The 126240-nt window shown below is 39.0% G+C and overlaps 1 protein-coding gene across 9 annotated transcripts; it reads right to left on the bottom strand.

The window, feature by feature from the left end:
* Positions 1-8021: 8021 nt before the first annotated feature.
* On the bottom strand, positions 8022-117585 carry MYBPC1 (myosin binding protein C1). 9 transcript variants are annotated; one of them, XM_007503316.3, is made up of 32 exons: positions 117316-117585; positions 91414-91443; positions 83291-83332; positions 78158-78196; positions 77571-77606; positions 75812-75922; positions 72961-73109; positions 71757-71874; positions 68433-68484; positions 64960-65016; positions 58408-58574; positions 56173-56305; positions 54589-54713; positions 52491-52596; positions 49721-49887; positions 48233-48395; positions 46312-46418; positions 41867-42000; positions 40639-40798; positions 39225-39329; positions 38387-38575; positions 34519-34653; positions 28264-28431; positions 25444-25532; positions 23821-24016; positions 22360-22499; positions 17874-18033; positions 16116-16252; positions 13497-13683; positions 11309-11367; positions 9591-9633; positions 8081-8267 (listed from the first exon to the last, which is right to left on the bottom strand). In XM_007503316.3, exons 1-31 carry the CDS (start codon positions 117338-117340, stop codon positions 9628-9630), a joined length of 3492 nt encoding a protein of 1163 aa, XP_007503378.1. In that variant the 5' UTR covers positions 117341-117585; the 3' UTR covers positions 8081-8267; positions 9591-9627. The 9 variants fall into 9 exon arrangements, with proteins under 9 accessions (XP_056654739.1, XP_007503375.1, XP_056654738.1 ...); XM_056798761.1 differs by lacking the exon at positions 11309-11367 and having other exon boundaries at positions 8022-8267; positions 117316-117584; XM_056798762.1 differs by lacking the exon at positions 64960-65016.
* Positions 117586-126240: the final 8655 nt, after the last annotated feature.

Raw genomic sequence — 126240 nt, 5'->3', positions numbered from 1 at the left:
CACTTTACGGATGGGGAAATTGAGGCCTGGGGAAGTTAAATGATTGGTCTAAGGTCATACAGGTATCATAGGCAGGATTTGAACCTAATATCTCTGATTTGAACAGCAACATTCTCCATTGATGGAATTGTGGTGGGACAAGGGACCCCTGGGAATCTTGGACACATGACAAGCGGACTGGCCCTTGACCTCAGGAATAGGGTTTGGCCAGAAAACTGGTCTACAAAAGGTCAAAAGATGACTCACACATATGAAACCCCTAGATGGAAATGTAAATATGTGATAACTTAACCCTTCATGCTTTTATGACTGTACATCAAGGTCTCCCCAAATCCCTCTGATTCTCCCTCCTACTCTGTACATTCCACCTATTGTGTAGTATGTACTATAGAAGCTCTCCCTTCTTCCTTTTTGAGGAGGAAACCTCCATCTTTCCTCTTGGCCATTTAACCTTTTCTCCTAATAAATTTCTCTGTTTCCCAAGATTTGTTGGAGCTTTGTAATTTCTTAGGTGAATGTCTGCCTGAAACCAGATAAGGTCAATCCTTTCCCTACAGTATGAATCATTCTAGATTTTTATTTTTATTTTTTTTACATTTTCATCACATAGAGTTCCAGGATGAATCCACTCTTCAGATCAAGCATTTTATGGGACCGAAGACACTCAAGAGATCATGATGGGGGTTTTTCTTCCCTAAAGGGAAGGGCAAAATCAGAACCAAATTTCTGAGCTAAGGGAATGGCAAATTTACTTTTAACCTATATTTGAGGAAGTAATTCATCTGCTTTTAAGGAAAAACACTTTGTAAGAGATTCAACTCTTTTTGGTGCAGTAACCTGTGTACAAATGTCTTCAACTAATTATTGTTTTCTCTTCCTAAGACAGTGAGGGAGTTGGACTCAATGACCTCTAAAATCCCTTCCATCTCTAAATCTATGATATTATGACCTATGTGCAAGTCCTCCCTACTGGCTCTGTGATCCTGAACAAGTTACTTATCCACTCCCTGACTTAGACAATTCCCTAAAACTATATGGAGCTGATCTGTATTGTTAGAACTTCTGCACTTTGGAGTTCTCTGACCCCCTGAAACCACAGCTTGAGCCTCTATCCCTAGATATTATTCTAGGTTTATCAAGGTTAGGGGGGAAAAGTGTTCTATTTTTGTCCCCTTCTGCTCCTTTCCACCATGTGCGTTTATTTTATTTGTTTTAATAAGTTTTACCTTCTGACTTAAAATCTGATTTAGAATTTCATTTCCAAGGTAGAAGAGCAGTAAGGGCTAGACAACGAGGAGGCAAGTGACTTGCCTAGGGTGCCACAGCTAGGAAGTATCTGAGGTCATATTTGAACCCAGGATCTCTTGTCTCTAGGCCTGACTCTCTAACCACTGAGCGACTTAGCTGCTCCATCTTGTGCATTATAAAAAAAACAAAAAACTAAATGCCTTTTTTCATCATGAACCACAAATGGTTCAATACCAAAAAAGCATGAAAGGGGTTTGAATAAGAATTGATGGACTGATGTTCTCTCCACTCACTCAGCTCCTCCATAATTCAGAATCATTAGCACCTCTTATCTTGATTATTGCCACAGCCTCAGAATTGGTCTTCCTGCCTTTTCTCTAACTCCTTCAGCCCCCCCCCCCCCCCACACACACACACTGCTGCCTAAGTAAGGTTCATTAAATGCAGATCGCTTCCAGCTTCAAATGCTCTATTGACTCACCTGTGTAGCTTTTGTAGTCCTACAGCCTGGCTCTAACTTTGCAGCTTCATTGGATACTACCCCTCCTCCTGCGCTGTGACATCTAGAGCAACCAGATTTCCTTCTCTTTCTTACTCAGGACCCCTACCCCCATCTCCCATCTCGAAGCCTTTGCCCTAGCTATCCCCCATGCCTGGAGTACCCTCACTCCTTCCTTCCTTGTCAGAGTCCCTCTCTGCCTTTAAGACAGCTTAAACTCAACCCTCTGCATGAAAGTCTTTCCCCCTTGCTCCAGCTTTTAGCACCCTCCATCCCAAAGGACCTGGTATGGAATGTTTTTATTCAGTCACATTACATCAATGCTCATTTGGATGTTTCTTTTTTAACCTTTACCTTCTGTTTCAGAATCAGTATTAAGAATCAGTTCCAAGGCAGAGGAGTGGTCAGGGCTAGACAACCGGGGGTGCCCAGGATTGCAGTTAGGACCCCAGAATCCCCACCTCCAAGCCTGGTGCTCTAGCCACTGACCTACCTAACTGCTCCTGAATGGAAGTTTATTATGTGCAGAGATTTTTCATTCTTTGTACTTAAAACCCTAGTGGCTGGCATAATCCCCAGTGCATAGTACATAATAATAAATACTTAATGATGATTCAGACTTATATATGTGTATGTATTGGATGTGCACATGTATTGTAGGTAGGTAGATAGGTGTATACTGTGTGCATGTAAAATGTGTATGCATTTGTTTTATGTATATGTGGGTGTATTGCCTTGTTGCATGTGGGTGTGTATATGTGCACATATATGTATATACATGTGGACCTGCTCATGTACTCATATATATGTATGCAGGTATAGGTATATGTATATTGATAAGATGGATGGAATGGATGGAAACAAGGAAAGGGAGGAATGTTAATAGATAGATAGATGATTAGATGAATGGATGGATAGATGATAGTTGGATGGATGGAAGGAAAGGTAGATGGATGGAGAGATGATAGATGGACAGATGGATGAATGGATAGATAATGGATGGATAGCTAGATTGGTGAATGATTGGAAGGAAAGAGAGATGATAGAAAGAAAGAAAGAAAGAAAGAAAGAAAGAAAGAAAGAAAGAAAGAAAGAAAGAAAGAAAGAAAGAAAGAAAGAAAGAAAGAAAGAAAGAAAGAAAGAAAGAAAGAAAAAAAGGATAATAAGAAAGTGGCTTTTGGGTCCCTTTTGCACTATTTTTGTTTTCTTCTGTTTATCAAAAATGTTACTAATGCTCTTTATGTGTGTTCGTATGGGTCCACTCCTAACCTGCTCTCACTTCCTCCCTAGTCCCTTCTCAGAAGCCTTCTCTCATAACAAATATATATTGATGTGTGTATCTGAGGATGCACATCTCCTTCTGCATCTCTAGTTCCTCACCTCTCTATCAAGGAGATGGAGATGTGTTTCATCACACCAGCCTCTTGAAATCACTTTTGATCACTGCTTTGATCAGAATACTAAGGTCTCTCAAAGTTATTTTCTTTGATCTTATTTTTGTTGTCACTATGGGAGTTGTCCTCTTTTTCAGTATATTTTGCTCTCCATCAAATCATACATCTTGCCACACTACTCCAAACTTGTCAAATTTGTCATTTCCTAAGACACCATAGTATTTTTGTAAATAGGAGTCTTTTCCCTCTATCTCAGACTTCTTTGGGGCATACATATTCCTTTTCTCTGAGTTTTTTAGGCCATTAGTACCACAGGATCAAAGAATAGGTATCTTCTTTGTAGTTAAAATTTTTTTAATTGCTCCTTTTTTATGTTATAATGCCCAAATCTTAATCAATAAAGAATATGAAGCTCTTTCCCCGAGAATAACTGATTATTATTGGGAGCATGCAAGCCCATTAACAAAGAACAGTTCTTTCCCCAGCCTCTTCCTTAAAAGATTCCCAATGAGCTTTGACCCTCTCCTTCAGAGGGAGGAGTGTTCTCTTTCTGACTGGTATGAAGGTTTGGCCTTTGGACCTCTCCTCATAGTTCCCATAGGTAGATATTTCAAAATGGAAGTGGACTTAGAGATCTCATCTCCTCCCTCCTTACTTCATCACAAAGGAGGTGGGTCTTTATCAAATAAGGAAAACTCCAACACACCCTACTTTCCGGTGAGTGAAAGTTCACTATGACTGAGCAGCCCTGCCTTCCAGGGTTAACAAGCTCTTCACAGAAGACAAGACCTTTCATCCCAGTAACCTAGGAGTAACCTTAGCTTGGAAATAGTCTTTTTCAGCCTGACCTTGGGAGGATGAGGAGCTTGGGGAAATGATCCCACATAGAAATATTATTCAATAAAACTCAGTGTTAATTTTCCTTAATGTCTTTCACTAATCCCTACCCACTTTTCCAACTACCAGAGTAGAAATCTTCTCCTGTAGCAAATATATTTTTAAGCTATATTTGCTGTGTCAGCATACCTATCTGATTCTGCACCCCTAATCTAGCCTCTACCAAGAAGTGGGAGGGCTGTTTCATCAGTCTCGTGAATATGGGTCAATGTTTCCATCAGAGTTCCAAGGTCTTTCAAAGTTCTTTTTCTCTCACATAAATTGTTCTCTTGATTCTGCTCATTTTACTATGCATCAATTCCTATGTGATATCATATTTCTTTAAATTTACCCTCTCATTTCTTACAGAGCAATGATTCATACATTCATATATTATGAACTGTTCAGCCATTTCTCAGTTGATAAACCAGGAGTTCATATTCCCAACATATCTTTTCTACAATTATCTCAGTCTGTTCCTAATCTCCTTTCCCCTTCAGCTAGAAATGGTCTTTTCTTCCTAAAATCCTTTTCCCCTTCCTTCCTTCCTTCCTTCCTTCCTTCCTTCCTTCCTTCCTTCCTTCCTTCCTTCCTTCCTTCCTTCCTTCCTTCCTTCCTTCCTTCCTTCCTTCCTTCCTTCCCTCCCTCCCTCTTTCCTTCCTTCCTTCCTTCCTTCCTTCCTTCCTTCCTTCCTTCTTTCCTTCCTTCCTTCCTACCTTCCTTCTTTCCTTCCTTCCTTCCTTCCTTCCTTCCTTCCTTCCTTCCTTCCTTCCTTCCTTCCTTCCTTCCTTCCTTCCTTCCTATGTGTTCTTTCTATATTGTTACAGTCAATGTACATAGAGTTCTGGCTTTGTGACTTTGCATCACTTTATCCTGGTATTTTCTGTGTCTCTATATGCTTCCTATTTTTGATGGCATCTGCATATTCCATTAATATGTGGTCATTTATTGAGCGATTCTCCAATTATTGAACTATCTGTATTATCAAATTTTCTACTGATTATACATAATAGCTATGAATATTTTTGTACAGATTGGTCTTTTTTCCATTTTTTATGTACAGGTTGGTCCTTTTTTTAAAAGTGTTTTTGCTTTTTATGATACTTTTCACATACTGTCCTATCAATGAGTTGAAAAGCAATTCCTAGATTCCCATTTGTTCTCCACAATTATTATAATATTTTACAAACTTTTAATTCCCTTAATGATACTTAAGTTCCCTCAATGAATGGAATGACTAGAAATAAAACCAGTTTGTTAAATGACATTATTCAGAAGATCAGAGATTTCAAGTTGTAAGGGTTTTGAATTGGAAGGGACCTTGGGAATAAGCAGATTGAGTCTAATTCCTTCATTTTACAGATGAGGAAACTGGACTGGAAAAGCTAAAGGAGTGGCCCAGGGTCCTAGAGCCAGTAAGTGACAACAAACATTTATTAAGTCTCTGCTACAGGAAGGCATTGCCAAACCCAACCAAAGTCATTCTGAAATTTGGGTGGAAAAACAAAATCTACTTTTCTAACACCTGGAGTTCCAAGTTCCAGTTCTCCCGAAGAAGGCACATTTTAGAGTAGAGAAGTTCCATTTAGGGAAAGGGAGAATGGAAGGAGAGGAATGAACAAGCAGCTCCATGTGCTCTCAGGGGTTAGAACCCACTCTTTTAGGCATGACCTGATTTTTATGCTGCTAGTACATTTGGTTGCTTCTACAACAGCTGCAGGAGATTTTTCCTGGATTCTTAAAGATGTTCCACATTTCTCAAATCAACTTGCAGGATTGTCTGTGAACCAGCTTCAAGGACAGAACCCTTCAAGGACAAGGGTTCTCTCTGGGCAGTGTCTTGAAGCATGGAACCTTCTCTGGGTAGCTGCTGCTGCTTCTGGATCATGGAAGATGCTCAACCCTTTGGACGTCCATGCTATCTCAACATATTATTCTGTTTTTCACATACCTCGCAAATAATTTTCTCCTCTCTGAAGAAGTGTTCCTTTTTACTTCCCTTTCCAGAATTCCAGCCTTCTCCTAGGAGTATAGCTTGGTTACCTTCTCCCCAAACACTGCAACTACCTGGACTACCTTCTTCTTTCTCTTCCTTGGGGCACCTGCCCTTATAATTAGAAACAACATGGCAGGAGAGAGAGCCCATTGGACCAGAATTCAGATGTTGCCTTTGAAACTCACAAACCGTGTGACCTTCAGAAAGTCATGCAGTGCTCTAAGTTTTGAAAATCCTTTAGATAAGTTATTTCTTTTGATCCTCATAACCACTCTGAGATATACTGTTATTGTCATTATTACAATTTTACTGATGAGAAAACTAAGGCTGAGAAAAGTTAAGTGAGTTGTATGAGACCAAAAGTGTCTGAGGCAAGATTTAAACTCAGGTCTTCCTTCCTACATGTCCCATACTCTAGTCATTATGCCACCGAGCTGCCTAATATCCAACTGTAAAGTTAAAGTAGGGATAATGATGCTTATTGTTAATAAATAATAATAAAAATAATATAATACAATACTATAAAAATAACACAAATACTTAATGATATCAATATAAACAAATATTTATATTTCTGTATATAATAAGTAAAAATAAATGAATTTTAACATCTTAAAAATAATGATAAAATATGCTATTTATGTTAATAAAATAAATACTAAATAATGATAAACATATAAATATTATTTATATATTAATAATAAAAAATTTTTGTAAGGACCAAATGAGAACATGTATATGAATCAATTAATAAACCTCAGAACATTCTAAAAATATGATCAAGCTTTAGTAATTAATTAATAATCACTACCATTATCCCTAAGCTCCAATGCAATGAGAAAGAATGACTTAAAATTTTGTGATTCTATACTATGTAAAATATCAGCCCACAATGCTTTGGGGCTACTGAATAGTCATGGATATATAGGTATATATAGCAAGAATTGCATTCAAAAGGCAACTAGGTGGCTCAGCAGATAGAGTTCTAGGTCTGGAGTTGAGGACCTGGGTTCAAATCTGCCCTCAGATACTTCCTAGCTATGTGACCCTGGACAAGTCATTTAACCCCCATTGCCTCATCCTTGCCTGGCATGCCATCTTATATTTGTTACTAAAACAGAAAGTAAGGGTTTGAATTCTATAGCAAACTTCACCTCTGATGCTCCCTCCCTATGCCCTCCACTGATGATGAAGCAGGCAGAATTGACCCTCTTTCTCCCAGCACTACCACCTCAGGAAACACCAGAGGAATTACTGAAAAGTTGACAGCAGAACTGTTTTGGGGCTGCTCAATTAAAAATAAATATATCTATCTGTAAGGCTGTCTTTAATGTGCCTTTGGCAATGGATATGAAATGCCCCTCAGTCTCAGCTTGCTACTACTGTGGTCCTCTGGGTTGGAGAAATGGGCACCAGTGGAGACACTGGCCTGTTGTTTTTCTGGTTTAATCTGGTCAGTTTACCCATAACCTCCTCCCCCCGCCTCACCCCCACCACAAAAAAAAAGACAGCACACACAACAGGATAGGGAGGTGGGTTTTTTCCCCTCAACAAAACCACTTTGTTGTTGAAATTATTATTATACAATGCTGAACACATTCTGCCTTCTGCTGAGAATGACTTGGTTTTCAAGATGAGAGCTTGAGAAATATGACATTTTAGTGAATTCAGTTGAAAACTGGCCAATGCAGGGATGCATTGCTATTGGACAGCAGAGCAGTGCGCCGTCCGAAGTGAATGATCCTGGGAGCTGAGAAGCATCCCTTTTCCACAGGAGATGGAGAGGGTTTAGAGTCTCCTGCATCGTCTCTGACTTATTGCTAGGCTTGGGGAAAATACACTTAAGGTACTCTGCAGTCTTGACAAACATAAATCACGGTGCATGCTTATGCTAGAACTTTCTTTTTTTAAATAAGTTATAATTATCATCAAACACGAAGAGAGGCTGAATATTACCAAATGCCTGACTTCCAATTGGGATCTTTCCAAGAATGTCCACTCTAAGCAATCCATGTAAATAGTTTATTTTCAACAGAAGGAGGAAAGAAATGACCACACTTGGGTTGCTATTGGAAGAACAATAACCAAAAAAAAAAGTGTTTTCCCACTGGCAACCAGTTTTCACTACAGTAGCAGGGAAACACTGGACAGCCTCAGTTTCCCTCAGGATTGCTTGATTCCAAGTCTCGCAAATATGAATCAATTATGTTTGGAGGCACACCTTGCAAGAGAAGCCTGCAGAAGGAAAGCCCACCTACAAAGAAGGAGAAAAGGAAATAGTTCAAGATATGGGAGAGAGGCACACCGACTTTATTGTTTGGGAGTGCTAGCTGCCAGGAGAAAGAGGGCCAAAGCTGGGGAATCTTCTCCTGACTTGCGTGCATTTGGGAAGAAACACAGTTGGTGTTTTGGAGGAAGAGGTAAGTTTCGAAGCAAGTCTTATAAGTGCTCAAGGGATGCCCATTGCCATTCATATTTCATTTGGTTTCAAAATATTGACTCCTCTTTTAGCATGGATGTGAATAGTCTATTTGTGACTTAAGAGCAGTGAATGTACTTAGATGATGGATCAGTGTCAGGATCCATTTTCACTGTTTAAAAATTTGGTGGGGAGGGAGGGTGATAGAGAGTGAAGGATGAAGGGCACCATTTGTGATTTCATCAATGGAAGGAACTCTTTCTGGAGAAACTCCCTCTACCAATGCAGAACAACATCTCCTCTTCACCTGCTAGCTTGGAGAGTTGCCTGGGTCAATGAGAGGTAATGACACAGCCTAGATCACGGCAGGTCACATTTGATCTCAGGCTCTCCTGACTTCTTTTAGTTACCTCACACACCATCATAACCTTCATTCCCCTAATTAAGTGGATTTGACCCAGCAAAACCGGGGAAAGAACAATGGGACAATTCCTGCATAAATCTAAAATAAATTCATCAGAATACCTATTTTTTCTGGGGGCCAAAGTGAGGAAGGCAATAAATGTTGCATTGAAGATAATAGGACAGCCCTTGTATCTGGTGTAAACACCCAGGGATCCCTTGTACTTACCTTTGTTTCTAAGTTTTATTTAAAAAAAAAAAAGGAAATCCTCTCAGAACAACCTACCAAAATCTTTTAGGGAAGGGCTTTCCTAATCTCTAACAAAAGTGCAATTCAGACAGAAACAGCATGCTTTGAAACATTCTTTGAAAACCTCCCCAGATGCAAGTCTCAGAAAACCATTCTTTTCTTAAAAAAAAAAAATCCAATCACGTCTCAGAAGAGATGCTGCCATTTGTTTATGGGTCCATTCCTTGATGCAGTTAGCCGCAGGATGCTGTTGTCCCACTGTCTCCAGCTACATCCAAAGCCTCATGCTCTCTATGTCATGCCTGAAACATTTTCCTAGAATGCCGGGGTAAGTATTGGCGATTAATTTCAAATTTTCTGAAATACGTACTTAAACGACTCGGTTAGTGGTTAAGGACATCCCATTTTCATTAGGTCACATAATGAAAATCATGCCATACTCCACAGGCTCCGTATGGCTTATGACAGTCATAAGCTTCATAGGGCGAAACCGTATGAAAGCTTACCTGAGATGACAATATACATTCAAAAATCCTTACTGCGCTACAACTAAGGGAGAGAGAGAGAGAGAAGTGGTAAGCATTAAGAAAGGGCTGACACCAAAGTGGATGACTTGTTGGATCACATTATTTTCACAGTTATGGTAGATGAGGAGATGATTTAATGAATCGAAGCGTTTGGACAAGAAAAGGCAGGATCCAGTACCACTCCAAAGGGCTCATTAATAAGTGAGAGCTTTATTAATAGGCAGGACCAAGGAAGGTTGACTCCTAGTCTTTTGGCTTAGCGAATGGGATGGCCACTCAGATTGTGAGATGGATGTTTACGGGAAGAGCTTCCAAACCATAAGCTTGAAAAGAAACTACAGCATATATATATGGTGTTTTTCAACAAAAGAAAAACACAGACATGGCACTAGGATACATATATATATGCTGAAACTCTAAAAGGCAAAATTATCAAGTCAATCTAAGTTCTTTGTGCTCGTTCCATGGAGTCTCGCCTTTTACAACTGGAGGTGAACCCTTAGTGTACCCCTAATTTGAAGGAAGGGGAAGAGTAGTGTGTGGAACTGGGATGAGGAAAGCTACTGCTTTTTTTTTTCAGGGCTCTGACTGAATCAGGATAGTGTAATATTTAGAATATAAAATTCCTTGAGGGAAGGGACAATTTAATTTTTGCTTTTCTAACTTCAGTGCCTAGAAATGCTTATTGACTGGTTGATTGTAGGATCATCAATATGAAACTGGAAGGAACCATTGAGTCCAAAGAGTCATTTTACAAATGGTGAAACTGAGGCTAGGGAGATGAAGCAATTTTCTCTGTCTCACAGATTTTAGTATCCTAAATTGGAATGGCTATTCTTGCTTATCCTATGATTTGAAAATATATATATATATATATATATATATATATATCATGTATTAAACAAACCTAGTTTTATATATGATATACCATCAAGCAGAGTTCTGGAAGTGTCTTGGGTTTCATTTAAGGATATAAAAAAAATCTCCATACTAATTTCAGTCTTTTAAAGATGTTCCAATTGACCGGTAGTGCCTGTTATAGACCTAAAGCCCAGAAAAGTTAAACTTATGGCCAAAAGGTCCCAGACTCTCTTTCTAAAATTTAGGTATTTAAAATTGCTCAGACTTTTACCTTGCCATGAAGTTTAAGGAGTTAATTCATAAACTTGTCTTAAAGCAGGGAAGTCAAACAAATAGAAATAGGAGCTCTTACTCTATACATAAGGAATCCTATGGGCCATATATTGACTTGGTTTCCAAATGTGAAATCAATGATATTTTCTTGCATTTTTATGTATCTTGTTGAATATTTCCCAGTTACATTTCAATCTGGTTCAGTTGTACTCTGGAGTGTTCTGGACTGAAAGGAAGATAATCTAAAATCTAGCAAGACAAGATTTAGGGAGATCCCAAGCTTATAGGAGACTGGTTGTTAACAATAAGATGATTTATAATTGTGACTTTGTGGTCTGTTACGCTACTTGATCTTCCACCTAATAGCCTATCTTCTCCCTCAGTTTACTGTCCTTGAATAATTTGGCCTTCCTCACTCATGGCATAACTGCTGTATGCCATGAGTACTAATGAGGACAGTCTAAAAGCAGAAGGAAAGGCAAGCTTTACATGCAAAATGCATTTTCATGTAAAATAGGAATGGAATGGAAAGTAATATCCAGTGGGATATGAATTTTTTAAACCTGTTGCTGCCCCGCCAAGAAGAGTGGTTGTCCCGGGGTAATTAATCCTTGATATATCACTGCAGAATTAGAATAGTGGGACTGGTGTTTATTTTATTCTCAGTTGACATTCTTACCTTTTAAAAATTTTAAACATTTTAACTCTATTTCAATCAACTATTGCCTTCAGAACCAATAATGTTTTCCAAGCTATCAAAGTTCACATAACATGAATTCACTGACTAATTCAACAAAATGCTTATTTAAAATTTGAATAGCAAAGTATAAGGAGAATCCCATGTTTAACCCCCCCCCAAGATACACTTTCCTAAACTACTTTTATAATATTATAATTTTATATGACTAGAGATTTCATTTACTTTCAAACATGTTGTAGAGGAATTATTTTTTAGAAGGTGTTTTGCAAATTTTCACATGAACATTATTATATTGAAAAACAATGCTGAATACCTGTTGAAATTTGACAGTTGAAACTGAAAATGGCATTATGTTCATTGAGATGCAAGCTGCAGTACTTTTAATTATTGGTTGTTTGGTTTGAATCCAAAACAACTCTTTGATTAAGTCAAGAAAGCAGCAGGAAAAATATTGATCTGACTACCACAACCATAAAACTTGGGGAAATGTAATAATATACCTCTATATTTTAATCCAAATTCACCTATTCAGAAAAAATAATTCCCATGATACATTTATACTGACTATAAATGATGCTACATAATCAAAGACAAAATCATGAAATAGAAAAAAAAATAAAGTTAAGCTCCTAAAGACAATTTTTAAAAGGCATATATTCAATTCTCAACCATATTTACTCATTTGACTTGTTGAAGTAAGGTGAGGGATCTACCCATAGATCTTTTTGCTCAAATTTTAGAGTAAAAAGGTCAGTTTCATAATAGAAATCCCTTAAGCCTCTGTTTTTTGAGATTCAGAAATAAACATCAAAATGGAGCTTTTTCATGAGTAAGTAGGGTTAAACAAAATAAAACTAAACAAAAAGCCCAGGCCAGGAATACAGAAACATAGATCTAGGGCTACCAGGGACTTTAAAGGTTATCAAGTTCCCACTCCCACCTCCCCACTCTCCTCTTTTTATTGATGAGGAAACTGGGGCTTAGATAGATTGAGTGCCCAGGATCACACAGCTAATGGGTCAGAGGCAGGATTTGAAATCAGGTCTTCCTGACTCCAAGCCCATGTCACATTTCCTAGTTTAGGAAATTCCATCTTATAGAAATGCAAGGAAAAAAAAAAACAGAGCCTCAAGAATTTAATACAATGAGAACAAGAAAAGATGCTTCAGGATCATGTCAGATATTCTAGCCATGGTCATCCTGTTGACTGAAAGGGTTCAATGGAAACTCAAAACACACTCTGGTTTCCAGGAAAAACATAAAGCATAAAGGTGATGACCAATTATGCTATGTCACATGAGTAAACAAGAATACCTATACTTACTCCAGTATTCTTTGTTTACCCAAAGAGTACTGAGGACATGATGGCCAAAGGGCTGTGTGGAATGGGTCGATAGAGAATAACCATGTTTTGGCAAGTTATGCCAAGGAAATCTGTAGTCCATAGATCCTTAAGCATCCTCACAGCTTAAAATGCATTTTAAAAAGTAACATCTTTTAAAACAAAAACAAATTAAATACATAGATAAGAAGCACAAGTTCTTTAGGATTGTTTTAAATGAACTTTTCAGATTATATCCCATATACATTACATTTTTTTGGGTTGTTTTCTTGAGTAGTAGCCAATAGCATTTATCCATGATTATACTCCATCCTATCCTTCCTCTGATGTTATGATTATTTGACTCAAAGCATTAAAAAAATGAATCTCCCCTCTCGAATCACTATTTCATTGAATAAACGCATTTCACTTGTTTCCCTAGGATGTTATCATCGTTCTATTTATACTCACCAACCTGCTTACACCTTGGCGTTCCATTGATGTTAGTCACTGTACCTTAAGTAGACAAGACTTGCACAGAATAATACAGGTCCATGTGAAATGATTATATTACCCTCATTTATCATATCAGAACAAAAGGAGGTTTAAAAGCTTTCCCCCATCTTTAAGCTCTATAAGCATATTTTTGTCATTGGACTTATCGGGGATGATTTTTTTTAAAAGGTCTAGTTCGCTTTGGTTCATTAACTTAAGATTTTAGAGTTCATACCTTTCACCTCCAGCTTGCATTCAATTTCCACTGTCCCCAGCTCATTGACTGCTTTACAGCAGTAGGTCCCTCCATCATAGGGGCTGGGCTTACGGATCTCCAAAGTACAGACTCCTTGGTTACTGAACATCCTATATCTTGGGTCATTCACGATGGCGACTTTATTTTTCATCCAGGTGATTTTGGGCTGTATTTATGATAGGAGGGGTAAAGAGAGGGGGAGAGGAATGAATTGTAAAATGTTTAGAAGAGGAATATCAAAGCCAATGAAGGAAAAAAAGTTGTATTGGTGGTTTTTGGTTTTAGATATCAGGCATTTCCTGATGTTATGTCCATTCCTGGCACTGAACTATTTTTCTTTTTAACGTTTACCTTCCATCTTGGAACCTATGTGGTGATTCTAAGGCAGAAGATGAATAAGGACTAGGCAATGGGGGTTAAGTTATACAGCTAGGAAGTATCTGAGGCCAGATTTGAACCCAGGACATCTTGTCATCAGGCTTGACTCTCTATCCACTGAGCCACTTTAGCTACCCCCTGAACTGTTTTTTACACAAAGAAAAATATTTGAGCAACACCAATCAATACAGTAACCAAGGTTAGCAATGTCTGTGGAGCTTCACATCAGGAGTCCCCCCTCTATGTCTAGAGAGGAGGGAGGTGTATTTGCATCACCTGCTCTAGCCTGGGCTTGGGCATGGCAGTTAATCAACATTGAACAAACAAAATTTTAGAAGACTTCTAGGGAAAGAGTAAGAAGAATCCCAGCGGCAATAGTTATTATTTCTGTTTCAGTGAATTCACTGCCTCTGTAGAGAATTCTAATGAGTAATCCCAGAAAAAGGAGACAGATTCATTCAGAATTATTTTTGTGAGAGTAAAGAAATGGCTGCCCTTTACTGATTGGTCCTGGCTATAATATCAACTCATCCATCACGTCTTGAGATCCTTTGTAAACCCTTCCAGGAAAGTAACACTACTCACTACTATTTTTCCCCCCCTGGGATGAGTTTTTTTTTTAATTTAATTTTTACTTAAATTTTTTTTTATTCCTGTATTTTCTATTTATTTATTTTTAAATTGTATTTATTTATTTAATTTAGAATATTTTTCCACGGCTACATGATTCATGTTCTTTCCCTCCTCTCCTCCCTCCCACTACTTACTATTTTTACCTTTTCTTTTAATTAAGGTTTTCATCTCTCCAGTATTTTAAACCTTAAACCATTCTGAGAGATTGGTAGTACAAGTACTGCCCTCATTTTGCATGTGAGGACACTGAGGTCTAGTGAGCTAAGCAGTTAAGACCTTGGGTCTGGCCTCTGGTCCTAACTAATCCATTCTCTCTTTCTAGTATACTCCACTCTCTCTCACTGTGGAATTTATTGGAGAGACATTCTCCCTTGTAATAAATAATAGGAGGGAGAAGGGAAGAAGAGGGAGGAAGGGAGGTATAGAGGGAGGAGGGAAAGACTGAAGAAAGAAGACCTATTAGTTATCAATTACCAATCAATATAGTCCCTTATTATTATTTATTACACCCTACTAGGCCCTAGTAACTAGGGCTTGCTTCTTTTTCCCTAATATGCCTCTTTGGAGCCCATGAGATCTGGCTTCAGGCCAAAACTTTACTCTTCTTTAGTCAAACGACTTCATCAAGCTACAGATCACACAGCTAGGGAGTAACAGAGATAGCATTTGAACCCAGGACTCTTGGAAGCACAAAGCAAATATTTTCCCATAACACGATCTTGCCTCTAACTCCCACTTAATAATAATAAAAAAATTCTCACCCCCAACCTCTTGGCTTTCCTCCTGTCAGGAAACCCTAAGAGTTAAATAAATATTACCATGCCCATATTACTATATATATATATATGCTGTGCAAATACTCATCTCCAGGGAAGAGAGATTACAGCATTTGAAAGGCTAATCTATTGTTTGTCTTCCTAATAATGCAGGGGCAAACATAAAAAAGCAAACACAAGTCCATCCAGCAAAATGAAATCCATCTGGAAAACGTCATTCATTAACTTCTGAGGAGGAACAACATGGCGGCCTATTCATGAACTCATAAGAACCTCATAGGCAAAAGACTGGAAAGGAACTCAAAGGTCCTCATTTTACAATTGGGAAAGTGAGGCATGAGGAAGGGAGGTAACTTCAGAGCCCAGATAATTCAACCCCTTTGTTTCACAAATGAGAAAAAGTGTTTTGCCTAAGGTGATGTAGGCATTAAGTGCCAGAGATGGGATCCAGAGACTTTGTTCTTTCCCTTATAAAATAGAGAGGTTGTTTTTTTTTTAAACCCTCACTTTCCATCTTAGAATCAATACTGTGTATTGGTTCCAAGGCAGAAGAGTGGGAAGGGCTCGGCAATGGGAGTTAAGTGACTTGCCCAGGGTCACACGGCTGGGAAGTGTCTGAGGCCAGATTTGAACTCCAGGCCTGGCTCTCAATCCAGGGAACCACCTAGCTTCCTCCTGAAATTTACTTTTAACATCCCATGTAGGCTTTTGTGAGACAAGGTTTGCCCAGGCAGCTTTGGGAGCAAGGCAGGCTTGTACTGGGTCAAATCATTCTTCCACTGAATGCAACACGGGTATGGATGGATCATACCTTTGGATTTCCTCTAACGCTGCAGTTCAGAGTCGCGTTATAGCCTGCTATGGCGTAAGTGTTCACCAGAGGCTGAGTAAACATCGGTGCTTCAGTGAAATCAAAGTCATCATACACAGGGTTTTTGTAGACTTTTCCTAGAGAAAGAAAATCATAGACACCCACAAAACTATGAAATAGCCTTAAAAAAGTGACCATTTGGGGCAGCCCCTCCAAATGACATTTTCCAACCTCAAGGATGCTTAGCAAGCCCAAGACAGTGTTCAGAAGACCCAGGAGAGCTCCTAAAGGGGAACAGATTTAGATCTGGGGAGATCTTGGAGGCCATGTGGCCCTGGGTTCAAGGACTGAGACCTGAAGGGGAAATGAGAGGTCTTCTAGAAGAGGAAATCGGGAGGCCTGGAGGATAATGGACTGGTCCAAAGTCACGAGGTGATAAATGGAAACGCTTGAATTCTACCCTGATACCATCATTTTTTTAGATGAGGGACTTGCCCCAAATCCTACAAGTCAGAGTCAGAATTTAAATTCAGAGTCTCTGAGAACAAATCTTTTTCTAAGAGGAAATTTTTCTGTCCTAATCAAGTAGTTAATGAAGCCACAAGCACTTCTTATGTACCAGAGAGAAAGCTGAAAGGGAAGCAGTCCCTGCCCTCAAGGAGTTTCCATCCTAAAAGCCCTATTCTGAAATGAATCAGGTCATTGAGACCTGAATTTTCCCCATCCAAGCCAGTTAGAGTTTGCTTCATAAAACAGCCAAGAATAATGGCATTTTGGGTTCATGAAACTTTTCTTCTCCCCTTGGACTTTTGCCTTGGTACTGTAAGATTTAAATTAATACCCAACACTACAAGTATTAATTTTATAAAGTTGATTAATAATCACTTGAGGTAGAAAGAATAAAAAGGAAATAAAAGTTAAAAAAAAACCCTAATTATTTAACAAAATTAAGGCCACATGACTGAGTTCTTCTTGCTTGTTTAAAAAGTTCCCTCCATGGACATGACAGAGGATAGACTCTAAATGAACACTCTAATGCAAATACTATCAACAAAGCAATGGGTTCAAATCAAGAAAACATCTAATGCCCAGTGGACTTACGCGTTGGCTATGGGGGGTAGGGGGGGGAGGAAAAGAAAATTATCTATGTCTTTAACGAATAATGCTTGGAAATGATCAAATAAAATATATTAAAAAAAAAAAAAAGTTCCCTCCATCAAAGCCTCAACAGGAAGACAAGAGAGCGAGAGGCGGGACTACACCAAGTTTATATCCTCCCAAGTCAGCATGTAATGTGAGGAGAGTGGGGTGCTGGGAATTGTAGTTTTTATAGTAACAGATTCTAAACACACAGTACACAAATAGGATCAAAAGACAAGAAACTGGAAAGGATTTAAAGGGTTCTGTTCTAGAGGATGGTGATCAAGAACTTGCACTGACTTTTAATACTATTTTTAATATCTCTGAAATGTATTTATAAATTTACTATTTTTGAGAATTTATGTATTAATTTACTTGATCAATTTCATATATCTGAGAATTTATGTATTAATTTACTTGATCAATTTCATATATCTGAGAATTTACGTATTAATTTACTTGATCAATTTCACATATCTGAAATTTTACTTATTAATTTATTTGCTATCTCTGAAAATTTAGCCCTCTTTTTTCCTTTCCCAAAGTGCCTCCTCCCTTCCTGGCCCAACTCAGCTGTTTGAAACCAAGGTTCAGAAGTTGCACCATTGTCCACCTTACCGTCCTTGGCGATCACAGCACTCTCTTTTGTCATCGTTGCCTCCTCACTGAGGCCACACATATTTTCAGCAAATACTCGGAAGTAATATTCATTTCCTATGACGAGTTCGGTGATGGTAGCATTAGTCCTGTGATAGTGCTCAATGACAGTGAACCATTCCTGGAAAACAGAGCCCACGGAGAATAGGCATTTTTTTGTTTGTTTTTAGTTTTTAAACCTCTTCCTGCCATTTTAGAATCAATCCTGTGTATTGGTTCTAAGGCAGAAAAGTGGTAAGGTCTAGGCAATGGGAGTCAAGTGACTTGTCCAGGGTCACACAGCTAGGAAGTGTTTGAGACTAAATTTGAATCCAGGACCTCCTGTTTCTAGGTCTAACTCTCAATCCACTGAGCCACCTATCTGTGCCCAAGCTGGGCTCTTCTTAAACTCAGACCAGGTAGTGAAAAGAGGAGAAAGAAAAGCTTCTCTTAGGTAAAAGAAGCCAAGAGAAGAGATTTGTGCAGTCAAAAAACATTCAATGTGGAATCATATGAATGAGTCCAGATACCAACCCTGCTAGTTGGCATTCCACTGAACAATAGGAATACGATTGTAATTAATAATAGTAACAATTGATATAGCCCAGTAATGTTTGCAGAGCATCTTAGGTATATGATGACATTTGATCCTTACAGCAGCTCTGTGGGATTGCTAGTCCCAAGTATTATTTTTCCCTTTTTTTTTAAATGAGGAAACTGAGGCCCAGAGGTTAAGGGTTCACACAGCTAGCAAGTGTGAGAGCCAGGATTTGACTCCAGGTCCCACACTGCTATCATTAAGCCATGCTACTTCTTAGGATGACTTTCCCTCTCCCTGGACACAAAATCAGGTAAATCACTAGAGAAAAACTCATCAACTTTTCTAGTAACAAATGGGCATAATCATAATGTGAACTAATGAGCAGTAGAATTAATATTAAAATATCAGTTATTTTTAGTGATCTCAATCATTCAAAGAATGTTTATTCTTATTCTGACTGGTCATTTTATACACACACACACACACACACACACACACACGCACGCACGCACGCACGCACGCACATGGATTTTTTTTTTTTTTAGCCAAAAAGACAGTTACTAAATGTAAAGTATTTTCCATACGGGTCATAATCCCCTTCTGTACAGTTTTGGTATTTTAAGTGAGAAAAAGACCATTTAAGTCAAATAGTCTTTTATGAAGTTAAATGAAATGAAATCAGATCATGTTCAGACTCTGAAGAACGCTGTTCTTCACTAACCTGGGAGAGGGGACAGAATGATTGGGCAGAATTCCAGAGCAAGAGTTCCAAGGGGCATGCTTGATTAGCTGCCTGGTCCCCAGCTTCTGGTCAATGTCTGGAAATTCTCTATTCTTCCCCTCCTCTGTTTCCTGCCCTGCCCCATCCCAAATGGTTAAATAGTTCCCCTTTCCCTTGTGGGTTGTCAGGGTTTACCAGATGACTTTGGGCCAGCCTTTGCGGGCTCTGGGCACCGACCTGGCAAGGCTCGATAATCCGGGCACTAGAGAACCAGAGGGAAATGATGAATGCCAGGAGACCGAGGAGCTCAGTGTCTGGGGCAGCAAGGATGGAGCAGGAGTGGCAGGCAGAGACAGGGCAATATCCCCCACCTCCCTACCCCTATCACCATGATATTGTGCCATTGCACTCCTCAGTGGATTCATGGGCATCAACAGGTGTCCTGTCTATGATGGGTGACCTGATTTGGACTCCCCTCTTGCCCCAATTTATTCTATTGGACCTTGGTCAAAACCTACAATTATCTACTCTTATTGACCTAAACAGGGGTCTTCACCTGGGGTCTATGAACCTGTGTGTGTGTGTGTGTGTGAGAGAGAGAGACAGACAGACAGAGGGGGGAGAGGGAGAGGGAAAGAGAGGGAGAGGGAGAGGGAGAGAGAGACACAGACACAGACACAGACACAGACACAGACACAGACACAGAGGGGGAAGAGGGAAAGAGACAGAGAGAGAGAGAAAGAGAGACAGACAGACAGACAGACAGAGACAGAGACAGAGAGAGATGGAGAGAAAGGGAGAGACAGACAGAGAGAGACAGAGAGAGACAGAGGGGGGAGAGGGAGAGGGAGAGAGAGGGAGAGAGACAGAGAAAGAGAGAAAGAGAGAAGGGGGAGAGGGAGAGGGAGGGAGACAGAGACAGAGAGACTGGGAGTCCCTTCTCAGAATCAGTTTCAAATGTATACATACAATACAAAGGAACTCAAAGGAAGCCAATTATGTTGAAATAGTTATTAAAATGTTTTTTGTTTTTTTTTTTTTAAATACAAGTTCTCAAAAGCCCGGATGAAAAAACTGGGCTAGACTGGGCAATGTGGAGCAGGCAAAAATGGTATCATTCCCAGTAAAGGTTCTTGTAGTTATGCCACTGCTAAGGAGGGAAGGCTGGCGAAAATGCTTCAGGCTCATAGCTTTGGGGACCTCTGCCAGATCCTATTCAAGTACCCTGAGCATCAGCATTTAGAATCAGTCTTGGATGTGTCCTTCCACTATTTTTGAACTTGTGATTTCTGGCCCAGTCCCCAGGTCTTAGGAAGTCTTAGATGCTCAGACACATAACTCATAGGCTCCCTGGAGACCCATGTTTACATGAAAGATAATCCTCTAAATAGCAAATCTGAGAAAATTATAGAATATCTTTCCAGAAAAATGAAAAGAAGATGAGATATAAAAATAGTCTAACAAGAGGAGGCTGAAATTCTTGAATTCTGCTTCTTCCTTTGGCCTTGTATGCTAGATTGAGAGGTAAAAGGGTCCTCAGAGGTCATCTAGGCCGACCACTTGATTTTACAGATAAGGATATTGAAGTAACTGAACCCAAGATAGCCAGTTGTAAGTATTAGAGCTGCGACTTAAACCTCTTAGGCGTCTGCCTCCTAATTCAGCTCTTTCCATAGCACATTCACAGGGCCCTTCCCAGTTTTCTCCCTGTCTCCTATTACTTCTAGGCCTTCACTAAGTAAATCCATGCTGAGAAGTATGAGTGTCTCAAGACTTCCTTTCAGTAATAGTCAGGGATGATTTCCTTCCTTCCTTCCTTCCTTCCTTCCTTCCTTCCTTCCTTCCTTCCTTCCTTCCTTCCTTCCTTCCTTCCTTCCTTCCTTCCTTCCTTCCTTCCTTCCTTCCTTCCTTCCTTCCTTCCTTCCTTCCTTCCTTCCTTCCTTCCTTCTTTTCTTCCTTCCTTCCTTCCTTCCTTCCTTCCTTCCTTCCTTCCTTCCTTCCTTCCTTCCTTCCTTCCTTCCTTCCTTCCTTCCTTCCTTCCTTCCTTCCTTCCTTCCATCTTTCCATCCTCCCTCCCTCTCTTTTTTCCTACCTCTGTACCTCCCTTCATTCTTCCCTCCCTCCCTTCATCCCTCTGTCTCTCCCTTCCTCCCTTCCTTCTTTACTTCCTTTGTTCCTTCCTTCCTTCCTGACTGCCTGTTTTTTCTCTCTCCCTTTCTTTCTTTCTCTTGCTCTCACTCACTCTTATTTTGTCTCTCTTCTTTCTTTCTCTCTTGTTTCTTTCTCTCTTTCTCTCTCTCTCTTTCTTTCCTTCCTTCCTTCCTTCCTTCCTTCCTCCCTCTTTCCTTTCCTCCTTCCTTCCTTCCTTCCTTCCTTCCTTCCTTCCTTCCTTCCTTCCTTCCTTCCTTCCTTCCTTCCTTCCTTCCTTCCTTCCTTCCTTTCTTTCTTTCTTTCTTTCTTTCTTTCTTTCTTTCTTTCTTTCTTTCTTTCTTTCTCTTCTATACTACTTAGCTTCCCGGTCAGGGGTGTTTTTTCGACCACAGTAGATCCATAATCTAAACCAGAGGCTGTTTGGGGAAAACAAAAATACACAGGCTGTTTTATTCTACTCCCTGTGATTTTGTTCCTTCTGCCACTGCTTATCATGACCACTACACTATTTAGTAGGAGGTTTTTCTGAGTTGTTTTGGTCAAAATAAATTCCTCACTCTGTAGTTAGTCTGCTGAGGAGCCCCTCCACAAATAGCTAGGCTTATCCACAAGCAGTGGATTTAAAATAACAGAATTATAGAGGCAGTTGTGTGGCTCAGGCAATAGAGTCAGGCCTGGGATTGGGAAGATGTGGGTTCAAATCTAGGCTGAGACACTTCTAGCTGTGTGACCCTGGGCAAGTCACTTAACTCCAATTGCATAGTACTTAACGCTCTTCTACCTTAGTATCAATTCTAAAACAGAAGGAAAGGGTTTTTTAAAACATAATAATAAAATAATAGGATTAGAATTTTAGAACTAGATCTCTGGACTGTCTGGTCCAATTATCTAATTTTACAGATATGGAAACTGAGGCATAGTCATGCTTAATAAATGCTTATTGATTGAGTGATATATATATAAACATATAATGTGTATTTTACCAATGAAATAAAATACTACTAATTTGAAATCAAGTCTTTTTTCCCTTGTATGCAGAGTAAATAACAACTCACCATACTCTTTTTGTCTGCTTTTTGAATTGTATACCCTGTAATGGCTGCATTTCCATCATCCTTTGGTGGTGTCCATACCAAGGCAGCATTCTCTCCCCAGACATCCTCAATCTTCACAGACTGGGGTGGGCCAGGGCGGTCTGATAAAACAAAAATCACAATGCTAGTGCACTGCTATTTACCTCCAATCAATATTTTGTTAGAGGAACATTTCTAAGCCTCCTCCTTCTCTCTAGATGCTTGTAATGGCTCTTTAAGAGACTGTGCTTTCTCTTACAACACAGTCATGAAAGATCTCAAAACAGGTGACAATCTCAAAGTTCTTCATTTGAAAAAAAAAAGTTTTTTTCACCCAGAAATGAGCGACAGTTGCACAGTTGAGGCTGCAGTAGCTCTGAGGCTATAGATTTAGAAATGGCAATAAACTACTACGGTATGTACTGATCCATATCTACTCTGGTAAATTAAAATCTTGAGAGAATCCACAAAACTTGCTTGGAAAGTAATTTCCTTCTAGAATAGCCCTACTGAGAACAGAAGAAAGTCATTTAGCAGTTGTTCAAGTCTTGTGTTGTGGTTGTTCAGTCATTTCAGTCATGTCTGATTTTCTGACCCCTTTTGGGATTTTCTTGACAAAGACACTGATGTGTTTGCCATTTCCTTCTCCAGCTCATTTGACAGACTGAGGAAACTGAGGCAAAAAAGGGTTACATTTCAGTTGTGTCTGACTCTTAGTGACCCCATTTGGGGTTTTCTTGGCAAAGATACTGGAATGGTTTGCCATTTCTTTCTCCAGCTCATTTTAAAGATAAGGGTTAAATGACTTGTCCAGGGTCAAAAAGCTAGTAAGTAAGTGTCTGAGGCCAGATTTGAAATCAGGAGAATGAGTCTTCCTGATTCCAGGTTCGGCACTCTAGCCATTGTGCTACCTGGCATGGCCTCATGTACTTGGACATAATATGGCTATAGATGGTAGTTTCGATGCTACTCACAGAGATATTTTTTTAGCTGTTTTATGTTTAAATGAAAAACTATTCTGTAAGATAAAAATTTGGAGCTGGATGAAAAGGGAAGAATTGATTTATTAAATTTTGGAATTTTGAACAACTGGTTTTCTGAAAGTGAGGTAAAGTTGTATAAATGTTTAAAATCTCATTTCTTTTTTTCTTTCTTTAAAAAAAATACACCTTACATTTCTTCTTAGAGTTAATACTGTGCATCATTTCAAAAGCAAAAGAGCTGAAAGGATTAGACAATAGAGGTTAAATGACTTGCCCAGGGTCACACAACTAGGAAGTGTCTGAAGCAAGATTTGAACCCAGATTTTCCTGACTCCGGACCTACTCTATCCACTGAACCCCTTAAAAAAATCTCATTTCTATATCTGTTGTAATCATTGGGGAAATGTCAGGTCTGTATTGTCTTGACAAAAATATCCTGGTCTTCTTTCTTTCAACCTACCAACTATCTGAATATCTATTGAGGCACTGTCCACGTATTTGTCCACTTTCACTTCCAGATCATATTTCCCCGAGTGACTTCTCTCTGCTTTTCTGATAAATATGATTGTGTCCGTTTCAGAATTGCGGATATTTATTTGGTTCTTATCTATATCAGCACCATCCTTCTTCCAAGTTAACTCTGGCCTTGGCTTTCCCTAGAAAGAAAGCAGGGGGAAAAGTTAAAGTGAAGCAATGAAGTCAGTAAGGTGGTTGTATTCCTTAAGGATTCATAAAGGGAGCCACACAGCTAATTGGGGTCAATGACAGGATTTGAATCCAGATCCTTCTGACTGTGTATTTGGGGGCATCAATAGTCAAAATGGTCAAATACATTCAAGCCAATGCAGAAAGGTTTAGCCTGGTAGTTGAATATACAAAGCACAAGCCTTAGTGAGTCTCAATTATTCTTTCAAAATGACACAGTCATTGGCAAGATTGGGGGTTGGCATGAAGTAGAAGTTGATTTTAATTTCATGAACTGATTGAATTTAGTGGGTCACAGTGATTTCTGAAAATATCTTTTGAATATGTGTATGTGCATTTTTAGAATGGTATTTTATTTTCCCCTATTACATGTAAAAAACAAGTTTTATGTGAATATTTGTATGATTCATAAAAACATTTAAAATTCCTGATTATTCTTTAAAAAAAAAGAACACCTTTTACCTTCTGTCTTAGAAGTAATACTGTGTATTGTTTCTAAGGCAGAAGAGCAGAAAGGGCTAGGCAATGGGGATTAAGTGACTTGTCCAGGGTCACACAGCTAGGAAGTATCTGAGGTCATATTTGAACCCAGGTCCTCCAGGCTCCAGACTTGGCACTCTGTCCATTGAGTCACTTAGCTCTTCCTTAATTATTCTTTTAATGGATTTGTTTTAACCTAAAATCAGGAAGCCCTGTCAATAGCATAGAACAGTGATGGTGAACCTATGGCATGGGTACTAAAGATGGCACGCAGAGCGCTTTCTGTGGGTATGTGGCCACCTCCACCCCAAGAGTTTGTTAGCAAGGCAAAGGGTCTTGGATAGAACTGCTTCCCTCCCTCCTCCACTGTGTCTGAGACATTTTTTTACATCAGCTGCCCTTCTGCCTAGCAGCCCAATGGGAGAGGTTCCTCCCTCCCCTGTCTGGGATAAGGAAGCAGGGTGACACGACACTGGGTCTCAGGGCCGGGGGAGCAGTCACGGCACTCCGTATAGTGGGGGCAGGGCCTGGCATTCTGTCTCCAAAAAGTTTGCCATCACTGGCAAAGAGCAATGTTTTCTGGATGCTAAATTCTGTTTAAAATGAGGGATAGATTTGCCAAATCACAGACTAGGAAGAACTTTAAAATGATTTACTTACTTTTCCCAGGGCCTCCCTCCTTCCCCCTTTCCCTTCCCCCAACTTTAATGTCAGAACAGATCCAGTTGAGCTCAGACAGAAAGGCTTTGTGAAAATCAGTTTTAGTGTTTAATTACCTTCCATTTCAAAAAGGGCTTCCTTATGGCTAGCCTAAACTCACTGTCACCCCATCCCCATTGTATAATGTGTTGGACCAGATACCCTTAAAATGGAAAATAGACTTCTATGAAATTGTTACCTGGAAAGGAATAACAAGATTGACAGCTTCTCCAACTCTTCGAAGATAGGTTTGCTTCAGATGTCGTGGGATGCGAATCTTTGGTGGTTCTAATGGAAGAAATAACGTTTTTGATCTATCAGATTTTCCCCATAATATGTGGGAAATAAGCATATGTAATAGAAAGAAATGGCCAACTTCATGGTGCCACAAATGGAGATATTTTCCAGTGACCAGGTGTATGCAATTAATATGCTTGTTTAGGCAGAGCATTTTCTCTAGATAGAACATTCTGGGACCAACAAAATAAATCTTTTTTCAACATATGACAGTCCTTCAAATACTTGAAAGCAGCTATCTTTCTCTTCTAAATATTTTCTTTCCCTGACATCCCCAGTTTCTTCAAGTGATCCTTATATAGACTACAGGGTCTCCCCTTCCATGATTATCCTTCTCTTCTTCATTGTTTCTTTTTAAGTCCCTCACCTTCTCTGTTCTAGTATCAATTCTAAGAAAGAGGAGCAGGCAATTTGAGTCACGCAACTTATCCAGGGTCACAGAGGTAGGAAGTGTCTGAGGACAGATTTGAACCCAAGTCCTCCCAACTCCAGGCCTGATGTTCTAACCACTGTGCAATCAAACTGCCCTACCATCCTACTTTTCTTCCCTCGACATTCTCTTGGCTGACAATGTCCTTCCTAAGATAGAATATCCGGGAACTGGACAAAATGTTCTAGATGGGATATGAACAAGGAGAATTCAGTAGGACTATCACCTGCCTCATTAGACACATGGTTTAAATTTGATGAGGATAATAAAAATGACAATACTACCTAAATTAATTTATTCATTCAGTGCTATGCCTATCAAACTGCCAAAACACTTTTTTTATAGTATTAAGAAAAATTATTTCAAAGTTCATCTGGAAAAATAAAAAATCAAGAATATCAAGGGAACTAATGAAAAAAAAATGTGAAGAATAGAGGCCTAGAGTTACCAGGTCTCAAACAATACTATAAAGCAGTGATTGTCAAAACAATATGGTACTGGTTAAGAGACAGAAGGGTGTATCAATGAAATAGACTTGAGGTAAATGACCTCAATGAGCTAGTGTTTGATAAACCCAAAGATACCAGCTTTGGGGACAAGAACTCACTATTTGACAAAAACCTGCTGGAAAATTGGAAAACAGTAAGAGAGAGATTAGGTTTAGAACAGCATCTTACATCCTATGCCAAGATTAACTCAGAATGGGTGAATGACAAATATAGAGGGGGAAATATAAACAAATTAGGTGAACATAGAATAGTATAACTGTCAGATCTATGGGAAAGGAAGGAATTTAAGACCAAGCAGGAGACAGAGAACACTATAAAATGTAAAATGAATAATTTTGATTATATTAAATTAAAAAGGTTTTGTACAAATAAAACCAATGCAACCAAAATTAGAAGGGAAGCGACAAAGTGGGAAAAAATTATAACAAAAACTCTGACAAAGGTCTCATTTCTCAAATTTACAAGGAGCTAAGTCAATTGTATCAAAAAAAATCAATCCACTCCCCAACTAATATGGCCAAGGGACATGAACAGGCAGTTTTCAGATAAAGAAATCAAAACTATAAATAAGCACATGACAAAGTGTTCTAAATCTCCCATAATTAGAAAAATGCAAGTCAAAACAATGCTGAGGTATCACCTCACACCTAGCAGATTGGCCAATATGAGAGTAAAGGAAAATAATAAATGTTGGAGGGGTTCTGGCATTATCAGGGCACTAATGCATTGTTGGTGGAGTTGTGAATTAATCCAGCTATTCTGGAAGACAATTTGGAATTATGCATGAAGGGCTTTAAAAGAATGCCTACCCTTTTTATCTAGCAATACCACTACTAGGTTTGTACCCCAAAGAGATAATAAAGAAAAACACTTGTATGAAAATATTTATAGCCATACTCTTTGTGGCAGCAAAAGACTGGAAAATGAAGGATTGTCCCTTGATTGGGGAATGGCTGAACAAATTGTGGTATATGTTGGTGATAGAATACTACCGTGCTTTAAGGATTGATGATCTGGAGGTTTTCTATATGAACTGGGAGAACATCAATGAACTGATGCAAAGTGAAATGAGTAGAATCAGGAGAACATTGTACATAGAAAGTAAAGCACTGTGGAACAATCCAATGTAATGGACTTTGCTACTAGTAGCAATGCAACAAGTCAGGACACTCCTAAAGAGCTTATGGGAAAGAAAGAACCACATTGAGAGAAAGAACTGTGGGAGTAGAAATGCAAAAGAAGAACATATGACATTTATATTTTAAATTCTGAAAACAAATTCTATATATACACAAACATGTAGTATATGTGTATATATGGATGTATAAATTACATATGTAAATTTTACTCTCAACATTTAAAAAATTTTGAGTTCCAAATTCTCTCTCTCCCTCTTACCCTTTCTCTACCCACTGGCCAGGCAAATGATTTGATATGAATTACACATGTGAAACCCCTGTTAGGTTTTTAACACTCCACATGCCAGCTGTTATATTTCCCTATTCAAGCATCAGTTTTTTTTTCCTTTTTGGCTACTCTGTCCTATGAAACTCATGTGAAACTTGTGATCCACTAATAACCTCAGATCTTTTTCACTTAGACCTGTTACTCTTTCAACTTGAACAGAGATAGATGGTTCTTTGATTTCTTACTCCTGGGAATTACTGGTAAATATGTAATTTAAGGAGAGAAGTGAGAAGATTTGGGATGGTAAAGAGTTAGAGGAGAGGGGGGAAAGAACAGAGGAGGGGCAGGGTAGAAATAAAACATTGTGACAGCTTACCAATAATCTCCTTGACTAGGATTGGCTGTCCATAATATTTAGGCTCACTGGCACCAGCAGCATTCACAGCTTTTACTCTCACAAAGATTTTTGCATCCGTTGGAAGACCAGTGATGGTGAATTTAGTTTTGTCAGTCAGTTCTGGGTTGGCCACTATCCAGTCCTCAGCTAATGAATCAAAAAGAAAGGAAAAAGAGGGAAGAATCTGTCAGTTATTTGCCTGTGATATTTAGTCTGAATCTCAGACAGCAGAAACTCAAAATTGCATTTTATTATCAATACTGGAATTAGGGCATGAGACTTTGGGTTCAGACTCATAGAAAATGGTGAGATATTTTAAAAATTTAAATAGAAAATGTTTACTTTTGAGGCTTCACCTAAGTATTTCTTGGAAGGGAATTCTGTGATTTCTGAATATCTTCTAATTTTCTCTCTATAGAATTCTAGCGTGCATTCTACTGAAGCAGCTATTCTTTAAGAGCATAAAGTAATCTCTCAAGAACAGGGCCCATTTTGTTACTGTTGTTGTATTCCCAGCATGTATACGGTACCCCCCACACAGTAGGCACTTCATAAATACCTGATGAACTGAACTGAATATGTTATTTCATTGATCTGAGTTCCCCCTCCAACAATGACCCCTCTGGGATTTGGCAGATGGTTACTGAGAATTAATATAGCTAAAACAATGAGCACAGTTGGCCAACTTGCCCATTGGCTCTTGGGAGACAGAGACAGACAGAGTCTGGGACCAGGTCTGTCTTAATGTTTTTCTAGTTCAGTAGTTCTGCCAGAATTTGCTGGCATGGCAACTGAGGACCTGAGAGTCATGTCTACCACAAGAGGACACACCAGAAGAGGATATTATGTAGTATTTTCCAACAGTTTTCTTGGTGTGTTTTGATAATAATGGATATAATTATTCTACTTAGCCATCTGGACTCATAAAAATGCAGAAAGCACTAAAATGTGTTGATATGGATGACAAAGACACCAGCATAATTTATAGTCATAAAGAGTTATGCAAATTCTGTGTTTTCTCTCTGAAATCCATCACTGAGAAGCAAATATTAGGGCAGGAAATCAGACTGAAGGCTGATGCAGAAAAATCAGTGAAGAGAAAATTTGATCTACAGGCCAGATATCGGGTTTGTATTTGGTATCATTCAGATCATCACAGCTGTAAAGCTAGCTGGAACCTCAGAGATGACCAAATCCAAGTTCCTCATTTCACCTGAGATACCCGAAGCCTAGAGAGATTAAAGAACGTGCCTAAGGTGCCATAGGTAGGCAGCTGAAGTGACAGAATTTGAATTCAAACCAGCGTTCTTTGTTTCCTTTCTGCCTAAAAGCTGAAACAGTTTGAGGTTTCCGTAGCTTCATCCCTGCTCATCCCTAACCCCACCCCCTAGTACCAAGTAAGCTGTTGGCCCATCCTGGCTAGGGAAATACAGTTGCAAGTTGATGAACTGTTTCTAGTTTCTACACTGCTCTTTGCTATTACATTTCCATTCTCTGCGTAAGGAATTGGGCTGGAAGATTTAGGACCCTAAACTCTTCCTCTGATTTCCGCAGGCTCCTTTTGTGGGGCTGACAAAGAGAGGGTCGGTTTATTTCACTGTTAGCCATGAGCCTTTCCCAGCCATCTATACCATAGACTAAAAAGAAGCTTGATACTTTGATGGGATACTGTACCTGAGAGATCATAGGCAGCCTCCCCCTTTTCATCAGACTGTTTTGCCGATGTACCTTGTAAGAGGTCATCATTAAAATTAATCCAAGACACCCACTTTCACACAAAGAGGAGTATTGTAGCAATAGTTAGCATTCTCTGTTAGTAAGTAATGCAAAGTGTGCAAAGATATCCATCTTCAGGGAAGTGATCAGGAGAGAGACACCAACAAGTTTCTAGGCAGAGTTCTCGTGAGGTCAAGTTTCCTGTCCAGTGGGTGGCCACTTGGGAGAGACACTTGCCCACTCACAGTCTCGCTGAGCCTGAGGCCCCAGCCACAATGAAGAAGGGCAAGAGAGAAAGAATAGTGGAGGGGAGAGGATGGAGGTCTGAGGTACCTCCAGGTGCAGAGAGTGAGAGACAGGCAGAGCATCAACAGGCTGAAAGGGAATGGTTGGGGGTGGGGAGGGATCTAGGTCAGAAGGGAATGAAATTACCCAGCCTCCCCAGACATTACTTGTAGTGTCATGTTCATCCCTCTCCTTTGATCTTGTCTTTTCCTTCTACTCTGTAATAATAAAAATGGGAAAGGAGACTAGAACTGGGATTTCACTCATCTTGGGATTTCCTAGGTAAAGAAACTCTCTTTACCAACTTAATTTGGCACCTTGTCTGCAACTCCCAAAGTCTTGGGCATCTGCCTAGAACCCTGAGAAATTATGCCTTGTAAAGAGTCACACAATCAGTGTGTATGTCAGAAATCAGCTATAAACCAAAGCCTTCCATCCTGGTTTTGAGGCCAACTCTATGCAGTACACCACGTTGCCTCTCAGGCATAGTTAGACCAAACATTTCTGTTTGTTTTGGAGTTTGCTAGAGATGATTTATAGTTCTTCTCCTACCCCTTTGAAAATAAAGAACAGAGGCAAAGAGAGACCCTCTTAGTAAGACTCAGCACATGAGAGATCTAGCCATATCGCTATTCTGGAATTCCCTGTCTGAATCCCCACCCCACCTTTTCTTTCTAGGACTGCCATATGGCCAATAGGAAGTCACAGTGGAAAAATAAAGACCCATATGGACCCAAAGCCCACCAGGGACCATTGTCCTCTTCCTATGGAGTTCTCCAAGGATTCTCTCACATTCCAGTGCCAAAGGGTGAAGCTTTAGATATTCATTCCTAATTGTCATCAATTAGTGATGACAAAAGGGTCACTAGTTCTATGGGATTCATGTCTGAGTTTCAAAAGGAGCTGGAACTGCAAGCACTTGTTGGTTGCCCATAGTGGGTAGATCTCTTTCAAGTTGGTTGCATCTCCCAAGGGAACAAATGAATTCTCAGTTCCCATGCTCCAGATGGGAGAAGGGAAGAAGGACAATTTAATTGGTGGCCTATAGACCCAAGAATATGAGAGAATGAGGAGAAGGGACTGTATGTTGGAGGGGGGACGCAGGAGCAGGGATTTTCCTAGCAGCTGAAACAGAGATGTAGGTGAAGTCCTTAAAGAAAGAGATCCTGCCAACAGCTTGTTGTGGGAAGGGTCTCTTATATTCTTGGTGGACAAAAAGAGGAGAAAGACACATGAAGAAGAGTAAAGAGAGGAGACTGAAAAGAAAACAAAGAAGATAAAGTTAACGATAAACGGAGGGGCTGGGGGAGAAACAAGAGGAAGCAGGATAGAAAAGAAGCGTGAGGAAGGAAGAGATAAAAATATTGAAATCCCCAATCCCCTTTCATTTAAGAAAGAATAAGAAAGAAAGTGTTGGGAGTGGCTAGGTAGAAAAGGGAATGAATACCATAAAACACAGAAGGGAAGACCCCAGACAATCCAAGAGGAAAAAGAAAACTTGTAGAAGAAAGAATAAAATACTACAGGCATAAACTAGAGAAAGACAGAGCCAGAAATAACACACCATCTTATAAAGAAAGGTTTCTCTTACAGAATAAAATCCAACATTTCCCAAAAGCATTAAAACATTATAGAAAAATTAGTTTAGGAGGAACGCAGCCATCAAGAGACTGAAGAACAGGGCAGCCAAATAGAGAAAGAAAAGACCACAAGGAGAAAATAGAAAGATATAGACGTTAAACTTTCAGAAACAGCTGATTCCAAAGTCATGTTATGGGGGGCAAAAAAGATACATAATAATGACTGTGTACATATACATATGTATATATGGGCATATATATGCATATGTATCTACACAGATCACACGCAGAATTATGTAAAATACATTTCGTTGTATTTTATCTAAAGGTGGGTAACATCAAAATGACAGCCAGCTATCATTTTGTTGCATCTTCTTACATTTTAAACCTATCGGAAAGAAAAGAGTAAAGAATTTGCTCTATTTCATAAAACACAAACATCTGTGGTCAATGGCCACATCAAACATAAGACTGAACAATTCTGTATGGTTAATTGTTAACATTATTATAAATGGGGAGGGGAAAGTTTGGGATTATTTGAAATATTACAAGAATTGGAGTTTCAGTACACCAACAACCCCAAGAGGCATTCCAGAAACCAGGTTACCCAATGCATCTTGCATGGATTTACAATGTTATGGCAGTTTGGGTGATATGATGGATCCTAGGCTGAGATCCCCACCCTTCTTGGACACTTTCCCATAGTTTCCCCCTTTTCATTCAGGATGACATCTTCCTGGCATTGGAAGCATTGGGGCAGATTGCAGGGTGAAAAGCATGTAACAGCTGAAACCAGACTGACTGTGATTTCATCTCATCCCCATCTGTTCTTCCCTCCTGACAGAGATGATAATTTCCAGGGGTGCTCTAATCCTGGGATTAGAGATTTCTTCATCAAGTCTCTCTGCACAAGAATTTTCTTCTCTGTAAGTCTCCATCCAACCCACCCCAAATCTTTGAATTCATAATCCTCATTTCTCATCTGGTGTGTTCTAAGATTCTTGGGTCCAGGAGTTATTCAAAGAAGCTGAATTTTAAACGTGGTGAAAATGAAGCTCATTTCTCTTATTTTCATGGAACAGTTAGTACTTACCTAATATCTTCTAGAATGAAGATGGAAGCTCAAAGTGGGCCAGGCTTGCTTACTCATCTATGATTATGAGGCTTCCCTAATTTCTGCACTTGATTTCCATTCTTTGGCACTTGACAAGGATACAGCCCATAATGATCATTTGTTTCTATGTTCCTTGCCTCTTAGCTCTGTGTCCCCTCCTCTTTCACCCATTCCTCATCCCCACCTCTATTGTTTCTCTTTCCCCTCCTGTTCTTAAGGATTCTCTCTCTCTCTCTCTCTCTCTCTCTCTCTCTCTCTCTCTCTCTCTCTCTCTCTCTCGTTCTTTTGCCTTCCTTCCTTCCCTTCCTTCCTTCCTTCCTTCCTTCCTTCTTTCTTTCTTTCTTTCCTTCCTTCTTTCCTTCCTTCCTTCCTTCCTTCCTTCCTTCCTTCCTTCCTTCCTTCCTTCCTTCCTTCCTTCCTTCCTTCCTTCCTTCCTTCCTTCCTTCCTTTCTTCCTTCCTTCCTTTTCTTCTTTCTTTTCCTTTTTCTTTCTGCCTCTCTTTCTCTTCTTAAAAAAATTAAAACCCTTGCTTTCTGATTTAAAATTAATACTTTGTACTGAGTCTAAAACATAAAAGTAGTAAGGACCAGACAATCTGAGTTAAGTGACTTGCCAAGGGTCACACAGCTAGGAAGTATCTGAAGCCAGATTGGAACTCAGGGTGTTCTGCCTTTGGCCTGACTCTCAATCCACTATGCCACCTGCCTAGCTGCCAGCAAAGGTGATTTCTTTAGAGCAGTCCCAAGCCACTGGACAAGGCATATTGATTAGATGCAGAACCTGTTTCACCAACTGTCAAGAGACAAGGCTGTCAATTTCACTTACTGAGAAGCTTTTAAAAAATCATCCTTTATATTTCCTTATTGTTTGTTTATCTTGTGAAGGACAGAGGAAGCTCAGTTCAGGATAAAGTCTCTGCACATCAGTAAGCAGCTCACCACCTTAGAGTATTACAGAGCATGGACAGGCAGGCTAATATCACATCTCATAGGATCATAGATATGGTGGTGGAAGGAGTCTTGGAGGTGAACTATTGTAATCCCTCCATTTTACAAATAAGGAAACTAAGGCCCATAGTCACATAGAACCAGGATTCAAATCCATGTCACCTCTTTCCAAATCCAGAGTTCTTTCCTTGCACTGTTGTCAAATCCATTCATCCGAACCAAGCATTGGTTATCTTGTGGAAGAACCAATTCCTTTAACAAGAGAACTGAAAGTCCTGAAGCTGACTTTTTGGAAGCTTTATTTCCCATGTCTCAGCAGCACCACATAGTGCTCAGGTCACTAGGCTTCCTAGGAGAGGGTTTATCTGGGAGATATCAGCTAATCAATATAGGCAAGGCTGATTAAGAACACATCCCAAAGGAATTTCATTTCATTCCTTATTATTATTATTTTTGGAACTCAGTTCAACCTTTCTTAGTGTGAAAGAGATGACCTCCTAAGGAAAGGAGAAAATGTGGTGCAAACTATCTCATCTAATGATTGCTGTCATCACTGGAAGCCCTAGGAAGAAATCTTAATCATGGTACTTACTTCCTTCAAAGCAATACTCAAGCACATAGCCATCTAATCCAGCAGCACCAATCTGGTCTGGGGGCCTCCATTTCATTGTCACAGTGCTATCAGTTACGGAGTCAACAGCCAAAAGAGTAGGTGGACTGGTTACAGCTTTAAAAGAGAAAAGAGGGGAGGGGGGAACCATGAAATGTGAGCTCACAGGATCACAGGATTTTCACGGAAGGGACTCCAGAAGTCAGCTGGTCTACCTCTCCCATACCTGAAAGGAATGCCCACTACCACCTCAGCTTCTTCTGGGAGACTTATTGTCATGCTTTTCTCCCTCTGAGGCTGACCATTCCACTTGTGGATAGCTGTAATGGTGGGTTTTTAAAAACCCTTATCTTCTGTCCTTAAATTGATATGAAATACTGGGTTCCAAGGTAAAAGAGCAGCAAAGGGTAGGCAATTGGAGTTAAGTGACTTGCTCAGGATCACATAGTTAGAATGTTTCTGAGTTCAAATTTGAACCCAGGACTTCTCACCTCCAGGGCTGGCTCTCTATTAAACAACCTAGCCTCTGAATAGCAGTAATTGTTGGTAAAATTTCCCAACACTATACCTAAATCTGTGTCTTCATAACTTCTACCCTGGGGTCAAACTGAACAAGTCTCACCTTAACTTCCACATAAGCGACCTTCGAATACTTGTAGACAAGTGTAGACAACTATCATGTCTCTTGTCTCCACTTTTTATTCCTTCCACTAAGTTGAAACATTCCAAGTTACTTCAACCAATCCTCAAAAGCCATGGAATGAAGGCTTTTTTTTTTTTGGTCATTCTGGGTGCCAGTGTGGATTTTTTTTTTCAAGTTTCTGTGTTGTCTAAACTATAATGCGCAGGTCTGAACATAATTCTCCAGATATAGTCTACCATAGGACAGGAGATTATCATTTTCCAATTCATGGAAAAAATGGTTCTGTGAAATATAATTCTTAAAAGTCCGTACAAGGAATTGGCAAGCATACAGAGCGAAGTGAAGGCTCAGGGCAGGATATGATTGCTATATTCAAATATTTGAAAGGCTCTTATGTCAAAAGGGAATCAGACCTGTGCTGCTTAGCCCTGGAGGAAAGAATGGGTAGAAATTATAGGGAAGCAGATAGATTCTAATTCAACTGAAGGAAGTCCATTGAATGGACTACATTGGAAATAAATGAAGTCATGTCATCACTGTCTCTACCTTCTATTACAAGTAAGATTTGAATCAGATGATCCATTAGATCTTTTCCAATCCTGAGCACTGATGGTCTTATTGGCCCTTGAGTTTTCTTGTCTCTCCAATTGCTCTCACCTCCTTTAATTAATAAGAGAGCTAGATTCTAGAAGCTAAGAATTGTAGGGATAGTATGAAGACCTTAGTATGAAGAGATCCATGTAAAAACAATTTTCCTCACCAAAAGATTCCAAGCTCCCCAAGAGGAAGAAAGCATATCATAGATTTCTTTTACATCTTCTACAACTTTGGGCCCAGAAAAAATATACCTGCATATTAAAGACCAATAATCATGTTGTTGGAGGAATTCCTTCCACCCATGCAGAGTACTCTCTTTGATAAATTACAGTCTTACAGAGCTTCTTTCTCCCCAAAGAGGTTAAACAAAGTCTAGCACTACTTACTACATTTCCTATCTACAACTTACTACATTTCCTATCTAGATATTTCCTATCTACAACAATAATAGCTGTTGCTTAAGTAGCACTTTATATATATATGTACATATATATATACATATATATATATATATATATATAATTTCATTTGAACCTCACAAGAACCCTATGAAAAAGGGATAGAATATCTTATAGTTATAGGAAATTTTATATTTTAAAAATTTTACACATGAAGAAACAGGCTTAGAGAGATGAGTTATGGTGACATAATAAATTATCAGAGGTGGATTTGAACCCAAGTCTCCCTAACTCCAAGTTTAGCTCACTATCCACTATGCAGTACTAACTTTTTACAAGCTGAGTATTTGATAAACCTGGAATTGAGCTAAATTTGAAGTATTTATTAATTGTCCACCATGTTAACCATAATCTGCTCAGGAGGATTATTGATTTTTGGGTGACAGACAACATTAATTCTTTGGAGACTGGTATTCCATGGTCAGTAGTCATAGAGAATTACTCAGAGTACTGGAGTTCAACTGTGGAGTTTCCACTGCTATTGATTAAAAAACAATTATTATGAAAATCTTGGTGTTCTTTCCCAAGTTCCTAGTTCCTGGTAGTTCCTAGTTCACTCTTTGATGTTCTCAGAATGATCTGGCTTAATTAGACTTAGGTCTCTAATCAAATTTAATACATTTGTCTTTCTTCCTATAGACACATCCATCTGCCTTAGTAAGATTTTACAAATATGTTTAAATACTAAAGTGTCACTGTCACTTCTACATCTCTCTGCTTGGCAAAAAGATTGATTATTTGCTGACTGAGGCGGTTTCTGGACTCTTTGACCTCCTTGTGGAGATTGATTTAAATATCCTTAGAAAATTGTGACATATTGGGGAGAAAAACTATTTCCCATATTCAATGTCAATAGATGGTTTAAATTGGTTGAGTTGGAGCTTTTCAAATTGCATATGAAATCATCTCATTTTTATTCCTCTAATTTGAGATCATTTTTAATTCTTGCTTAAATAAGTCAATGGTCTAAATTATGTTTTTATATTTAATTGATTGGTTTAATAATTGTAGTGTATTAATTAGAATCTTGAACCCTTGGACTACATTTCCCACAATTCCCTTTTCCCTTTCAGGTACATGTGTTGTTACATTGTTGGAATTTTAGTTTTGGTCTCTCCGCCCCCTCTCTCTTTTCCACAGGGGAGGCTGATGAGCTCTTTTGGTTTCGCTAGCCTTTTACTTTCCCTTTGCTTTAAGTTAAATATTAAGAAATATTATTAAATATAATACTTGGAGTATTGAATATTAATTTTAATACTTACAGGAGATTTCTTAAACCTATATTTTTATGTTTAATTGGTCATAATCAATTAAATTTACACTATATTTTATATTTGAGAAGTTTAATAATTATGAATTTCTGAAGCCTCAGGGTAGTTGTATGACTTTTTATATTTAATTGATTGTAACCAATCAAATTAAATTTATATTTAATTTTACATTTATGTGTATGATATATTAAATATATAATATATATTATGTTTTTTAGTTAATTTACATTTTTATATTTTTCTGAAAGGTTTAGTAACTTGGAGACCCTCACTGTGGGCATTTCCCAGAATCCTCTGCATTCAAAGTGAAAACATTTTCACTGAATGGCTTCTAAACTGGGGCATTGATTGGCAGTATGTAATGATGGAAAGATTTTTTCTTTCATTTCCTTATCCACAGTTTTCCGTTTTCAGTGGGGTTATGGAAAATTATTAGACCTACCTTATGGAGGCCATGTAATACCATGGAAAAGATGTTGGATCTAAGGTCAGGAGAGAGCTGGGTTTGAATCCTATTTGCTATTCTCACTAGTAGTACGACCATGGGTAAGTATTCACCTTTCTTAAACCTCAGTTTTCTCATTTGTAAAATGGGGATAATAATACCTAAATTGTAGAGTCATCCTGAAGGAGATGCTGTCTGTGAAATCCTTTGTAAACCTGAAAGTTCTAAGTAAATGTAATCTGATATTATTATTCAAATCCATCCCAGAGTTCTTGATCACATACAGTTGGAGGTATTCTATTAGCCTTCCATTATCCTGATTTTCTACTCCTCCTATTTTTTGAAGACATCAAAATTTTGAGCAACAGCTTCCATAAGCTAATTTTCCCACCAGGAGGTAATTCTGTCCACCAAGAAAAGCCCCCTCTTTACTCACCCAAAGGAACAAAAGGCTTGGAGGGCATGCTGGGCTTGGAGATGCCAATTGCATTAACAGCAAATATCCGGACCTCATAGGCAACCCCTTCAATCATTTTCTTCGGTTCAAATGTAGTTTCTTTGATGAGATCAAAATTCAGCCTCATCCACCTAGAGCTCTGTTTTTTTTTCCTTTCTATGAAGTAGCCTGGGGGAAGAATAACATGGGTGTTAAAGAGCCTTCCTCTCCAGTCTGTAATTCTAGTCTAAGGCAAGGAGCAAAGACAGCTTCCTGGAAGACAGTTTTGTCTTTTTTTCTACCAGTGAACCACAGTGCTGTGGGTTTTGTATTTTCAAGCTAGATGAACTGGAAACCAAATGGGGGGTCCATCTACTGGGGAGTGGCTGAGCAAATCATGGTATCTAAATGTAATGGAACATTACTGTGCCATGAGAAATTCAGAGAAGCTGTGAGGACTTATATGAATTAATGCCAAGTGAGAAGAGCCGAAATCACCATATACACAACTACAATAATTCATAGGAAAACAACACTAAAAGTTCATTACAATGAATGATCTTGGTGCCTGTTCATCCAGAGATGCAATTAGCACTGGGTCTATACTTAGACATCTTTTCAGCTTGGTGGGATCTTATGTTCCATTGGCATGGCCTTTGAGAACCCAGAGTCACTACCATAATGAGGTAACAGAGTAATAGTTAGGGTGGAAAGCAGTGTTGTCTTATGTAACATCTTAGCTTATAAGTGATGGCTTTTAAATGCCACCTCTGATGTGACAACCAGAAGGAATACCCAGTTCTTGGATAATTCTACACATTTCTCACAATGCATTTACCTAGGATAGGGGATCCTCCATCATTTGCTGGGGGCTCCCAGTTCATTATGCACCAGTCATCTCCCACATCTGACACATTGGGTGCCAATGGAGGATCAGGGATATCTATGATAGAGAAATAGAGAAAAATGTTGTTAAAAAGTCTAAAAAGATTTTTTTCTATGAAAATCATACTAATAAATGCTTTTTGGAGTATATTTCTCAAAAGGATACTAAAGGAAGGGAATAAGCTAACTTCAGTAAAATGAAAAAGCAGAGTAAATAGGAAGGGAGGGGAGGGGAATAAAACTAGCAAGAGGGAGAGCACTTCCTCTCTTTCCCTTTGAGTCACTGGGGAAAATGGAATATCTGCCAGAAGGGACAAGTGTGTGGATGACTGGTAAATGGAGAGAGAGTGAACAAGGAAAGGGAAGGAAAACTGCTAGCAGTGAGAAAGGGGGAGGGGAGAAGAAGCAAGAAAAAGAAAAGGATCAAGGAGGGGTTGGATTCTGGTTTTGTTTTCATCTTACTTTGGGGAAATGGCATCTATGGCTTGGAAGACTCTATAGACACATTAGCCTCATCTGAGAAATTGGTGGATGAAGCACTATATAGAGCCTTGAAGAGGGGAAGGGAGAAAGGAAAGAGAAGGTGAAGAAAGAAAGGCAGAGATGAGACAGACAGAGAAAGAGACAGACAGTGAGACAGAGAAAGAAAGAGAGACAAAGAGATGGAGAGAGAGAAGGTAGAAGAGAAAGAAAGGGGAGCATATGCAAGTGGTAGTGGTAGAGGCTGGAGTTAGGAGGCCCTTCCCTCAAAGGGTTAAAACCTAAGAGCAGAAATAAGACAGGGAAACGAAGAATTAATAAATCCTAGGCCATTTTCTATTGGTTTTAGGATGAGATGGAGATAAAATTAGAAGATACATTAACTGAGCAGATAGATGATGGTTACTCTGTTGAATAAAGCCCTTCACCTTGACAAAACAGTCTGAAATAAAAATACTAAAGTTAACATTCTATGGAAACCAAGTCATTTGTTTAAGGTATTGTTATTTTTATTATTCTTTAGACTTGTGCTTTCACTGTTGTAGAAATTCCCTCTACTGATATGTATCATCATTTCTTACTTTGTCTTCAAAAGCTGCCTAGAACACTGAATCGCTTCGTGACTTTCTCAGGGTTACATGGCCAGTATTTGCAGAGGTAGAACATGAACCCAGGACTTCTTGGTTCCAAGGTTGGTTCTATACCCTTTTTTGCCATGGTGTCACATTTCTTAAAAAGGAGTGTGCCAAATAGCACTCTGCCTATTCAGAATCACAGTCTAGTTGCCTAAGACCCACTCAATGCCTTGGGATAACTGTGTCCACCAGAAATGTCTACCTTAGTGTCTGGTGGGTCCTGGAGGCTCCTTTCTTCCTGGGAGAACTTACCAACCACCTTAATTTTGATGCTTGCATGTGCTTCTCCTGCTTCATTCTTGAGATTGATGTTGTAGACACCAGAGTCTTCCCTTTCTGCTACATCAATGACCAAAGTGCTACTATCGGGATAAGATTCTGCTCGTATCCGACCCCCACCCTCTGCAATAGCCTAAGAAGAAAATGCAGAAATAAAATGGCAACTCCATGGAAGAGGAGGACTCCACAGGGCCTACATTGTATAAATCAGGGATTTTTCACTTGGGATCCACCTTTTTAGATGGGGTGGGGAAAAATTACATTTCTAGTTTAATTGAACTCTAACAGAAAATTTACATTTCCTCCAGTTATTAAAAAACATGATTGTAAGAAGGGTCCATAGGCTTGACCAAACTGACTTCCAGAGGGGTCCTCAACACAAACAAGTTAAGGTCCCTGGTATTGATGGACCGGAGGAGCTCAAGGAATATCAGGTGGGAGTGTGACCTTGCTTTTGAAAGGCAGGAAAAGAAAAGTTTGGTAGTTAAATGAAATAAAATCTGTCTTCTGGAAGATCCATGGCTGAAAGGGAATTAAAAGATCATCTGAATCACAGTCCCCAGAATCTCTGTGGTAGAAGGGGCCTTAGTGACATCCAGTCTACAAACCTACAGGAGTTGGGATTCATTTATCTCTAATGGGCCTATTCCCCCCATGAGAGAGTGGCTCATTTTCCCGTGGAATTAAATGACTGTACTACCTTTAGCCTGACGGAACAGAATTTCCTCCAAAAAGGCAAATCTTGACTGACCTACCCTTAATTCTCAGGAACCTAAGGAGTGAGGGATGCAGGGGCAAAGAAAATCCACAGACAATCCATGGAGAATTCAAGTTTCAGGAACAGAGTAGGCACTTGATAAATTCTTGTTAACTGACTGGATTAAATTGAAATCACCCCCATTTTAAACTCAATCTAAACTTTTTTCTGCTATTTTTTGAAACCAGAATTACTAAAAAACAAAACAAAAGATGATAAAACAGTAGAATCCTATCACTTTTCTCTTCCCTGGGCTACCTTACTTCCCCAGAAGAAATTCATCTATCATATACTGACTACTATATTTGAGGAGACACTGTTTCATTATGATTACTTATGTTTGAAGGTAACTAGTTTCAAGGAAATTGTGTTACTTGTATGGATGTCAAATGGGAAACTCTTTAAAAAAAACAACAACATTTAGCTTTCAGAAATGGGATGTACCTTATCTGCCCTGCTCCACAATGCCTTGGGGGCTGGCTCTCCACTGACTGGGATCTCCAGGCGAAGTTTACTTCCAGCAATGACGGTGACAGTATTGTCAGCTTCTAGGCCATCCAGATAGATCTTAGGAGGATCTGAATATAAAATACAGTTGTTAATATCACATCTTCATTTGGACTAAGTACTGTCTCTGAAGTCTGAGGACCTAGGTTCAAATTTTTAAATATTTGTGACTGGTGTAACCCTGGACACCGCCTCACTTCAATTGCCCCAGTTTCCTCATCCATGAAATGAAGGGATCAGACTCAATGGCCTCTAAGGTACTTTCCAGGTCTAGATCAGTTGTTATTGTTTTTGCCAATTAGCCATGACCTTATTGGATGGTTTTCTTGGCAGAAATACTGGAGCATTTTGCCATTTCCTTCTCCAGCTCATTTTATATAGGAGGAAACTGAGGCAAACAGGGTTAAATGACTTGCCCAGGGTTACAGAGCTAGTGTCTGAGGTCAGATTTAAACTCAGGTCCTCCTAACCCCAGGGCTGGCACTCTATCCCTTGGGCCACCTAACTGCCTGACATTTAGTGGTTTGTTGTTGTTCATTCATTTCAGTCATGTCAACCCTTTGTGATACTATTTGGGGTTTTCTTGGCAAAGACAATAGAGTGGTTTATCATTTCCTTCTCCAGATAGTTTTACAGAGCAGGAAACTGAGGCCAACAGGGTTAAGTGACTTGCCCAGAGTTACACAGCCAGCAAGTGTTTGAAGTCAGATTTGAATTCAGTCCTCCTGATTCCAGGGCTGGCATTTTTATCCCCTGCACCACGTCCTGGAATGGGTTATGAGGAGCACTAGTAGACAGAATGCCCATGATCCATCAGTATCTCATCTAATACACATGCTAAATGCTAAAGGCATTGTGCTAGTTGTCATTTGAGGTACAAAGATGAATAAGACATGGTCCTCGAAAGAACTCTAGATGAGGAGCTAAAGTGTTAGCCCTGGGTCCAACACTTTATTCAACCTTAGGCGCACTCATCTTCTCTAAATTTCAGTTTCCTTACCTGTAAAATGACAATATTATATCAATGGCTATCTTATATAATATGTAGTCACTGTGAGAATCAAAAGAGGCCATAGATAATGATGGAGAGCAGATTGATGATGCCATTGGAGGGAGAAACAGAAGCCACATTGTCATGAGAATATAATCCTGACCACTCTGGGAACAAGATCATAAGCCAGATTTGAAGGAATGGTTTTGTTGTGATGGGACACTTCCTGTGTCCTACCTTTTGCTGGTGTGCTCTCTCTGCTTAACAAAGAAAAGCAGCCAACAAATCATTGAGCTACTTTTGAGATATTTTTATTTATTAAGATAGAGGAAGTGAAATGGAAAGCTGGTTCTCTATAATGGATTCTGATCAACAGGTTGCTGAAGAAGTAGTTACTCAGACTTAAAAGGAAAGCTGGGAACAGACTGATAAATATTTTTTGTACAGGGAGAGCAGAATTCAGAGGACTCGGATAAAGGGTAAGTAGTATTACTTTCTTTTTTTTTTTAACTTGGTATAATTTCTACCTGTCCTCAACATTGAATTTCTCCATCTTCATCACCACCAGGGCACCATCTCTGCATTGCCCCTTCCCTTAGTATATCTTGATCTCTTCCCTTTTTAGCTAAGAAATGAAAGGTCTACATCCTAGGAGACAAAAGCTATTGAAAGCATTTTCCTGTTGGGTCTCCTCCAGAAAACTCTTGAAACATCAGTGTTGCTTTTCAGCGAACTAATGTGATAAAGGACAACCTAGAAAAGGCAGAATTCTCAAATCCAATTTTGCTTCTGTTTTCTCTGCCAGGGAGGATGATTCTTGGACTGAAAAGAACATGATAGATATAGTTAATAGGAATTTGAAATCCAAAATAAGGAAGCAGATAGTAAAAACATCTGTCTTTGATGAAATTGAGTTTCTTGTCTCAGATAAACTACTTTCAAGAAATTGCCTGATGGGAAGAAGGGAGGAGCATAGAGGATGCCAACTCCTCCTCCTGACCCACTGGGTCTGTTGGTGTGAAAGAAGCAGCAGTAAGCTTTGGAGAGAATGCTAAGAGATATGATGTCTTCAAAAGAAAGTAGGCGGAAGGAATGTGAGAAGAGAATCCAATATTGAATTATATTATCAATTTGTAATATTTCCATGTGAAATCATTTTCCTAAGTCCTTTATCCTTCCAAGGTCTAACTGAAATAGCCTGCTTCCAAACTAAGGTTATTCCCAAGGCCCAACCTACAAACAGGGCTGGGACCTTTTGTTTTTTGTTAACATCTTAAAAGGATTAAAGGCATTTGACAGCAGGGTTGATTAGTTATGATGAACTTTGACCCACTTGAAAGGAGGGTGTGTTGGCATTTTTCTTATTTGTTAAAGAGCCACCTTCCTTGAGATGAAGTAAGGAGAGAAGACTTCAGGGTTCTAAGTCTACCTCCTCTTTTGAAATATCCAACAATGGGAACTGTCAAGGGATAGATTCAAAGGATGAACTATCAGGTCAATCAGAAAGAGAAAAGACATCTCCCCTTTTTTTTTTTTTAGAGTATAGGATCACTGAGGAGTTTTACAAAAAAGCCTGGCAAAAGACCCATTCTTTGTTAATACGCTTGCATGCTCCCATTAATAAAAATAGTATTTTCAGAGAAATGGCCTCATATTCTTCATTGGCTAAAATCTGAGCACAACAGCATTGTAAAATCCTAGGTCTAGAACTAGAAAGAATCGTGGAACTCATCAAGTCTAAGCCCCTTATTTTAGAGATGAAGAAACTAAGATGTCAGGAAAAGAAATGACTTGTCTCAGCCAGTAAATAGTAGAACCAGATTAGATAAAATTACACCACAACAAAGGAAGATTCCAAACAACTGATTAGAAAGAGAGGGCAGAGAGACTAATAACTGTGGGAGGATTAGGGTTGCACTTATTATGGGAACAGTTGGTGACTGAGTAGTAGAGGCACCAGATTGCCTCACTTCTCCAAGATGACCCCATGCAAAAGAGTCAGAGAAGAGAAGAAACATGGGGATGCTTTCAGGGTAGTTTCAGTAGTTCAATTAGCTTAGTAGTTAGGGTACATGAAGAGGGTAATGAGAAATGAGGCTAGAGTGGTAGAATGGGACAATATATAGAACGACTCACTGACAGGCTAGTAAATGTGCATTTCACTTGGGAAGTAATGAGAAACCACTGAAAGCTAATGATCTGGAGAGAGATGTACTCATAATACTTCTTGCTGTGATGTTTAAGTTGGTTTGGAGCAGGGAAAGACAGAGAACAACTAGATGCCTATTATAAGAGCTAAGGCAAGAGAGAAGTTGAATTTCAGTGGGGTCATGGGGAATAGAAAGGAATGGCTATAGCAGAATGACTGTAGCAGATAAAGAGGAGCTTGAATAGACAGGTTTCAATGACTGGATGAAGGGATTGAGGAAGAGTGAATAAAGCATTTATTAAGTGTTTATTATGAACAAAGAACAATGCTAAGCAATAGGGAAGCAAATTGAAAAGTAAGAAAATTCCTCTTCTCAAGAAGTGTACTTTCTAATGGAAAAGGGAGAGTCAAAAATTTGAGATTCATCATTGTCAGTTGTTTTGTATGTGGAAAGGAAACTAGACTAACAGTTGGTGGTGGAAGGGGCAACTGGGAGTGGCAGTTGGGTCTTGTGAATAGCACTTCCTTCCTGCCAGGAGTGGCAGTTGGGTCTTTTGACTAGCACTTCCTTCCTGCTGGGCTGGTCTTCCTTCCTGGTGTGGGAGGAGAGAGGAGCTTGTTCAGCCCAGTCTGGAGTGGTGTGCCTCTTCTTGGTTCAGCCCGAAGATTTAGGCCCAATCACTTCTGAAGGTCAGAATTGTTCTTGTTTGCTTTCTGTCTACTGCTAAGATTCTGAATTAGACTAAGCAGGACTGATATAGAGTAGATGGGAGTGGGAGAAACCCTCCGCCAGCCTCTGGGGCCTGGCCTCAATTATGAAGCTAAGGAAAAAACTCCAATCCCAACTGGTTATTAAACTTTATATTATTTGAATTTGCAGTCAGATAAGTAGACTATCTTTTCTGGTCATAGAGGGAGCTGAACTTCAGTTCAGTCATTCCAGGACAAACAGTCCTTATCAGACCCCTGCTGCTTCCTCTCAGCAGGGGACATCTCTCTCCTTTGCTTCATCGAACAATATTCTCTCTCTCCCCTCAACTCCTCAGCACCCCCATACAAGCCTCCTTTTATCTCCCGTTTTTCCAATCCCCCCCATTTCTCCCAATAAATATTACATGACTAGATTTATTTAATTTTTTTATGTGTGTCTCTACAGTTTCCAGAATTCAAAATACTTTAAAATTCTAAGATGGGGACAAAAACCACCTGTATAGCCAGCAGTGGCATACTTTGGGTACTCACCTATAACATGAACTTTGGCAGGCAGAGTTACAGTATAGGCATCAGGTGCAAATACATATTCACCTTCATCTTCAATGAGAGCATTGGCTATCACTAATTTGTGGATTCTATGAAGACAAAAACATTCATTCATTCATTCATTCAGCAACCATTTTTTTTTGGATGAGATGGAGCAGCTCATATTCACTTCTCTTTCATTTTCTTTATCATTGGTCTATCTGGTGCAATTTATGAGCTCTACTGGTATGTTCCTGGATGATCTCGACTCCTCTAGGTTCTGGCAGCACTACCTTTGATGGAAGTTTCCTATGCAGCAACCATTTATTAGACACATTCTTTGGACTGCACTAGGTGTTGGATTGTATATTTATCAAGAAAGAAGATAGGGGGCAGCTGGATGGCTCAGTGGATTGAGAGTCAGGCCTAGAGACAGGAGGTCCTAGGTTCAAATCTGGCCTCAGACACTTCCCAGCTGTGTGACTCTGGGCAAGTCACTTGACCCCCATTGCCTAGCCCTTACCACTCTTCTGCCTTGGAATCAATATACAGTATTGACTCCAAGATGGAAGGTAAGGGTTTTATAAAAAGAAAGAAAGAAAAGAAAGAAAGAAAGAAAGAAAGAAAGAAAGAAAGAAAGAAAGAAAGAAAGAAAGAAAGAAAGAAAGAAAGAAAGAAAGAAAGAAAGAAAGAAAGAAAGAAAGAAAGAAAGAAAGAAAGAAAGAAAGAAAGAAAGAAAGAAAGAAGATAAAAAGATAAAAGTCTCTCTCTCCACTTGGAGCTTATAATCTAATTATATCATCAAGGAAGAAGCAATAAGAATATAACAGAGGCATAGAGTGCTCTATGAAGTCAGAGAAAGCAGAATTTTTGATAGTGGCTTCTGTGGAGCCTTCATGGAGGCAGCATTTGGGTTAAGTCCTGAAGGATAGACAGAATAGTATACATGGACAGATTTCCATCTCCATAGAGCCAAGCATTATGAACATTTGGCTATTATCTGATTGACTGGTTTCAGCTTGGACATGTAACAGAATCTGAAACCTTGATTATCCTATTTGACTGCCCATCCTCAGCCATAGCTTTGTATTATATATAATTCTTGGACTCAGTGGCCTTAGCCAGATTGTTTTGTCAGCATTAAATTCATGTTTAGTTATTTCCTAATTCAATATTTCCATGGATTTATGCTCTCATAGATAATGGACATTCTCTATTGGTCCATAACACAACCCATCCGTACCTGCTACCTTTCAGTCTTTTCCATGTCCTTCCATAGTCCTTTAAAAAACAAATAAACTCTTTCCTTCTGTCTTAGAATCTATACTAAGTATTGGTTCCAAGGCAGAAGAGTGGTAAAGGCTAGGCAATGGGGAATCAAATGACTTGCTCAGGGTCACAAAGAATCTGCCTAGCTCCCTTTTCATCTATTATCCTTTACTCAGGTTTTATTAGTTGTGAAAAAATTAGCATAAGATGGTCACTTCATAACTAGAAAGAATGGACCCAGAAGAATAGCTTGATAATACAACATCCATACTTGATGGATCCCTGACTTCTTTGATGGCTCTTTTCACCAGGACAGATTATAACCCTTCAACAACTCATGAGATGTTCTTCAGAAGTTGGTATGGCTGAAAAGTCAATCTCTCAACCCACCAAGTGATGAGCATCTTTACAGAGACCAGGTCCTTGGAAGACAGAGATAGAGTCCATCACGAAACACATTTCAGTAAAAGCCATTTTGGCTCGGCAGGAACTTCAGAATAAGTGCTTCACTGATATAAATTCTGAGAAAATCCTGGTGTAGCACATTGGACAAAACACCATTTTTGGAGTCAGAGGACCTGGGTTCAAATCCCATATTCGTTTCTGTGAATCACAGGAAGAGGGGGCTAATGAAGGCTTGCCTTGGATTACTTACTTTCCTTTGTGTACGACCTTTAATCGTTCACCTTCCTGAACCGGAAGGCCATTCTTAGTCCATTTCCCTGATATGTTTTCAGAGATTTCACACTTCAAGCAGATTTCCTTTCCAAGTTTCACAGTGACATCTGTTAAGGGCTGCAATATCTTCAGGGGTCTCACTAAGGAAATTGACAAAAGGGAGACATGCTGTATTGAAACTGTGGACCGGTCATGATGGTAAACCCTCCCAGAGTCTACAGTTTTGCATGGACACATCAGACGATCCTAGATAGGGCTGACACAACAATTATAAAATGGTGATGGCAGCACTGTGCACGCCCAATCTATCTGTAGAGATTTCTTTTCAATAATTAGAATAATATACATAAAGTAATGTGAGCTCAGAGAGAGAGGAGGAAATCAAAGGGCTGGCTCTTCCTGGTGTCATCCTCTTCTGAGGAGTACAGAAAGGATCATTAATCTCTCTTTTCTTCTCCTACCTCGTTCTCAATTTGCAGATTCATCATAATCATCACCAGTTATCCTTGTATCTACTTGTAACATTAATGTGTAGCTGGGGCTGATCTTGTGATATGAGCTGTGACTTTTCCTTAATACATGAATTCTCATTTACACATTAACTCTCAGAGCATTCTCAGCAGGGACCTCCTGGCTAGAATGTGCCAGGGTTCTCCGCAAATCGAGTTCCATTTTTCTCAGCTTTGGATTTGGGGTCCACTAGCAGGGTTCTGACAGAGTGTTCATAACATATTGCTCACCTAGTTAATGGATGGGAAACTCAGGGATCCTATGCATTTAAGTATGGTTTATAATACAGTTTAGTTATTCCATTTAACAAACATGTATTAAGCATCTGGGCCACTAGGAGGCACAGTGGATAGAGCACTGAACCTGGAATCAGGAATATCCAAGTTCAAATTTGGACTTAGACACTTACTAGCTGTGTGACCCGAAGCAAGTCATTTAACCCTATTTGCCCCAGTTTCCTAATCTGTGAAATGAGCTGGAGAAGGAAATGGCAAACCACCCTCATATCTTTGTCAAGAAAACCTCATGTATAACAGAGGACCAGGGGGTTACAGAGAATCAAGACAATTAAACAACTGGAAATATCAAAATTTAATTTTGTTTGACCTCTCTCAACTTAAGCAGAAAATCAATAGTTGGAAAAATTAATATGATGATAGATTTGCAGAAACCATCTAGTTTAACCCCTTCCTTTTACAGGCGAGGAGATTAACCCCAGGTAGGTGAATTATATGCCCGTTGTCACACAGGTAGTTGGTCCGTGAGCCAGGATTTGAACTCAGGTCTTCTCAATTCCAAATCCAACACTCTTTCTACTGTGCCATACTGCCTCAGTTTCTTATAATCAATATCAAAAAAAGTGAGAAACAATATTAATATTATAATATTTTATTAATATTATAACAATATAATATTAGCAACATTAATATCTGAAGGACAGTTTAGAAAGACTTACGGTCCACACTCAGCTTGCAGGAAGACTGTCCCCCTGTTGTCATGACAGAATATTCCGCACTGTCCGCCTTTGTGGCTCCCTCAATGATCAAAGTGTGCTTCTTCCCCTCCACCTTGACCTTGTATCTAGACTTTGGACCAATGACAATCTCTTCACCATTCTTAAACCTTGATGAAAAATGAGAAAAATTTCCACATCATAAATGAGGATCTTGAAATATCCTGGTGGCTTGAACTACTCCTTCTGTCCTTAATAGAAAATCAGAATAATGTACTAAGGAAGAAAGACCATGTACCCCATGGTAGTAGTGAGTGCTGAGCTTCATATCAGGAGAAATCTGGGTTCAAATCTGACCTTGGGCAAGTCAATTGGCTTTTCTGAGCTTCGTTTTCCTAAACCGTATGATGGGGATAATGCTATATTTACATCAGCTAAATCATACGGTTTTAAGAACATCAAATGAGAATGTGTATGGATGTGGGTATAGAAATATGTAGAAATAATTTCACAAAACTTAGAATGGAATATAAATGTCAGCTGGATTTTATTTCTCTCTATGTTTTTGTTTTTGTTTTGGTCTAGGTCTGTGATTTCATTGATGTAAGCTGCTCCCAGCAAGGGAATCCTTTTCCTAAGACAAATTTGTGATCATTTTGCAACTCAGAGATTTCAAAAGTTGCCTGGAAGCATGAAGCACCATTAACTTAATGGAGCACCATTAAGCTTTTCTCAGGGACCACACAGCCAGGATGTGCTAGAGGCAAGATATGAACACAGGTCTTCTTGATTTGGAGTTTAGTGCTTTATCCACTATAGCATGCTGCCTCTCTTATTAAGGGAAAATATTTCCACATAGTCACAGAGTTGGAAGGGACCACAAAGGCCATCCAATCCAATTTGACCACCATATCAACCCCTGCCAAGAATCCCATAACAGCATAGCCAATAAATTGTCATCTGGCCTTCCCTTAAAGACATTCAATGAGCAGTAGTGATATTTTTGCAGAACAGTCCATCCTACTTGTAGATAACTCCAATTGTGAGGTGTTTCTTGACACCAAGTCTAATTTTCCACTTTGAAGTATGTCCCCTGTACTCCTGATTCTACCTTCTGGGACCAACCAGAACAAATCCAGTCTCTCTTCCCTCTGACAGTTTTTCCAGTACTTTGAGATAACTATGATGGACCCCTTGGATTTGGCTAGAAGTTGAAAAGGGACCCATTTAGGGATGGCGTTAAGTATAGAAGAGTCTGCTGAGAAAGGGATAGAGTTCTTCTTCCTTGGTAGATCTTCCAGTAGAGATGACCATTTGTGAGTGTGCTACAATGAGAATTCCTTTGGTGTATGATGGCTCAGGGCTAGATAGCCACTGAGGTCTTTTAATTCTCAGATTCTATGATTTTTCTTAAACTATTACCTTCCATCTTAGAATCAACACTGTGTATTGGTTCTAAGGCAAAAGAATGGTAAGGGGCTATGCAATGGGGGTTAAGTGACTTGCCCAGGGTCACACAGCTAGGAAGTGTCTGAGGCCAGATTTGAACCTAGGACCTCTTGACCTGGCTCTCAATCCATTGAGTCACCTATGATTCTTTGATTTTTATTGTCATTTTTTAAATTTAAATTTTTTATCACATGTAGATACAATTTTTAATAATTGTTTTCTGATATTTTGCCATCCATATTCTCTCTCTCCCTCTCTTCCCCCACCCCAAAACAGCAGGCAATCTGATATAGGTTATCCATGTGCTATTATGCAATACATATTTCCAAGCTCGTCATGTTGTGAAAGAACACACATATCACTTAGATTAGAAAAAAGCTCATGAAGGAAACGAAGAGACAAATGGAATGCTTCTATGTGCATTCAGATGCCATCATTTCCTTCTATGGTGGTGGATAGCCTCTTCCTTTATGAGTCCCTCAAGCTGTCCTGGATCCTTGCCTTGCTAATAATAGCAAAGTCACTCACAGATGACCACCTTATTTTATTGCCGTTACTCTGTGAAATGTTCTCCTGGCTCTGCTCACTTCACTTTCTGTGATTCTTCAGACTGGATACTCGTAAGTCCTTCCTTCAACAAGTGTTGACATGGCAAAACTCTGCCTTCCTCTGCATGCCCTCTGGTTTATGAGTGACCCATCTTAAACCAAGACAGCCAGCATTGAGCACAATAGTCCAGAGGCTAACAGATTAGGGCAGAGTATGGCAGGATGATCTCCTCCTTATTCCCAGATGCTTCCTATCCATTGAGCCACCTAGCTGTCCTTCCATTTATTACACTTTCAAAAAAGATAGCGGTGGGACCCCTTTGAAATAAAGCTCTAGCTTTAGACTAGGATGCATCTAATCTAAGAGATTCCTTTTATACCATTTATGCTACATAGGAACAAAACATCTTAGTTTCAGGATTGAACTCTGCAATGCAAAGAAGAAAGTGCTTTTCTCTCTCCCAAGTGCGATGATCATTTCCATATACAAAGGTGCCTCTGCCAACTTTTGATTGCCAATCTACATAGACCTGACATGCTCCAATTGAGACTGGTCCTGGGAATTAAATTTCCCCAAACTTTCACCACCATCTTAATAAGTAATTTTTTTGCATGTTAGCAAATTAGACCCAGCATGGGAGATATAAAGAAATTCCTCATCGGGCCAGGGCTGAGAGATTTTATGAAGTGGGGTAATTTCCCAAGAGGTCTTCTGAGCCAAGGACTGTGTTTGTTTTTCTATTTTTTGCCCAACAGGTGGAAGAAAATCTGCTTACCATTTCACATTGGCATCATCCTCAGACACTTCACACTCCAGCTCTATTCTTTCTCCGCAGTAGGCATTGGTGTCTTCCAGCTGTTTGGTCACCATTATTGGGGGTTCTAGTTGGAGGAACAAATGAACTAAAGTCAACAAAGGCCCAGGCCACCTGAGGAACATGACCCTCTCCCCCCAATCTCTTTAGTGCAGCAGTGGTTCTTCCTTTGAGTTGGTGTTGACTTAGGTAGCAATAGAGAGATGAACTAGGCTGAGATATAATATAAACTCTGATTTAATTGATGGAGGGAACTTGCAATGAGAAATTCCCTTTACCAATGCAAGTCAGAACCTTCCCTGCAACTTAGTTTTAGAAAAGTGCCTAGAGCTCCAAAAGATTACATTACTTGTCTAGGGTCACAAAGCCTGTTTGTATCAGAGAAAAGACTTGAATCCAGGTTTTCTTGACTATAATAAAGAGAAAAAGAAGAGTTTCCTAGTGTCCCTAAAGTAACTTTTCTGGTTGCTCTTTCTGAGGAAGGAAAGAATCTATAAAGTTCAATGAAAGCCACTTGTTTCTAGATCAGGGGGTCTTCATCCTTTCTTTTGTCCTGGAGGCCTCAAGTAATATGGGGAGCACAGAGACTTCTCAGAATCATGGTTTTTAAAGGCAGAAAAGAAAATACATTGGATTAAAAAGGAAACCAAAGTTTAGCGAAAATAAAAATGTGATTCCCCCTGCAACCCCCTGTCTAAGTTTATGGCCTCTCTGAAATCTATGCAAAGCCCCAGGTTAAGAACCTCTGTTCTAGATGGATGGCATAGGTCTGGAGTTTAAGAGAATAGAGATTGTATTCACCCTGGAACAGGGTTCAAATAGTACCCCTCTACAATAGTCTCCTGGCAAATGACAGTCTTTTGGATACTTCTCTGTTATATTGGGTCCATCTATTATCTCTCAATAAATTTGGATGTAAAGGAAAGTAAGCTCAGGGTGGATGGCCAGATTTTTGTGGTATGAATGAATAAGAGGTCTATGGGTCTACTAGAGTTGGAAGGACTATCAGAGACCACCTAATCTACTCTTCTCCTTTTACAAAGGAGGAAACTGAGACTCAGGGGGATAAAGTGACTATATCAGAATCAGAATTTGAACCCAGGTCCTTTGATGACAAATCAAGTTATCAATTCACAGCACCGTGCTCCTCCTGTGGTCCATATCGTTAAGTCATAGCTAAAAATTTGTGGGTCTTTTTTTTTAAACTATTATCACTGAGTTTTAGATCCAAGGGCAGCAGACATATTTGATCAGCAGTGCTTATAACTCTTTTTCAGACTGCACTCACCTATACACTTACTGGAATGACCTGAAATACTGGATCCATTCCTGGGTGAGGACAGAAGCAATAGCCAATACAAGCAGTTTTGGGAGATGAGATTATATTTGCTCTGGAGACCCAAGAGCTAGTTTTATCATGCTGACATGCAATCGCCTCTCTATGTCACATTTTAATAACAATCTTTGTTCTCTTTAGAGCAAAACTTGAACTCTTTTCCTTTAAAGATCAGATAGTTTGTTTTCAAAACTGAGTTCCTTGTTGAAGTAAAGTCTTACATGATCAAACTTTGTGATTGAGATATCTTTTAATTTTTAGAATATGCTGTGGGGATGTGAAGGAGTTTGGGTCTTCTTCTCTGCTGAACCATTCTCTAGAGATAATTCTGAACTCTTGGCTTTGGACTGTGGATGGGGAGTAGGGAATAACTATGAGAAGCCAAGAGGATGGTGAAGAAGCAGTGGCTGAAAATGAAGAAATGCAAGAAGGACATCAGCCAACAGGTGTTCTAAGAGGCCAGAGTGTCACCCAGCATTTTTTAGGAAGCAAAGATCCAGAGGACCCCTGAGTCAATTCCTCAAACTGGCACCAGCAGGCTTTCTTGTAGCCTATATACTCTTTAATATCCTGGCTTCTAAAATTAGTGCCAGTGCTTTCAGGACATAATGAGGCAAAGCAGTGGCTTGAAGAAAGAATTCTCAGGTCATTAACCCAAGCAGAGAAAGAAGCAGCTGCTTTAAAACAGAAAAAAACCAAGAAGTGTGATTTAAGTAATTTTACCTCTTACAAAGAGTTCCGTAGAGCATTTCTCATCCCCAGCTGTCACATAATATTCAGAATCATCTGTCATCTGGCAGTTATTGATAAACATGATTCTCTGGTTTCCTTTGTGCTCAAAGATGTATCTGTTTTAAACAGGAACAGGGGAAATCTCATGTTAGCTGAAATGAACTTTGTTTTGTTCTAACTCAAAATAGTGATAAAAAATAAATCAGTCAGTGTGAGCTTCTTAAACTCAACAACCTTGATCCCTGAAATCTAGCCTATTTTATTGGCTTTCAGTTTGTGGCATGAATTCTGCATAATGCTCAGGGATAATGAAAATTTTCATCTGGAAACTGCCTTCATTGACAGGAAACTCATTATCCTGTAAGATCACTTTAGCCCTGAAATTCCCAACTCACTCCCAGGGCTTCTCCCTCTCATCACAGGGTTCAGAGCTCCTTCCAGAACCTCCATTAAAGGAAGCACCCATGCCAGACATTTTTTCACTTCCCACCTGGCTGAACCTCTTGGACTTCTCCATCATGTTCTCATGCCTAGGATCTTTCCTCTCCTCCATCAGCCTTTAGCTTTCCTCATTGGTTTGTAAGTGCCTTTAGAGCTTCCTTTTGTATTTGCAATCCCAGCTTTTATCACAGCACCTGACACATAGTAGGCACTTAATGCATGTTTCTTAAGCGATTAACAAGTTTTAGAAGGTTGTCTGAGCCTCAGCCGAAATTAAAAGACTTGTCCATGGTCATACAGTCAGAATGCTTCAGAGGCAGGATTTGAATCTAGTTCTTCCAGAACTTGGTCTACTTTCTGGGATCATGACTGACTTACTCTGATTTTTATATAGCATCTCACCTTTTTCCTTCTCATAGTTGACAAATTCTCTATTTTTTTTACTTACTTTTGTAATAGGGTACACATGAAATTATATTAGTATAGGGAACACCTTTTTGCCTAATTTTTTTTCTCTGCCTCTTATAGTTACAGAGAACCACTTGGGGCATTGTGAGGTTGGGTGACTTGTCCAGAGTCACACAACATGTCAGAGGCAGGATATGAAGTCAGATCTTCCTGACTCTCTAAGATTGGCCTTCTACTTGTATAACATGTCTAATTGCATCAACTGAAGTTTCTGATTGTTAGAAGAGGTCTCCAAGTGGATTCTAATGTTGAGAAGACTGATGAACTTTTTAAAGAATGAGATTGAAGAGTGAGAACTTCAGCCAGAATCTGTATATTTTACCCACATGACACCATAATTTCACATATTTCAAAATACTTGGCTGAAATGTCCATTTCTTTATCCATTCTTTTTGGCAATGTACAATCACAACAAAAGAATGCCTATTTGCCAAAACACAAGTCTGTGTAAGGTCAAATTATTGTTTTATTTCTAGATTGCCTTGTACCAAGACCAGGATTCAGATCATAATTCTATCACTTAATGCTTGGGTGATCTTGGGCAAGGGTCTTCAAACCTCTTTACCCCAGTTTCCTCATCTATAAAATGGCCTCAGAGGTTCTCCCCTCCTCACCCCCCAGGTCCAACTCTAGGATCCTATCAATATCCATTAATTCAACACTTACTTTGTACTGGGTCGGATTTCTTGTCCATTTTTATACCATTTCACTTCTAACTTTGGGTCTGCCAGTTCCACCACAAATCTGACTTTACCACCTTTGTCTACCTGGTAGGCAGGATCAAGAATTTTTGAAAAAGCTGGAAGGGAAAGGAAGGAGGATTATTTTTTTGAAGTGTAAGGACCAAGAATTTAAATAATAAAAATAGGTAGATTTATTAACTATTCAACAACAGTATCTGTGAATGGAATCACTAGAGGATAGTTTATTTTCCGCATCTTTCATACTCAATAGGCAAATCATAAAATGAGAGTCTAGATCCAGAATCATTTTGTGTGTGCAGTGTAGACACACTTTAAAAAACTGAAGCTTGAACTATGCCCAAAGGGCACTAAAAAACTGTCTGCTCTTTGATCCAGCCAAAGCACTGCTGGGTTTGTGCCCCAAAGTAGTAGTAGTCTCTCGGTAACCGAGGATGACGATTGTCTTTGTGCGCTTTCATCTGTGATATAGATGAGTGTGCACAAAGACACTTGTGCATGAAGGAGATTTAAGATAATAAGGAAAAAGACTTGTACAGGAATATTCATAGCTGTACTCTTTGTGGTAGCAAAAATTGGAAAATGAGGGGATGCCCTTCAATTGGGGAATGGCTGAAGAAATTGTGGTATATGTTGGTGATGGAATACTATTGTACTCAAAGGAATAATGAACTGGAGGAATTCCATGTGAACTGGAACAACCTCCAGGATTGATGCAGAGCGAGAGGGGCAGAACCAGGAGAACATTATACACAGAGACTGATACACTGTGGCACAATCAAGTGTAATGGACTTCTCCGTTAGTGGCAATGCAGTGATCCTGAACAACTTGGAGGGATCTACAAGAAAGAACACTATCCATATTCAGAGGAAAAACTGTGGGAGTAGAAACACAGATGAAAAACAACTGCTTGATCACATGGATTGAGGGGATATGGCTGGGGATGTAGACTCTAAATGATAATCCTAGTGCAAACATTAACAACATGGAAATAGGTTCTGATCAAGAACACAAGTAATACCCAATGAAATTGCACATTGGCTATGGGAAGGGGTGAGGGGAGGGGAGGGAGGAATAGAATATGATTTTTGTAACCAAGAAATAATGTTCTAAATTGACTAAATAAATTAATTTTTTAAAAATCTGAAGCTTGAAAAAGTAACAATATTCCTTAAAAAAAAAAAAGCCCTCACCTTCTGTCCCAGTATCAACTCTAGGACTAGGCAATCAGGATCAAGTGACTTGCCCAGGGTCACACAGCTAGGAAGGGTCCAAAGCCAGATTTAAATGAGATCCTCCTGACTCCAAGCCTGGCACTCTATCTACTGTGTTACCTAGTTGTCCTCAGAAATAATATTCTTTTAAAATGGAAAAATAAGGGAAGCAACCTTTCTCCATGCTCTTGCTACTCTGCTTTGAAGTTTGCTAGTGCTTCCTGGAGCGAGAGCACTAAATCCCTACTAAGATAATTAGCATGATTTTGTACTTTCTATATAAAAAACATAATTTTCCAAAGCCTCACATGGAGATGGTCTCTATCAGCATGCCATATAGAGGTTTGAACTTGGAGCCAGGAAAGCTTGGTTCAGATCTTGTCATGGACATTTATTAGCTGTGAAATTCTGGGAAAATTCTAAACTTCAGTTTCTTCACTGGTACACTAGATCATTGATCTAGCATTAGAAGAGAGCTCAGAGGTCATCATTCAACCCTCTTGCTTTCCAAATGAGACACCTAGTGTCTCAAGAGGTTAAGTGACTTTCCCAAGGTCATGCAGATAGTACGCGTCAGAAGAGATTGGAATCTGGGGTCTCTCACTCCAAAGTTAGAACTCTTTCTATTGGAATGTGCTGGTATAACATATATAAATGCTATTGGCATGACATTCCTCTTAAAGCATTATTGGAATAGGATTTGTGTTGTGACTTAATTCTTAAAGTAAGTTCTGAATCAGCAGGGCGAGAATTGTACCTATCAACCTGGGAAAATCATATGAAAACAGTTCTGCCATGACATTTTCAGGAGCTAATGAAGATTTCAGTGTTAATTTTCTCCTCTCTCCTACTGCCCATCAGCTCTGCATTTTATTTGTACCTGGTTACTTGGTGTAATATTTTAATTTTAATTAAAAAAAAAACAACACATAAACAAAACATTGTGGGGGGAAGGTATTTGTTTACGTTTCCACCATCCACATACCTGCACTCTTCTTCTCCACTCTCCGCATGCGCTTCAGACGCTTGAGCATGCCTCTCAGATCAGTGATGCCATACTGGAAGGCAATCTTCTCATATTCATTGGGATTGGCATTCTTCAGAAGCTCCCACACATCTATTTCTGGTTCTTCTTCCTGCTGTTTGACTTCCCTGTTGAGGGCAAAAGGCATTAGAGAGCCAGGCAAGAGCGGCTGCCCTGTCCCATCAAGAGGGATGGACTGAGATGGACATTGACAGATAAGACACTATAATTCTCACTGACAGTCTGAGGAACTAAAGCAAATGGTTGGTCTCATCATCTTCAAATTAGGGGGTTTCCAGACCATAGTAACATAATCACTTGCTGAAAAGAACATTTTAGTTTTTGATGTCAAAGTTTCCTTTTTAAAAGAGCAAGAGATGGTCCTTTTTAAAAAAACAAATATTATAGTCTTGTTTTATTTTTCCCTCTCACTTTTAAAAGCTATTTTGATGGTTTCTAATTAGATCATTAGTTTCAGGAATATTCCAGAAGAGTTGAAATGTTCATATTTAGATAATGAACTCGTTAAAAATGAATTTTCTATTGGAGGACTTTGATGTGAACAGAGAATAAAGGAAAACAAGTACTATTCATGAGAGAGTGTGACATAATGGCTAGAGGGCTAGCCCAAGAGTCAGGAAGACCCCAGCTCAAGACATTTACCTGATTCAAGTTGACTATGTGATTCTAGATAAGTTACTTAATCTCTTGGTGCCCTAGGAGACCCTCTAAGGCTATACCTTGCAGAGTAGGTTCTGCTCTACAACAAAATCAAAGGTCTAGCCCCTACCATATACGTATGTGTGTTTATAAAGATGTGTGTTCAAGGGCACATATAGTATTTATAAATGCTGTTCTATAAAAGTCTTGGATTTAAACCATTTATTTGACAAAAACAGGTTCAAAAATCAAATACGTAATTATTTTGAGAAATTATGGACAGCCCACTTGTTCTTCTGTTTTCCATACAATGTTAAAAGATCTAGAAGATGATCCCCAACACATTGGGTAGACCATTAGTGATTTAATGGAAGTGTATTGAGAAGAACAGCACTAGATGGGCAGGCTTGGAGAGAGTTTCCACTTGGTAAGATCAAAGAATCATTAAATATCATTTAATCATTAATCAAAAAATCATTAAAATATCAAAGCATTGAAGTGAATACACTTTAAGCAAGTTCATGGGTTTCTCTTCATCAAACATTTCAAATTGTTTTTCTAATGACTACACTAAAATTTTTGGTGTGCTTGATTTTTATCATTGATGTGAATGTGCTCTGGAGAATGCAATTTCCCTAAAAGGAATGTGCATTTGGTCAAGGAACACAAGAAGATAAAATTGAACGTTTCAGTTTCCATCATGGTCTGTGATGCTACCATCCTCTTGGAGTTTCATGACCAACTACGAAAGTGACTTTTTGACATGGACACATCAATGACCATGAAAGATCAGGTCTCTGATGAAACTTTGGTCACTGATTAAAGGAACCCTTCCACTATGTAAAGGACAAGTCTACAAACTGCCCATATAGAGACCAACAAAACTGTACCTTGGCTCAAGATAGAGCACATCTCAGCATTTTCTTTTGTGACTTTTATGCTGTTTAGTTTTACTTTAAAATTTGTGGCTACTTACTGTGAATCCTGTTGGTTTAGATGAGACTCTTCCTACACGAAATCTAATCAAAGCAGCATGGAAACCAATATAAAAACTGAGAGATGGTCCTACATTATTAGCCGTATCAATTTCTCACAGACCAATATCTTAAACCTTGTCTTTGGGGTTATTAGCCAATAGCAGGGGGTCTTCTATTTACATGGTGTTCGATTAACTACTCCTCTGACTTGTCTTCTGCTAGGCTTGAGTTTTAGCCCAGTCACTAAGTAGACCAGGGAATGAATGAATGCTACTATAAATTTCTGGCAAAACAGAATGCAGAAGATAAATTCCTGGTGAACAACAGGTCAATTTCCCAATGGGGCAGCTCTGCTCTGAAGGTTTAGAAATGACTTGGACAGGGTGATGTGTCCCTCAAGGCTAGAGCCCTTATATTTGGCTTACTGAAACAGTAGCCATAAATTGGCCAAGGGAAACTGAAAAGCTTAATGAGAAAATTGTTTTGAGGTTGGAACATTGGTAATCATTCAAAAGATTCCTGAGATCTATAACCTGTCAACAGTCTGTCGCAAACCCATCCTCTGAATCTTTCAGCAGGAAGATTGGGAGAATTGCAACCAAAAATGTGCATGCAAAGACATATAGATATATATATGTTATTTTTTTCCCCCTGAACCAAGCCAAAATGTCACAGGTCTCTGGATACTGTGATAATTGGTGCCACTGAAATATTACTTCATTTGGAGGGTTGCCTACTTCTATGATACATCATGCTAAACATCTACACATTGGTACTGGCTTGCCATAAAATTAGCATGCCCTCAATGTCACATGAAGCCTGTGTGTAGATTTGGACTTGTATTTTAAAAAAAATTTTTTAAATATATCTATATATCTATATGCATACATTTAAGGAGCCATTCTGCTATGGGTAAAAAGAATCTAGGATGCCAATGCCAATTCAATTACGCTCAACTCAGAGGGGTACTCTAGAGAGGTCATCTGAACTTCGGGGGCCTCGGTTCTCTCTTCTGTAAATAGGGAGTTTGGACTAGATCAGCAGTCCCTAAGCTGGGGTCCGTGAATTTAAAAAAAAATTAATAACTATTTCAAAATAATTGGTTTCCTTTATAACCCTCTGCATTTCATTTTGTGTTTTTAAAAATATTATTTTGAGACAGGATCCACAGACTTGGCTAGACAGCTCAAGAGGTCCGTGGCTCCCCCCAAAAGGTTAAGAATTCTTGGAGTAGATGATCTCTGAGGGCCTGCCTCACTTTCATGTTCTATGACTGATTATTTAACAAGCTGATGAAGAAAGGACTGGTGAGGCTTCTTAAGCCAGCTCTGCTAAATTTCCACCTGCTTCCAGACTTTAAAACCCATCAGTAATGGCTATAAATATCAAGGAGCAATGATTTCCCCCCCCCCTTTCATCCTTTCTTATCCTGACATTCTGCAGAAAGATAACAGAGAGCCAGGAACAGGAGCCACCACTAAGCTGTTGTAGAACCTAACAGGAATATAACAGCACCGATGACACCCAGATCTCCACCAAAGTTTGTGCCCAGGGCAAGCAGCACAAAACAGGTGGAGGAGAAAGTGGCAGAGCATCAGGCTAGGGAGGAACTCCGCTGGACTGAGAATCCAAGAAAGGGAAGAAACAGCCTTCTGGGAGTTTCTTATTCAAAATAATTTTTTCTTGCTAACCAGGAACTAAGTCTAGCTATTTCTGAGCTGCCAGAGGACTGCAATTGCTCTTAGCTCCTTCTACAATATTTTGGTGTCCCAGAATGAAGTCCAAATCACTTTAGACCTTCAGTCCTTCCAGCTTTTCTAACTATATTGCCTCATGTCATCAGGGACATAGATTTACTTACTGGAGTGCCAGAATGTTGGAGCTGGAAAGGATCTCAGAGGTTATTTAATTTGGCCAGTTCTTGAAAAAGGATCTCTCTATAATGAACCCAAGTAGCTGTCTAGCCTCCAGTTAGGATCCCCAGTGAAGAGGAACTCACTACTTACCAAGACATCTCATTCCATTTTGGGATAGTTCTAATTGGTAGAAAGGTTTTTTTTTTTTAATATCAATTCTAAATTTGCCCCCTTTGCATTTCTACTCATTTGTTCTAGCTCTAATGTCTGCTTTTCAAAAAATAATATTTGATTTTCCCAACTATATGTAAAACAACTGTTAATATTCATTAAATTTTTTTTTAAATTTCTGCTATTTTAAGCAAGAGTAAAAAAAATGGTGTCATTGAGATTTCTCAAATCTCATCTTTTAGACTGAACTTACATGAACAATATAATCTCCATAAAATTTAAATAACCTAACAATTCCATGAACTAATATGGTATGTGAAATTTTATTAAGATTAAAGTACTAAAGTGCCTCTATAGCCATATTCCTATAGAGGACCCGCATCATCTGATTGCACTGTTGGACCTCTTAGATGTTGGTGAAAGAGCTCAATGTCTGGAGATCTTTTTTATTTTAAAGACATTTTGGTCATCGTGAAATTGGTGCTAATGATATTTTGCTTTATACATTAATAGAGGAATAGAAATGGCAACCATCTCTTATAACGAAAATGCATGCAATTCACAAAGCCATAGAAAAACAGTTAAGCATAATGGAAAGATATTATTGTATTAGTAAAGCAGGCTAAAAGAATATAGTCTTAAAAGATTATACCAGTCTATTCAATGAAATTTTAAAAATCATATTTAGGGATGTGAAAAGAATGAAAAAAAGGAGACATAAGCTATACATTTTGTCCAAATTTTTCTTTTCCACCTAACTTTTATGGTCATGTAGTTTGGCGATCCTTTTCTTTGCCTCTTCAAACTCCTAGTATGTGATCAGGTTTTGAAAATAATTTTTATCATTCATAAATCAAATTATGATTTTTATTTGGTTCTTTATCATATGCTCTCTTGTAATAATATTTACTTTTTTGACCTGTTTTTGTCCTGATAACTTGAATGAAACCATATATTTCCTAAGGGCAGAGACCAATTTCTTGTTATTCTCCATATATACTATGCTAAATATTCTATAAGTACTAAGTATATTGAATTTCTTAGTATTCCTCATATTATCTAGTATCATAGTATTCTATACATAGAGACTAAATAAATGCAGAAATACTCCTGGTGTTGGAAAAGCAGCAAATCTGGGATAAATCACACAAAAGTGACCTCAAATCAATTTTATAATTCAGGATGTGAAAATAATGGAAGCAATTTTAGAATCAACAGCTTAGCAGGAAGGAGGGTTTAGTAACTATGGTAACTAGTGTGTTATCAAAATTTTGTTACTCTAGGAAAAGTCCTGGTGGTCCAGGTCTATTTATGGCCCTGAGTGTATAAATGGTCAATATTTTTTGATTGGTTGATAATTGAAAAGGATTCTATAATTCTATGCCAGAATCTTTAGGGGACAAATTCAGTGTGGTGTTTATAAGAGTTAAGAGAGAAAACACAAGCTTAGTTTGTTTCAAGTAAAATTGTATTGGAGAATTCTAGAATTTTTTTTAATAGAAGAAAAAACACAATGTATGACTTTATGACAGAAAAGGAAGTCGCAATCAGTCCTTTGAATTATTAATTTAGAATAATCAACCTAGCCCTCATTGGGGAGGGAGGTCTTCTCCTGGGTCACTTATAGATGTGTTTTGTAAAATATAAAATAACAAAAATTAGCTGCCAAGGACCTGGATTTGCTTCTTTCCCCTGATTCTCAGTTTCCTTCCCTAAAAAATGAAGGTGATGGACTAGATGGCTGCTGAGGTCCCTGCCAATCTTATATCTATGATGCTATGTCCATGATGAAACTGTCAAGGTTTCTACAGAATGGTCAGTGTTGTACAAAGGAAATAAAAAAGAAGTTGACTATTTCATTTTCACTCAACAAGCATCTAAAGTAAGGCACAGAAGCCTGTCAGAACCTTTTAAGCACAATGCTAAAATGTTGGCTGCTGTGCCATTTATCAAATTTGAACAAAAGGCATTATTATCCTGATTAATCATATTTGATCTTGTGACAAAAGCAGTGTCCTTAAAGGAACAGAAAAGCAGGAGTCAGATCTAGGTTTCTCCCTTTCTAGCTGTGGGATATTATTTATTTATTTTTCAAATCCTTACTTTCATCTATCTTAGAATCAATACTGTGTTCCAAAGCAGAAGACCAGTAAGAACTAGACAATGGGAGTTAAATGACTTTCCCAGGATCACATAGCTAGGAAGTATCTGAGGTCACATTTGAACCCAGGATCTCCTGTGTAATATCACTGTCTCAGCTGTGAAAGGATGAAAACTCCATTTACCTTGCTTTCTTCCTAGGGCTAAGGTGAAGATCAAAAAAGGCCATTTCTGTAAAAATTGCACTTTGAAAATAAGTGCAATAGAAAGAAGAGAAGGAAGTAAAATCTGATCAAACTCATTTAAAATCAGATGTAAGGTACTTAATTAACATCTTATGTTTTGATAATTGACCAGAGGTGATAGATTTTTCTATGACTGAATTTCTATTAGTCGGTGTGAAAAATAATGTGCCTAATCTTAAAGGTTTGTATCATGTATAGCAGAGATCTGTCTATATCAGTCTCAATTTTCACATCTTCCCATCCCCAGACAGTAAAAATATGAAGTTTCAGAGAAGAATTTTTCAAAAATTTTTGAATGTTAAAGCATTTGCAGAAATCTTTCAAACAAGCCAATAGACAATTCTTTCCTCTCTCTTTTTTCTTAGTTGATGCTGTTATAGTCTCCAAGCAAATCATGTTAGAAAAAAAAAAAGACCATAGACCATTCCTTTCAACTTGACTTTTTTGTGCACGAAGCTAAAGGTTTCCAGCCCACAGCTCCTCACTTTGCCATTTGGTTCTCACCTACGTTTCAGGAGACCACTAAAGTCAAGTTCTCCTGCATCCTCTTGTCCTTCACCGCTGTTGTTAATAAAAGAAAAGCAAACCTGTGTTTACTCACTGAGCCGAAGACCACCATCCATCGCAAACACTCTAGAGAGAACGTATATGCAATTTTTTTTTCTCTTGGCACACCAGGAACAGGACTAAAACCAACACAAACTTGTATTCTTTTTCACACAAGGGACAGTTGATGTTTCTAGCAAGTGCACTTGTGGAAAAGGCAACACAAAGACTTGTGTTATGTTCCAGTTTCAGGAGAGTTTCTGTGATCTGCATCGTGGGAGGGAGGGTTCCCATCGATGAGATCACAGATCCAGCAAAGTACCCGTATTCCGTAGATTGCATATATACCAAGTTGCGTAGATTTGTGTTATGGTTGAGTAACACAAATGCATTCAAGCCAACCAACAGAAAGTACTTTGTTTTTGCAACTTTGGGGTCTAGACAAAGGACTTTGGGAATTCTGTCATACAGGAGACAGAGATTGGCTTTGTTCTGTCTTTAAGAACTTAGAATACCAATGTCAAAGACATAGAAGGAAGTCTCATAGCCCAAGTTACCCTGGTGGTGTCAATGAGTAGATGACTCAGCTGACATGTTGAAAAGAAGAAGAAAAATCCAACATTATGTGTGCTTCCCAGGTGGAAATAGAGGGTAGCTTATTTAAAGATGCATTCCTTTTGGTTTCATTGGGGAGATAATTCTTTTTTTTTGTTGTTACAGCAACAATATTTACTTGAGCTTTTTTTTTTTTTAAAGACTGTAAAAGAAACCATTTCTTTGAGCTTCACTGAATTAGCAATGAAGCTTCTAATATTTATTTGGAAAATCATTTCCTATAGAGGAATGCATCTTAGATTTGGCATGCAGTCACCTTTTTGGCTAGAGATTTAACTGAGACTGAGCAGAAGCTAAAGAATTGACATCAAAATTGTACCATTTACTTACATGTTTAAAATTTTAAATGGAGGTTTTGTTTCCTGCTGTTACAAATGTTATTTATAGTTTTCTAAGAAAGCGTCTGTGGGGTCAAAAAAAACAATGTGCATACAATACACAAGTTATAACGTTTCCAGGAAAAATACATTTCCCAAAAATTATTTAAAATTAATATCAAACATTTAGAGCAAGGAGAGGTCCTTCTGAAGTATGCACATTTCTATATTTTCCAAGGACAAAAATTTTATTTCTTCTCTTTCCTATAAAATAAACCTGAACAGAATACAAGCTACTTTTTAAGGCAAATATTTGTAGTGCCCTGCTTAAGATAGATGGTAAGAGATAGTGAGGGTACCAGGACTTGAAATGTTCAAACAGCATTTTTCAAAAAAGAATAAAGTTACCTATAAGGTCATTAGGAAATAGCAAATATCATTTCATTTGTTGGTTCATTGATTTAACAAACACTTATATTTTCATTGGCCAAAGTAGTAGAGGACAAAAGTATGCTTAAAACATAAAAATTAAAAATACCTAATTGCAGTTTTTAAAAATTGTTTTGAAACAAAGATTCCAAATTAAGATAGCTTTAAAAATTAATGAATAAGATGCAGATGTTATGTTGGGCAAAACATTTAACCTGATTAAAGAATTATTATGCTATCAAATTAACTTCCTTCCATCAAGGAATGGCAATAAGGAGCAAGGCTATTTGTGGTGTGAGTTTCTTCTGCAAACTATGTAAACTCCTTTCTAATTCCTCTATTCTGACCAGATTATTATTCATCCCTTCTATACTTGCCAAAGTCATATTAGATGTCTATATTTTGCCAAACTCTGGTTTTCTTTATTTTGCCATTCAGTACTCTAATTTGGGTAATGGAGTATTTAAATGATGCCAGTTTCCACAACAGGCCACTTGTTGGGGGCTTTCTGATGCCAAAGTTAAGAGTTTATCAAATATTTTGAAGGCTTTCTGATCTTTAGATGAAGATGGGAAATCTTTGGTACCACCTACCTTATGCCATGTAAAGGAAATAATACATGGACTTAAAAAGAAATGAAGAAACACATTCCTAGCCTTATAAACTAAACCCTGGGCCATGCTTTATGCATGACTCCAATACAGTTTTCATATATATATATTCATATATTCATATATACTCCTTAGATTTGCTTATGTAACGAGGCTATTTTTGAAGTAAAGTCCCTGAAGGCAAGAAAGTATGTCTATAAGTAAGTCATTTTCCAACTGGCACAGGATTATTTGACCAAACTTCAAAAGGGATTGACCTTCTCAAAATTGGTTGGGGAAATTCCTATGATGTCAACTGACTAGGCAAGACTAGACAGAGTTTCTAGGAGCACCATAGGTCACTAACCTCATATCCTGCTCCCTCAGAAAGTACAAAAATGGTCACTTAGTTGGCAGGTCATTGGGTAGATGCTCAACTGCCCTCTGCTCTGACCCTATCTGCTTCTCAGAAGTTGTTTGTCTACATAATTAATTCAACATTTTGTCTTAAGTAATAAGGATCTTTTCTAATATTGGACTGGGAGTAAATTTGTCCAAGGATGTCCCAGAAGGTACTTGAAAGTACTTTAACTATAAAAAATGGATTATAACAATGTTCCATAAACAGTGGACTTCATCTCTTGGAATGTCAAGAGTGATTTAAGGTGATTTCATTCACAATTCAATCTAAGGGCTCCTGAGCTCAGGGACAATGGGGGCAAAAAGAAATTAAAAAAAAAATTCTTAAGGTCCGGGGCCTCCATAATTACTTGGAGATAGTAGGGTAGTGGAAAGAGAACTCATCTTGGATTGAGGAGGACCTGGGTTCAAAGCCCACCTTAGACACTCACAAGCTATTGGACCCTGGACAGAGACTTAACCTCTCTGGGCCTCAGTTTTCTCAGCTGAAAAATGACCATAATAATACCTGTCTCATAGGATTATTGTGAGTGATAAATGGAACAGCATATGTAAGACATTTTTTTAAACCTTAAAGTGTTACATAAATGCTAGTTCTGTGTATAGTGCTACTCTGTTACTAAGCAAAGGCATAGAGACTGCAAAAAAAGGGGGGGGAATGTTTCCCTTCTCTAGGTGATGACCATGAGACACTATGGAGGGGAGCATCCTCTCAAACACTTTTGGGTATAGTGGTCTTATTGTGTACATATAATCTGCGAAAAACAAATCTGTTTACGGAAGAAAAACTAAGTCTTTTGAAGACCAGTGTGACCACTGGAGGAAATGTGGGTGTGACTAGAACAAATTCATTCTAAAATTGATAATACATTAAATTTGACATATTTGACATGACCCTTTCAGCCAACTCCAACCCCAAACCCATCACTAGCCTTCCAATTAATCTCTTGAATAGTTGGGAGACCAGTGATAAGGAGTCCTATCAAAGAAAGAGATGTGGAGTGAAGAGTAGAGGGTAACATGAATCCTATGCATTCCCAAAATGCCCATTTGCAGTTACCTTCTTTTGAAAGCAGATCTGATATCAATGTTTGGAGTGGTTCCAGTAGATTCTTTAAAAGAAAAGAAAACAACAATGTTAATGGCCATGAAGAAAAGGGTCTTGGGTGTGATGCTTTCTAAGATATGAATTTTAATCAGATCTTAAATGCTACAGGTGAATCTTTGCAGAGATAGACCATAGGTGATACAGCTTGGTACAATGGAAGGAGGGTAGGGTTTGGAGTTGAAAGACCTGAATTCCAATTCTACCTCTACTACTTGTCACCTGTGTAACCGTGAAGACATCACTGAATGTTTCTGGTCCTCCTACTTCATCTATAAAAAAAGGGGGGAGGGGCTTGGATTAACTGAGGTTCTACCCTGGTCCAACCTCCCATACACTGAGAAAATCCATTCCATATCATTCCAGATAAAGAAGTCAAACTTCTTGAACGCCAGTGATAAGAAGCTCCCTCTCTTGTGAAGCAGCTTTTGTCATTGTTGGGGAACTTAGACTGATAAGAAGATCTTTCTTTTGATGAATCTGAATCTTCCTCCTTGAATGTGGAAGTGAAATGAGTATTGACTTCCCCTTGCCACTGACACTAATTAGCTCATTTAGATAAATCAGTTCATCTCTCTGGGCCTCCCTTTCCTCATCTGTAAAATGGATGGATTAATACTACCTGGGACAGTGTCATTTTAAGGACTAGATAAGAATGTATGGGTAAATACTTTGAGTCCTAAAGCATACTTCAAGGTAAAGAATTATTGAAACTTCTAGTCCTTCGGTATAAAATGAAGACTGACCCAAAATATATGGAAGATTGTGCTACACTTTAGGGTTCTAGGAAGGATGGTAGGGAGGATAGATCACTGATCTTTGGGTCAGAATACTTGAATCCCAAGTCTGGGTTCTTCACGTCAGAGCTTTGGAACAACAGGCAAATCTCTCTGGGCTGCAAAATAGAAAAGGCTGGACTGGATAACCTCTAGAATCATTGCTAACTCTAAAAATCTATGGTTGGCTTATCCTCTCTGTGAAGATGGGATTAACTCTCCCCTGTTCATTTTTAGATTGAATCACCAGAAGCCTATACTTATCCTTAAGTGGGGGAGGTCTGTGATACCTCTTACATCTCTCAGTTGAAATAGATCCAGTTTCTTGAACCATCCCTTATAATTACAGCTTATTTTTGTTAAGGTTTACAAAGCACTTCCCTCAACATTCCTGTGAGTTGCACCTAGTCTAGAAAGCCATTCCCCATTCCCCACCCCATCTCCTTCAAATTGTCTTTCATCTTCTCTGTATATATCGTGGAGGTGTCTGGTTATATGAATGTTGTACCCGTCTCTCATGAGAACATGAGCTTCTGACTATGTGTTTACCTTTCTTTGTATCTCTAGTCCTTGGCACACAGTAGGGACTTAATATATGCTTGTTTGTTGACTTGACTCCCCATTTTGTAGATTGGGTAGCCAAGACTGTAATGTAAAGTGATTTTGGAATTTGAATTCCGATCTCCTGATTCCAACTTCAGAATCCCTTCCATTATCTCACACTGTCTTTATTCCTTGTGAGACATAGAGTCCAGAACCTTCACCATTCTGGTCATGCTCTTCTGGACATAGTGTAATTTATAAGATCAGTCTTGAGTTATGTGTGGTCCTCGTACTATGCTCTGATTAGTAGGGGTTGCTGTGGGACAATTCCCTCCCATGTTCTGGATTTTAAACAGCTACTGCTGCAGCTTAAATTCAACATAATTCTTTTGGTAGGGTGAAAGAGATATATTATACATCATATTACTGGTTAACAATTAAGTTTGGCAGTTAATGGGCGCCTTTTCACACAAATTCCCACTGAGTAAGGTCTCACATCTTCTTTCATATATATGTATACACACACATAATTTTTTTAATGGTGTGCAATTTAAAATAAATAATATTTATTTTTCTTAACCCCTATCCCACTTCTACTGAAGCCCTACTTGATAGGGGCAGCTGGGTGGCTCAGTGGATTGAGAACCAGTCTAGAGATGGGAGGTCCTAGGTTCAAATCTGACCTCAGACCCTTCCTAGCTGTGTGACCCTGGGCAAGTCACTTGACCCCCATTTCCTAGCCCTTACTGCTCTTCTGCCTTAGAATCAATATGGTGGAAAGAAAGTGGAAAGTAAAAAAATAAATCAAATACTAAATAAGCTCCTCGGTGGGTCTTATGGGAGGGGAAGTAATTTGGGTTCTCAGAGGCTAAACCAGCTGATTTAAAAGTTCTGTCAATCCCCACTAAACCTGAAAGGCTTTTGTTATGGATTCAGGTGTAGACTTTAAGTTTGGTCAGTCAAGGATTCGCTCAGCAAAAGTTCGGCAAGGGTTAATCACCAGAAGGCTGGATACCAGAGGATGATTTTTTTTTTGCTATAGTATCTTATAAATATATAAACTCTGAATTAAAGGAGGGAGTAATTCCATTAATAAGAGCTCACATCTGTGAAATAGCAGTATTATACTCTCCCCTACTAATTTCACTTCAAAATCTGAATAAAACCTAGGAGTAATACTGGCCTAAGGTAAGTAATTCTCCCTTCCCGGTGTCATGAAGGGTACTTTGGGTCTCCTTCCAGTCTTGAGCTTGAATAGTTCATCCCAAAAATGTTGAAGGAGAGGAATCAGACACAGTGTGATCCATCTTCTTGGTAAAAGGAACCACAATATTACTAAATTTGATGCCCTTTGGCTGGTCCTTAGAGAAATAGGAAGAGTCATTTCTCAAAGCAAAGTTAGAACTAGAATTTTTTATACCTTGAGCAAGCAATAAGAAAGTCATATTTATATATAATACATAATAATACAATAAGAAGTCAACATTTAAAGACAAATTCAGTTGTCGGAAGTCAGGCAGAAACTCTGTAATAGTGTTCTGATGGGCAAAGATTCTAGGGCACAAAGGACAGGGGGAGGTAGGGAGGAGCTCATTTAAGGTAGAGCAACTAGGAGGAAAAAGCCACTGATTCCTTTCCTATTTTGACTAATTGCTTTAGCAAGCTAGGGGCTCAGCTCAGTTTCTTTTTAGCTGAAGGAATTCCAGAGCTGCCTACATCCTCTGAATTTCAGCACTTAGCAGAGAAGTACTCTAGTACTACTCACCCTAGTTATCTCAGTCATTAAACCATAGGGAATGCTGCTTATCAATGCATTTGCAGACTAGCCCATAATATTCAGGCTTTGTTAAATCCACTGCAGTCAGAAGCATAAAGTGAGGTTTAATAAAGGGATTCCTTTTGTAGCTAGCTAATATCTTGCGAATAGCCAGAAAGCCCACAATAACCCCAAGGACCTTACCGTGTACTTCGAGGTCAAAGGAGCAGCTGTCGAACTTGTCCTTGTAGGACACTTCACATCTGTAGTTGCCAGCATAGTTCTCCTTGGCTTTGATAATCTGCATCTCAAATGTATACATCTGAAAAGAGAGGGAGTGGCACAAATCATACCTGTGTCTTGTGAGTACAAAGTTAGAATCTCATCGGTCTCTTTGACACCTAAATACAAGTGCATGGCTGTCCTCATGGTTAGTCATTGGGACAGTGGAAAGGACCTTGGCTCTAGAGCCAGAGGAAGTGAGTTCAAATCCCCCTTATGATTCAGGCCATCTGTGTGACCTTGGCAAGTCCCCAGGGCTCAGTTCCTTCAAAATTGTCCTGGATCATTGTATTGCCGAGAGTAGCGAAATCGATCACAGTTGAGCATCCCACAATATTGCTTACTGTGTATAGTGTTTTCCTAGTTCTGCTTACTTCTGAAAGACTGATGACAAAGAAAGCTCTCCACCTCCAGAGAAAGAACTGTTGGAGTTAGAATGCCGATCAAAGCATACAATTTTTTGCTTTAGTTTATTTGGGTGTTTATTTGGGGATTTTGGTTTTATATGATTATCCTTTTACAAAAATGAGCAATATGGAAATATGTTTTGCATGATAATATGTGTATAACCAGATCAAATTGCTTACCAGCTCTGAGAAGGGGGAAGGGAGGGAGGGAGACAATTTGGGTCATATATCAGAAAACTTATGTGGAAACTTATTATTACATATAATTGGTACAACAAAATATCTTTACAAAAAAAGAAAAAGAACATGTTTTAGCTTTCAGAACAATACAAGGTATGTCATGGCAGAAAGCAATGGAGTTACATCTTTCATTAGGAAGATGCTGAGCACATAGTCCTAGCTCTGCTGTCAGCAGGAGGAAGAAGCCCAGGGCAAGCACTGAGTTATCTTTCTCCTTTAGGAGACACAAAGAGAAATATATAAGAAATCCAGGTTCTGGATTAGATTCAGCTGAGAACGGGAGAAACCTCTAAGTGACTTCTAGGGAGGCCGATATGCCACCATCACTGCTGGTCCTGGTGCTGATGCTGGACGTGACTCCTCTCTACCATATTTCATCTTGGGGCAAAAGCCCAGTCACCTGGATCTAGTTATAGTTCTGGGAAAAGCTATCTCAGCAGGCAAAGATGAGGAAATACACTCAGAGATCAGGATCATACCCTAGTTTGTCTTTCAAAGGTTTCCTTCAGCTGAAGATGTTTCCCAGCTTTGCTAGCCAAGTCCATCCATTTTCCTTTGAACCATTTAACAGTGGGTTTTCGAAGAAGATCCTTAGCTTCAACTTTGGCTATAAAAGTAATATTTTCACCTAAAAAATACACACAATTCCAACTTTGGTTAATATACACATATGTATATAGTTTATTATCAACTAGAAACACTTATTTCATTACCACATATGCAGGATAGCCCAAAACTTGAAAGTTAATGAAAATGCTCGATTCCCCTCTAGATGTTTTAGAAAATAATGATAATGGTAGGTAGCATTTATATAGTGCTTTAAGATGTGCAAAGTACTTTCTAAATATTATAAAATTTTATCTTCTCAAAAATCTTGTGAGGTAGGGTGCTGTTGTTATCCCCATTTCCCAGATGATGAAAGAGAGGAATACAGAGGTTAAGTGAGTTTTCCAGGAGCACACAACTAGTAAGTATTTGAAACTGGATTTGTACTCAGGTCTTCCTTCCTCTAGGTCCAGCATTCTATCCACTGTGCCACTTAGCTGCCTTAGAACTACAAATAAAATACTCAATTCTAAAAGCCAAGGTCTTTTCTAGTAAAATAGATGTTTAGATATGGAAGCTGAAAAATACCACCATATATACTAATTAAGTGACCACAGACTATCTACATGACTGGACAAGGTACTGGGACCCAATCGCTGAAATCCCAGACTCGCTGCTCTTCTTATTTGGAGATGTTCTCCAGGAATCTGGATTCACTGAGTGTTTCAAATAACATTCAAAGAGTGCACACTTTTCAGAAATAGCCTAAAATTAATTGAAAAAGTAGATTTTGAATTCTGATGCAAACCTTTATTTTCATGTTTTATATTCACCAATTGCAAAGACTGGGCTTTGCCACCCTGTTCAATAGGATAGGGATGAGGGCCATGCCTATGACTTACTGGCATAAGCACTCTGGTATGAGATCAGTTCTTCTATCCATTCAGGTATCCATTCAATTCTCTAATCTTAGAGAATTGCCTAGAACACTAAGATTTAAGGAATCTGTCCAGGGTACCACAGTCAGAGGTAGAACTTGAACACAAAGGCCGGTTCATTACAGCATGTTGTCTCTATAGAATTCTCTACAGCATTTATTCTACCTTAAAAAATTTCAAACTCTTTACATATTTTAGAAATATAATTAACATTTTTTAAAAACTCACAAATATTCTCCAGTAATGCTAGATATTCATGAATCTTGGAACATAGCCACTTTAAAAAAAACCAAAAAACTTTACCTTCAGTCTAAGTATCAGATGGAAGACCAGTAAGGTCTAGGCAATGGAGCTTAAGTGACTTGCCCAGGGTCACACAGCTAGGAAGTGACTGAGGTCAATTTTGAATCCAGGTCCTCCTGTCTCCAGGTCTGGCCTGAAGATCCATTGAGCCACCTAGATGCCCCCAACACAACCACTTTTAAAGAAGTAAAGTTGTCAATGATCCAGTGGGCAAAGGAGAAAGGCAAGTGGGCTCAAGTCAATTTTAGTGAAGCCAGGGATGATCCTTGTTCAAAAAGTGATGAAAGGGGGCATCTAGGTGGATCATTAGATAGAAAGCAAGGCTTGGAGTAAAAAAGATCTGGGTTTAAGTCTGGCCTCAGATACTTCCTAGTTGTGACCCTGGGCAAGCCACTTAACCCCCATTGACTAGTCCTTAATGCTCTTCTTCCTTGGAATCAATACTTTGTATTGACTCAAAGACAGAAGGTCAAAGTTTTAAAAAAATAATCCATGAATGGAAACCATTAGCACTACCTGGAGGCAGGATGACCTAAGTCCAAATCTTACCTTGGAATCTTACTGGTTGAGCAACCCTGGGCAAGTCACTTAACCCTATTTGTCTAGCCCTTACCATTCTTCTACCTTGGAACTGTTACTTAGTGCTGATTCTAAGACAGAAGATAAAGGTTTTTAAAAAATAGAAGTGGTGGAAGGGAGGTTATTGAGGAAGAATATAATATGAAAGAGAGGGGAAGGGTCCCATAGTAAGACAGGGAGAGTAGATGGGCATCTGCAATGCTACACCACTCTCCATGAAATGTAAAAAGGCACTACAAAGCAAGGGAGACCTCCAGTACAATAGTGGGTAGATTCTCTTTGGAATATCTGGGGGAGAACATGGATAAGAAGCACCCAAGATAAAATTGTGTAGATGGGCTTTGTTCTGTCCAGATGGAGAGAATATCCACATCAGTGAGATCACAGATCATCCACTGATATACTGATAGAACTGATAGTCTATCTGCCTGATGCCTATCAGATCCTTCAGAGTACAGATCTGTAGGCATATGGTCACCAGACCTGATCAGGACGTGGAAGATCATAGGGCTGCTGTCTAGCTTTTAGTTTTCTACATTATTAAGATAACTAGCCAGCTACACAGACAGATAGGCACATGCATACATACGGAGATACATAAATACACACAAGAAATTATAGGTATGTAGGCAGATAGAATAATAGGTAAAGAGAACGAGAGGTAAAGAGTAAAGTGACAAAATTCTAGATAGATGAAATGATATGTAGATAGAAGAAATGATAGGGTAGAGGTATGGATATAGATAGATAGAGAGAGAGAGAGAGAGAGGGATGGGCAGACAGACAAGAAGATAGATAGACAGAGAGAGACACAGAGACATAACTACAAAGATATGGTAGATAAAAAGATAAATAGCTAGATATAAAGATGGGACAGACATTAAGGACTTATACTGGGGATACAAATACAAGCAAAGAAGAAAGCCCCTGTCCTCAAGAACAGCACTTAATTCTAGACACTCACCGACTTTCACTGTTCCATTCTGTGGCTTCTCCACAAAAAGGGCACTTTGGGAAGTGTTAGAATTCTGCTTGTCTTGTTCTTCTCCAACTGGGGATTCCCCAAGAGACCATTCTGAGAAGCAAAAAGCAAACAGATCACTTTCAAAGTAAGCTATCCCCAGAAAGACTTACCTGTTCTCAGTGTTTGGCTTAACTCAGGAACCTACCTTCTTTTAATACAATAGTTTAGCTTCCTCAATTTTACAGGGTAATGGGTTTTAGTAGAATGAGATCTTACACTTCCTGTGGAATAGCTTCCCATGAGGGAGGAAAAGAGACATCAGAATGAGAACATTTCTAGACAGAGGGGAATTCTGCAAACAAATGCCAGAAATTTGCCAGCCTTATTTTCATCACTGTTGTTCTAAACCAGCTTAATCTTCCTTCTTGATTCACACAATAGTAGCAAATAAATGAAATTAAGGCTCCTGGATCATTTTCCCTGGGTGACTGAATGGCTATGGGCATTCCCAAGTGACTTCTCTAAAGTTAGATGGAACCAGCAAAGCCCATCAATTCTTGAGGGAGTGGGGTTGGGTGGGGAAGAAGGATTAAGGAGATTAGGTGAGTATTCCCAGTGACTGCTCTTTGCTTGGTGGGTACATGAGGAAGGCTGGCAGATCCTGATGGTCATCTTTTGGATGAACACATGAATTTGGGTCTCATGAAAGAGCTACAAGTAAGGAGTTCTGGCTTTCTGGATCAAAAAAAAATATTTACAATGCCTCTTCATAAAGAGAGAGAAGTTTATGAGAGTATTGACTCTTTCCCCTCCCTCCTTCCTTTCCTCCATCCTTCATTCCTTCTTTCCTTCCATGCTTCCTTGCTTCTTTCAGAGCTTTTAATGAAAAAGAAATATTACAATCTGATCTTACATTATGTTCTGTTTATGAACTCTATAAAATCTATAAGCCAGAAGGCATTTTTAAGTGCTTCCTATATTCCAGACATTGTGTTATGTGACAGGGATACAAAGAAAGACAAAAATAGTTTGTGCCCCTAGAGAGCTTGTAATTTAATGAAGGAGACAGCATGGAAACAACTATGAACAATAGGGGACATAATATTATATATATTCCATTATACATAATGTAATATTGTATACATTATATTGCAGTTATTCTCAATTGGAAGACATTAGCATCAAATGGGAGCTAGTAAAAGCTTCTTGTAGAAGGTGAGATTTCAACTGACACTTGAGGAAGGCTGATCACTCTATGGTGAAATCCTCATATGACTTTTGATCTTCACAGGTTTGGATAAATATTATGGAAGAAGAATGTTTGACAGAAGAGAAGCTCCCTGAGGACAGGAAGTGTCTTTCTCTTCTATTTTTATCCCTGAGACTTTACAGCAGTGCTTTATACATAGCAAATATTTAATAAATACTTTTCCATTCATTACTTCATTTTGTTTTTTAATCCATCGTGCTGGTACCTGGCTAATGCTTGTGCAGTTGACTTGAAAGAAAAACAAAAGTTTAAAACTTGTCTAGCCTTTGAATATTAACCTTTCCCCACACTGATAAAACTACCACCAATTTCCTGACAAAGTGATGTTCTTATAAATAAAATGCAGTAGAAGATTATGATGGAGGATAAAACTGAAACAAAACCAGTGTTAAAAGCAGAATCACAGAATCAACACCTTTAAGGAAAGAGATCATTAGTGTCTTTAGGAGCCAGAAATGGAATGTCTTGTTTATTCAGGAATGGGCTCACCTGAATCTTTCCTTGCCAGTGCCCGGGCATTGATATCTGAAAGGAAAGAATGACTTGGATGACATCCTGTTAAAAGAATTTGAGATGACTTCACACCCTCTTAGTCCTCCCAAAAGCTGTCTCTTCTGCTGATGGAGAGAATATTAAAGTTGACTTATGTGATAAATCACCAGGAACATTGTAAATATAAATATATGTGTTTATATATACATATATATATATGAATTTCCAACCCATCTATATGTGTATGAGTAAAAATGTATGCACAGACTTGCATAAATATCTAGAAAGAGAGAGATAGGATAGAGGGAGAGATGGGGTAGCTAGATCGATGGACTGGAAATTCAAGCATTGCTATTTCTGAAATTAATATTCATTATATATAATTCATTAAGCAAAGTCTCCTTTTCAATGCTGTTAAATGACAGTTCAAGCCAATGTGTTTCTTCAGGTTCCTGAGGAACCATCCCAGGTGAAATCCCAAGGTGTTTGTGGCTCAGAGTTCCACCCAGAAACTGATTTACACTTCCTTTTTTATCTAGATAATTAACAATAAACTTAAATTTAAAAATTGGAACCATCCTAACCTGCTGGCAGAGCACTGGGTGGAGAGACATCACCTTCACCTGGAAAAAGAAATAGGAAGATAATAATCAAGGAGAAAAAAGTTTTGTCCATATTAACCTTCTGTGGGAGATGGGGGAATGGGGTTGAGGTGATGGAGGGAGAAGAATGATGAGGATGACAGAGATGACATGAGAAAATGACACCTGCAGGAAAAAAAGAGGAAGGAACCACTTGGAGAGAGAACTTCAAATGGAAGGATGAATCTTGGGACCCTCAATAAGTGAAATGGTGAATCAGTGGAATAAATTTGAAAAGAGCAGGCAACAAACCAACTCAATTGAATCAAAGATTTAGGATGGCTCCTCTGTGGGAAAGCATTTTGCATAGCTGAGAAAAGAGGTGATATGAAAATCCCAAACACAGTGAAATCTGAGCCAATGAGTATGTCAGAATCACAGATTTGGGGCTGGAAGGATCCTTAGCGATCATCTAATGCAATGCCTCTCTTTACATAGCAACGAGCCATAGATAGATCTGGACCATAGGGTACAACATAATCTTTTTGTAGAAGACAAAGTGAAGGCCTAGAGAGGTAAGTATGACAAGTAAATATAACCCCAAACTGAAGGTCCAGTGTATATTCAACAGTAAAATGTGAAATGAAATTTCCACAAGCTATTAAGGTCCTTGAAATGTATCTTACATTTCAAATGACTGGCAGTTCCTTAATAATAAACCATATCTCCTGGAACTTTACTATTATGTTATTCATGATGGAGGAAACTCAGTATGAGTTCTTGCCCAAAATCTCCCAAGGATGTAAATTACCAAAATAGCCAAAGGATCTTATTCTCGATTGCTTCCTACTCCATAATGGCACAGTCGTCTGATCCTTGATTACATTATTATCTGGATTGTGTGTTGCTATAAAAATGAAACTAGAATTTTAACATTCATCATAAATCCAGCAACGAACTTCCACTGATATTGGGCAAGGAAAATGAAAAGCTAACTGAAAAGACCATGTCATTCTTCATTTTTGTCTGTTTGGTTGTTTTTTGGAGGGTGCTAAATAAACATAGTTAAAAAATTCTCTCTCAGCTTCTTGGGTCAATTCCTTACTAGAAGGGAAAGATAGTCTTCACATGCTTTCACAAAGTCATGAGACATATCTAAAAAATAATGAAGACAATTTTGATGGATCAAATCATAGTGGATGACTGTCTTCTAAGTTTGGTAAAAGTTGGGCACTAACAACAACATTCCTGAAATGAACAATTTGGAAAGATGTAAATTCAGTTTAGTGACTGATCAATTATTATTCCACAGAACTAATCATGAAAGATGCTACCCACTTTCTGACTGAGACTGCCTGTGCAGAGTGGGGCACATTTTTACAGTGGACAATGGAAGAATTTGTTCTGCTTGAATATGCCTGTTTTTGCAAGAATTTTTTTTTAAAGGGGATGATAGAGGGAAAAAATGATTGATAAAAAAAATTAAGAAGTTGGGCACAACCTTCCTCTTTGTGTGATGAGAGGTACATAGTCATGACACATTGTAATTATTTTTGGACTTCTTCAATGTATTATTGATCAGTTTGGCTGATCTTTTTTCCTCTCTAAAAATACTATTTGTCATATGAGAAGAGGAGGGACTTTTGGATAACGATGATGGTGAAAGAAGCAGAAAATGTCAATAAAAACTTAGAAAAAATAGTACAATTTTAAAAGTTGGGTATTATGAAAAGAAGCATTCTTGGGGATGAGAGTGTGGACATTGGGAAAAGAGGAAGAATAAAATCGAAGTTTGAGAATACAGGTATCTGTGTCTTAGAAGAAACATCATTCCCCCAAATGAGTCAGAATGCTTCCCAGGGAAAAATACTTAATTCAGAGATGCCTATTCTTTTTTTTTTTTTAAACCCTCACCTTCCATCTTGGAGTCAATATTGTGTATTGGCTCCAAGGCAGAAGAGTGGTAAGGGCTAGGCAATGGGGGTCAAGTGACTTGCCCAGGGTCACACAGCTGGGAAGTGTCTGAGGCCAAATTTGAACCTAGGACCTCCCATCTCTAGGCCTGACTCTCAATCCACTGAGCCACCCAGCTGCCCCCTCAGAGATGCCTATTCTAATAAAAATTTAAAATTTCAGAGAGTACTAAAGAAAACAGTTTCAGGAAAAGAAACTCAGCATATCTATGAGGCATAACATTTACCACCTCCTCCAGAAACAACCCCTGAAATTGTTTTGCTATAGATAATTTGGTAATGACATTCGTGCTCAAACTTTAGTCTTGAAAAATTGGTTCGGCTGAGTCAAGGTCTATGGACCTACAAGTTTCTTGGCTGTGGCTGAAAATACTTAGGTTCACTTTCCTATGGAAATACTATTCCTAAAGTCCATGTTAGTCTTTCAAGGCAGGGAGGAAGTGCTTCTTTTTTTACTTTATTGCTACAGTCTCCAGCACATTGCCTGGTATATAGTAGGCATTCATGAATGTGTATTTAATTGAATGGAATGATAAGAAGCGACTCTAAGTAATAAATAAGAGCAAGACCTTCACATAAAGGTATCTGAAGGATGAGATGGAGTCTGAAGGTCAAAACATCAGAAGATCAGAGATATAGGACTAGACTGGACCTACTCAGTTATGTAGTAGTCCAATTCCCTAATTTTGCAGAGTGTGAAAATGAGTCCTGCAGAGGTTAAGTGACCTGGTCAGGGTCACATAAGCTGGTAAGTGGCAGAGCCAGGATTCAGGATGGTTTGAATGCAAATGCTATTACCATGTTCCAAATCAATTTATTGTATTAGCGACATCAAAAGCTCTTGTTATCAGTCAAAAAGCACCAGGATTCTCTTAGTGAAATCACTTCTACACTTGAATAAAAATGACTTCCAGTAAAAAATAAAATATTGAACTCAACTGGTCATTAACTGTTGAACTTTTAGAATAAAAAAGGCTGAAGGCAATGAAAATAGAAAGAAATACAATCAGCCAAAATTTCGTGAGGCTGTCACGATCTGTACCTAATGGGGATTTGCTTGTGGTCCCACAACCTTTCAATTCTAAGGCCATCTTCTATCCCCTACTAATGCTGTATTTCAGAGACTGAGCTCATTTACCCAAAAGAGACAAAACAAACAAAATAATATGGTGGTGATAAATCCAGATGAGAGTAACAAACACTTAAAATGTTACTTATGCACATGATTACCAGTGTTTCAGGATCTTTGAGTAGCTAGTTTTTAACATTCCATCTGCTAAAAAGGAATAAGGTAATTAAAATATGTAGATGAAACATGCAGACATTTTAGTTGATAGTTGATTAACTGGATGGAAGCTAAAATAAAAAACCATAGGTAGGTTTTCAGTCTGCTAGTCAAAAGCATCAGGATGTTACTTCATTTGTAAAGAAAACTGAGAGAAAAAAAAAGAAAAAAAAACCCAAGATGAACATATTAAAACAGACACACACACACACACACACAATCCCCTTGGGAGTAAATTTGTTAGAACTTCTGAAGGTTCATTTCCATCTCTGCAAAACAGATTCATGATAAAAAGAAACCTGTGAACCCCAAATTTTCTAAAATTTCAGATGCCTATAGAAATGGAGAAAAGTAGATCTGGAACAAATCCATCGAGTACTGTTAATAAGAAAGTTCCAGTCAAATGCCTGAAAAAGGAACAAAGATGTTCTCATGCCTGTTAGTACAATATTCCTGGAGGATTTACATGAGGTCACGCCTCTTCATTCTGTGGACTGGTTGCTATTTGTACTCCTAGAGAGAGTGGCCACATCAGTGGGATCACGGGCCCACTGAAGCTTGGAAGCACAGGAGTATCTGTAATAGGAATATGAAGCAGCAACCAGTACAGTCAGGCTCATCTGGAGTTATATAAAATTGATGAGATTTTCTTTTTACAAGTGTTCTAGAACTGAAATGTCTAATTAAGTATCCACCTTCAAAGCAGCCACCTTGAGCCCAAACATAGGATGTTCAAGTCTCAAAACCTTTTTAGAATGCTTCCCATTGGACTATCCCTAAGACTGGAGCAGAAAAAAACTCAAGCTCCTGAAATCAGACCTTACTTTTAATCAAGAATGGTGTTGCCTCACTTGGTTATCCACCTCATTCACTGAACTTGATTTCAAATGCCTTTTTTATTTTTTGGAAGAATTGAATCTATCCTGAAAGGATGGAGATTTGCCACTCCTGAGGTGACCAAAAGGAAGATGTGACACTGTTTCTTGATGGTACTTTCAGAAGAGAAGTCCAAGAATTGTTTGAACAATGATGACACTTAGTAGACTCATTTTAGAGCCTTCCAAGGGAAAGATTTCGAATGGAGAAATAGTACTTTGTTCATATACATTTTGATATGTGGATTTTTTAAAAAATCAATTGCTTTATCTTCTAGCTATTTCTTCTATCTCAACTCTACCAAACTTGGTTGGAAGGTTATGTAGGTTCATTGATGGGGGCAGTTACACTTTCTTTCAGAATGCTGAGGAACAGAGTGGGCTGGGAGGGGAATCATAGAATGGTAGTAAATGGCTGAAAGCATGAGGCCAGAACAATGGCAGACAGCTGTCTCTTCCCAGGATTTGGTTGGTTTCCAGACACTTAGCAAATCTGGCAGAGCTGTCATCAATACTTTTCTTTAATGTGCTACAGAAACCAGATGAAAGAGACATCAAAGGTGATAAAAACAAATTATTCCCCAAACCCCCAAAACCCCATCAAAGCTACCCCAGCACTAATCTGAATAAAGCAGGGGAAAAACACTTAAGTTAAGCTTCTAACATTTAAAATGACTTGTATGTAAAGAGAGTTCCATCATGCATTAAGTGGTCAGGTAGAGGGCTAAGTGGCATGCTAAGATTTTAGCAATTACCATGAGCAAATGAGTTCGATAGTTTCAAGTGAGTACTCCTCATATGCCAAATTTGAGGTCAATGGGAATAAGTATCTGGAATGCCCTCTTATATGCCTTCTTATGGTTTGTTTGTTTGTTTGTTTGTTTTTACCCTAAGGGATCCTCACCTTTCTATTTGCCATTCATTTGTTACCAGATAAAATTTTAACTGACTCTTTCTCCACCTAACTTTGGGGAGAACAATCCTTCCCTTCCTCCCAACTTACCTTTAGGGGGTCCAGATCCGCCCTCCTTCTCTTTACTTGGTTCTGTATAGAAAGTACAAAGAAATGTTTGAAAGGATCATAAAATGAAAGGAAAATGTTTTGTAATTCTAGAGGGAGTAAAAAAAAAAAGGAGGGGGGGACCTAGTGACCATCATTATCATCATCATCATCATCATCATCATCATCATCATCTTCCTAGCTAGCATTTACATAGCACCTACTATGTGTCAGGCATTGAACTAAGCACTTTAGGAATAATATCTTATTGAATGCTGGTATTATCCCTATTTTACAGTTGAAGACCTGAGGCAAACAGAGATTAAGGGATGTAATCAAGACGCAGCATTGTCCCTTTTTGTATCCCCAGCATTTAGCACAGTGCCTGGCACAGAGTAGGCACTTATTAAATGTTTATTACCTATGGGCAGTTAGGTGGCACAGTAGATACAGCACCACACCTGGAGTGGGGAGGACATGAGTTCAAATCTAACCTCATACTTCTTAGCTATGTGACCCTGGGCAAGTCACTTAACCTTGTTTGCCTAGTCCTCGCCCATTTGTCTTAGAGTATTACTAAGAGAAAAAGAAGGTTTTCTTTTTTTTTTATGTTTATTGATTGACTGACTAATAAGTATCTGAGGTCACATTTGCCACTCCTGACTTTAGGCTCAATTAATACACTGTGCCACCTAGCTGCCTGAGTTATTAAAAAGTTCATTTATGGGTGGAAGAATATAAGAATGTAATCTAAATTATTCTTGAATGAAGGAAATTGGATTTAGACTAATTAATTTTGAACTGTTTTGAGTTCATTATACTTAAGGTGCCATGCTTGGTACTCAGAATACAGAATGAAGTGGAAAACAGCTCCTGACCTCCAGGAGCTGACATTCTACTGAGGGCATGCAAAGAAGTCATCATGTTCAATATGTATATATATATATATATATATATATATATATATATGAGCATTTAAGTGGGGTGGTAAAAGAGGGAAAATACTAGGAAACAGGAGGCTCAGAAATGACTTTCCTTAGGGGACAAGACCTGAGCTGAGCCTCGAAGGAAACTAAGAACTCATAGGAGCACCCATTTGGAGCTAGAAGGGATGTGGAAGTCAACCTTTATTTAAAATTAAAGAGTGAAATTTATAAATTATAAATTTATATATTAACACAGGCATAGCTATATAATTATAAATTGTAAATGTATAAAAATTAAAAATGTAAGGGGAAACTGAGGTCTAGTATCTTGCCCAAGGTCACATATGTTTAAAAGGGTCAGAGTAAGGATTTGAAGGCATGTATCCTGCCTCTGGATCCAGCCCTCTTGCTGCACAAGGCACCATGACAACCCCATTTTAAGAAGTGGGGATGGGGATGGAGTACATTCCAGGCATGCAGGACAGTCCGTGCAGAGATCTGGTAATACAATCTGAGTCCATAGCCTACCAGAAGACCCAGCCTGGATCCTTAGCATAATATTGTGGAATGGAGTCCTGCATGAGTCAGATTCATGGGCTGCCTTCCCCTCCCCTGTCCCCAGCCCAAGGGGATTCAGTTACTGAAGTGTTAACAGAATTTTTTTTTAAATTTGAAAATGTTTAATTAATTAAATAATTTATACTATTTTTTCATGGTTACATGATTCATGCTCTTTCCTTCCCCTTTTCCCTCCCCCCTCCCACAACCAACATGCAATTCCACTGGGTTTTACATGTGTCCCTGATCCAGACCTATTTCCATATTATTAATATTTGCACTAGGGTAATCATTCAGAGTCTACACCCCCAATCATATCCCCATTGACCCATGTGATCAAGCAATTGTTTTTCTTCTGTGTTTCTACTCCCACAGTTCTTTCAACAGAACCCTTTTTTAATGAAAAGATTGTTTTCCCCAAATGGTGGCTCCATAGCATGGAATGTAAGGGTTGTGTCATAGATGCCAGGGTGGGAGAATGACATCCAGCAGTAAAAATGTCACAGAAATCAAGTTCAAATCCTCCTCCCCATGTTTGTACCTATGGGACCTTGGGTAAGTAACACCACCTCCCTAGTCCTCAGTTTCCCCATCTTTGATTTTGGAGTGGACACTAGGGTCTCCAAGAATCCTTCCAGTTCTAAACAGAGGGCAAAAGGGATAGTTATTCAGTTGCTACATGCAGCAGCAGCAGTCCATTCCTTCAGGACAACAAGCAGGCTGTTCCACTTTGAACAGTTGTGACTACTTAGATGACCAGCTCTTGTGGTCCCTCTCAGCTCTTACATCTAGTATCCTAAGAATCCCACCTTACTAGCTATGTGTCACTCTGGGCAAGTCCTCTTTCTGGTCTTTGACTTTGTTTCCTTTTCTGTAGAATGTAATAACAGCACCTTTTTCACACATGGAGATTTATAGCTAGATAGGAGTTTTACAGGTCCAATGGCTCCATTTTATATATAAGGAAACCGAGGTAGTTGTGAGGATCAAATGAGAAAATAGATTTAAAAAAGCATTATGTTCATTATTGTTGTGATTGGTTCTGAACATCACAAGAAAGTGCTGAGTAAAGAATAAATGATAAGGCTAACTTCAGACTCCCATATTATTAGCAGTATAATTTTATCTAGCTTTTATCTCTGATGTAGGTGTTATTTTTAAATCATTGAAAAAAAGTTTTGGGTTTGATTTGTAGTTTCATGGGTGTAGGGACTTTTTAGGGATAAAGCTACTCATCCAAGTGGCCCTTGTCCTATAATTTAGTCATAGAGCATTGCCTGGGGCAGAGAAGTCATAAAAAATTGCATAGCCAGTATGTGTCTGAGGCAAGACTTAAACCCAAGGTCCCTCTGACTCCAAGGCCAACTTTCCATCCACCATAATGCACCTCCTTTAGTAGAGATTTCAAAAATAAAGAAAATACATAGATTAGAGACATGAGCCAGCTTCCTCCACTAAAGCCCAACTCAGCTATATCCTCCTGAGACCTCAAAGGCAATACCAGCAGAGACCAAGTTCCGGCTGATCTTACCAAGGTCTTATGATGCCCCCAGCATGGATTAGCAACCGACTACATGTTTACCACAACTCTTGAAGACATAGGAAGGCCATGATGGTGAGGGGATTTCCCAAAGCAGTGAAGTTAGAGCTCTCTGAAGCGCTGGAGTATTTTATACAACTTATATTTGTTGTTGTGGTGTCTTTTTTCAGTTGTGTCTGACTCTCCATGACCACACTTGGGCTTTTCTTGGCAAATGTACTGAATTGGCTTTCTTCTCCATTTTCTTCTCCAGCTTGTTTTACAGATGAGGAAATAGTCACACAGCTAGTAAATGTCCAAAGCCAAATCTGAACTCAGGTCTTCTTGACTCCAGACCTGACACTCTACCCACTATGTCACCTAGCTGCCCACAGTTTATGTTAGGTAGCTTAAATGCTGAATGCCATTATCCAGTTCCTCCATTTAAGCCTTTCTCCAGTGCCTCATCTCACTTAGGAAACAACTCTGGGTCCTCCATAGCAACAAAACACAAGATCTAGCAAGTCCTATCCAAGCACAAACATAGGACTTTAAGCTTTTTAATCCTCATAATACTCTATGAGATATTATTATGCCTCATTTTACGTTGAAAAAACTGATGACTGATAGATCTATCCCCAAAGTGTGTTTGTGTGTGTGCTCACCTCCGTATGTGTAGATGCGTGCAGACTGGGATGACCCATGCTCTCACAAAGACCGCTGGGGAGCACCAAATAAGAAAGACTAAAGGAAATCTTATTTTGGTGATAGTGATGTAAGTTAAAAAAAAAGATGGGAAAAGTAATGACCTATAGGAAGGGGCTCAATGTAACATGATGGGTGCAAAAATAAATTGTGCCTTTTCTGGAAGGCAGGATGTCTGTCAGGTGGAGAGACTATCTATGGGAGTAAGAGGATCCCGGAAAGAGAAGTGACATCCCTCCATGCTCTAAAGTAGGTTATTTATGAGTTCCAGTTTAAAGTAACTTAGATTAGTACATGCCACTTAGGGTCTTATAATGATCATTTTGACGCTGCATCATATCCTATCTTGTGTTACTGTGAGGCAGCATGATGTGGTGGATAAAGAGATGGCCTCAGAGGAAGTGGGATTGAAACCTGGGTTTGGATCCCATCTCCGACACAAATGAGTTGGGGCACCCCAAGCCAACTCTGCCAGCTGAAAAGTTTCGGAGTTGTTCTGCATCAGTGGAGGTAGCTTCCTCACTGGGAGTTCCCTACATGGATGAAATCAAAGGCCCCCAGACTCTGTAAAATGTGTATTGCTACAGTAAGGTTGTGTCTGTTTTATTTTTTCCCAACAGGAGATTGGGAGGTTCCTGTTGGTGTTGAAGTTTCCCAGATATTTGGATTCAGCCAAATGGCCTCCAAAACAGAGGAGTCTAAGCCCACAGCCTCTACCCCAAGAAAGGAAGATAGAAACTCAGGTTAGATAAGCTAGGCTAGGAAGCCCTTAATCAGTGATGACCAAGTTGGACTGAACTAAGGTGCACAAATAGACAGGAACTTGTCCTGGACTGGACAATGATGGAGCTGGGACCGTACCATCTCTAACCTTTTAAAAATTTTATTGGAGTCTTATCTTCTTTAATTCTGGTCTCATATCACTTTTCATGCATGTCTAGCTTATCTCTATGCTGTGTTCCAAATCAGAATCATAGAATCACAGAATTTTGAAGTTGCAAAGGACTCCAGTCTAGTCTGCCACACTGGAAAGGAATCCTTAGCAGAATTTGCCTGACAAGTAGCTATTCAATTCTGCCTGAAGACCTCCAAGGTGGAGGAACCCACTGTCTCTTGAGTCAGTCCCTCCCACTTTAGGGAAACTAATCACTTGATATCAAATCTAAATGTGCTTCTTTGTAATTTCTATCCACTTCTCTGCCCTCTGGGGCTGCAAAAAATAAGTCTAATATCTCTTCTACCTAGCAGTTCTTCAGACACTTAAAGATAGCTATCATGGCCCTGAGACTTCTTTTCTCCAGATCCTTTAAATGATTCTTTCATGACATGAACTCAAGATCCATCATCAGGATAAGTGCTTTCTTCTGGATGCTCTTTAGCTGATCAAGGCAATATATGAAAGGATTAACTCCCCTTTCCCGAAGGCTTTGCCTAATGTGGCCCAAGACTATATTCTCTTTTTGGTCAGTTTCACTGTTCTGCTAATTCTCATAGAGTTTGTCAACCATGCAGAAACCTAGATCTTCTCTTTTCAGACTGCTGTCCAAATCCTGTACTCATGAAATTGATTTTTTGATCCCAAATGTAATACTTTACATTTGCCCTTAGTGAATTCCACCTTATTAAGTTCAATTCAATGATATATCTAGTCTGTCAAGACATTTTTAGATCTTGACCAACATCTAGTTTAGTGTCATCTACAAATTTGATGAATAGGTCACCAAGTCACTGATAAACATGTTTAGCAACACATAGCCAAGTTCAATCAATTCTCTCTGTCATGATTTGTGTGTCTTTGGGCAACTTATTTAATCTCTCTGAATCCTAGTTTCCTAACATATAAAATGAGGATTTAATTAGGTGGCCTCTAAGCATCCAGATCTCCAAAACTATAACTCTGGGGACCTTTCACTAGAGATCTACTGTGGCTTTAATCATAGCTTGTAGAGTCCAACAATTTACTCAGAATTCACCTAGTCATAGTGTGAGCTACCACAGGCTTCTCTATCTTCTCCCCAAGAGCAGCATAAGGTATTTTATGAAAGCCTGTGTTAAAAACTAGATAAATTGTATCTACAGCATTGCCCTTAACTTTGTTGTTGTTGTTGTTCAGTTATTTCAGTCATGTGTGACTCTTTGTGACTCTATTTGGGGTTTTCTCAGCAAAGATTTTGGAGTGGTTTCCCATTTCCCTCTCCAGATCATTTTACAGATGAAGAAACTGAGGCAAACAGGGGTAAGTGATTTTACCTGGATCACACAGCTAGTAAATATCTGAGGTTGAATTTGAATTCAGGTCTTCCTGACTGCAGGCAGGCCCAGCAACTGTAGCTGTACTTAACTCCCTGGATAGAAATTCTATTGAAAGAGAGAATGAGATAAATCTGGTATGACTTATTCCTAATGGAGTCTAGCTGGCTTGTTGTAAAAATCACTTCCTTTTCTAGATGCTAACTATCTATCTCCTTAAAGACTGCTTTAAGGGGGCAGCTGGGTAGCTCAGTGGACAGAGTCAGACCTGGAGACTGGAGGTCCTGAATTCAAATCTGACCTCAAAAACTTCTTAATTGTGTGACCCTGGGCAAGTCACTTAACCCTCCTTGCTTAGCCTTTACCTCTTTTCTGCTTTGGAACCAATACACATGGAGTCTAAGATGGATAAGAATTTTAAAATAAAAAGACCTGTTCTAGAATTTTCCCAAGAATCTAAGTTGACTGGATAGTATAGTTAGATAAATCCCTGGGCTTGGAATCAGGAAGACTGGTGTCTGTGCAGGGGATTGTGTTTAAGGCAGGGAAAATGGGAAGGAAAGGGAGGGTGGTAAAACAAATGTAATGTTGGAATTGGAGCTACTTTTGTTTAAAATTCTTGGTCTTTCTGGGATACCGTGAAAGACAGAAACATAAAGATTGATCTGGGGGGTGTACAATCTGTAAGGGTTAAAATTAAGGGTATGACTAAAATATGTGATTCAGAGTATTATTGCTCAAAATTGAAATGACTTTAATAACTTTTATTTACAAAAGAGGTGATTCTGCCCTCTTTCTCTCTTCTCTTCTTTCACTCTTTCCCTCTATTTTATAAATAAATTGCTAAAACGTCATTCTGACTTTTGAGTAATAATTTATGGTGACCACACTCTTAAAAATTTAGTCAACCCCTTTAATTTTTACCCCTTAAAAATCCCAAGGGAAGGCCAAGACCCCATTTCCCCATTTACCATCTATTGTATTCCAGAGGAATTGTCTGTCTCTCTGCAGAAAGACATCTATGTTTCTCAGGATAGGTTAATCCACACAAATGTGTATCATATGGACATGTTTGTGCTATCAATAAGAAATATTATTTTCTGGCTTCTCCCATTAAAACTCAAATAATCATCTTTAAAAGACCATGAAATCTTGTGTTGCCTTTTGAGAAGCAAATGTGGCATTTCAGGCAATTATTGCATCAACATACATTTACTAAGCACCTCCAATGGGGCAGGCACTGAGTTAGGCTCAAAGAGCAGAAATTCAACAGTCCCTGCCCTCAAGGTGCTTCTAGTTTATCATTTCGGTGGTTATCTCCCTGGCAAAGGATACAAAAGGAAAGAGCTGTGTGTGTGTGTGTGTTTGTAGACACCAAAGGAATAGTCACAAAAAGAGCCACTATACACCTAGGTACAGGGTTCTCTTTGTTCCAGTGCTGCCCTTGTATGCTTGTCACAACTATAAGTTAACAGTTGAGGCTTTTTTGTTCTTGGGGCCACCATGACAAACTATTGATGTGGCAGCTGTCATAAAAAGCATAGTCACAAGAAGAAGGAGGCCTGAGATGTCACCCCACCAGAGTGGGAATGGAGGAAGAGGAATACAGGGACTTTGAACACAGGGTGATGTCATTCCTGAGGAGGTTACTAATCTGGGAGCCTTTCACCATAACCAGTTATTCTTATTTGCACAGGCATCCTGGGCTTAAAGCTAGGAAGACTTGAGTTCAGTTTCTGCCTCTAATTTCTACGTATGTGAATTTAGGCAGATCAACTTAACTTCCGTGTCCTGGGCAATGCTCAGTTGCAAAGAAGATGCCATCTACATTGGTAGAAGGAATCTCATTGCATTGCCTAGGAATTCCCTATAGTAATAAACCATAAATCCAGTCCTTCTCTCCTTGTCCCTCTATTCATGCTTAGCTAAGTGATAAATTCATTGTGTCCATACTGAGAGGATATTCAGCAGCCTTTAAATTCATCACCTCAGGTCAAAGCTCTTATTGCTCTGTCCTAGGTATATGCCCGGTGAATGATACCTTATGAAATTAGTCATAATTGCTCTCAGTTGGCATATAAATGTTGCACCAATACAAGTGCAAAGCATTTGGATAGATGAGTTAGTTGTATAGACCAGGTAACAACTTATCATGCACATTCACTTACCTTCAGGAGGTGGGGCTGGTGCTTCATTTTCTAGAAATTAAAAAAAAAAGTGGGATTACAAGGTTTTGTTGGCATCAGTTCAAAGCCACACATTCCTAGACATTCCTAGTCTTAGTCCTAGGTAGCCATCTTATTTATATGTTCTATTGATAAACACTTAAAAGGAGAGAAAGAGGCTGCTTGGCATCATCCACCATCATTCTCGAGGAACCAACTCTAAATATACTAATTGGTGGCATCAAGATGTCTAAGGTGTACATTATCATGGTGAGTTGATAGTTAATGTGATTTAATAGAAAGATGACTAGAAGGGACAGCTAGGGGACTCCGTGGATAGAGAGCCAGGACTAGAGATGGGAAATTCCAAGTTCAAGTCTGGCCTCAGACACTTCCTAGCTATGAGACCTTGACCAAGTCACTTGACCCCATTGCCTAGCCTTTACTGCTCATCTGCCTTGGAACCAAAACACAGTATTGATTCTAAGACAGAAGGTAAGCATTAAAAAAAAAATGAAATACGACTAGTGTTTGAGTCAGGAGAATTCCAAGTATGATCCTCACTGTGGACGCCTTCATGGGGCTACAGGAAAATAGTTTAAATGATCTAAGCCTCAGTTTCATCTGTGGTTTAAATCCTGCCTTTGAAATGTTAACTGAGTCACATTCCAATCTGTCTATGAGCTTCGCCATGGCGATGCTATTATTTCCAAAGATCTAACAAGAACAGAACTTTCTGACACGTGTTGAATAGCTCCAGATGCATTGAACAGGTGAATCAGTGAACTGTGAACAAGCCAATTGCGGAGAGCTCTAATTTCAGGGAGAGAAAGATGTGTAGGACCCTGAGGAAAGGGTGGTGGAGTGTGGAGAATGGAAAGGAACTGCAGCTGAAACCACATCTTTTCTGCAATTATCATATAAGCTAAATGATGCTCAATAGTTTGATACAAAGGAACACTAAGCAGGGTTCGAACAGCCTGCTCTCACCTCAGTTAGTCACACTTAGCCACTGACCCAATGGTTTTTGCATTTATGACTGTTTCTGGGGCTACCGGCCAATGTCATCCAGTAATAAATGCTCACACCATCTAGCTTCACTGCCTACTTACCAGATGTTTTTTTTTCCACTTGTGAAATGTTTTTGGTTTTGGTTTTTAGAGATTACTTTTTACATTAAATTACTCTTCAATTAACAAGGATTTATTTTCTTCTGTTCCTCCCTTCCTCTTCCCTTCCCTCATCTAAGTGAAAGGGGTATAAGTAAAGACAAAATCCTTGTAACTAATAGGCATAGTTAAGCACACCTTGAGGTACCATGAGCCAATAATGTCCAACAATTTATTTTTCAAAAGATCATTCTTATTTTAAGGTTCCCAAAGGATTGATAGAGGCTATACACTGTTTCATATTCTGACATATACTGACATCCTTTGCATATTTCTTTTTAAATTCTGATATTCACAGGATCACAGATTTAGACCTGGAAAAAATCTTGGTGGTCATCCAACCCAGACCTTTCAAAGAAGAGAGAAGCTAAATGATTCTCCCAACATCACAGAGATAGTTAAGAGAGCTGGGATTTGAACTCAGATCCAGTGACACTAAATCTTGGGCATCTCTTACTTTTAGCACTTTGCCTCAATTATTTCTAATTTATTCCATTTATAACTTGTTTGTGCATAGTTTTCTTCATTTTGTTTCCTCCATTACACTGTGAGCTCCTTGAAGGTAGGGACTAGCATTTACCTTTCTTTGGATCACCAGTTATCTCCTGATACATAGCAGGCACTTAATATTTTTTGACTGACCTTTCATGCAACACATTGTTCTGCCTCCCTCCCAACATACTCTTAGGATGACTCATTGTAGTATACTAGCCAGGCTATTCTTAATCTGGGGTTCATAGTGAGATTCCAGGGGTCCATGAACTTGGGTGTAAATAAAATTTACATCATTATTTTCACTAACTTCTAACTAAAATTCAGCATTTCCTTCAATCATTTAAAACCATGAATCTGAGGAGTCCATATGCAGAGAGATCTATGACACTGAAGCATTAGAGACCATCCCAGTAGAGTACAAAATCTCACCATTCTACCAAGTATTTATGTCTTCATAGTACGATTACTGGCTCTATGGAAATTATTCTGATCGATAAAGATAAAATTATGTGTGATTTGATCGATAAAGATAAATTTGTTCCTGCTATCTGGCCATTGCACTCTGCAGTTTCCATTTTCAGAATGTAGGGGATCATGAGTCTATTGAAATGTTGCCAATGAGATCAGTAAAAAAAGTTCTTTGGTAATACTGGAGCTCAGCAGCTTAAGTGCTGAGAGATGAACAAGAATCTGAACTAGAGGTCCTAGCAAATTAAAACCCTTCAAGTACTGCCTGACCCCAAGATAGACTGTGGCTCCATGACTAGCTTTTCCAGGGCTGGAGAAACCCATCGCCAGAGTGACCTCAGCGGGAAGGCTCCAGAAACTTACTAAACTTTTCAAGAGAAGCATCTGTGTTTTTGAAGGAGTACTCACACCAAGGAACCCAGGGATCCTTAGAGTATTGTAGAATTTATTCTGGGATCTCCTGTACCAAAGGTCAAAAGATGGGTGCTTGCAAGAAAGAAATCTTTAGGTAGATACGACTTCTAAGATGACCACAAGGAAGAATCCTAACCTGTAAACTCACATGGAGAGAAAAGTAGCCCATCAGCCTTGTTAAGGGCAAGATAGTGAGGAGACTGTCTCCAGGAGTGCGATTAGCAGATACAGGGAAAGTACAACTGTTACTGCAATAGCAACTCCAGAAATGTTTTGGCTCCTCAGCCATGTCAGAAGAAGAAACTCTCAGCTAACGCATTTTATTTTCAGAGATCTGAGCAGAAGTAAGGAAATCTAACAAGGACCTTGTAGCTCTCTAGACTAGACTGTTATCTCTTTGTTTCTAAATGCCATCAGGATAAAGAAAGGCAATGGCAAGGGTGGAAAAAAAAGACAACTTGTTTAGATGCCAGTAATCATGAGAATGTCACTTGAACTTTGCTTTTGTCATCTGTAAAATGGGGATAATGAAACTGGATCTTCACAGCTTACAGGATTGTTGGAAGTCTTGTAAACTGTAAAGCATTGTATAGGGGTCAGATAGATGGCTCAGTGGATTTAGTGAGGTTTAGACTTAGAAATGGGAGGTTGTGGATTCAAATCTGGCCTCAGCCACTTCCCAGCTGTGTGACCCTGGGCAAGTCACTTAGCCCGCATTTGCCTAGCCCTCACCGCTCTTCTGTCTTGGAACCAATACACAGTTTTGATTACAAGATGGAAGATGTTTTGAATGAATCAAGCACTTATTAAGCTTTTAACTATGTTAAAAGTCACTGAGGGTACAAATAGTAAAATAGCTCCAATTCTTAAGAAGCTTACATTCTAATGGAGGAGACAATACAGATATATAACAAAGAGTGCATCAAGTCAAGAGGATCTGGGTTCAAATGTTGATCTCAAACACTCCAAGGCCAACTTCTATCCCTTATGCCATACAGCCTTACATTTTATACAAAACAGAGCAATGCTATTTGTGTCCATCTTAATGGAATACTAAAGGGATGAATGAATTTTATGGATAATAGTGTCTTTTCCTTCCAGTTATTCTCTGATTTCTTTCCATTTCATGGCTAAACTTTTCAAATTTGTCATTTCTGCTCTCTGCCCTCCTCTCGTTTTTTCTCATCTCTCCCTCCAGTAATTTGGCTACTATTATCTTTATCTTTATATATATATATATATATATATATATATATATATATATATGATGATGGTGACTTCCCCCTTCCCATTATACTGGATCATCATGCCCCTTGTCATCTTTTTGACTAATTCCTTTCTGCCATTCTGTTCTGTTATGGGGAGTGTCTCCTCCAGACTCAGTCCTAAGTCCTGAGATCTACCCCTGCCTATTATCACTTTCCAAGGAAGATCATCCAGTAACGAAACCTTGATTCTATAATTAGAATATTTATATTAATCTCAAATGGAAGTCTCTAGACCCAAAAGACACTTAGATGATCCACTGAAATCTGAAACTCATATGTGAAATACTGATTTTATCATCCTCCTTAAGAATAGGGATTATTGTTTTTTGTTGTTTTTTTTTTTTTTTTTTGGTATCTTCAGTCCCTAGTTCAGTGCCTGGCACATGGGGGCAGGCACTTAATGAATATTTGTTGATTGATCGGTCCTCTACAAAAAAAGTGATTCATCTGTAATTTCATGATTAAAATAATAACTAACAATTCAGTTTTTGGTCCCTTTGGCTCTACTCATTAGCGGTAGATAAAGAGTACTGGGCCTGGATTCGGGAAAATCCAAGTTTAAATCAAGTCTCAGGCACTTAGGAGCGGTGTGACCCTGACCAAGTCATGTAATTGTCACACACACCCCAATTCCTAGTCACCTCCATTGCTTAGTCCTTACTATTCTTCTGCCTTGGAATCAATACTTTGTGCCAATTCCAAGTCAGAAGGTAAGGGTTGTTTTTTTTTTAATTGGTTCCCTTTTATCTTCCTGCATGTATAACTTTAGAGGGAGGCTATCCTGTGTGGAGGAACAGGTGGTAGTATCAGTGGGTGGGAGGAGGAGGCCCACTTTTCCCAGGAGAGGTGATGCTGCTAAATATTCACAGAATGCCCAGGGGTAAATGAAGTTGGTATGCTTCTGATCATCTCTGGACCAGTGGGAAAATGCTGATAGTAAGTCACTCCCACTTCGCCAAGTCTCTGGAAGAGATAGGATTTCAGACATTCTGAAGAGAGCCTACTTTGTTTCTAATAAGAAATGGTCTTCCAGGTATTAGGAATGTGAAGAGGTTTGGAATCAGGAATTAGGAAGCTGGAACAGTTGAGATCAAATGATTACTTGTTGAAGCTATTTTAGAATTCCCTGAGGAGCCACTGGAACAAAGGATTTCTACCGCAGTCCCTTCTAACTCTCAAATCCTTTTCACTTCAACTCAACAAGATTCTTGTTATTCTTGACATTGTGATTTTCTTTTTTAAAAACTTCAATCTTTTTTTATTGGTTTCTTTTGTTTTAGATAACCTTTGTTTCCTAATATATCCTTCCCTTCTCCACTAACCAGCAAGCCTAACCACTTTTTGGTACTAAATATAAAAAGAGAACACTAAAAAAAGGGTAGCTAAAAAACACATTGTCAGTTAGGAGAACTTGAGTTCAAATATGATACTTTGTAGTTGTGCAACTCTGGGAAAGTCACTTAACCCCCATTGCCTAGCTCTTGTCATTCTGTCTTGGAGTTGTTAGTAAGACAGGAAGTAAGGGTTAAAAAAACTCACCAAAAAACCTACAAACTGAAACACAAATAAAAGTTCATCAAAACCAACCAAAAGACATCAGCTGTGTCTAATAAATAAATGCAATATTCTGACTCTATCTCCACAAAAATAGGAGGGAAAGTACATTTTCTCAACTGCTTAGAGGCAATGCTTTGTTTAAGATTGGGTTTTTTGGTTGTTGTTGCTATTTCTCTTTCCCCTTACAAGGAAAAAGCATTTATTAAGTACCTACTATGTGCTCAGCACTGTACGATAAGCCAAAGACTAGAAGGAATTGTGAGTTCCCTGGATGTAGGGAAGTCAGTATAGATAGCTTTCTCTAGCAAGACAAGTGAGCAACTTCCCTTTCTAATCTTAGTGGTTTTCTTAGAAAGTCTACCTGGAGACAAAATAATTTGTCCAAGACCACACAGAAAATCTGGGCCAGAGATAGATCCTGATCCCAAGTGGTCTTGGTTCCCAGACTAGGTCTATGTCTGCCACACCAGGCTCTCTTTCTGTGCTAGGGAATATAGGGTCAAAACAAACAAACAGTGCTTGACCTCTTGGAGCTTTTATTCTATTAAAAGCAGAAAAGTGTTAAAGGTAGAAAATCCACTTTGATACACCCAGAGGACCTCTTGCTTTCACCCCTTTGCTCCTGTAGATCTCCACCCATTTTTCCTTAAAATAAGTGCTAGCTGATTTTTTTGCATTCTGACTCATGCCTTCCATCCCAACAAGGCTCCTAACACTCTTACCACCCCCTTTGACACAGGCTTTGCCCACTCTCCTTTATTTGCTGAATTCAATTCAACTAAATGAAATTACTTGAGAGGCTGTGTCCACAGATGGGCAAAGTGTCTGCTAGATGGGCTACTGTTGGCTTTGGCCCTTCTCTCCTCTCTGGTTTCTTCCTATCTTCCTCCTCCCAACTTTCCCTCTCTCACTTTCTTTACTGCAATCAAATAATGTTAAGTACAGTTTGGAAAATAATTTTAAAGTTAATTAAAGAATTAAGGAGAGAAAAGAGGAGAGGAGAAGGAAGAAAGGGGGAAGAGTAAAAGAAAGGAGAGGGGAGGAGAGAAAGGGAGGAGAAGGGAGAGAAGAGATAGAAAGAACAGAAAAGAGAGGGGGCAAAGAGAAGATAGGGAATAAGCATGTCTCTTCTTTATTTATAATTTCCTTAGGGGGAAGATCTAATGGTAGCAGAAGCAGCAGAGGGGCCATTACACCTGGCTCCTACCCCCCATCTATAGCTAAGCTGGCTTACTATTGCTTAGAATGATGTCTCCAATTTTCTTCACCAAACCATGTCCCATTTGTCCAGTGCTAATTTTGCCCTCAAAACTTTGCTGAAGATTTGTTCACTCCATGAGACAAAGACCAAATGTCAGCAAATGATTCCTTCTTACACCCATTCCCTTACACCAGATCCCTGAGACCTTTAGTACTTAGATACAATTGGGTTTATATGGGCTTTAGGGTGGTTCGTGTTCCATCTCCCCTTTAGATCACAAGCTCCTTTAGACCCCTTCTATTGAAACTCTGAAGAACACCTAGGATAACTCTACCACAAGTGGCCAGTCCATTTTGTTGACGGATTGTCCCTCTAGATACAACAGCCTCATCTTATCAACTGTCAAGAAAGCAAGCTCTGCCTTCTAAAGTTCACTGGACGAGTTTCTCATTCTGCATTACCCTCTGGGAACGCTATGTCTTCCATTGATGACCCTGATTTTGGCTGAACTTGCACTCCCAAGCCACATCATTTAAGTTTCTTCTTACTGACACATGCCTTCTTTGTCTTAACAAGAGTCTGACAGAAATGAAAGCACCAGCGAGATCTGGCTCTCCTTGATCCCTTGCTTTTCAGAACTTCTTTCACTGGGAATAAGAACTAGTCATGTATTTCCCCACAAATTCCTTAGCAAACAGAACTTCATTTAAGAATGCCAATAGTCTTCTGTATCTCAATCTAAATTCTCCTTAAATTTTAAGCCAGCGAGGTGAAATTTATTTGAGGAACATTGTTGGAGAGAAAATATTGACCCATTGGAAAATCAACAAGCACTTACTAAGCAAGCACCTAATACTCGCCAGGTACTAGTATGAGATCACAGATCAAAGTAAGCAAAAATCCCACAACTGGTCCTGGGTTCAAATATGGACACTTCCTAACTGTGTGACCCTGGGCAAACCAGTTAACCCCAATTATGTGGCCCTTATTGCTCTTGCTTGGACCCCAAACTTAATACCAAATCTATGATAGGAGGCAAGGATTTAAAACCCCCCACTTCTTAGATGGATACATATTTCATTTTTTGGCATATTTTTAAAAAAACCCTCATCTTCCATCTTATAATCAATAGTGTATATTGGTTCCAAGACAGAAGAGCAGTAAGGGCCAGGCAATGGAGATTAAGTGCCTTGTCCAGGGTCACACAGCTAGGAAGTGTTTGAGTCCAGATTTGAACCTAGAACTTCCCATCTCTAGGTCTGACTCTCAATCCACTGAGCTACCCAGCTGCCCCCTCTTTGGCATATTTTAATGCAGAGTTGATGTTGCAGGGCATGGGAGACTAGAAATAAATAAAATACATATTTTAAAAATTAATAACTTAAATATTTAATTGACAAATAAATTGAAAATTTAAATAAATAATAAAATATTTTTAAATATTTGAATATGAATAAATTTAAATATTTTACCTGGCAGTGACATATATGCATATGTATATATATGTGTGCATATAGCCTTCTACACCTTGAATAAATAGGACTGTGGCAATCCTTGTCTGTTGAAAAATAATGTCCTTTTTTAAATGAGGAGGTTGTACTCAATGATTTCTAAAGCCTCTTTCTGCTTTAAATCTATGATCCTTTATTCCACAAACATTTCTGAAAGACCTACTATGTGCCTGGCACTAGGAATAAAGAGACAAAATCCAAAATATTTCCCTCTTTCAGGGAGCAAAAAGTATACCCAAGGCTGTGAGAAGACAAGCCTTCCAGGATGACTCTGGAAGTGCTGACATGACAGGGACCCTGAGCCTCTCCCAAGAACCATCTACGTCACCTTGGCTTTGTGGGTAGCAGGAGAGTGGAGCACCTGCACTTAGCTCCGCTTGCTTGCCTGCCTATGTGTCATCTTTTCCATTTCCCCAGGATAGATTCTCCCTCACCCTGAAGCACTAAATACTTTGGAAAGGCTGGATCTATTTATGGCTGTTTTTCCGTACGATCACCTACTGTAAAAAGGTCCAGGTATGCCACCAATGGCATGGCTGCATGGCATGTGCCCTGGGATCCTAACTGACATGCACGGGTGGTGCTTCTGAAATAGGATGACTGTACATGGTCTTGTTTCTGCGGCTCTATAAAGGGCTTGGGCTCTTTCCAGGGGGAGCCCACTTCTTGCTCTTGGGAGTTCAGGGTTTTGTAATTAGTCATTTAAAGGGAAAGAGACATCACATAAGCCTTTGGGAAAGTGCCTTCCAGCATCCTGGGAAGAAGACTGGAGGCAGATGCCCAGAGTTCATACTCATTGTGTGACCCTGACCAAGTCACCACATCCTTGTTGGCCCCTGTTTTCTCATCTGTAAAACAAGAGCATTGAATCCATTCATTTCTAAAAGTCCTTTCCAGCTCCAACATTCTACCATCAGATGTTAACAGATTAACTAAATGAGATAATACACATAAAGTGCTCACAGATCTGATATCTCTATTTACAAAAGCAATTGTAAGTCTTGTTATGTCTCTCCATGTAAGCAGATGATATATAAAGAAGACATGGGCACAATGAATGGGTGTTGGACTTGGAGTGAGGACGACCAAGCTTTAAATTCCACCTCCACTACTTGTGAGCTGTGTGATGCCACAGAATCTCTCTGAGCCTTGGTTCTCTGCTTTGTAAAGTGGGAATAACAGTATTCGGACTTCCCACTTCCCAGTGTTACAACAAGGCTGAAATCACAAACTGTACATAAAGCTCAACTTCACTGTGCTTTATGACTAGCAAAGTAAGTGCTCTGGGTCTTACTACTGCTTAAGTGGCAAAGCCAGAAAGCACTGGAACTGGGGGCAGCACCCCAGATTTTTAGACTCGAAATGTGGTGTTTTTTTCCACAAAAGTTAAATTGTGAAATTGAAACCTTCAGACTACTCTGAATGAGTGTAGTGTATGTGTATAATTAAAAAAATGTCAATGATGTTTATTCCTTCTCCCTGGGGTGAGAGACAGAAAATGCCCAGGGTACAAGATTAAGACAGTAGGAAATGGGAGAAAAAGCACTAGGCTTTTGAGAACTAGCTCATCTTCAGCTTCATAGCTTCCTTTATTTGATGCTGCCTTTGTTTCCCCTTCAGAGAAGAGCATTCCATAGAATTGGAACAGACTTTAGGGGTCACTGAGTACCACAAATGATGCAGCTGAGAAGTGACAGAGAAGTGAGCCCAAGGTCAAACTGAGAAATGGGGATCCCATTATTATAGAGAAAGAATTTTCAGTTTGATTTTTATGACATGCCTCTTTATGCTTGGGAATTGGTAGAGATAAAAATTAAATAATCTGTGTGACCCTAGACAGGTCACTTAATCCTGATTGCCTAGTCCTTACTGTTCTTCTGCCTTGGAATTGATAAGTAGCATTAATTCTAAGTCAAAAGGTAAGGGTTTAAAAAATTGAAAATCCCCATCTTGGAGGAGCTTCCACTCTACAGAAGCCAATAATAGTTTAGTTTGTTCTCTCGTTTAATCCACATAGGATCCAGTCCTCCAGACATTAGCTAGCTCATTGGTAGCTCAGTCTCCTGGCTTTGGCCCAACATTTGGGGGAAAAAAAACAAACTATGCCCCAGATAAGAAGATGAGTTCTTGATCATTCTCCAAGTAATATTCATTTCACATTATTCCATAATGACATTGCTGGGCAGGGGGATGGAACAAGGTGGAGGGTGGGGGCATGGGAGATTCCATGTAGCTCTTGCCCCGAGCCTTCTTTGGGCTTCTCATTAGGTTCCTTTTTAAAAATAGAGGAAGGAGATGCCTAGTGCCAGGTGTGACCATAAAAAGAAAATTCACCAGCAGAGAACACAGTGGCTGTCAATCAATTGCCCATCCACCCGTTTGCCTCCATATATGTTTCTATATAGCGTTCCTCATTTGCTTAGCTTGGGAAATCTCAGGCTCTCTTGTACCCACTGAGAACAGAATCTAGAAGACTAAGTGATTCTACAACTCCAATACCTTAAGATATTTTCAGCCATTTTTGGGATAAAGACAAAATCTACATAATTGCCAAATTTAAGAAGTAAAATACTTTCATGTAAAGAGGAATGGGATATAATGGAAGGAATCCTTGAATTGCAACATGAGGAACCCAGTTCAAATCCTTGTTCTGCTATATTTATGAGTAGCTTTGGGCAAATTACTTCTCCTAGCTGTATCCCACTTCCCACCTCTGTAAAATGAAGGGGTGGAGTTAGATTAGGATTTCTTAACCTGGGATCCAGGTCTTCTGTTTCAAGGGTTCCATGAACTTTGAAGGGAAAAATATTTTGATAATGGTATTTCCATAGAACTGGTTTCCATTGTAACTCTACATATTTTATTTTATAGATTTATAAGCATTATTCTGAGAAGGGGTCCTTAGGCTTCATTGGACTGCCAAAGATTCTGTGACACGCCAAAAGGCGAGGAACCCTTGGACTAGATGGATTTTAAAGTTTCTTCAAAAATCCTATGATCTTGCCCCTATGATCAACTCCTGTCAGAGAGAAAATACTGCTTGGAATGAATTCATGTTCAAATATTCAAAGGGTTGTCAACGCAGAAGAGAGATTAGATTTGCTCTACTTGACTCTAGATGGAAATTGCAAAGAAAATGTAGGTTTGATACATAAGGAAAAGTTTCTGAGCAATGAGAAATCTCTGAAAAGGGCACAGGCTGCTTCAGGAAGTCGGGGGGGGGGGCTCCCTCCCTGGGGATCTTGAAGCCACTGACTAAATGTTGTAGAAGGGATTCTTGTCTGTAGATGGGGTTGGACCAGCTGACCTTAATAAGGTCCCTTCTAACTGAGATTCTAGGAAAGGGGAACTACCTGTACCCATGATGATAGGATGGGCCATTAAACAACTGAAAATCTCTCACTAGTCATAGGAACAAAAGTCTAAAGGAAGTATGGGCCACTTAGTCCAATCTCCTCATTTTCCAATGAGGAAAACGAAGCCCAGGGAGATTCATTGACTTGCCCAGGGATACATGGGTATATAATTTTGTAAGTATATATGAAAGTATACAGTTGCAAGAGAATGGAGAATGGTGTGCTAGTGTTAGAAATAACTCTAGAGCACTGATCCAATGTATATTCTAATTTGCCAGTGGACTTGTGCTCTCAGTGATGTTATGTTCCCTTCAACAATGCAGATTGCAATCCCATCAGACTTGTTCATCCTTGCTCAGTTTTGCTGAGACTCTCTTCTGTGTCCACCCATGATGAAAATTCTTTTTTTTTTTTTTTAAATTTCATGGACCTTTCAATTAGAAAAGATTTACTGTTTAGAAAACAGCTCTGGGGGAAAAAAGGAGACAAGGACTTAAAATTCTTAGCTCCGTGTCTGATATGAACTAGAAATAGTTTGTATATAAAATATAAGTCAAGGGGAAGTTTCTTCAATGTTCTTCCCTACTGTGGCACAGGATGTGTCCTGTTCATATTCAGGCACAAAGAAAATAAAATGATAGAAGAAATTTTTTCTGAACCCAGTAAAGTATCTACGATCCAAAAAGGAAGAAAGAATTGAGAAATAGAAAACCATTCTCTGTTGACAATGACTAAACAGCCCTTTCATGTCTAATGACAATCTCTTGCCCCGATGTGATGAAATGCAAGTTTTTATACTTGAAATCACTACACATATGCCATAGTCTATACTATATATACATATATATATACACTATATAGTTTGTCTATACTATATGTTGTTGTTGTTGGTTGTGCATGAAGATTTAAGTGGAATTATATGGAGATATACATATATACATACATAAATATGTGTGTACATTGTATGTGTGTACTTTGTGTGCACATGTGTGCATATGTTTATATGTATATGCATGTAAATATATACATCATTAAATTATATAATATATAGATATATTATGTATAATCTAGATGTATAGATTATATAATACATAAATATTTAAATAAACATTTATAAAATATATATGATATATAAGCATCATTGAAATATATAAGTATACATTATATATAATCTGTAAGTATATGATCTATAAATATGTATTATAAATAATTTATAAATATGTATTTTAATAGACATGTATAGGATATATACTATATAAACATTATTGAAATATATAACACAGTCATATATTATATAAAATATATAAATATTTAAATACATAATATAAATAATTTATCAATATATAATATTTAAATAAACATTTATAAGATATATATGTAATATATAAGCATCATTGAAATTGGCCTGAGCAATTTGTCTATGAAACTGTTAGAGCAAATTACTGCAAGCTCAGAGCTGGAAAGGGCCTCAGTGGCCATCTACACTAACCTGAACAAGAATCCTCTCCATAACACTCCTAACAAGTGGTCCTAGAGCCTCCTTTTGAAGACCACTAGCAATGGGCAATGAGTTAAAATGTACATCTCTGCAGTTAACACCCAGAGTTTCTAGCTCTATCTCCTGAGGCCCAATAGGACAAGTCTAATACCTCTCCCACATGATAATCATTGAAGTGTTTCAAGACAACTCTCATATCATGTAGCCATTAAGTCTTCTCTCTATATTAAGCAACCAGAGTTCTCTCAACTAATCGTTGTGTGGCATGGCCCTTAGGTCTCTAATCAGCCTTTTATCTCCTCCTCCATTGGATAGGTGCCAATCAGTCATTATCTTTCCTAAATTGTGGTACTCACAGTAATTCAGATATGGGCTAAATTCGAGCCATTCATTATGCTTCTTTCTTTGATGATGTCCTATTGGTACTTCATATAGCATATGCATGTAGTTATTTGCATGTTGTCTCTGCTGATCAAATATGAGCTCCTTGAGGAGAGGGACATGGTTTTTGCCTTTCCTCAGACTCCCAGTGCTCAGGTACAGCGCCTCCCATTTAATAAATCTTTGCTGATTAATTGATCTTAATGTAGTCTGATCCCTACAGCTTTTTTGGCCACCATGTCACACGTTTATCTCCTGTTAAGCTTTCAGTCCTCTAAAAAACCCAGAACTTTTTTTCCCCACCAGAACAGTTGTCAGGCCAGTCCTGCAATTGTATAGTAAATATTTTTAAATCCCAAAATAGAGCATTACCTTTATCACTATTAAGTTTCATCTTATCTGATTTGGCCTATAATTCTAACCTGTTGAGATCTTTTTGGATCCTGACTGTCATCTAATGTGTTAGTTGTCTCTTCCAGCTTAGTGTCATCTGTAAATTTGATAAGCACGCCATCTAAGCTAAGCCTTCAACAGAATAATTGATAAAAATGATGAATAATAGTCTGGGGCCAAGACTGCTAGGGGACTCCTTTCAAGATCTCCCCCACCCAAGTTGACATCTCTCCACTGATGACTGCTCATTGAGTCCAGTCATTCAACCAGCACCAAAATCAACCTAACTGTACTTTTTTATAGCTCACATCCCTATCCAGTCAACTCACACAGAATGAGAGATTTTTGTCAGATTCTTTGTTGAAATCTTAGGTATATTACGTCTATGAAATTTCACTAATCCTTTGGTTTAGTCCCTTTGCTGAAAAAAAAAAAAGAAATGAGGTTAGTTCTGCTCATGATGGAGCCATCCTGACTCTTACTGGTTACCATTTCCCTTTCTAAATGCTAACAATCCAATGAGCTTTCATAATAAAAGTTCTAGAATTTTGGAAAGAATCAAAGTCAAACTCCTTGGATTCTAATTTCAAGACCAATTCAAAAGGCATTCCATAGCTCCTCTCTTACTGGTGGTGCTTTTTCAAGGATCAATGGCAATAGCCCAGCATTCATAACCACAGAGCTTTTTGCCTTGGGATATGATCTCTTCAGGACAGCCTTAGTGATGTTAAGTGAATACAGGAAAGGAAAGTACTTTTTTGTCATTTTCTTTCCTACTTTCCATTTCAACTCTTTGTTTCATTCCATTCTTTCCAAAGCAAGGGTGTAAAATATCCTTGATACTCTGGACCCTCTGTGCATTTCAAAATAACTTGTGTCCATTGGAGCATCACAAATTTAGACACAACTGGAAAAATCAATCACTTTATATATTGCCTTGATGGGCCCCAATGACTGAAGAACTGTTGATGCAGAAATAAGTCCCAGGGCTTAAATCAAACGGGCCAGAACTTCTGACCACTTTTCACTATTTTTTGTATGAAACTCACATTTAAAAACAACTTACTTTCCATCTTGGAATCAATATTAAGTGTTGGTTCCAAGGAAGAAGAGGAGTAAAGATAAGGCATTTGGGATTAAATGACTTGTCCAGGATCACACAGCTAGGAAGTATCTTTGAACCTAAGACCTCCCATCTCCATGCCTAGCCCTCTATCCACTGTGCTACCTAGCTGCCCCTGAAACTCACTTTTAAAATTTCCCTTCAATTGGAGACTACAGTCTTGATTAAATGGATATTTCACCCATTCCCAAAGCAACACACTTAATGGCTTTCTTTCCCTATGTTGAGTGCAGTGCCTTGATGGACAATGTCTTATCAGAATGTCCTGAATATTAAGAAAAAGAGAGAGAAGAGACAGGTAAGTCACTTTCTCTTCAGATTCACTTACTCTTTTCAGATTCACTTCACTCTTTCCAAACTGTTTGCACTATACTTCTATATGCTCCATCCTTCACCCTCTAAACTTATGTTCCAGGCAAAGTGGTTTATTTGCTATTATGTGTATAGAACATTGCATTCTGGTTTTTGTGCCTCAGATTCAAGTGGGAGAGGAAGCTTTGATTTTCAGTTGTTTGACAATCAGAGCTGTGGAGAAGCAGTATGTAATGGTGGTGAGACCACTGGACTTATACTTAGAATCACGAGTCTAGAGTCAAGACCTTACTGTCAAGGCATTTTTTTCTGTGACCTGGGCTACTGAATTAATTCCTTTGTGCTTCAGTTTTGTAATCTGCAAAATGGAGATCATCATAATAGCTTCCTCACAATACTTTGTAAATGATAAAGAACTATATGAATCTGAGCTATGGGTTTCTTTTTTAATTTAAAGACTTTTAACCCTCATCATTCAACACAGTAAGCAATAGCTGTATCAAAGAACACGATGCTTCATATTCCCAGATGGGAAGGGGTTTTTGGTCCTCTTAATATAGACTTCAGATTAAAGAAGAGTGCAGGTAAAAATAACCCCTAATGTATAAATAAATTATTCTTGGTATTCATAAAAGTCTAGGTAAATGACTTCAATGATCAACCTTGGTAAGTGAGCTGGAAGAATCAAATTCAAGCTAAACAGCCCTTCAAGGCTCAAATGAGGATTTAAGTGGTTTCCCTCACTGGCTGCACCCACATCTCCCCCAAAGACAAAGCCAGTTGAATGAAAACTCACTGAGGACAAAAGCTGTTTTCCTTTGGATCCTGCTCCAAGTCTCTCTCCAAACTGTTTGCACTATACTTCTATATGCTCCATCCTTCACCCTCTAAACTTATGTTCCAGGCAAAGTGGTTTATTTGCTATTATGTGTATAGAACATTGCATTCTGGTTTTTGTGCCTCTGTGTATTCTGCCTCCTATGTCTGGACTGCTTTCCCTTAGCTCTGCCTCTTGGAACCCCAGATTCCTTTTAAAGATCACTCTAAGTGCTCCCTCCTACAAGAAGCCTTTCTGGATTTCCTCCTCCCCACTCCACTCCCCAACCCTAGGCAATTCTCATAGTCCCTAATGCCTTTCCCAAAGATTTTGAATTCTTTTGTATCTACCTTGCATTTACTTATCAGTATATAAGTTACAGCTTCTCAAGTACAATGTAGCCTTTCTGAGGGGAGGATCAGATTAGTTTTTGTCTTTTTCTATCCACAGCACTTAGCTCTCTTCTTGGAACATAGTGATAGTTCAATGAATGTGTGTGGAATTGAATTAAAATAGAAGTGAATTGAATTATTTGAATTTTGTACATTGCAGAGCTCTATGTGTATGCATATATATACACACACACACACACACACACACAAACATATATACACACACACACACACACACACACACACACACACACATATATATATATATATATATTTGTGTATGCGCTCCAGTTTTTTTAAAGCAACATTTAGCATTCCTCTCATTGCCTGGGCAGGTTTGAAAATCCTAAGAAGAAAACCTTCTCAATAACTTATTCTACTTGAAGCATGAAACCATCATGCATGTGTCCAATGGCAGTTGCTGAGACAGTTAGGGAAAGCAGTATATAGGGCCGTGATGGTGAACCTATGGAGGGATGGTATGCAGAGAGCTCTCAGTGGGCACGATGCCCTCCCCCCAAGTTCATTACCAGAAAGGCAGAGGGACTTGGGCAGAGCTGCTCCCCTCCCCCACTCCACCATGCCTGAAGACATTTTTTCACATCCTCCACCCCTTCACTAAGCAGCTCAATGAGATCACAAGGGAGAAGGGGGAAGACTCACAGGAGGCAGAGCTGGAGGGGAGCGAGCAGAGCACTCAGACCACTTCCCTTCTCCTCTCTATACTTTTTGAGAACATTCCTCACATCACCTGCCCCTCTGCCCAACAACCCAATGGAAGAGCTTCCTCCCTCTCCTGTGTGGGGTAGGGGGGCATGACATGTAGTCTCTTGGAGGGGGATGGAACTTGGTTAGGGTGGGGTGGGGTCTGGCATTCCACCTCTAAAAGGTTTGCCATCACTGGGATAGGGTATTGGATTGGAGTGAGAAAGTTTTGTTTTTCAGTCCTTTCAGTTGGGTGTGACTCTCTGTGATCCCATTTAAGGTTTTATTGACAAAGATCCTGGAGGGGTTTGTCATTTCTTTGTCCAACTCATTTTACAGATGAGGAAACTGAGGCAGATAGGGTAAAATGACTTAGGTTACATGGGTTACATGGGTAGTATCTGAGGCCAGATTTGAATTCAGGTCTTCCTGACTCCAAGACTCTGTACTCTATTCACTGCACCATCTAACTGCCCTGGAGTCAGGAAGGCACAAGCTCAAATCTATTCTCAGACACAGTTTATTGGCTATGGGTCCTATCAAGGAAAGACACTTCACTTTTTTCTGCCTCAGTTTCCTCAATTATAAAATAGTAGATAATAACAGCAAATAATAACTTGAAGGACTTTTGTGAAAGTGAAATGAAATAATATTTGTAAAGTTCCTGGCATATAGTAGATACTATACAAATGTTTATTCTTTTCGTTTCCTTTGTCCTATTGGCCGTAATGAAGCAGAACACTGGGAAAGCTTCCTAACAAGAAGAAAAAGATAATTTAAAAAAAAAGAAACCAACACCTTACCTTCTCTCTTATTGATTCTAAGGCAGAAGAATAGTAGGGCTAGGCAATGGGAGTTAAGTTACTTGCCTAGGATCAAACAGCAAGGAAATCTGGAGGCCACACTTGAACCCAGGACCTCAGATCTTAAGGTCTGGCTCTCTATTCACTAAGCCACCTAACTGTCCTATACTTAGAATTTTCAAATTGACAAAAACCTTTACCTCCATTATCTCATTGATGCCTCGCAACCATCCTATAAGGTGGGAGCTACCTTTGCTTAATGGAATATCATCCATATTTCACAGATAAGAAAGCTAAGACTTGGAGAGATCAAGTGAGAGATTTGCTCACGGCCACATCACTAATGTCAGAGGTCAACTCTAAACCAAGCTCTTCCTGCCTTTAAGCCCGGGACTCTATCCTCTCCTCTCCCCTCCTTCTCTCCTTCTCTTTGGTTTTACAGATATAGGCAGAACGCTGAAGCTCCTGCCACCAGGGTGTCATCTTTCATCACCTTTGAAACAGCCCTTCCCAGTGCCCCTGTGGACTCAGTTTCAGCTCTGAGAGACCCGAGAACAAGAGCGGCTTTTCCGAAGACATGCTGGACAAGAAGCGAGGATGTAGCTTGTTTTTCAAAAGCTTTTTCAAAGTGATATATTTAGGACCTATGAGAGGAAAGAATTGGCCAGTCCTTTATTTATCTTCCTAACAGGTGCAGAATGGAGGGCCATAAAGACAGCCAGACTACTGAGGGGGACAACTCTGGCCAAGTGCAAAGCCCCCTCTAGTGTACAGTTCCCCTCTGGGCATTCCCATAAAGAGACATACTAAATCCACCCCACAGATTGTTAGGACAGCAGAGCAAATTTTCGGGGGGGGGGGGGGAGGGGAAGGAAAAGGGGGAGAGACGATGACATTTTGGTCGTGGTGGCCACGGTTCAGCCTTAAAGTTAGGAAGAAAATCTTTTCTTCTCCTCAAAACAAAAGAGACCCTCCAAATTGTTTCCATTTCTTGGCCCATTTAAGTTATGGAGAAAGATTTTTCCCCCTCAAAAATGCTTTCATACTTTTGGAAGTGAGATATCATCCTGTGTCACTGGGGTGGAGGATGAAGGTCAAAGAGTAAATATGAGAGGAGAGTTCACATGACATGGCATGGCATGGCATGGGGCTGGCTACTTCCCTGGCTCATTAGCAAAACTTTGAGCCATGCTTAGAAATAGGGGAGAGGTGATTCCTAGTTTTCATGCCTGTCCAAATCACATTTGGAACACCAAGTCTTTCAAAGCCCAAGAAGGAAAGAATTTATAGAAAGTCTTCTGATTTAAACCATTGAAAAGGGAAAATAAATGCAAAAGTCAGGGTCAAAGGAACTTTACATTTTGAAAGCACAAGTGGAATCCACCAATTGTCTCTGGTGTGACCCCTTGCTCTCAAAAAAGGCCTTATGTAAAGAGACTTGACATCAAAAACAATATGCCAGATTTAAAAGGCAAGCATTAGAATAGAAAAATTATACAACAGGTATATAATATATTAGAAGAGAATATTAGAGTTGGAAGAGACTTAGAGGGCATCTAGTTCTACACTATCATTTTACCTGTTTACACAGAGAAATTAAGCGATTTGACCAAATTTATAATATTCTTCCTCTCCTCCCTGCTCCCTTAAATCCTTACCTTCTATCTTGGTATCAGTTCTAAGATAGGAGAGAGGTAAGGGCTAAGCAAATAGGGTTAAATTACTTTTGTGCCACCTAACTGCTCTCAAATTTATAATATTCTTTTTTTCTTTTTTTTATTTCTTTTATTTCTTTTTTTTTAATTTTATAGTATTTTATTTGATCATTTCCATGCATTTTTCATTAAAGACAAAGATCATTTTCTTTTTCTCCCTCCCACCCCCCGTGGCCGACGCGTGATTCCACTGGTATCATATGTGTTCTTGACTTGAACCCATTGCCATGTTGTTAGTATCAAATTTATAATATTCTTAAAGATACAAGTCTGACTGAGTCATTGCTCTGCTCAAAAATCTTCTGGGGATTCCTATTGCCTTGAGTATGAAATGCAAAATCATTGGCCTACCACTGAAAACTCTGTAATGTGGTTCACACCTAAATTTCCAAGCATCATGTTAATCCCCTTCATGAACCCTACCTTCTTTACACTTTCCAATGTTTCCTTCAGTAGGCATCATCCTGTCTTTGGTTCCTGTGCCTCCACTCAGGCTACCTTCCATGTCTGAAATGCATTTCCTCCATTTCTCAGAAGTCCTTGCCTCTTCAGGACTTAGCTTAGACCCCCACCTCTTTCTTGAAGCCTTTCTACATAGCACATATTTATTGGGTTGAGCCTGGGTTTGAACCAAGGTTTTCTAATTCCAGGATAAATATTGATTGATTGATTGGTTTCTCCTTTTCTATGTTCTTTGTGCTAAGTGTGCTACATAATTAGTCTTCCAAGAAGACTGATTTTCGAAAAGTCACGACTGAATTCATATTCAATCCAACCTTGGTGTTTCTAAACAAAAAGCTCTCAGTTCTGATTCTTAGAAAAAGTGTAAGCTTGTGAAATAGTGAGGCTTTAGGGCTTACAACCAGCCTGTCCTGCAGAAACTGGTCTCAGAAGCTCATTTCACTAGAGAGAAGGGTTAAAAAAAAACATGCTACTCCATCTATGGATCAAGCACTATCTCTCAGGTTAGGACATGGCAGCTCTTCATTAGAAAATAACTTCCTATAAAATGATTATTTCATTTATTGTATTTGTAGCTCTAGTACCTAGTATAGCACTCAGCACATAGTAGGGGCTTAATTAGCTAACTGCTAATTAGATTTGCTTGATGTAGAAAGAGTCGTATTTTCACAGTTTTTCAAAGATCATCCGAAAGGAAAGTGTGGCTCCAATATTCTCATTTCATAGCATGATTTTTTAAATGGGGAGTTGGGGTGGGAGGTGAAAAAATGGCCAAGGAAAGGATCTTTTCTAAACTAAAGGGATAAAACTGATTACACATGGTGGAAGGTTCTTTCCTCCAGCCTACCTCAAGATGTCTAACTATGCCCCCCCACTTGTTTTTATGAGGCCGTGTCTCATTCTTGAAAGACCACGCAGCCACAAATTCTTTCTTTGTAGTAGGTTATTGACTTTACCAAGCCTGTTCTTAATAGAACAGCTCTCCACTTGGGGGCTTTGTTTTTGTTTTTCCAGTCTGGCTTGGGGAATAGGGGAGGAGAGCCTGAGGGATATTACAAAAGATAAAGCTCCCAGAGATCAAAAGGCAGAGTAGGCTTGTGTGGACTCTCTGTGGGGATAACAATGAAACCTTTAAGAAGAAAATGTTTTCTTTCCAAAAGGGGCTCTCTACTAGGTCACAAGGAATATCTTCAATGGATTAAGAACTATCCATCTTTACTGAGACTCCATTAGAGTTCTACTGCATGTCTTTCCTCCTCCCTCCCTATGACTCAGGTCTATTGCCAACCTGAGCATTAGCTCCTTGTAGGTTTCTGGGAAGTTACGTAAGACAGAGAGCCTTGTGGCTTGGACCCTTGAAAGTGCTGAAAACTCTCTTTATTGAGCTACTCGTTCTATGCTGGTCCTGGTCTGATGGTGCTTGGATCCCTATAACAGACAAGACATCTAGTTTGGGCCCAGGGACCCCTGCTGATTCATGGGGAGCAGTCCCTTTATTACAGTGCCATGCTATTCTCAATAGAAACAAAACCTGCCAGTTCGAGGCACACCTGCCCCAGTGGGAGGGTTTCTGCAAATGGTATGAAATTATCAGAGGAAGGCTGCCAAAGCCCATCAGCGTGGGGGCCTGCATAGTTCATGTGGCTGTCCGCCAGGAGGTGGCTCCCAGGAAAATGGTCAGTGCTGGTGGCAGCAAAAAACAATTGAAAAAAAAAAATAGAAGCCTTGTCTGGAATATTGAGTGAATGGCTGCTTCTAAAGGACAGAACACTAGAATGAAGCTTTATTTCTTTTTGAATGTAGTTTTAATAGGAGTCCTCTACAATTTATTCTATCACTTTCATCCTTTTAAAGAAAAATATCTTGCTTGACTTTTCAAAGCCTTTGTCTGTGTGACCATGGGCAAGTCACTAAATCTCTCTAAGCTTCAGTTTCCTCACCTGGAAAATGGAGATAATAATAGCTATAGTATCTACTTCACAGAGTTGCTGTGAGAATTAAATGAGATTTTATATATACATATATATATATAAATATATTATGTAATATATAATATAGATTTTATACAAATATATAAAATATTTCTATAAATGCATATAAGATATATTTTATATTTTTTCTATATATATATGTGTATGCATGCTTTACAAACATTAAAACTTACATAAATGTTAGCCAGTGTGGATATTATTAGATTTCCTTAAACAGGGACTTGCAGTTTTATTGGTGTAAATAACTCCCAGTAAGGTAATTCCCTCTACCAAGGCCAGCCAGGAGCTATTCTGCAACTCAGCAACTTAGAGGGACATCTGAAAAGTAATTAAGGTCACGTGGCCAGGATGTGAGAAAGGTAGGACTAGAACACAGGACTTCTTGACTCTGAGGTCAGCTATTCCTCCATTATGCCACATTGCTTCTCTTTACTATTATTATTGCTAATACGATTGCATTGTTATTACTACTAGTATTTCTATTTTATGTCAATCAAATTCTTTAAGTAATGAAAACTAACCAAGCAGAAGACACACTTAAAAGTCTGCAGAATTTCCATCACCAGAACTAATTGTGTTTGATTTTGTGAGATTGTGGGAAAGACATCAGTAGGGTGTACACACGTAGAAGGTCCTGGAAGCTTCTGCCTCCATCAAATTTAAACTTATCGTCTTCATTAGACAAGAGGAAGTCTTACATCTTGTTCTCTCTGAATTGACTTTCATGCTCTATGTTCAGTGGAGAAAGCCCTGGGTGTAGAGTTGGAGGGCTTGGCTCTGCTGCAAATGACCTGTGTGACTTTGGGGTAGTTTAACTTTTATGAACCTGCGTTTCCTCCTCTGTAAAATGTATAGGTGTGGGAGGGCTAAGCTAGATGACCTTTTAAAAATAATTTTTCAAATTTATTTTAAAATATATTTCATTAAATTTTTCCCAATTAAATTTTAAAAAATTTAACATTTAGTTTTTTTAAAAAATTGAATTCTAAATTCTCTCCCTCTTTCCATCCCCCATCCTTTAAGAAAGCAAGTAATAGAATATAGATTATACATGTAAAGTCTTGTGAAACACGTTTCCATATTAGCCATGTGGCAAAAGAAAACAGAAACAGCCCCTCTCCAAGAAAAATTAAAACAAAATTAAGTAGGTTGACCTCAAAGATCCCTTCTCCTAAATCCTGAGATACAATGACAAGATTCTCACCGTATCCAGTTTTGCTATTTGCCAGTGGTTTGGTGAGATTTTCTATCATATAATGACCAAAATCAATGAATTAGTTCCATAACCTGAGAATTGCTTTACGAAGCTTTGTCACACTGTACTTTGTTCAAAATAAGAACAACTATGATCTTCTAAAGTAATTCTAATAGTATCCACTTGCCCTCTAAGTCAATTTCCTCATCTGTAAAATGGGGAGACCAAGAATTTCCATCTCACAAGATCAAATGAGGTAAGAGGAGTAAAGCAGAGTTTTACAAATGCTGGCTGTTGTTACTTCATTTGAAATAAGAATCATCTGTGGTCTGGTTCTATATATATATATTAGGGAATAGGAACTAAGCCTCTGGTTTGATTGGCACAGGGAAATGCCTGATCCAATGTAAGTTAGTAGAGACCTCCTCTGCAACTCGAAGTCTTAGAGACTTGGCACCCCAGCCTAGCGCCTTGAGATGCAGTGACTTGGCCAGAACCTAGGACTTCCCCACAACAAATGTGGCTTTCTATCCCCTCTGCAATCTCTGTCATATTCACCATATATTAAAAGATCCAAGAATACCCATGAGAAGAGGCTGAGGAACCAACAAACATTTGTTTAGCACCTACCATGTGCTGCGTGTCAAGTACAATAGATGAAATAATCCTCCTTTGAGATGAGCTTACTTGTGGCAGTAAAGGATAAATCTTTTATCTGGCCACAGTGGTGATCAATATTAATAACAGAGCCCTGACAGTCAAAGTGGAGAAAAAGGAAGTCTTCAGACTCCTTTCCCACCAGGAACTTCAGAGTAGTTCAATAAATATTTCTGAAAAGCTGGCTGTGCATGCAGATGTCACTGAGGAATACTAAACGAGGGCCTCTCACTGTTCAGAAAACTTCAGGGTCAAGGCAGCCCCCATTAGGGTCTTGCTACAATTAAAAAACAGGGAAAGTCACATAAAAACAAAGTTTAGCAAATCACTTTCTCTGTGAGCTTCTCATTTTCTAATCATGTGCCTAGCCTGGCCTGGCTTTCCATAAATCCAGAGCAGTTAAAAAGTTCAGAAGGAATATTTTGGTTTTAGTCAGAAATCACCAAAAGGCATTGGAGCCTCAGTAAGACCTGGAGTAGCTAGTGAAGTGAGAGATCAGATAAAGAGGACACTTAATGCACATGTAAATCATTTGCATTACAACTCAGACACTTTAGAAGGGTTTGGACTCTGGACCTGAGATTCTGGATTAAGCTACCATATTCATGCATGCATTTGGTGTGGGCTATTTTGGGCCAGATACTTCATCCATCATTGTCCTCCAGTCCTAAGTAAGGCCAACTAGTAAACTGATCACTCTGGCCTGTCAACACTCCAGGCTTAATGACCTAAAGAAAATATACCAAAAAGATGCTTCAAATCATGCACTTTCCTTCATAGTTGAACTTGGAGCCCCAGGATGGGCAGCACCTTTTCCAAGGATCTACAAAGGAATGACTGGGAACCATTTACAAAGAACCTAAAACAAGTTAGCAAGAACTAGATGTTTCTTAATTCATTCCTTATGTACTTTTCGAATCAGTTTCTATTCTAATTTGCACAGACAGATTTCCAGGGTATAAGAAGCAGTAAATCAACGATTAAGTGGATGAAATGATTTCATTCTGAAGATTCCCCTTCCAAAAACCAAGCCTAGCATATATGCGGTTAATTTGGAGGAATGTGAATAATGCAAAGCCAAACCTAGTCATGTAAGATTAAAGTAAGATTTAAATTTTTTTTATTATTCTTCACTTTAAATGGTAAATTTCAAAAGGGGAGAGAGGAGAATATTTGTCAATATATAAAATGAATTCCCATAATGGTCTTTTTATTGATAAATCTTTTTCCTGCATAATGAAGACATTTTCCTTGTTGGAGGATATGTTTACTCTTCCCAGTAAGTTATCTAAAAACTATAAAATTACCAAAAAAAAAATGCAATAAAATCCTCAAGAGGACAAATTATATTAGTGAGAAACATAGGTATAGTCTTTTTTTTCTACATATCTGATTTATCCTATGGATAATCCAGAAAATTTAATAATCTAGTAGACATTACAGTATTAAAAATTGTGAACTCAAACCTGTTAAATATTTCTATTCTGATATTTTCCATGAATGCATTAGCCTTGTATTTCTAACATTAGCAAAATGATATTGCACATCTAGATGGCTGCCCTGAATTTTCTTCATTTGAAACCCAATTTCCTATTCTTTCAATCTGTTAAAAGAAGGCATTTAGGGTCTTATCTCAAACATCACAAGTAAACATGAAATGTTTCTGATGAATGATTTAGTGGCAACAGCCTAGCAAACTATGCCTGAAAAGATAATTTCCCAACTGTAAAGAATCTAAATGTTTCAAATTATAAGGATGCATAAGAGCAAATTTCTAGTTATTCCAAGCAAAATTCCTTTTTAAACTTTGGCAATCAGCACTCCCCCCCTCCCTTCTCTATTGGATAAAATGCTTTAGGTCAGGGTTGCTGCAGTTTTATCTCTTTGGTGGGCAGGATTCCCTGATATGACATTTCCTCCCTAAGCCACGCTAATGACACCTATGTGATCAGGCATACTTTGTAAAAAATGGACCTTTTACTCTCCTTAGAATGCAATGAAAGGGTCCAAGACTCTTCTTACCCTCTTTCTTGGTGGGCTCTGGCATTGTGACAGTCTAATGTTACCTCTCCCGAGCCTTCTTCTCTCCTGCGCTAGTTGATGGAGACCCCAAAGCCAGCTGAGAGATGCTGCCGGTCAGTTTGACAAGCAGATGGGGAGAATTCCTGGGCTTTATATATGGCCTGGGGAGATCAATCACGCTGGCGCCTCCTCTGTCCGCCGTGCAGAGATGCTGGAACTTGACAGCTATGGGAGCCTTGCTCACTCACATCTGTTGTCTGTACTCTGCGCTCTCCCTGCTATTGGAAGGAATCTCCACTTCAGCTCATGTGGCTGAGGAGAGAGAGCACCTCTGACTTTCTAAATTCAGCAGCTACAGCTGCATGTTCTCATTCTCTCCTCTCCTCTCTCTCTCTCTCTCTCTCTCTCTCTCTCTCTCTCTCTCTCTCTCTCTCTCTCTCTCTCTCTCTCTCTCTCTCTCTCTCTCTCTCTCTCTCTCTCTCTCCCCCATATCTCCTTTTTTCTCCAGTCATCTTCAATTCTTTTTCTGCTTTCTTCCTCTCTTTCTTTCTCTTCTCTCCTCCCTCTTCCTCTTTTCTCTTTCCTTCTCTCTTTCCCTTCTGTTCTCTCTCCCTTTTCTATTCTTTCTTTCTCCACCCTTCTCTCCCTCTTCCTCCTTCCCCTATTCTTCTCTCACTTCTCCTTCTTTTCTTACTCCCCTTTCCTCCTTTCTCCTCTCCCTCTTTCATTTGTTTCTTTCTTTCTTCCTTCTTCTTCCCTTCTTTCTTTCCCTCTCTTCTTTTCTCTATTCTCTCTCTCCTCCTCCTTCATCTTTCTTGCCTCTGTTCTCTCTTTCAATCTTCTTTTCTCTTTCTCTTTGAATTCTGTTCTTCCCTACTCTCTTTCCCTCTCTTCTCTTTTCCCCTATTTTCTCTCTCCCCCTCCTTTCTCTTTCTCACCTTCCTTCCTCTCTTTCAATTTTTTCTCTTTCAACTCTTTTCTTCCCTCTCTTTTTCTCTATTCTTTCTCTCCCTCCTTTCTCTTTCTCATCTTCCTTCCTCTCAATTTTTTCTCTTTCAACTCTGTTCATCTTTTCTTTGCTTTTCTCCTTTTTCTCTTTCAACTCTCTCTTTTTTCCTTATTTTTGCCCTTTTCTTTTCTCTCTTCCCTTTTATCTCAACCTTTCTCTGCCCAATATCTCATTTCTCTCTCCCTCAATCTACTTCTCACCCTCACCAGGTTCAGAAAACAAAAGATTTTACCACTGAGATTTTGGTGGGAATAATTGAAACTTTGATTTTTTTCATTAATGTAAAAAATCAGGAAGTAATTGGTAAAATTATAATCTCATTTAGCTTCTTCATTTTCCTTAACAATTGATCATTCCAACATATTCTAATTTTTATTTTTGCATGATATACCTAAAGTTGAACTAAAGGTACATGCTGAATTTTTGCTTCTGCTGCCTCCTCAGACAAGACAAAGTGGACATAAACCCAATCCCATTTACCCTTCTATAGAGACTTTTAAACTGCTTAAAGGCTGGCAAAGAAAGACATTTGGAAGTTCTCTCACCATTTTATTTCAAAAGGATGGATAAATCTACCCTGAAGTATAGTGGAACTCCTTACCATTTAGGGATGTCTCAAAGCTACTCAGAACTGATAAATTCCTTAGAAAGTCATCATGGAGCAACAGGTGAGGAAACAACAAGGAGTTAAAATCATTTGCAGAATGAGCTTGCAGCTAAGCTTGGAAACTACTTTTCTTTTTGATAAGAATCATGGGACCTTGGTGATTTCCTCTCTCTGTCCTGCTTTCCTCCTCTGTAAAATGAGAGGACAGGATGAGATGGTCCTAGGAGTCTGGGACATGCTTGGGGTTGCCTTTGTGGTACTAATAAGATGATGGATTTGTGCTGAGGCATCTAAACGTTCTCATCCAATTTTCCTCTGGACCCTCACATATGGAACCTATCTCATTAGCACCATATTTTAACCAAGTAGGAAAAACAGCTGAGACAACCTCCTTTGCAAGGATAGGAATATAATCCAAAGTTATTCTCCATCCTAGGTCTCCTATAAAATTGCAGATGCCATTACTCACATAATTTTTTTTTTCCTTTCACTCATGGATACTAAGGGCTAACAGGCAGCCAATACACAATCATTTAAATATATATATTCTTTAATTTTAGCATATGTGCTGCCGAAGTGAGCACAAAAACATTATTCTTTAAAATTTGGTCTTCTTTCAAAGGAAATAATTCCTCTTTGGCAGCCTTATCTTGCAATGTCCTGCTGTTCAAATCAACATGTTCTCAGCTGGAAGTCAAGAAACCTGTGTTCTAGTCCTGACTAATTAGCTCTGTGTCTTTGAGTAATATACTTATCCTATCTGGGCCCTTATTTCTCCATTTGTAAAATAATGGGGGTTAGACAGGATGATCTCTCAGGTCCTTACCAGTTCTGGTTTTCTAATTCTTTGAGAGTTCTAAGCCCTAGATTTGGAGTTAGAAGCTCAGAGTTCAAATCCCAGCTCTGTTCCCTATTTCCTATGCATCTTCAGGCAAGTCTCTGGGCTTTAATTTCCTTTGAAATAATATGTTAGACTTGTGGGTCTAGGAGTCCACTTTCCTCTCTGACAGGGCAGTAGGCTCATTAGGGCTATTTTGTTTAGTGGCTTTGGCTGAACATGGGACCACCCTGAAGTAGGATCACTTTTCAGCATCTCCAGCACAGGAACAATCACATCTGAAACACGTTCAAGAGCAAAATCTCACGTTGCATGAGAATCTTTACAATGACAGGCAGATTTCATGCATGCCACCAAAGAGATGATGGAACATTACTAGCTTGTGACACACTGCAGAAACTCAGAGGGGAGAAGCTATTTCTTCCTTTACTGACATGCACTTCTGCCAGAAGATCTTATAACCTGGGTGGAGAAGTTGGTGTGGTGGACAGAAGAGGCTGTCCTGTACTCCTAGAATGCTTGATTCTTGTAGAGAGCTGGAATGCAGATGAAATCTGAGAACAAGAAACAGAGAGTGGATTGTAGGTGGTGTACCAAAGGGAGGTTAAAATGAGGGTCCTCATTAGCTAGACTTCCATTTATGGGATAACAACATAACCCAGTTCCACTTGACTGAATTAGAAATATCTAACCCCTACCTGGTGAGACAGCTTGGTGTAGAGGACAGAAATAATTACAGAGACAGAGAGATCTGGTTTCATGTCCTGCCACATTCAACTGAAATTGCCCTCTGCAAAACTCCCAATGATCTCTTGTTTGCCGAATCTAATGGGTCACTTTTCTTGAGCTCTCTGGTATTTGGTTTGGATACTCTCACTTTGCTGAGACAGATGGGGGAGCAGTGGGTAGAGTTCTGGGTCTGGAGTCAAATATAGTCTCAGACACTTGCAAGCCTTGTGACCTTAGGTAAGTTACTTTACCCCTGTAGCCTCAATTTCCTCATCTCTCATGAGTTGCTTCATTCCTCAGTTTTCCCCATCAAAATGAGGATAAGAATAGTACCTACTTCTCAGAGATGTTATGAAGTTCAAATGAGATAATAATTGTAAAGCACTTAGCACAGTGCCTGGCACATAGTAGGTGCTGTATAAATGTTAACTGTTATTACTATTTGGTTTTTATGTCTTTACCCTCTCCTGATTCTTGTTCTTTGTCAGTCTCTTTTGCTGAATCTTTATCCAGGTCATGTCCACCCACTATGGATGTCCCTCAAGGCTGACTTGGGCCCGTTCTTTTCCCTTTATACCATTTCACTTGATGATCTCATTAGTTTCTATAGGTTCGATAATAATCTCTAGGTAGATCAGTGGTTCTCCACCTTTCTAATGCCGTGACCCCGCAATACAGTTCCTCATGTTGCGGTGACCCCAAACCAAAACATTATTTTGGTGGCTACTTCAAAACTGTAATTTTGCTACAGTTATGATTAGGAATGTAAATATCTGATATGCATTATGTCTCTCATTGCTACAAATTGAGAGGTTGAGAACCACTGATTGTAGATGATTCCCAGATCTATACAACCAATCCTGTTGTCTTTCTACCTATCAATCTATTGATGGATATGACTTCGTGGTTGTCCTCATCATCTTCAGTTGGACTCTTACAGCCTTCTACTTGGTCTCTCCAAGCCCCAGTCCAACCTTTACCTAGCAAATAAAATAATTTTCCTAAATCACACTTACAGTGGCTCTAGGATCAAACATAAAATCCTTTGGTTACCACTTAAAGCCCTTCACAACCTGGCCCCTTCCCATCTTCTTACACCTTACTACTCTCTATCTGCTCCATGATCCAGATACACTGGCCTCTTTGCTTTTGCCCAGAATGGCTATGCCTAGAATGGTCTCTCTCTTCCAGGTTCTAGTTTGTCCAGATTCTGTTAAGGCACAACTTGAATCTCACTTTCTGAGGAGGCTTTTCTTGGTCTTATTAACTGCTAACAATTTCTTCTCACTCACTGTATATCTTATTGTTTTCTTTTGTTGTTCTGCTATTTTCAGTCAAGTTTGACTCTTTGTGACTCAATCTGGGGTCTTCTTGGCAAAGATACTGGACTGATCTGCCACTTCCTTCTCCAGATCATTTTACAGATAAGGAAACTAAAGTAACAGGATTAAGTGACTTTCCCAGGGTCACAATGCTAGTTAGTGTCTGAGGCCATATTTGAACTTGGTTTTCTTCACTCTAGGCCGTGAACTCTATCCACTCTGCCCCCTAGCTTCCCTGTATTTAACCTACTTATTTACTAGTTGTTTCCTCCATTAGAATATGAGCTCCTGGGGGGCAGCTGTGTAGCTCAGTGGATTGAGAGCCAGGCCTAGAGGTGGGAGGTCCTAGGTTCAAATCTGGCCTCAGTCATTTCCTAGCTGTGTGACCCTGGGCAAGTCACTCGACACCCATTGCCTAGCCCTTACCACTCTTCTGCCTTGGAGCCAATACACAGTATTGACTCCAAGAGAGAAGGTAAGGGTTTAAAAAAAAAAAAGAATATGAGCTCCTGGAAGGCAGGGACTGTTTTTTTGTTTTTTGTTTTTGTTTTTTTTTGGGCTATTATTATTATCCCCATTTTTTAAAATTTAGAATATTTTTCCATGGTTACATGATTCATGATTTTTCCCACCCCTCTCCCCTCCCGGTTCCTGGAAATAACAAGCATTCCACTGGGGTATACATGTGTCATTGTTCAACACCTATTTCCATGTTATTTATATTTGTAATAGAGTGACCACTTAACATAAAACCCCCAATCATATCCCCATCAAACCACATGATCTATCATATGTTTTTCTTCCATGTTTTTGATTCCACAGTTCTTTCTCTGGATATGGATAGTGTTCTTTCCCATAAGTTCCTCTGGAAGGAATCGTGCATCAGCTACAGGAAGGGGTATGGAGAAGGGCAGGGAAAGAACATGAATCTTGTAACCATAGAAAAATATTCTAAATTAATTAATTAAATAAAATTCTCAAAAAAAAAAAAAAGTTCCTCTGGATTGTCCTGGGTCATTGCATTGCTGCTAGTAGAGAAGTCCATTACATTCTATTGTGCCACAGTGTATCAGTCTCTGTGTACAATGTTCTCTTGGTTCTGCTGCTCCTTTTGCTCTGCATCAATTCCTGGAGGTCATTCCAGTTCACATGGAATCCCTCCAGTTCATTATTTTTTTCAGTACAATAATATTCCATCACCATCGATACCACAATTTGTTCAACCAATTTCCAATGGACACCTCCACATTTTCCAGTTTTTTGCCACCACAAAGATCATGGCTATAGACATTTTTGTACAAGTATTTTTCCTTATTATCTCTTTGGGATACAAACTCAGCAGTGCTATTCATTTATTCATTTAAAGCCCTTTGTGCATAGTTCCAAATTGCCCTCCAGAATGGTTGGACCAATTCACAACTCCACCAGCAGTGTATTAGTGTCCCAATTTTGCCACATCCCCTCCAACATTTATCACTTTCCTTTTCTGCCATATTGGTGAATCTGCTAGATGTAAGGTGGTGCCTCAGAGTTGTTTTAATTTGCATTTCTCTAATCAAGAGGGATTTAGAACACTTTTTCATGTGAATATTGATAGTTTTGATTTCATCGTGTGAAAACTGCCTATTTATGTCACAGGGACTGCTTTTTCTGTACACTCAGCCCCTAAATGCATGTTGATCAATAACATATGCTGGATCTGTGACCCTGGGCAAAGTGCCTCATCTATTGGTTTTCCAGCCTGGGTGTCCTAGGCAACTCTCTAAGATTCTAAAGTGCAACTTGGAAGCTGATGTGCATTGAGAGAAGGAGCTCTTCATAGGGATCACCCTATAACCATGAAGTCATGGGTCTGGTGAGAGAGACTGATCAATAGATTGATAGATAATAGATACAGGTAGAGATAGGTAGATAAATAGATAGATACATAGATACATAGATGAATGGATGGATGGATGGATAAATGGATGGATGGATGGATGGATGGATGGATAGATGGAAAGCAAGAGTGAGAAAGAGAGAGAGAAAGATTTTAAGCACCCAAGCTAGAAAACAATCAATCATTGAATAAACATGTATTAAGCACCTTCTATGAGCCAGGTGTATTGCTAAACACTGAAGATACAAAGAAAGAGAAAAACAGTCCTGGCCTCACCACCAGAAACTTAAATTTAGATGAACTTAAGCTATCTGTTTGCCTGTTAAAAACACCTGAAAGTACTCCTTGGAAAAAGTGGCAAATTACTTCCATTTGAAATCTTCAGAAAGAGTGGGACAACTAGGTGGCTCAGCAGATAGAGAACCAGACCTGCAGTCAGGAGGTCCTGGGTTCAAATTTGACCTCAGAAACTTCCCTAGCTATGTAAACCTTAGCAAGTCACTTAATCCCAATTGTTCAGTCCTTAGCACTCTTCTGCCTTGGAACCAATACTTAGTGTCAATTATAAAATGGAAGGTAAGGATTTAAAAAAAAATCTTCAGAAAGGAAAAGAATGTTCATTGTCTGTATGGCCAAGATTCTCAAGTCTTCTCTGGGCACCTTGACCCCGCTCTCACTGTGTGAGAATTGTGAGGTAAGAAATGCTGTGACCTTCAAGTATTGAAAAGCTCATCATGAGTCAGTAGGAATATGCTTGTTTTGTCGGACTCCAGACATGGCTTTTCCAGGTCTTACAGCTTTGAACATAGTAGATTTTGAACAAATATGCCACCACCCCATTCCTTGCTCCCTATTCCTCCCTTCTCTAAGGATAGGCTATTTTTTTCTTTCTGAAGCATAGATTTTTTTATCTTTCAATTTTATTGATGCAGACACAAGAATTAGAACATGCTTAAATTAAATGTTCAAGATCTAAAAGAAGTTAAAATTAGCCCAAGTCCAAAAGAAGGAAGGCTTTAGATAATTAAGTAATCTAATAAAAACTGAAGTATGACCCATGGAATTATTATTAAAATTCTTTTTGGTCTAACAATGTTCAGTGCTACAATAATAATAATATGTCCATTTGTAGTTCATGAAATGCTATGAGCACATTCTGTCTTTTGATCCTTATAAAATAAGCAAGGAAAGGAATGTTATACTAATTTATAGAGATGGAAACAGGATCATAGAGGCTAAGTTATTTACCCAAGGTCACAAAACTGAGACATGAACACATAGGAGTAATGGAGAGGCATGTCATAGACAAGAACAAATTGTGATATATTAACAATGAAGAATTGGTTAGAAGTGTTATGGAGGACATTGTCAGAGAGATAGATATATGACAGGAAAATAAAGTGTAATCATGTAACAAGAGCAAAGGACAATAGGCAGATGGAAGACCTATGTGCTCCATTGGTACATATGTAAAGTCAAAAAAATGAGATGAAAGTTCTCAGCTCATTGGGTAGAGGATTAATGGGAGGACATGGACCAGAGTTTCATGGGATGAGAAGGCATGGATGGATTGGGATCTGCATTCCAAAGACCGTATTCCTTCCTCTACCTCACACATTGATGAAATAAATGGATCCCCCCCTTTTTTGTAACTTAAATGAATGCATGAGAAAGCATTTATTAAGAGCCTACTGTGTACTAGGCACTGTACTATGTCTTTTTCCCCTTGTCTTTGAATAGGGAGTCTGAATCTAGATTGAACTAGAGGTGGAAAGTGGGGAGAGGGGGATGAGGAGAGGAATTTACAATGGCATCATATAAAGATGGGCCCTGGGAGCTAGCTATTTGAGCTTTCTGGGTAGTTTGGATTCTGGATAAACAGGATTTTGTTGTGTATGAGATATTTTCAACAAGACTGATTTTTTAGGTTTCCTGGGCTAGAGTTTAGTGTTTTAATAATGAAACTTTCAAACAAGTCCCTGAAAATAATGAATAATTATAACTTCCCCAAATCTCACGGAGGTGTCCAAAGCCCTTTCCCAACAGGACAGGCATTAGCTTCATCTATAAAGCAAAGGGATTGGATTGGATGGTCTCTGAGATGCTCTCCCAACTCAAAATCCTAGTCTTATCTCTGTGGCCTCCCTGCCTTCCCTCTGAAGATAGGCAGCCCCAGACTGTCTTAGAAGGCATAAATCCCATCTGGGAGCAGAATTATTGGCACCTATGTCTGGCCAGTTCCCATGGGGCATGATGGATGGCATGATGTCACCTAAGCTGCTTTTCTTTCTTAGACAGAGCCTTCACCCTGTTAATTCTCAAGAGCAAAATTTGTTAAAATATAAATCTTTCTGGTGACCCAAAATGGACAGGAAGGAACCCCCCTTGTCCTCACTGGCCATGGGGTCCCTGCAGTATTGTATCCAGAGCTTATATGAAGTTAGCCCAGGGACTGCCAGCCTGAGACAGAGGTGTCTTTGGGGCTGATCAGGCACCACTCACTGTCAAAGAAGATTCCTTCCCTCTCTAGTGGGACTATAG

This window comes from Monodelphis domestica, chromosome 5, assembly GCF_027887165.1.
Source record: "Monodelphis domestica isolate mMonDom1 chromosome 5, mMonDom1.pri, whole genome shotgun sequence".
Taxonomy (NCBI): Eukaryota; Metazoa; Chordata; class Mammalia; order Didelphimorphia; family Didelphidae; genus Monodelphis; species Monodelphis domestica.
The sequence above is the reverse complement of the archived record's forward strand: the minus strand, read 5'-3'. Positions and strand labels throughout refer to the sequence as shown.

What these genes read in the sequence shown, in the direction of transcription:
- MYBPC1 (XM_007503313.3), bottom strand. Translation starts at nt 117,340, where the DNA reads ATGCCAGAGCCCACCAAGAAAGAGG. An exon ending in CAAGCCTTTTGTTCCTTTGG is followed by an intron (nt 34,654 to 38,386) that starts GTGAGTAAAGAG and finishes TCTCTTTTAAAG; the next exon opens with CTGTAACCAGTCCACCTACT. An exon ending in GCGTTAGAGGAAATCCAAAG is followed by an intron (nt 13,684 to 16,115) that starts GTATGATCCATC and finishes TCATAAATACAG; the next exon opens with CCCAAAATCACCTGGATGAA.